Raw genomic sequence first — 144,179 nt, forward strand, 5'->3', positions numbered from 1 at the left:
TAGCGAAAGGCTTTTTGAGGGGAAAGCTGTAACTCTGTGAGCTCATTACACAGAACACAAAGAAGATTCTCAGAAAGCTTCTTTCTCTTAGTTTTCGGAGGATATTTCCTTTGGCCCTATAGTCTTCAAAGGGATCCGAAATATCTGTTCTCAGATTCCACAGAAATAAGGCTAGCCAAGTGATCCACGAAATACAGATGTAACTCTGTGAGATGAATTAACAGAACACTAAGCAGTTTTTCAGAAAGCTTCTTTCCAGATTTCATCTGAGGATATTTCCTTTTTCACCATAGCCCTCTATGGGCTTCCAAATATCACTTTGCCAATTCCACAAGAACTGTCTTAGCGAAAGGCTTCTTGAGGGGAAAGCTGTAACTCTGTGACATGATTTCACAGAGCACAAAGAAGTTTCTCAGAAAGCTTCTTTCTCTTTGTTATCGGAGGATATTTCCTTTGGACCTATAGTCTTCAAAGGGATCCGAAATATCTGTTCTCAGATTCCACAGAAATAAGCCTAGCAAAGAGATCCACGAAATACAGATGTAACTCTGTGAGATGAACTAACAGAACACTGAGCAGTTTCTCAGAATGCTTCTTTCCAGATTTCATCTGAGGATATTTCCTTTTTCACCATTGCCCTCTATGGGCTTCCATATATCACTTTGCCAATTCCACAAGAACTGTCTTAGCGAAAGGCTTCTTGAGGGGAAAGCTGTAACTCTGTTAGATGATGATACAGAACACAAAGAAGTTTCTCAGAAAGCTTCTTTCTCTTAGTTACCGGAGGATATTTTCTTTGGCCCTATAGTCTTCAAAGGGATCCGAAATATCTGTTCTCAGATTCCACAGAAATAAGGCTAGCCAAGTGATCCACGAAATACAGATGTAACTCTGTGAGATGAATTAACAGAACACTAAGCAGTTTCTCAGAAAGCTTCTTTCCACATTTCATCGGAGGATATTTCCTTTTTCACCATAGCCCTCTATGGGCTTCCAAATATCACTTGGCCAATTCCACAAGAACTGTCTTAGCGAAAGGCTTCTTGAGGGGAAAGCTGTAACTCTGTGAGATGATTACATAGAACACAAAGAAGTTTCTCAGAAAGCTTCTTTCTCTTTTTTATCGGAGGATATTTCCTTTGGCCCTATAGTCTTCAAAGGGATCCGAAATATCTGTTCTCAGATTCCACAGAAATAAGGCTAGCAAAGAGATCCACGAAATATAGACGTAACTCTGTGAGGTGAATTAACAGAACACTAAGCAGTTTCTCAGAAAGCTTCTTTCCAGATTTCATCGGAGGATATTTCCTTTTTCACCATAGCCCTCTAAGGGCTTCCAAATATCACTTTGCCAATTCCACAAGAACTGTCTTAGCGAAAGGCTTCTTGAGGGGAAAGTTGTAACTCTGTGAGTTGATTTCACAGAACACAAAGAAGTTTCTCAGAAAGCTTCTTTCTCTTAGTTATCGGAAGATATTTCCTTTGGCCCTATAGTCTTCAAAGGGATCCGAAATATCTGTTTTCAGATTCCACAGAAATAAGGCTAGCAAAGAGATCCACGAAATACAGATGTAACTCTGTGAGATGAATTAACAGAACACTAAGCAGTTTCTCAGAAAGCTTCTTTCCAGATTTCATCGGAGGATATTTCCTTTTTCACCATTGCCCTCTATGGGCTTCCAAATATCACTTTGCCAATTCCACAAGAACTGTCTTAGCGAAAGGCTTCTTGAGGGGAAAGCTGTAACTCTGTGAGATGATTTCACAGAACACAAAGAAGTTTCTCAGAAAGCTTCTTTCTCTTTGTTATCGGAGGATATTTCCTTTGGCCCTATAGTCTTCAAAGGGATCCGAAATATCTGTTCTCAGATTCCACAGAAATACGGCTAGCAAAGAGATCCACGAAATACAGATGTAACTCTGTGAGATGAACTAACAGAACACTGAGCAGTTTCTCAGAATGCTTCTTTCCAGATTTCATCTGAGGATATTTCCTTTTTCACCATTGCCCTCTATGGGCTTCCATATATCACTTTGCCAATTCCACAAGAACTGTCTTAGCGAAAGGCTTCTTGAGGGGAAAGCTGTAACTCTGTTAGATGATGATACAGAACACAAAGAAGTTTCTCAGAAAGCTTCTTTCTCTTAGTTATCGGAGGATATTTCCTTTGGCCCTATAGTCTTCAAAGGGATCCGAAATATCTGTTCTCAGATTCCACAGAAATAAGGCTAGCCAAGTGATCCACGAAATACAGATGTAACTCTGTGAGATGAATTAACAGAACAGTAAGCAGTTTCTCAGAAAGCTTCTTTCCCGATTTCATCGGAGGATATTTCCTTTTTCACCATAGCCCTCTATGGGCTTCCAAATATCACTTTGCCAATTCCACAAGAACTGTCTTAGCGAAAGGCTTCTTGAGGGGAAAGCTGTAACTCTGTGAAATGATTACATAGAACACAAAGAAATTTCTCAGAAAGCTTCTTTCTCTTTGTTATCGGAGGATATTTCCTTTGGCCCTATAGTCTTCAAAGGGATACGAAATATCTGTTCTCAGATTCCACAGAGATAAGGCTAGCAAAGAGATCCACGAAATATAGATGTAACACTGTGAGATGAATTAACAGAACACTAAGCAGTTTCTCAGAAAGCTTTTTTCCAGATTTCATCGGAGGATATTTCCTTTTTCACCATAGCCCTCTATGGGCTTCCAGATATCACTTTGCCAATTCCACAAGAACTATCTTAGCGAAAGGCTTCTTGAGGGGTAAGCTGTAACTCTGTGAGATGATTTCACAGAACACAAAGAAGTTTTTCAGAAAGCTTCTTTTTCTTTGTTATCCGAGGATATTTCCTTTGGCCCTATAGTCTTCAAAGGGATCCGAAATACCTGTTATCAGATTCCACAGAAATAAGCCTAACAAAGAGATCCACGAAATACAGATGTAACTCTGTGAGATGAATTAACAGAACACTGAGCAGTTTCTCAGAAAGCTTCTTTCCAGATTTCATCTGAGGATATTTCCTTTTTCACCATAGCCCTCTATGGGCTTCCAAATATCACTTTTCCAATTACACAAGAACTGTCTTAGCGAAAGGCTTCTTGAGGGGAAAGCTGTAACTCTGTGAGATGATTACATAGAACACAAAGAAATTTCTCACAAAGCTTCTTTCTCTTTGTTATTGTAGGATATTTCCTTTGGCCCTATAGTCTTCAAAGGGATCCGAAATATCTGTTCTCAGATTCCACAGAAATAAGGCTAGCAAAGAGATCCACGAAATGCAGGTGTAACTCTGTGAGATGAATTAACAGAACACTAAGCAGTTTCTCAGAAAGTTCTTTCCAGATTTCATCTGAGGATATTTCCTTTTTCACCATAGCCCTCTATGGGCTTCCAAATATCACTTTGCCAATTCCACAAGAACTGTCTTAGCGAAAGGCTTTTTGAGGGGAAAGCTGTAACTCTGTGAGCTCATTTCACAGAACACAAAGAAGTTTCTCAGAAAGCTTCTTTCTCTTAGTTTTCGGAGGATATTTCCTTTGGCCCTATAGTCTTCAAAGGGATCCGAAATATCTGTTCTCAGATTCCACAGAAATGAGGCTAGCAAAGAGATCCACGAAATATAGACGTAACTCTGTGAGATGAATTAACAGAACACTAAGCAGTTTCTCAGAAAGCTTCTTTCCAGATTTCATCGGAGGATATTTCCTTTTTCACCATAGCCCTCTATGGGCTTCCATATATCACTTTGCCAATTCCACAAGAACTGTCTTAGCGAAAGGCTTCTTGAGGGGAAAGCTGTAACTCTCTGAGATGATTTCACTGAACACAAAGAAGTTTCTCAGAAAGCTTCTTTTTCTTTGTTATCCGAGGATATTTCCTTTGGCCCTATAGTCTTCAAAGGGATCCGAAATATCTGCTCTCAGATTCCACAGAAATAAGCCTAGCAAAGAGATCCACGAAATACAGAACTAACTCTGTGAGATGATTTAACAGAACACTGAGAAGTTTCTCAGAAAGCTTCTTTCCAGATTTCATCGGAGGATATTTCCTTTTTCACCATAGCCCTCTATGGGCTTCCAAATATCACTTGGCCAATTCCACAAGAACTGTCTTAGCGAAAGGCTTCTTGAGGTGAAAGCTGTAACTCTGTGAGATGATTTCACAGAACACAAAGAAGTTTCTCAGAAAGCTTCTTTCTCTTTGTTATCGGAGGATATTTCCTTTGGCCCTATAGCCTTCAAAGGGATCCGAAATATCTGTTCTCAGATTCCACAGAAATAAGGCTAGCAAAGAGATCCACGAAATATAGATGTAACTCTGTGAGATTAACTAACCGAACACTAAGCAGTTTCTCAGAAAGCTTCTTTCCAGATTTCATCGGAGGATATTTCCTTTTTCACCATAGCCCTCTATGGGCTTCCAAATATCACTTTGCCATTTCCACAAGAACTGTCTTAGCGAAAGGCTTCTTGAGGGGAAAGCTGTAACTCTGTGAGATGATTACATAGAACACAAAGAAATTTCTCACAAAACTTCGTTCTCTTTGTTATCGGAGGATATTTCCTTTGGCCCTATAGTCTTCAAAGGGATCCGAAATATCTGTTCTCAGATTCCACAGAAATAAGGCTAGCAAAGAGATCCACGAAATACAGATGTAACCCTGTGAGATGAATTAACAGAACACTGAGCAGTTTCTCAGAAAGCTTCTTTCCAGATTTCATCTGAGGATATTTCCTTTTTCACCATAGCCCTCTATGGGCTTCCAAATATCACTTTGCCAATTTCACAAGAACTGTCTTAGCGAAAGGCTTCTTGAGGGGAAAGCTGTAACTGTGTGAGATGATTTCACAGAACACAAAGAAGTTTCTCGGAAAGCTTCTTTCTCTTAGTTATCGGAGGATATTTCCTTTGGCCCTATAGTCTTCAAAGGGATCCGAAATATCTGTTCTCAGATTCCACAGAAATAAGGCTAGCCAAGTGATCCACGAAATACAGATGTAACTCTGTGAGATGAATTCACAGAACACTAAGCAGTTTCTCAGAAAGCTTCTTTCCAGATTTCATCTGATTATATTTCCTTTTTCACCATAGCCCTCTGTGGACTACCAAATATCACTTTGCCAATTCCACAAGAACTGTCTTAGCGAAAGGCTTCTTGAGGGGAAAGCTGTAACTCTGTGATATGATTACATAGAACACGAAGAAATTTCTCACAAAGCTTCTTTCTCTCTGTTATCGGAGGATATTTCCTTTGGCCCTATAGTCTTCAAAGGGATCAGAAATATCTGTTCTCAGATTCCACAGAAATAAGGCTAGCAAAGAGATCCACGAAATACAGATGTAACTCTGTGAGATGAATTAACAGAACACTAAGCAGTTTCTCAGAAAGCTTCTTTCCAGATTTCATCTGAGGATATTTCCTTTTTCACCATAGCCCTCTATGGGCTTCCAAATATCACTTTGCCAATTCCACAAGAACTGGCTTAGCGAAAGGCTTCTTGAGGGGAAAGCTGTAACTCTGTGAGCTCATTTCACAGAACACAAAGAAGTTTCTCAGAAAGCTTCTTTCTCTTAGTTTTCGGAGGATATTTCCTTTGGCCGTATAGTCTTCAAAGGGATCCGAAATATCTGTTCTCAGATTCCACAGAAATAAGGCTAGCAAAGAGATCCACGAAATATAGACGTAACTCTAAGAGATGAATTAACAGAACACTAAGCAGTTTCTCAGAAAGCTTCTTTCCAGATTTCATCTGAGGATATTTCCTTTTTCACCATAGCCCTCTATGGGCTTCCAAATATCACTTTGCCAATTCCACAAGAACTGTCTTAGCGAAAGGCTTCTTGAAGGGAAAGCTGTAACTCTGTGAGCTGATTTCACAGAACACAAAGAAGTTTCTCAGAAAGCTTCTTTCTCTTAGTTTTCGGAGGATATTTCCTTTGGCCCTATAGTCTTCAAAGGGATCCGAAATATCTGTTCTCAGATTCCACAGAAATAAGGCTAGCAAAGAGATCCACGAAATATAGAAGTAACTCTGTGAGATGAATTAAGAGAACACTAAGCAGTTTCTCAGAAAGCTTCTTTCCAGATTTCATCAGAGGATATTTCCTTTTTTACCATAGCCCTCTATGGGCTTCCAAATATCACTTTGCCAATTCCACAAGAAATGTCTTAGAGAAAGGCTTCTTGAGGGGAAAGCTGTAACTCTGTGAGATGATTTCACAGAGCACAAAGAATTTTCTCAGAAAGCTTCTTTCTCTTAGTTATCGGAGGATATTTCCTTTGGCCCTATAGTCTTCAAAGGGATCCGAAATATATGTTCTCAGATTCCACAGAAATAAGGCTAGGAAAGAGATCCACGAAATACAGATGTAACTCTGTGAGATGAATTAACAGAACACTAAGCAGTTTCTCAGAAAGCTTCTTTCCAGATTTCATCGGAGGATATTTCCTTTTTCACCATAGCCCTCTATGGGCTTCCAAATATCACTTTGCCAATTCCACAAGAACTGTCTTAGCGAAAGGCTTCTTGAGGGGAAAGCTGTAACTCTGTGAGATGATTTCACAGAACACAAAGAAGTTTCTCAGAAAGCTTCTTTTTCTTTGTTATCCGAGGATATATCCTTTGGCCCTAAAGTCTTCAAAGGGATCCGAAATATCTGTTCTCAGATTCCACAGAAATAAGCCTAGCAAAGAGATCCACGAAATACAGATATAACTCTGTGAGATGAATTAACAGAACACTGAGCAGTTTCTCAGAAAGCTTCTTTCCAGATTTCATCTGGGGATATTTCCTTTTTCACCATAGCCCTCTATGGGCTTCCAAATATCACTTTGCCAATTCCACAAGAACTGTCTTAGCGAAAGGCTTCTTGAGGGGAAAGCTGTAACTCTGTCAGATGATTTCACAGAACACAAAGAAGTTTCTCAGAAAGCTTCTTTCTCTTAGTTATCGGAGGATATTTCCTTTGGCCCTATAGTCTTCAAAGGGATCCGAAATATCTATTCTCAGATTCCACAGAAATAAGGCTAGCCAAGTGATCCACGAAATACAGATGTAACTCTGTGAGATGAATTAACAGAACACTAAGCAGTTTCTCAGAAAGCTTCTTTCCAGATTTCATCTGAGGATATTTCCTTTTTCACCATAGCCGTCTATGAGCTTCCAAATATCACTTTGCCAATTCCACAAGAACTGTCTTAGCGAAAGGCTTCTTGAGGGGAAAGCTGTAACTCTGTGAGATGATTACATAGAACACAAAGAAATTTCTCACAAAGCTTCTTTCTCTTTGTTATCGGAGGATATTTCCTTTGGCCCTATAGTCTTCAAAGGGATCCGAAATATCTGTTCTCAGATTCCACAGAAATAAGGCTAGCAAAGAGATCCACGAAATACAGATGTAACTCTGTGAGATGAATTAACAGAACACTAAGCTGTTTCTCAGAAAGCTTCTTTCCAGATTTCATCTGAGGATATTTCCTTTTTCACCATAGCCCTCTATGGGCTTCCAAATATCACTTTGCCAATTCCACAAGAACTGTCTTAGCGAAAGGCTTCTTGAGGGGAAAGCTGTAACTCTGTGAGCTCATTTCACAGAACACAAAGAAGTTTCTCAGAAAGCTTCTTTCTCTTAGTTTTCGGAGGATATTTCCTTTGGCCCTATAGTCTTCAAAGGGATCCGAAATATCTGTTCTCAGATTCCACAGAAATAAGGCTAGCAAAGAGATCCACGAAATTTAGACGTAACTCTGTGAGATGAATTAACAGAACACTAAGCAGTTTCTCAGAAAGCTTCTTTCCAGATTTCATCGGAGGATATTTCCTTTTTCACCATAGCCCTCTAAGGGCTTCCAAATATCACTTTGCCAATTCCACAAGAACTGTCTTAGCGAAAGGCTTCTTCAGGGGAAAGCTGTAATTCTGTGAATTGATTTCACAGAACACAAAGAAGTTTCTCAGAAAGCTTCTTTCTCTTAGTTATCGGAAGATATTTCCTTTGGCCCTATAGTCTTCAAATGGATCCGAATTATCTGTTCTCAGATTCCACAGAAATAAGGCTAGCAAAGAGATCCACGAAATACAGATGTAACTCTGTGAGATGAATTAACAGAACACTAAGCAGTTTCTCAGAAAGCTTCTTTCCAGATTTCATCGGAGGATATTTCCTTTTTCACCATAGCCCTCCATGGGCTTCCAAATATCACTATGCCAATTCCACAAGAACTGTCTTAGCGAAAGGCTTCTTGAGGGGAAAGCTGTAACTCTGTGAGATGATTTCACAGAACACAAAGAAGTTTCTGAGAAAGCTTCTTTTTCTTTGTTATCCGAGGATATTTCCTTTGGCCCTATAGTCTTCAAAGGGATCCGAAATATCTGTTCTCAGATTCCACAGAAATAAGCCTAGCAAAGAGATCCACGAAATACAGAACTAACTCTGTGAGATGAATTAACAGAACACTGAGAAGTTTCTCAGAAAGCTTCTTTCGAGATTTCATCTGAGGATATTTCCTTTTTGACCATAGCCCTCTATGGGCTTCCAAATATCACTTTGTCAATTCCACAAGAACTGTCTTAGCGAAAGGCTTCTTGAGGGGAAAGCTGTAACTCTGTGAGATGATTTCACAGAACACAAAGAAGTTTCTCGGAAAGCTTCTTTCTCTTAGTTATCGGAGGATATTTTCTTTGGCCCTATAGTCTTCAAAGGGATCCGAAATATCTGTTCTCAGATTCCACAGAAATAAGGCTAGCCAAGTGATCCACGAAATACAGATGTAACTCTCTGAGATGAATTAACAGAACACTAAGCAGTTTCTCAGAAAGCTTCTTTCCAGATTTCATCTGATTATATTTCCTTTTTCACCATAGCCCTCTATGGGCTTCCAAATATCACTTTGCCAATTCCACAAGAACTGTCTTAGCGAAAGGCTTCTTGAGGGGAAAGATGTAACTCTGTGAGATGATTACATAGAACACAAAGAAATTTCTCACAAAGCTTCTTTCTCTTTGTTATCGGAGGATATTTCCTTTGGCCCTATAGTCTTCAAAGGGATCCGAAATATCTGTTCTCAGATTCCACAGAAATAAGGCTAGCAAAGAGATCCACGAAATACAGAAGTAACTCTGTGAGATGAATTAACAGAACACTAAGCAGTTTCTCAGAATGCTTCTTTCCAGATTTCATCTGAGGATATTTCCTTTTTCACCATAGCCCTCTATGGGCTTCCAAATATCACTTTGCCAATTCCACAAGAACTGTCTTAGCGAAAGGCTTCTTGAGGGGAAAGCTGTAACACTGTGAGCTCATTTCACAGAACACAAAGAAGTTTCTCAGAAAGATTCTTTCTCTTTGTTATCGGAGGATAGTTCCTTTGGCCCTATAGTCTTCAAAGGGATCCGAAATATCTGTTCTCAGATTCCACAGAAATAAGGCTAGCAAAGAGATCCACGAAATATAGATGTAACTCTGTGAGATTAACTAACAGAACACTAAGCAATTTCTCAGAAAGCTTCTTTCCAGATTTCATCGGAGGATATTTCCTTTTTCACCATAGCCCTCTATGGGCTTCCAAATATCACTTTGCCAATTCCACAAGAACAGTCTTAGCGAAAGGCTTCTTGAGGGGAAAGCTGTAACTCTGTGAGATGATTACATAGAACACAAAGAAATTTCTCACAAAACTTCTTTCTCTTTGTTATCGGAGGATATTTCCTTTGGCCCTATAGTCTTCAAAGGGATCCGAAATATCTGTTCTCAGATTCCACAGAAATAAGGCTAGCAAAGAGATCCACGAAATACAGATGTAACTCTGTGAGATGAATTAACAGAACACTAAGCAGTTTCTCAGAAAGCTTCTTTCCAGATTTCATCTGAGGATATTTCCTTTTTCATCATAGCCCTCTATGGGCTTCCAAATATCACTTTGCCAATTCCACAAGAACTGTCTTAGCGAAAGGCTTCTTGAGGGGAAAGCTGTAACTCTGTGAGCTCATTTCACAGAACACAAAGAAGTTTCTCAGAAAGCTTCTTTCTGTTAGTTTTCCGAGGATATTTCCTTTGGCCCTATAGTCTTCAAAGGGATCCGAAATATCTGTTCTCAGATTCCACAGAAATAAGGCTAGCAAAGAGATCCACGAAATATAGATGTAACTCTGTGAGATGAATTAACAGAACACTAAGCAGTTTCTCAGAAAGCTTCTTTCCAGATTTCATCGGAGGATATTTCCTTTTTCACCATAGCCCTCTATGGGCTTCCAAATATCACTTTGCCAATTCCACAAGAACTGTCTTAGCGAAAGGCTTCTTGAGGGGAAAGCTGTAACTCTGTGAGATGATTTCACAGAACACATAGAAGTTTCTCAGAAAGCTTCTTTTTCTTTGTTATCCGAGGATATTTCCTTTGGCCCTATAGTCTTCAAGGGGATACGAAATATCTGTTCTCAGATTCCACAGAAATAAGCCTAGCAAAGAGATCCACGAAATACAGATGTAACTCTGTGAGATGAATTAACAGAACACTGAGAAGTTTCTCAGAAAGCTTCTTTCCAGATTTCTTCTGAGGATATTTCCTTTTTCACCATAGCCCTCTATGGGCTTCCAAATATCACTTTGCCAATTCCACAAGAACTGTCTTAGCGAAAGGCTTCTTGAGGGGAAAGCTGTAACTCTGTGAGATGATTTCACAGAACACAAAGAAGTTTCTCGGAAAGCTTCTTTCTCTTAGTTATCGGAGGATATTTCCTTTGGCCCTATAGGCTTCAAAGGGATCCGAAATATCTGTTCGCAGATTCCACAGAAATAAGGCTAGCCAAGTGATCCACGAAATACAGATGTAACTCTGTGAGATGAATTAACAGAACACTAAGCAGTTTCTCAGAAAGCTTCTTTCCAGATTTCATCTGATTATATTTCCTTTTTCACCATAGCCCTCTGTGGGCTTCCAAATATCACTTTGCCAATTCCACAAGAACTGTCTTAGCGAAAGGCTTCTTGAGGGGAAAGCTGTAACTCTGTGAGATGATTTCACAGAACACAAAGAAGTTTCTCGGAAAGCTTCTTTCTCTTAGTTATCGGAGGATATTTCCTTTGGCCCTATAGTCTTCAAAGGGATCCGAAATATCTGTTCGCAGATTCCACAGAAATAAGGCCAGCCAAGTGATCCACGAAATACACATGTAACTCTGTGAGATGAATTAACAGAACACTCAGAAGTTTCTCAGAAAGCTTCTTTCCAGATTTCATCTGATTATATTTCCTTTTTCACCATAGCCCTCTGTGGGCTTCCAAATATCACTTTGCCAATTCCACAAGAACTGTCTTAGCGAAAGGCTTCTTGAGGGGAAAGCTGTAACTCTGTGATATGATTACATAGAACACGAAGAAATTTCTCACAAAGCTTCTTTCTCTTTGTTATCGGAGGATATTTCCTTTGGCCCTATAGTCTTCAAAGGGATCCGAAATATCTGTTCTCAGATTCCACAGAAATAAGGCTAGCAAAGAGATCCACGAAATACAGATGTAACTCTGTGAGATGAATTAACAGAACACTAAGCAGTTTCTCAGAAAGCTTCTTTCCAGATTTCATCTGAGGATATTTCCTTTTTCACCATAGCCCTCTATGGGCTTCCAAATATCACTTTGCCAATTCCACAAGAACTGTCTTAGCGAAAGGCTTCTTGAGGGGAAAGCTGTAACTCTGTGAGCTCATTTCACAGAACACAAAGAAGTTTCTCAGAAAGCTTCTTTCTGTTAGTTTTCCGAGGATATTTCCTTTGGCCCTATAGTCTTCAAAGGGATCCGAAATATCTGTTCTCAGATTCCACAGAAATAAGGCTAGCAAAGAGATCCACGAAATACAGATGTAACTCTGTGAGATGAATTAACAGAACACTAAGCAGTTTCTCAGAAAGCTTCTTTCCAGATTTCATCGGAGGATATTTCCTTTTTCACCATAGCCCTCTATGGGCTTCCAAATATCACTTTGCCAATTCCACAAGAACTGTCTTAGCGAAAGGCTTCTTGAGGGGAAAGCTGTAACTCTGTGAGATGATTTCACAGAACACAAAGAAGTTTCTCAGAAAGCTTCTTTTTCTTTGTTATCCGAGGATATTTCCTTTGGCCCTATAGTCTTCAAGGGGATACGAAATATCTGTTCTCAGATTCCACAGAAATAAGCCTAGCAAAGAGATCCACGAAATACAGATGTAACTCTGTGAGATGAATTAACAGAACACTGAGAAGTTTCTCAGAAAGCTTCTTTCCAGATTTCATCTGAGGATATTTCCTTTTTCACCATAGCCCTCTATGGGCTTCCAAATATCCCTTTGCCAATTCCACAAGAACTGTCTTAGCGAAAGGCTTTTGAGGGGAAAGCTGTAACTCTGTGAGATGATTTCACAGAACACAAAGAAGTTTCTCGGAAAGCTTCTTTCTCTTAGTTATCGGAGGATATTTCCTTTGGCCCTATAGGCTTCAAAGGGATCCGAAATATCTGTTCGCAGATTCCACAGAAATAAGGCTAGCCAAGTGATCCACGAAATACAGATGTAACTCTGTGAGATGAATTAACAGAACACTAAGCAGTTTCTCAGAAAGCTTCTTTCCAGATTTCATCTGATTATATTTCCTTTTTCACCATAGCCCTCTGTGGGCTTCCAAATATCACTTTGCCAATTCCACAAGAACTGTCTTAGCGAAAGGCTTCTTGAGGGGAAAGCTGTAACTCTATGAGATGATTTCACAGAACACAAAGAAGTTTCTCGGAAAGCTTCTTTCTCTTAGTTATCGGAGGATATTTCCTTTGGCCCTATAGTCTTCAAAGGGATCCGAAATATCTGTTCGCAGATTCCACAGAAATAAGGCCAGCCAAGTGATCCACGAAATACACATGTAACTCTGTGAGATGAATTAACAGAACACTAAGAAGTTTCTCAGAAAGCTTCTTTCCAGATTTCATCTGATTATATTTCCTTTTTCACCATAGCCCTCTGTGGGCTTCCAAATATCACTTTGCCAATTCCACAAGAACTGTCTTAGCGAAAGGCTTCTTGAGGGGAAAGCTGTAACTCTGTGATATGATTACATAGAACACGAAGAAATTTCTCACAAAGCTTCTTTCTCTTTGTTGTCGGAGGATATTTCCTTTGGCCCTATAGTCTTCAAAGGGATCCGAAATATCTGTTCTCAGATTCCACAGAAATAAGGCTAGCAAAGAGATCCACGAAATACAGATGTAACTCTGTGAGATGAATTAACAGAACACTAAGCAGTTTCTCAGAAAGCTTCTTTCCAGATTTCATCTGAGGATATTTCCTTTTTCACCGTAGCCCTCTATGGGCTTCCAAATATCACTTTGCCAATTCCACAAGAACTGTCTTAGCGAAAGGCTTCTTGAGGGGAAAGCTGTAACTCTGTGAGAAGATTACATAGAACACAAAGAAATTTCTCACAAAGCTTCTTTCTCTTTGTTATCGGAGGATATTTCCTTTGGCCCTATAGTCTTCAAAGGGATCCGAAATATCTGTTCTCAGATTCCACAGAAATAAGGCTAGCAAAGAGATCCACGAAATACAGATGTAACTCTGTGAGATGAATTAACAGAACACTAAGCAGTTTCTCAGAATGCTTCTTTCCAGATTTCATCTGAGGATATTTCCTTTTTCACCATAGCCCTCTATGGGCTTCCAAATATCACTTTGCCAATTCCACAAGAACTGTCTTAGCGAAAGGCTTCTTGAAGGGAAAGCTGTAACTCTGTGAGCTCATTTCACAGAACAAAAAGAAGTTTCTCAGAAAGCTTCTTTCTCTTAGTATTCGGAGGATATTTCCTTTGGCCCTATAGTCTTCAAAGGGAGACGAAATATCTTTTCTCAGATTCCACAGAAATAAGGCTAGTAAAGAGATCCACGAAATATAGATGTAACTCTGTGTGATGAATTAACAGAACACTAAGCAGTTTCTCAGAAAGCTTTTTTCCAGATTTCATCTGAGGATATTTCCTTTTTCACCATAGCCCTCTATGGGCTTCCAGATATCACTTTGCCAATTCCACAAGAAATGTCTTAGCGAAAGGCTTCTTGAGGGGAAAGCTGTACCTCTGTGAGATGATTTCACAGAACACAAAGAAGTTTCTCAGAAAGCTTCTTTCTCTTAGTTATCGGAGGATATTTCCTTTGGCCCTATAGTCTTCAAGGGGATCCGAAATATATGATCTCAGATTCCACAGAAATAAGGCTAGCAAAGAGATCCACGAAATACAGATGTAACTCTGTGAGATGAATTAACAGAACACTAAGCAGTTTCTCAGAAAGCTTCTTTCCAGATTTCATCGGAGGATATTTCCTTTTTCAACATAGCCCTCTATGGGCTTCCAAATATCACTTGGCCAATTCCACAAGAACTGTCTTAGCGAAAGGCTTCTTGAGGGGAAAGCTGTATCTCTGTGAGATGATTTCACAGAACACAAAGAAGTTTCTCAGAAAGCTTCTTTCTCTTTGTTATCGGAGGATATTTCCTTTGGCCCTATAGTCTTCAAAGGGATCCGAAATATCTGTTCTCAGATTCCACAGAAATAAGGCTAGCAAAGAGATCCACGAAATATAGATGTAACTCTGTGAGATTAACTAACAGAACACTAAGCAGTTTCTCAGAAAGCTTCTTTCCAGATTTCATCGGAGGATATTTCCTTTTTCACCATAGCCCTCTATGGGCTTCCAAATATCACTTTGCCAATTCCACAAGAACTGTCTTAGCGAAAGGCTTCTTGAGTGGAAAGCTGTAACTCTGTGATATGATTACATAGAACACGAAGAAATTTCTCACAAAGCTTCTTTCTCTTTGTTATCGGAGGATATTTCCTTTGGCCCTATAGTCTTCAAAGGGATCCGAAATATCTGTTCTCAGATTCCACAGAAATAAGGCTAGCAAAGAGATCCACGAAATACAGATGTAACTCAGTGAGATGAATTAACAGAACACTAAGCAGTTTCTCAGAAAGCTTCTTTCCAGATTTCATCTGAGGATATTTCCTTTTTCACCATAGCCCTCTATGGGCTTCCAAATATCACTTTGCCAATTCCACAAGAACTGTCTTAGCGAAAGGCTCCTTGAGGGGAAAGCTGTAACTCTGTGAGCTCATTTCACAGAACACAAAGAAGTTTCTCAGAAAGCTTCTTTCTCTTAGTTTTCGGAGGATATTTCCTTTGGCTCTATAGTCTTCAAAGGGATCCGAAATATCTGTAGTCAGATTCCACAGAAATAAGGCTAGCAAAGAAATCCACGAAATATAGATGTAACTCTGTGAGATGAATTAACAGAACACTAAGCAGTTTCTCAGAAAGCTTCTTTCCAGATTTCATCTGAGGATATTTCCTTTTTGACCATAGCCCTCTATGGGCTTTCAAATATCACTTTGCCAATTCCACAAGAACTGTCTTAGCGAAAGGCTTCTTGAGGGGAAAGCTGTAACTCTGTGAGCTGATTTCACAGAACACAAAGAAGTTTCTCAGAAAGCTTCTTTCTCTTAGTTTTCGGACGATATTTCCTTTGGCCCTATAGTCTTCAAAGGGATCCGAAATATCTGTTCTCAGATTCCACAGAAATAAGGCTAGCAAAGAGATCCACGAAATATAGACGTAACGCTGTGAGATGAATTAACAGAACACTAAGCAGTTTCTCAGAAAGCTTCTTTCCAGATTTCATCGGAGGATATTTCCTTTTTCAACATAGCCCTCTATGGGCTTCCAAATATCACTTTGCCAATTCCACAAGAAATGTCTTAGAGAAAGGCTTCTTGAGGGGAAAGCTGTACCTCTGTGAGATGATTTCACAGAACACAAAGAAGTTTCTCAGAAAGCTTCTTTGTCTTAGTGATCGGAGGATATTTCCTTTGGCCCTATAGTCTTCAAAGGGTTCCCAAATATATGTTCTCAGATTCCACAGAAATAAGGCTAGCAAAGAGATCCACGAAATACAGATGTAACTCTGTGAGATGAATTAACAGAACACTAAGCAGTTTCTCAGAAAGCTTCTTTCCAGATTTCATCGGAGGATATTTCCTTTTTCACCATGGCCCTCTATGGGCTTCCAAATATCACTTTGCCAATTCCACAAGAACTGTCTTAGCGAAAGGCTTCTTGAGGGGAAAGCTGTAACTCTGTGAGATGATTTCACAGAACACAAAGAAGTTTCTCAGAAAGCTTCTTTCTCTTAGTTATCGGAGGATATTTCCTTTGGCCCTATAGTCTTCAAAGGGATCCGAAATATCTGTTCTCAGATTCCACAGAAATAAGGCTAGCAAAGAGATCTACGAAATATAGATGTAACTCTGTGAGATGAACTAACAGAACACTAAGCAGTTTCTCAGAAAGCTTCTTTCCAGATTTCATCGGAGGATACTTCCTTTTTCACCATAGCCCTCTATGGGCTTCCAAATATCACTTTGCCAATTCCACAAGAACTGTCTTAGCGAAAGGCTTCTTGAGGGGAAAGCTGTAACTCTGTGAGCTGATTTCACAGAACACAAAGAAGTTTCTCAGAAAGCTTCTTTCTGTTAGTTTTCGGAGGATATTTCCTTTGGCCCTATACTCTTCAAAGGGATCCGAAATATCTGTAGTCAGATTCCACAGAAATAAGGATAGCAAAGAGATCCACGAAATACAGATGTAACTCTGTGAGATGAATTAACAGAACACTAAGCAGTTTCTCAGAAAGCTTCTTTCCAGATTTCATCTGAGGATATTTCCTTTTTGACCATAGCCCTCTATGGGCTTCCAAATATCACTTTGCCAATTCCACAAGAACTGTCTTAGCGAAAGGCTTCTTGAGGGGAAAGCTGTAACTCTGTGAGATGATTTCACAGAACACAAAGAAGTTTCTCAGAAAGCTTCTTTTTCTTTGTTATCCGAGGATATTTCCTTTGACCCTATAGTCTTCAAAGGGATCCGAAATATCTGCTCTCAGATTCCACAGAAATAAGCCTAGCAAAGAGATCCACGAAATACAGATGTAACTCTGTGAGATGAATTAACAGAACACTGAGCAGTTTCTCAGAAAGCTTCTTTCCAGATTTCATCTGAGGATATTTCCTTTTTCACCATAGCCCTCTATGGGCTTCCAAATATCACTTTGCCAATTCCACAAGAAATGTCTTAGCGAAAGTCTTCTTGAGGGGAAAGCTGTAACTCTGTCAGATGATTTCACAGAACACAAAGAAGTTTCTCAGAAAGCTTCTTTCTCTTAGTTATCGGAGGATATTTCCTTTGGCCCTATAGTCTTCAAAGGGATCCGAAATATCTATTCTCAGATTCCACCGAAATAAGGCTAGCCAAGTGATCCACGAAATACAGATGTAACTCTGTGAGATGAATTAACAGAACACTAAGCAGTTTCTCAGAAAGCTTCTTTCCAGATTTCATCTGATTATATTTCCTTTTTCACCATAGCCCTCTGTGGGCTTCCAAATATCACTTTGCCAATTCCACAAGAACTGTCTTAGCGAAAGGCTTCTTGAGGTGAAAGCTGTAACTCTGTGATATGATTACATAGAACACGAAGAAATTTCTCACAAAGCTTCTTTCTCTTTGTTATCGGAGGATATTTCCTTTGGCCCTATAGTCTTCAAAGGGATCCGAAATATCTGTTCTCAGATTCCACAGAAATAAGGCTAGCAAAGAGATCCACGAAATACAGATGTAACTCTGTGAGATGAATTAACAGAACACTAAGCAGTTTCTCAGAAAGCTTCTTTCCAGATTTCATCTGAGGATATTTCCTTTTTCACCATAGCCCTCTATGGGCTTCCAAATATCACTTTGCCAATTCCACAAGAACTGTCTTAGCGAAAGGCTTCTTGAGGGGAAAGCTGTAACTCTGTGAGCTCATTTCACAGAACACAAAGAAGTTTCTCAGAAAGCTTCTTTCTCTTAGTTTTCGGAGGATATTTCCTTTGGCCCTATAGTCTTCAAAGGGATCCGAAATATCTGTTCTCAGATTCCACAGAAATAAGGCTAGCAAAGAGATCCACGAAATATAGATGTAACTCTGTGAGATGAATTAACAGAACACTAAGCAGTTTCTCAGAAAGCTTCTTTCCAGATTTCATCTGAGGATATTTCCTTTTTGACCATAGCCCTCTATGGGCTTCCAAATATCACTTTGCCAATTCCACAAGAACTGTCTTAGCGAAAGGCTTCTTGAGGGGAAAGCTGTAACTCTGTGAGATGATTTCATAGAACACAAAGAAGTTTCTCAGAAAGCTTCTTTCTCTTAGTTTTCGGAGGATATTTCCTTTGGCCCTATAGTCTTCAAAGGGATCCGAAATATCTGTTCTCAGATTCCACAGAAATAAGGCTAGCAAAGAGATCCACGAAATATAGAAGTAACTCTGTGAGATGAATTAACAGAACACTAAGCAGTTTCTCAGAAAGCTTCTTTCCAGATTTCATCGGAGGATATTTCCTTTTTGACCATAGCCCTCTATGGGCTTCCAAATGTCACTTTGCCAATTCCACAAGAAATGTCTTAGAGAAAGGCTTCTTGAGGGGAAAGCTGTACCTCTGTGAGATGATTTCACAGAACACAAAGAAGTTTCTCAGAAAGCTTCTTTCTCTTAGTTATCGGAGGATATTTCCTTTGGCCCTATAGTCTTCAAAGGGATCCCAAATATATGTTCTCAGATTCCACAGAAATAAGGCTAGCAAAGAGATCCACGAAATACAGATGTAACTCTGTGAGATGAATTAACAGAACACTAAGCAGTTTCTCAGAAAGCTTCTTTCCAGATTTCATCGGAGGATATTTCCTTTTTCACCATAGCCCTCTACGGGCTTCCAAATATCACTTGGCCAATTCCACAAGAACTGTCTTAGCGAAAGGCTTCTTGAGGGGAAAGCTGTAACTCTGTGAAATGATTTCACAGAACACAAAGAAGTTTCTCAGAAAGCTTCTTTCTCTTTGTTATCGGAGGATATTTCCTTTGGCCCTATAGTCTTCAAAGGGATCCGAAATATCTGTTCTCAGATTCCACAGAAATAAGTCTAGCAAAGAGATCCACGAAATATAGATGTAACTCTGTGAGATGAACTAACAGAACACTAAGCAGTTTCTCAGAAAGCTTCTTTCCAGATTTCATCGGAGGATAATTCCTTTTTCACCATAGCCCTCTATGACCTTCCAAATATCACTTTGCCAATTCTACAAGAACTGTCTTAGCAAAAGGCTTCTTGAGGGGAAAGCTGTAACTCTGTCAGATGATTTCACAGAACACAAAGAAGTTTCTCAGAAAGCTTCTTTCTCTTAGTTATCGGAGAATATTTCCTTTGGCCCTATAGTCTTCAAAGGGATCCGAAATATCTGTTCTCAGATTCCACAGAAATAAGGCTAGCCAAGTGATCCACGAAATACAGATGTAACTCTGTGAGATGAATTAACAGAACACTAAGCAGTTTCTCAGAAAGCTTCTTTCCAGATTTCATCTGAGGATATTTACTTTTTCACCATAGCCGTCTATGGGCTTCCAAATATCACTTTGCCAATTCCACAAGAACTGTCTTAGCGAAAGGCTTCTTGAGGGGAAAGCTGTAACTCTGTGAGATGATTACATAGAACACAAAGAAATTTCTCACAAAGCTTCTTTCTCTTTGTTATCGGAGGATATTTCCTTTGGCCCTATAGTCTTCAAAGGGAACCGAAATATCTGTTCTCAGATTCCACAGAAATAAGGCTAGCAAAGAGATCCACGAAATACAGATGTAACTCTGTGAGATGAATTAACAGAACACTAAGCAGTTTCTCAGAAAGCTTCTTTCCAGATTTCATCTGAGGATATTTCCTTTTTCACCATAGCCCTCTATGGGCTTCCAAATATCACTTTGCCAATTCCACAAGTACTGTCTTAGCGAAAGGTTTCTTCAGGGAAAAGCTGTAACTCTGTGAGCTCATTTCACAGAACACAAAGAAGTTTCTCAGAAAGCTTCTTTCTCTTAGTTTTCCGAGGATATTTCCTTTGGCCCTATAGTCTTCAAAGGGATCCGAAATATCTGTTCTCAGATTCCACAGAAATAAGGCTAGCAAAGAGATCCACGAAATATAGATGTAACTCTGTGAGATGAATTAACAGAACACTAAGCAGTTTCTCAGAAAGCTTCTTTCCAGATTTCATCTGAGGAAATTTCCTTTTTCACCATAGTCCTCTATGGGCTTCCAAATATCACTTTGCCAATTCCACAAGAACTGTCTTAGCGAAAGGCTTCTTGAAGGGAAAGCTGTAACTCTGTGAGCTGATTTCACAGAACACAAAGAAGTTTCTCAGAAAGCTTCTTTCTCTTAGTTTTCGGAGGATATTTCCTTTGGCCCTATAGTCTTCAAAGGGATCCGAAATATCTGTTCTCAGATTCCACAGAAATAAGGCTAGCAAAGAGATCCACGAAATATAGATGTAACTCTGTGAGATGAATTAACAGAACACTAAGCAGTTTCTCAGAAAGCTTCTTTCCAGATTTCATCGGAGGATATTTCCTTTTTCACCATAGCCCTCTATGGGCTTCCAAATATCACTTTGCCAATTCCAGAAGAACTGTCTTAGCGAAAGGCTTCTTGAGGGGAAAGCTGTAACTCTGTGAGATGATTTCACAGAACACAAAGAAGTTTCTCAGAAAGCTTCTTTTTCTTTGTTATCCGAGGATATTTCCTTTGGCCCTATAGTCTTCAAAGGGATCCGAAATATCTGTTCTCAGATTCCACAGAAATAAGCCTAGCAAAGAGATCCACGAAATACAGATGTAACTCTGTGAGATGAATTAACAGAACACTGAGAAGTTTCTCAGAAAGCTTCTTTCCAGATTTCATCTGGGGAAATTTCCTTTTTCACCATAGCCCTCTATGGGCTTCCAAATATCACTTTGTCAATTCCACAAGAACTGTCTTAGCGAAAGGCTTCTTGAAGGGAAAGCTGTAACTCTGTGAGCCGATTTGACAGAACACAAAGAAGTTTCTCAGAAAGCTTCTTTCTGTTAGTTTTCGGAGGATATTTCCTTTGGCCCTAGTGTCTTCAAAGGGATCCGAAATATCTGTTCTCAGATTCCACAGAAATAAGGCTAGCAAAGAGATCCACGAAATATAGATGTAACTCTGTGAGATGAATTAACAGAACACTAAGCAGTTTCTCAGAAAGCTTCTTTCCAGATTTCATCGGAGGATATTTCCTTTTTCACCATAGCCCTCTATGGGCTTCCAAATATCACTTTGCCAATTCCACAAGAACTGTCTTAGCGAAAGGTTTCTTCAGGGAAAAGCTGTAACTCTGTGAGCTCATTTCACAGAACACAAAGAAGTTTCTCAGAAAGCTTCTTTCTCTTAGTTTTCCGAGGATATTTCCTTTGGCCCTATAGTCTTCAAAGGCATCCGAAATATCTGTTCTCAGATTCCACAGAAATAAGGCTAGCAAAGAGATCCACGAAATATAGATGTAACTCTGTGAGATGAATTAACAGAACACTAAGCAGTTTCTCAGAAAGCTTCTTTCCAGATTTCATCTGAGGAAATTTCCTTTTTCACCATAGCCCTCTATGGGCTTCCAAATATCACTTTGCCAATTCCACAAGAACTGTCTTAGCGAAAGGCTTCTTGAAGGGAAAGCTGTAACTCTGTGAGCTGATTTCACAGAACACAAAGAAGTTTCTCAGAAAGCTTCTTTCTCTTAGTTTTCGGAGGATATTTCCTTTGGCCCTATAGTCTTCAAAGGGATCCGAAATATCTGTTCTCAGATTCCACAGAAATAAGGCTAGCAAAGAGATCCACGAAATATAGATGTAACTCTGTGAGATGAATTAACAGAACACTAAGCAGTTTCTCAGAAAGCTTCTTTCCAGATTTCATCTGAGGATATTTCCTTTTTCACCATAGCCCTCTATGGGCTTCCAAATATCACTTTGCCAATTCCACAAGAACTGTCTTAGCGAAAGGTTTCTTCAGGGAAAAGCTGTAACTCTGTGAGCTCATTTCACAGAACACAAAGAAGTTTCTCAGAAAGCTTCTTTCTCTTAGTTATCCGAGGATATTTCCTTTGGCCCTATAGTCTTCAAAGGGATCCGAAATATCTGTTCTCAGATTCCACAGAAATAAGGCTAGCAAAGAGATCCACGAAATATAGATGTAACTCTGTGAGATGAATTAACAGAACACTAAGCAGTTTCTCAGAAAGCTTCTTTCCAGATTTCATCTGAGGAAATTTCCTTTTTCACCATAGCCCTCTATGGGCTTCCAAATATCACTTTGCCAATTCCACAAGAACTGTCTTAGCGAAAGGCTTCTTGAAGGGAAAGCTGTAACTCTGTGAGCTGATTTCACAGAACACAAAGAAGTTTCTCAGAAAGCTTCTTTCTCTTAGTTTTCGGAGGATATTTCCTTTGGCCCTATAGTCTTCAAAGGGATCCGAAATATCTGTTCTCAGATTCCACAGAAATAAGGCTAGCAAAGAGATCCACGAAATATAGATGTAACTCTGTGAGATGAATTAACAGAACACTAAGCAGTTTCTCAGAAAGCTTCTTTCCAGATTTCATCGGAGGATATTTCCTTTTTCACCATAGCCCTCTATGGGCTTCCAAATATCACTTTGCCAATTCCACAAGAACTGTCTTAGCGAAAGGCTTTTGAGGGGAAAGCTGTACCTCTGTGAGATGATTTCACAGAACACAAAGAAGTTTCTCAGAAAGCTTCTTTCTCTTTGTTATCAGAGGATATTTCCTTTGGCCCTATAGTCTTCAAAGGGATCCGAAATATCTGTTCTCAGATTCCACAGAAATAAGGCTAGCAAAGAGATCCACGAAATATAGATGTAACTCTGTGGGATGAACTAACAGAACACTAAGCAGTTTCTCAGAAAGCTTCTTTCCAGATTTCATCGGAGGATATTTCCTTTTTCACCATAGCCCTCTATGGGCTTCCAAATATCACTTTGCCAATTCCACAAGAACTGTCTTAGCGAAAGGCTTCTTGAGGGGAAAGCTGTAACTCTGTGAGATGATTTCACAGAACACAAAGAAGTTTCTCAGAAAGCTTCTTTCTCTTAGTTATCGGAGGATATTTCCTTTGGCCCTATACTCTTCAAAGGGATCTGAAATATCTGTAGTCAGATTCCACAGAAATAAGGATAGCAAAGAGATCCACGAAATACAGATGTAACTCTGTGAGATGAATTAACAGAACACTAAGCAGTTTCTCAGAAAGCTTCTTTCCAGATTTCATCTGAGGATATTTCCTTTTTCACCATAGCCCTCTATGGGCTTCCAAATATCACTTTGCCAATTCCACAAGAACTGTCTTAGCGAAAGGCTTCTTGAGGGGAAAGCTGTAACTCTGTGAGATGATTTCACAGAACACAAAGAAGTTTCTCAGAAAGCTTCTTTTTCGTTGTTATCCGAGGATATTTCCTTTGGCCCTATAGTCTTCAAAGGGATCCGAAATATCTGTTCTCAGATTCCACAGAAATAGGCCTAGCCAAGGGATCCACGAAATACAGATGTAACTCTGTGAGATGAATTAACAGAACACTGAGCAGTTTCTCAGAAAGCTTCTTTCCAGATTTCATCTGAGGATATTTCCTTTTTCACCATAGCCCTCTATGGGCTTCCAAATATCACTTTGCCAATTCCACAAGAACTGTCTTAGCGAAAGGCTTCTTGAGGGGAAAGCTGTAACTCTGTCAGATGATTTCACAGAACACAAAGAAGTTTCTCAGAAAGCTTCTTTCTCTTAGTTATCGGAGGATATTTCCTTTGGCCCTATAGTCTTCAAAGGGATCCGAAATATCTATTCTCAGATTCCACAGAAATAAGGCTAGCCAAGTGATCCACGAAATACAGATGTAACTCCTGGAGATGAATTAACAGAACACTAAGCAGTTTCTCAGAAAGCTTCTTTCCAGATTTCATCTGAGGATATTTACTTTTTCACCATAGCCGTCTATGGGCTTCCAAATATCACTTTGCCAATTCCACAAGAACTGTCTAAGCGAAAGGCTTCTTGAGGGGAAAGCTGTAACTCTGTGAGATGATTACATAGAACACAAAGAAATTTCTCACAAAGCTTCTTTCTCTTTGTTATCGGAGGATATTTCCTTTGGCCCTATAGTCTTCAAAGGGATCCGAAATATCTGTTCTCAAATTCCACAGAAATAAGGCTAGCAAAGCGATCCACGAAATATAGATGTAACTCTGTGAGATGAATTAACAGAACACTAAGCAGTTTCTCAGAAAGCTTCTTTCCAGATTTCATCTGAGGATATTTCCTTTTTGACCATAGACCTCTATGAGCTTCCAAATATCACTTTGCCAATTCCACAAGAACTGTCTTAGCGAAAGGCTTCTTGAGGGGAAAGCTGTAACTCGGTGAGCTGATTTCACAGAACACAAAGAAGTTTCTCAGAAAGCTTCTTTCTCTTAGTTTTCGGAGGATATTTCCTTTGGCCCTATAGTCTTCAAAGGGATCCGAAATATCTGTTGCAGATTCCACAGAAATAAAGCTAGCAAAGAGATCCACGAAATATAGAAGTAACTCTGTGAGATGAATTAACAGAACACTAAGCAGTTTCTCAGAAAGCTTCTTTCCAGATTTCATCGGAGGATATTTCCTTTTTGACCATAGCCCTCTATGGGCTTCCAAATATCACTTGGCCAATTCCACAAGAACTGTCTTAGCGAAAGGCTTCTTGAGGGGAAAGCTGTAACTCTGTGAGATGATTTCACAGAACACAAAGAAGTTTCTCAGAAAGCTTCTTTCTGTAAGTTTTCGGAGGATATTTCTTTTGGTCCTATAGTCTTCAAAGGGATCCGAAATATCTGTTCTCAGATTCCACAGAAATAAGGCTAGCAAAGAGATCCACGAAATACAGATGTAACTCTGTGAGATGAATTAACAGAACACTAAGCAGTTTCTCAGAAAGCTTCTTTCCAGATTTCATCTGAGAATATTTCCTTTTTCACCATAGAACTCTATGGGCTTCCAAATATCACGTTGCCAATTCCACAAGAACTGTCTTAGCGAAAGGCTTCTTGTGGGGAAAGCTGTAACTCTGTGAGATGATTTCACAGAACACAAAGAGGTTTCTCAGAAAGCTTCTTTCTCTTAGTTATCGGAGGATATTTCCTTTGGTCCTATAGTCTTCAAAGGGATCAGAAATATCTATTCTCAGATTCCACAGAAATAAGGCTAGCCATGTGATCCACGAAATACAGATGTAACTCTGTGAGATGAATTAACAGAACACTAAGCAGTTTCTCAGAAAGCTTCTTTCCAGATTTCATCTGATTATATTTCCTTTTTCACCATACCCCTCTGTGGGCTTCCAAATATCACTTTGCCAATTCCACAAGAACTGTCTTAGCGAAAGGCTTCTTGAGGGGAAATCTGTAACTCTGTGAGATGATGACATAGAACAGAAAGAAATTTCTCACAAAGCTTCTTTCTCTTTGTTATCGGAGGATATTTCCTTTGGCCCTATAGTCTTCAAAGGGATCCGAAATATCTGTTCTCAGATTCCACAGAAATAAGGCTAGCAAAGAGATCCACGAAATACAGATGTAACTCTGTGAGATGAATTAACAGAACACTAAGCAGTTTCTCAGAAAGCTTCTTTCCAGATTTCATCTGAGGATATTTCCTTTTTGACCATAGCCCTCTATGGGCTTCCAAATATCACTTTGCCAATTCCACAAGAACTGTCTTAGCGAAAGGCTTCTTGAGGGGAAAGCTGTAACTCTGTGAGCTGATTTCACAGAACACAAAGAAGTTTCTCAGAAAGCTTCTTTCTCTTAGTTTTCGGAGGATATTTCCTTTGGCCCTATAGTCTTCAAAGGGATCCGAAATATCTGTTCTCAGATTCCACAGAAATAAGGCTAGCAAAGAGATCCACGAAATATAGATGTAACTCTGTGAGATGAATTAACAGAACACTAAGCAGTTTCTCAGAAAGCTTCTTTCCAGATTTCATCTGAGGATATTTCCTTTTAGACCTTAGCCCTCTATGGGCTTCCAAATATCACTTTGCCAATTCCACAAGAACTGTCTTAGCGAAAGGCTTCTTGAGGGGAAAGCTGTAACTCTGTGAGCTGATTTCACAGAACACAAAGAAGTTTCTCAGAAAGCTTCTTTCTCTTAGTTTTCGGAGGATATTTCCTTTGGCCCTATAGTCTTCAAAGGGATCCGAAATATCTGTTCTCAGATTCCACAGAAATAAGGCTAGCAAAGAGATCCACGAAATATAGAAGTAACTCTGTGAGATGAATTAACAGAACACTAAGCAGTTTCTCAGAAAGCTTCTTTCCAGATTTCATCGGAGGATATTTCCTTTTTGACCATAGCCCTCTACGGGCTTCCATATATCACTTTTCCAATTCCACAAGAAATGTCTTAGCGAAAGGCTTCTTGAGGGAAAAGCTGTAACTCTGTGAGATGATTTCACAGAACACAAAGAAGTTTCTCAGAAAGCTTCTTTCTCTTAGTTATCGGAGGATATTTCCTTTGGCCCTATAGTCTTCAAAGGGATCCGAAATATCTGTTCTCAGATTCCACAGAAATAAGGCTAGCAAAAGGATCCACGAAATATAGATGTAACTCTGTGAGATGAACTAACAGAACACTAAGCAGTTTCTCAGAAAGCTTCTTTCCAGATTTCATCGGAGGATATTTCCTTTTTCAACATAGCCCTCTACGGGCTTCCAAATATCACTTTGCCAATTCCACAAGAACTGTCTTAGCGAAAGGCTTCTTGAGGGGAAAGCTGTAACTCTGTGAGCTCATTTCACAGAACACAAAGAAGTTTCTCAGAAAGTTTCTTTCTCTTAGTTTTCGGAGGATATTTCCTTTGGCCCTATAGTCTTCAAAGGGATCCGAAATATCTGTTGTCAGATTCCACAGAAATAAGGCTATGGGCTTCCAAATATCACTTTGCCAATTCCACAAGAACTGTCTTAGCGAAAGGCTTCTTGAGGGGAAAGCTGTAACTCTGTGAGATGATTTCACAGAACACAAAGAAGTTTCTCAGAAAGCTTCTTTTTCTTTGTTATCCGAGGATATTTCCTTTGGCCCTATAGTCTTCAAAGGGATCCGAAATATCTGTTCTCAGATTCCACAGAAATAAGGCTAGCCAAGTGATCCACGAAATACAGATGTAACTCTGTGAGATGAATTAACAGAACACTGAGCAGTTTCTCAGAAAACTTCTTTCCAGATTTCATCTGAAGATATTTCCTTTTTCACCATAGCCCTCTATGGGCTTCCAAATATCACTTTGCCAATTGCACAAGAACTGTCTTAGCGAAAGGCTTCTTGAGGGGAAAGCTGTAACTCTGTGAGATGATTTCACAGAACACAAGGAAGTTTCTCAGAAAACTTCTTTCTCTTAGTTATCGGAGGATATTTCCTTTGGCCCTATAGTCTTCAAAGGGATCCGAAATATCTGTTCTCAGATTCCACAGAAATAAGGCTAGCCAAGTGATCCACGAAATACAGATGTAACTCTGTGAGATGAATTAACAGAACACTAAGCAGATTCTCAGAATGCTTCTTTCCAGATTTCATCTGAGGATATTTCCTTTTTCACCATAGCCTTCTATGGGCTTCCAAATATCACTTTGCCAATTCCACAAGAACTGTCTTAGCGAAAGGCTTCTTTAGGAGAAAGCTGTAACTCTGTGAGCTCATTTCAGAGAACAAAAAGAAGTTTCTCAGAAAGCTTCTTTCTCTTAGTTTTCGGAGGATATTTCCTTTGGCCCTATAGTCTTCAAAGGGTGACAAAATATCAGTTCTCAGATTCCACAGAAATAAGGCTAGCAAAGAGATCCACGAAATACAGATGTAACTCTGTGAGATGAATTAACAGAACACTAAGCAGTTTCTCAGAAAGCTTCTTTCCAGATTTCATCGGAGGATATTTCCTTTTTCACCATAGCCCTCTATGGGCTTCCAAATATCACTTTGCCAATTCCACAAGAACTGTCTTAGCGAAAGGCTTCTTGAGGGGAAAGCTGTAACTCTGTGAGATGATTTCACAGAACACAAAGAAGTTTCTCAGAAAGCTTCTTTCTCTTAGTTTTCCGAGGATATTTCCTTTGGCCCTATAGTCTTCAAAGGGATCCGAAATATCTGTTCTCAGATTCCACAAAATAAGGCTAGCAAAGAGATCCACGAAATATAGATGTAACTCTGTGAGATGAATTAACAGAACACTAAGCAGTTTCTCAGAAAGCTTCTTTCCAGATTTCATCGGAGGATATTTCCTTTTTCACCATAGCCCTCTATGGGCTTCCAAATATCACTTTGCCAATTCCACAAGAACTGTCTTAGCGAAAGGCTTCTTGAGGGGAAAGCTGTAACTCTGTGAGATGATTTCACAGAACACAAAGAAGTTTCTCAGAAAGCCTCTTTTTCTTTGTTATCCGAGGATATTTCCTTTGGCCCTATAGTCTTCAAAGGGATACGAAATATCTGTTCTCAGATTCCACAGAAATAAGCCTAGCAAAGAGATCCACGAAATACAGATGTAACTCTGTGAGATGAATTAACAGAACACTTAGAAGTTTCTCAGAAAGCTTCTTTCCAGATTTCATCTGAGGATATTTCCTTTTTCACCATAGCCCTCTGTGGGCTTCCAAATATCACTTTGCCAATTCCACAAGAACTGTCTTAGCGAAAGGCTTCTTGAGGGGAAAGCTGTAACTCTGTGATATGATTACATAGAACACAAAGAAATTTCTCACAAAGCTTCTTTCTCTTTGTTATCGGAGGATATTTCCTTTGGCCCTATAGTCTTCAAAGGGATCCGAAATATCTGTTCTCAGATTCCACAGAAATAAGGCTAGCAAAGAGATCCACGAAATACAGATGTAACTCTGTGAGATGAATTAACAGAACACTAAGCAGTTTCTCAGAAAGCTTCTTTCCAGATTTCATCTGAGGATATTTCCTTTTTCACCATAGCCCTCTATGGGCTTCCAAATATCACTTTGCCAATTCCACAAGAACTGGCTTGGCGAAGGCTTCTTGAGGGGAAAGTTGTAACTCGGTGAGCTCATTTCACAGAACACAAAGAAGTTTCTCAGAAAGCTTCTTTCTCTTAGTTTTCGGAGGATATTTCCTTTGGCCCTATAGTCTTCAAAGGGATCCGAAATATCTGTTCTCAGATTCCACAGAAATAAGGCTAGCAAAGAGATCCACGAAATATAGATGTAACTATGAGAGATGAATTAACAGAACACTAAGCAGTTTCTCAGAAAGCTTCTTTCCAGATTTCATCTGAGGATATTTCCTTTTTCACCGTAGCCCTCTATGGGCTTCCAAATATCACTTTGCCAATTCCACAAGAACTGTCTTAGCGAAAGGCTTCTTGAAGGGAAAGCTGTAACTCTGTGAGCTGATTTCACAGAACACAAAGAAGTTTCTCAGAAAGCGTCTTTCTGTTAGTTTTCGGAGGATATTTCCTTTGGCCCTATAGTCTTCAAAGGGATCCGAAATATCTGTTCCAGATTCCACAGAAATAAGGCTAGCAAAGAGGTCCACGAAATATAGATGTAACTCTGTGAGATGAATTAACAGAACACTAAGCAGTTTCTCAGAAAGCTTCTTTCCAGATTTCATCTGAGGATATTTCCTTTTTGACCATAGCCCTCTATGGGCTTCCAAATATCACTTTGCCAATTCCACAAGAACTGTCTTAGCGAAAGGCTTCTTGAGGGGAAAGCTGTAACTCTGTGAGCTGATTTCACAGAACACAAAGAAGTTTCTCAGAAAGCTTCTTTCTCTTAGTTTTCGGAGGATATTTACTTTGGCCCTATAGTCTTCAAAGGGATCCGAAATATCTGTTCTCAGATTCCACAGAAATAAGGCTAGCAAAGAGATCCACGAAATATAGAAGTAACTCTGTGAGATGAATTTACAGAACACTAAGCAGTTTCTCAGAAAGCTTCTTTCCAGATTTCATCGGAGGATATTTCCTTTTTCACCATAGCCCTCTAAGGGCTTCCAAATATCACTTTGCCAATTCCACAAGAACTGTCTTAGCGAAAGGCTTCTTGAGGGGAAAGCTGTAACTCTGTGAGATGATTTCACAGAACACAAAGAAGTTTCTCAGAAAGCTTCTTTCTCTTTGTTATCGGAGGATATTTCCTTTGGCCCTATAGTCTTCAAAGGGATCCGAATATCTGTTCTCAGATTCCACAGAAATAAGGCTAGCAAAGAGATCCAAGAAATATAGATGTAACTCTGTGAGATGAACTAACAGAACACTAAGCAGTTTCTCAGAAAGCTTCTTTCCAGATTTCATCGGAGGATATTTCCTTTTTCACCATAGCCCTCTAGGGGCTTCCAAATATCACTTTGCCAATTCCACAAGAACTGTCTTAGCGAAAGGCTTCTTGAGGGGAAAGCTGTAACTCTGTGAGATGATTTCACAGAACACAAAGAAGTTTCTCAGAAAGCTTCTTTTTCTTTGTTATCCGAGGATATTTCCTTTGGCCCTATACTCTTCAAAGGGATCCGAAATATCTGTTCTCAGATTCCACAGAAATAAGCCTAGCAAAGAGATCCACGAAATACAGATGTAACTCTGTGAGATGAATTAACAGAACACTGAGAAGTTTCTAAGAAAGCTTCTTTCCAGATTTCATCTAAGGATATTTCCTTTTTCACCATAGCCCTCTACGGGCTTCCAAATATCATTTTGCCAATTCCACAAGAACTGTCTTAGCGAAAGGCTTCTTGAGGGGAAAGCTGTAACTCTGTGAGATGATTTCACAGAACACAAAGAGGTTTCTCGGAAAGCTTCTTTTTCTTAGTTATCGGAGGATATTTCCTTTGGTCCTATAGTCTTCAAAGGGATCCGAAATATCTGTTCTCAGATTCCACAGAAATAAGGCTAGCCAAGTGATCCACGAAATACAGATGTAACTCTGTGAGATGAATTAACAGAACACTCAGCATTTTCTCAGAAAGCTTCTTTCCAGATTTCATCTGATTATATTTCCTTTTTCACCATAGCCCTCTGTGGGCTTCCACATATCACTTTGCCAATTCCACAAGAACTGTCTTAGCGAAAGGCTTCTTGAGGGGAAAGCTGTAACTCTGTGAGATGATTACATAGAACACAAAGAAATTTCTCACAAAGCTTCTTTCTCTTTGTTATCGGAGGATATTTCCTTTGGCCCTCTAGTCTTCAAAGGGATCCGAAATATCTGTTCTCAGATTCCACTGAAATAAGGCTAGCAAAGAGATCCACGAAATACAGATGTAACTCTGTGAGATGAATTAACAGAACACTAAGCAGTTTCTCAGAAAGCTTCTTTCTCTTAGTTTTTGGAGGATACTTCCATTGGCCCTATAGTCTTCAAAGGGATCCGAAATATCTGTTCTCAGATTCCACAGAAATAAGGCTAGCAAAGAGATCCACGAAATATAGATGTAACTCTGTGAGATGAATTAACAGAACACTAAGCAGTTTCTCAGAAAGCTTCTTTCCAGATTTCATCTGAGGATATTTCCTTTTTCACCATAGCCCTCTATGGGCTTCCAAATATCACTTTGCCAATTCCAGAAGAACTGTCTTAGCGAAAGGCTTCTTGAAGGGAAAGTTGTAACTCTGTGAGCTGATTTCACAGAACACAAAGAAGTTTCTCAGAAAGCTTCTTTCTGTTAGTTTTCAGAGGATATTTCCTTTGGACGTATAGTCTTCAAAGGGATCCGAAATATCTGTTCTCAGATTCCACAGAAATAAGGCTAGCAAAGAGATCCACGAAATATAGATGTAACTCTGTGAGATGAATTAACAGAACACTAAGCAGTTTCTCAGAAAGCTTCTTTCCAGATTTCATCGGAGGATATTTCCTTTTTCACCATAGCCCTCTATGGGCTTCCAAATATCACTTTGCCAATTCCACAAGAACTGTCTTAGCGAAAGGCTTCTTGAGGGGAAAGCTGTAACTCTGTGAGATGATTTCACAGAACACAAAGAAGTTTCTCAGAAAGCTTCTTTTTCTTTGTTATCCGAGGATATTTCCTTTGGCCCTATACTCTTCAAAGGGATCCGAAATATCTGTTCTCAGATTCCACAGAAATAAGCCTAGCAAAGAGATCCACGAAATACAGATGTAACTCTGTGAGGTGAATTAACAGAACACTGAGAAGTTTCTAAGAAAGCTTCTTTCCAGATTTCATCTAAGGATATTTCCTTTTTCACCATAGCCCTCTACGGGCTTCCAAATATCATTTTGCCAATTCCACAAGAACTGTCTTACCGAAAGGCTTCTTGAGGGGAAAGCTGTAACTCTGTGAGATGATTTCACAGAACACAAAGAGGTTTCTCGGAAAGCTTCTTTTTCTTAGTTATCGGAGGATATTTCCTTTGGTCCTATAGTCTTCAAAGGGATCCGAAATATCTGTTCTCAGATTCCACAGAAATAAGGCTAGCCAAGTGATCCACGAAATACAGATGTAACTCTGTGAGATGAATTAACAGAACACTCAGCATTTTCTCAGAAAGCTTCTTTCCAGATTTCATCTGATTATATTTCCTTTTTCACCATAGCCCTCTGTGGGCTTCCAAATATCACTTTGCCAATTCCACAAGAACTGTCTTAGCGAAAGGCTTCTTGAGGGGAAAGCTGTAACTCTGTGAGATGATTACATAGAACACAAAGAAATTTCTCACAAAGCTTCTTTCTCTTTGTTATCGGAGGATATTTCCTTTGGCCCTATAGTCTTCAAAGGGATCCGAAATATCTGTTCTCAGATTCCACTGAAATAAGGCTAGCAAAGAGATCCACGAAATACAGATGTAACTCTGTGAGATGAATTAACAGAACACTAAGCAGTTTCTCAGAAAGCTTCTTTCCAGATTTCATCTGAGGATATTTCCTTTTTCACCATAACCCTCTATGGGCTTCCAAATATCACTTTGCCAATTCCACAAGAACTGTCTTAGCGAAAGGCTTCTTGAGGGGAAAGCTGTAACTCTGTGAGCTCATTTCACAGAACACAAAGAAGTTTCTCAGAAAGCTTCTTTCTCTTAGTTTTTGGAGGATACTTCCATTGGCCCTATAGTCTTCAAAGGGATCCGAAATATCTGTTCTCAGATTCCACAGAAATAAGGCTAGCAAAGAGATCCACGAAATATAGATGTAACTCTGTGAGATGAATTAACAGAACACTAAGCAGTTTCTCAGAAAGCTTCTTTCCAGATTTCATCTGAGGATATTTCCTTTTTCACCATAGCCCTCTATGGGCTTCCAAATATCACTTTGCCAATTCCAGAAGAACTGTCTTAGCGAAAGGCTTCTTGAAGGGAAAGTTGTAACTCTGTGAGCTGATTTCACAGAACACAAAGAAGTTTCTCAGAAAGCTTCTTTCTGTTAGTTTTCAGAGGATATTTCCTTTGGACGTATAGTCTTCAAAGGGATCCGAAATATCTGTTCTCAGATTCCACAGAAATAAGGCTAGCAAAGAGATCCACGAAATATAGATGTAACTCTGTGAGATGAATTAACAGAACACTAAGCAGTTTCTCAGAAAGCTTCTTTCCAGATTTCATCGGAGGATATTTCCTTTTTCACCATAGCCCTCTATGGGCTTCCAAATATCACTTTGCCAATTCCACAAGAACTGTCTTAGCGAAAGGCTTCTTGAGGGGAAAGCTGTAACTCTGTGAGATGATTTCACAGAACACAAAGAAGTTTCTCAGAAAGCTTCTTTTTCTTTGTTATCCGAGGATATTTCCTTTGGCCCTATACTCTTCAAAGGGATCCGAAATATCTGTTCTCAGATTCCACAGAAATAAGCCTAGCAAAGAGATCCACGAAATACAGATGTAACTTTGTGAGATGAATTAACAGAACACTGAGAAGTTTCTAAGAAAGCTTCTTTCCAGATTTCATCTAAGGATATTTCCTTTTTCACCATACCCCTATACGGGCTTCCAAATATCATTTTGCCAATTCCACAAGAACTGTCTTACCGAAAGGCTTCTTGAGGGGAAAGCTGTAACTCTGTGAGATGATTTCACAGAACACAAAGAGGTTTCTCGGAAAGCTTCTTTTTCTTAGTTATCGGAGGATATTTCCTTTGGTCCTATAGTCTTCAAAGGGATCCGAAATATCTGTTCTCAGATTCCACAGAAATAAGGCTAGCCAAGTGATCCACGAAATACAGATGTAACTCTGTGAGATGAATTAACAGAACACTCAGCATTTTCTCAGAAAGCTTCTTTCCAGATTTCATCTGATTATATTTCCTTTTTCACCATAGCCCTCTGGGGGCTTCCAAATATCACTTTGCCAATTCCACAAGAACTGTCTTAGCGAAAGGCTTCTTGAGGGGAAAGCTGTAACTCTGTGAGATGATTACATAGAACACAAAGAAATTTCTCACAAAGCTTCTTTCTCTTTGTTATCGGAGGATATTTCCTTTGGCCCTATAGTCTTCAAAGGGATCCGAAATATCTGTTCTCAGATTCCACAGAAATAAGGCTAGCAAAGAGATCCACGAAATACAGATGTAACTCTGTGAGATGAATTAACAGAACACTAAGCAGTTTCTCAGAAAGCTTCTTTCCAGATTTCATCTGAGGATATTTCCTTTTTCACCATAGCCCTCTATGGGCTTCCAAATATCACTTTGCCAATTCCACAAGAACTGTCTTAGCGAAAGGCTTCTTGAGGGGAAAGCTGTAACTCTGTGAGCTCATTTCACAGAACACAAAGAAGTTTCTCAGAAAGCTTCTTTCTCTTAGTTTTTGGAGGATACTTCCTTTGGCCCTATAGTCTTCAAAGGGATCCGAAATATCTGTTCTCAGATTCCACAGAAATAAGGCTAGCAAAGAGATCCACGAAATATAGATGTAACTCTGTGAGATGAATTAACAGAACACTAAGCAGTTTCTCAGAAAGCTTCTTTCCAGATTTCATCTGAGGATATTTCCTTTTTCACCATAGCCCTCTATGGGCTTCCAAATATCACTTTGCCAATTCCAGAAGAACTGTCTTAGCGAAAGGCTTCTTGAAGGGAAAGTTGTAACTCTGTGAGCTGATTTCACAGAACACAAAGAAGTTTCTCAGAAAGCTTCTTTCTGTTAGTTTTCAGAGGATATTTCCTTTGGACGTATAGTCTTCAAAGGGATCCGAAATATCTGTTCTCAGATTCCACAGAAATAAGGCTAGCAAAGAGATCCAAGAAATATAGATGTAACTCTGTGAGATGAATTAACAGAACACTAAGCAGTTTCTCAGAAAGCTTCTTTCCAGATTTCATCGGAGGATATTTCCTTTTTCACCATAGCCCTCTATGGGCTTCCAAATATCACTTTGCCAATTCCACAAGAACTGTCTTAGCGAAAGGCTTCTTGAGGGGAAAGCTGTAACTCTGTGAGATGATTTCACAGAACACAAAGAAGTTTCTCAGAAAGCTTCTTTTTCTTTGTTATCCGAGGATATTTCCTTTGGCCCTATAGTCTTCAAAGGGATCCGAAATATCTGTTCTCAGATTCCACAGAAATAAGCCTAGCAAAGAGATCCACGAAATACAGATGTAACTCTGTGAGATGAATTAACAGAACACTGAGAAGTTTCTCAGAAAGCTTCTTTCCAGATTTCATCTAAGGATATTTCCTTTTTCACCATAGCCCTCTACGGGCTTCCAAATATCACTTTGCCAATTCCACAAGAACTGTCTTAGCGATAGGCTTCTTGAGGGGAAAGCTGTAACTCTGTGAAATGATTTCACAGAACACAAAGAAGTTTCTCGGAAAGCTTCTTTCTCTTAGTTATCGGAGGATATTTCCTTTGGCCCTATAGTCTTCAAAGGGATCCGAAATATCTGTTCTCAGATTCCACAGAAATAAGACTAGCCAAGTGATCCACGAAACACAGATGTAACTCTGTGAGATGAATTAACAGAACACTAAGCATTTTCTCAGAAAGCTTCTTTCCAGATTTCATCTGATTATATTTCCTTTTTCACCATAGCCCTCTGTGGGCTTCCAAATATCACTTTGCCAATTCCACAAGAACTGTCTTAGCGAACGGCTTCTTGAGGGGAAAGCTGTAACTCTGTGAGATGATTACATAGAACACAAAGAAATTTCTCACAAAGCTTCTTTCTCTTTGTTATCGGAGGATATTTCCTTTGGCCCTATAGTCTTCAAAGGGATCCGAAATATCTGTTCCAGATTCCACTGAAATAAGGCTAGCAAAGAGATCCACGAAATACAGATGTAACTCTGTGAGATGAATTAACAGAACACTAAGCAGTTTCTCAGAAAGCTTCTTTCCAGATTTCATCTGAGGATATTTTCTTTTTCAACATAGCCCTCTATGGGCTTCCAAATATCACTTTGCCAATTCCACAAGAACTGTCTTAGCGAAAGGCTTCTTGAGGGGAAAGCTGTAACTCTGTGAGAATGATTTCACAGAACTCAAAGAAGTTTCTCAGAAAGCTTCTTTTTCTTTGTTATCCGAGGATATTTCCTTTGGCCCTATAGTCTTCAAAGGGATCCGAAATATCTGTTCTCAGATTCCACAGAAATAAGGCTACCAAAGAGATCCACGAAATACAGATGTAACTCTGTGAGATGAATTAACAGAACACTGAGAAGTTTCTCAGAAAGCTTCTTTCCAGATTTCATCAGAGGATATTTCCTTTTTCACCATAGCCCTCTATGGGCTTCCAAATATCACTTTGCAAATTCCACAAGAACTGGCTTAGCGAAAGGCTTCTTGAGGGGAAAGCTGTAACTCTGTGAGCTCATTTCACAGAACACAAAGAAGTTTCTCAGAAAGCTTCTTTCTCTTAGTTTTCGGAGGATATTTTCTTTGGCCCTATAGTCTTCAAAGGGATCCGAAATATCTGTTCTCAGATTCCACAGAAATAAGGCTAGCAAAGAGATCCACGAAATATAGATGTAACTCTGAGAGATGAATTAACAGAACACTAAGCAGTTTCTCAGAAAGCTTCTTTCCAGATTTCATCTGAGGATATTTCCTTTTTCACCATAGCCCTCTATGGGCTTCCAAATATCACTTTGCCAATTCCACAAGAACTGTCTTAGCGAAAGGCTTCTTGAGGGGAAAGCTGTAACTCTGTGAGCTCTTTTCACAGAACACAAAGAAGTTTCTCAGAAAGCTTCTTTCTCTTAGTTTTTGGAGGATATTTCCTTTGGCCCTATAGTCTTCAAAGGGATCCGAAATATCTGTTCTCAGATTCCACAGAAATAAGGCTAGCAAAGAGATCCACGAAATATAGATGTAACTCTGTGAGATGAATTAACAGAACACTAAGCAGTTTCTCAGAAAGCTTCTTTCCAGATTTCATCGGAGGATATTTCCTTTTTCACCATAGCCCTCTATGGGCTTCCAAATATCACTTTGCCAATTCCACAAGAACTGTCTTAGCGAAAGGCTTCTTGAAGGGAAAGCTGTAACTCTGTGAGCTGATTTCACAGAACACAAAGAAGTTTCTCAGAAAGTTTCTTTCTGTTAGTTTTCGGAGGATATTTCCTTTGGCCGTATAGTCTTCAAAGCGATCCGAAATATCTGTTCTCAGATTCCACTGAAATAAGGCTAGCAAAGAGATCCACGAAATACAGATGTAACTCTGTGAGATGAATTAACAGAACACTAAGCAGTTTCTCAGAAAGCTTCTTTCCAGATTTCATCTGAGGATATTTCCTTTTTCACCATAGCCCTCTATGGGCTTCCAAATATCACTTTGCCAATTCCACAACAACTGTCTTAGCGAAAGGCTTCTTGAGGGGAAAGCTGTAACTCTGTGAGATGATTACATAGAACACAAAGAAATTTCTCACAAAGCTTCTTTCTCTTTGTTATCGGAGGATATTTCCTTTGGCCCTATAGTCTTCAAAGGGATCCGAAATATCTGTTCTCAGATTCCACAGAAATAAGGCTAGCCAAGAGATCCACGAAATACAGATGTAACTCTGTGAGATGAATTAACAGAACACTAAGCAGTTTCTCAGAAAGCTTCTTTCCAGATTTCATCTGAGGATATTTCCTTTTTCACCATAGCCGTCTAAGGGCTTCCAAATATCACTTTGCAAATTCCACAAGAACTGTCTTAGCGAAAGGCTTCTTGAGGGGTAAGCTGTAACTCTGTGAGATGATTACATAGAACAGAAAGAAATTTTTCACAAAGCTTCTTTCTCTTTGTTATCGGAGGATATTTCCTTTGGCCCTATAGTCTTCAAAGGGATCCGAAATATCTGTTCTCAGATTCCACAGAAATAAGGCTAGCAAAGAGATCCACGAAATACAGATGTAACTCTGTGAGATGAATTAACAGAACACTAAGCAGTTTCTCATAAAGCTTCTTTCCAGATTTCATCTGAGGATATTTCCTTTTTCACCATAGCCCTCTATGGGCTTCCAAATATCACTTTGCCAATTCCACAAGAACTGTCTTAGCGAAAGGCTTCTTGAGGGGAAAGCTCTAACTCTGTGAGCTCATTTCACAGAAAACAAAGAAGTTTCTCAGAAAGCTTCTTTCTCTTAGTTTTTGGAGGATACTTCCTTTGGCCCTATAGTCTTCAAAGGGATCCGAAATATCTGTTCTCAGATTCCACAGAAATAAGGCTAGCAAAGAGATCCACGAAATATAGATGTAACTCTGTGAGATGAATTAACAGAACACTAAGCAGTTTCTCAGAAAGCTTCTTGCCAGATTTCATCTGAGGATATTTCCTTTTTCACCGTAGCCCTCTATGGGCTTCCAAATATCACTTTGCCAATTCCACAAGAACTGTCTTAGCGAAAGGCTTCTTGAAGGGAAAGCTGTAACTCTGTGAGCTGATTTCACAGAACACAAAGAAGTTTCTCAGAAAGCTTCTTTCTGTTAGTTTTCGGAGGATATTTCCTTTGGCCGTATAGTCTTCAAAGGGATCCGAAATATCTGTTCTCAGATTCCACAGAAATAAGGCTAGCAAAGAGATCCACGAAATATAGATGTAACTCTGTGAGATGAATTAACAGAACACTAAGCAGTTTCTCAGAAAGCTTCTTTCCAGATTTCATCGGAGGATATTTCCTTTTTCACCATAGCCCTCTATGGGCTTCCAAATATCACTTGGCCAATTCCACAAGAACTGTCTTAGCGAAAGGCTTCTTGAGGGGAAAGCTGTAACTCTGTGAGATGATTTCACAGAACACAAAGAAGTTTCTCAGAAAGCTTCTTTTTCTTTGTTATCCGAGGATATTTCCTTTGGCCCTATAGTCTTCAAAGGGATCCGAAATATCTGTTCTCAGATTCCACAGAAATAAGGCTAGCAAAGAGATCCACGAAATACAGATGTAATTCTGTGAGATGAATTAAGAGAACACTAAGCAGTTTCTCAGAAAGCTTCTTTCCAGATTTCATCTAAGGATATTTCCTTTTTCACCATAGCCCTCTATGGGCTTCCAAATATCACTTTGCCAATTCCACAAGAACTGTCTTAGCGAAAGGCTTCTTGAGGGGAAAGCTGTAACTCTGTGAGATGATTTCACAGAACACAAAGAAGTTTCTCGGAAAGCTTCTTTCTCTTAGTTATCGGAGGATATTTCCTTTGGCCCTATAGTCTTCAAAGGGATCCGAAATATCTGTTCTCAGATTCCACAGAAATAAGACTAGCCAAGTGATCCACGAAATACAGATGTAACTCTGTGAGATGAATTAACAGAACACTAAGCATTTTCTCAGAAAGCTTCTTTCCAGATTTCATCTGATTATATTTCCTTTTTCACCATAGCCCTCTGTGGGCTTCCAAATATCACTTTGCCAATTCCACAAGAACTGTCTTAGCGAACGGCTTCTTGAGGGGAAAGCTGTAACTCTGTGAGATGATTACATAGAACACAAAGAAATTTCTCACATAGCTTCTTTCTCTTTGTTATCGGAGGATATTTCCTTTGGCCCTATAGTCTTCAAAGGGATCCGAAATATCTTTTCCAGATTCCACTGAAATAAGGCTAGCAAAGAGATCCACGAAATACAGATGTAACTCTGTGAGATGAATTAACAGAACACTAAGCAGTTTCTCAGAAAGCTTCTTTCCAGATTTCATCTGAGGATATTTCCTTTTTCAACATAGCCCTCTATGGGCTCCCAAATATCACTTTGCCAATTCCACAAGAACTGTCTTAGCGAAAGGCTTCTTGAGGGGAAAGCTGTAACTCTGTGAGCTCATTTCACAGAACACATAGAAGTTTCTCAAAAAGCTTCTTTCTCTTAGTTTTCGGAGGATATTTTCTTTGGCCCTATAGTCTTCAAAGGGATCCGAAATATCTGTTCTCAGATTCCACAGAAATAAGGCTAGCAAAGAGATCCACGAAATATAGATGTAACTCTGAGAGATGAATTAACAGAACACTAAGCAGTTTCTCAGAAAGCTTCTTTCCAGATTTCATCTGAGGATATTTCCTTTTTCACCATAGCCCTCTATGGGCTTCCAAATATCACTTTGCCAATTCCACAAGAACTGTCTTAGCGAAAGGCTTCTTGAAGGGAAAGCTGTAACTCTGTGAGCTGATTTCACAGAACACAAAGAAGTTTCTCAGAAGGCTTCTTTCTCTTAGTTTTCGGAGGATATTTCCTTTGGCCCTATAGTCTTCAAAGGGATCCGAAATATCTGTTCTCAGATTCCACAGAAATAAGGCTAGCAAAGAGATCCACGAAATATAGATGTAACTCTGTGAGATGAATTAACAGAACACTACGCAGTTTCTCCGAAAGCTTCTTTCCAGATTTCATCGGAGGATATTTCCTTTTTGACCATAGCCCTCTATGGGCTTCCAAATATCACTTTGCCAATTCCACAAGAACTGTCTTAGAGAAAGGCTTCTTGAGGGGAAAGCTGTAACTCTGTGAGATGATTTCACAGAACACAAACAAGTTTCTCAGAAAGCTTCTTTCTCTTAGTTATCGGAGGATATTTCCTTTGGCCCTATAGTCTTCAAAGGGATCCGAAACATATGTTCTCAGATTCCACAGAAATAAGGCTAGCAAAGAGATCTACGAAATACAGATGTAACTCCGTGAGATGAATTAACAGAACACTAAGCAGTTTCTCAGAAAGCTTCTTTCCAGATTTCATCTGAGGATATTTACTTTTTCACCATAGCCCTCTATGGGCTTCCAAATATCACTTTGCCAATTCCACAAGAACTGTCTTAGCGAAAGGCTTCTTGAGGAGAAAGCTGTAACTCTGTGAGATGATTACATAGAACACAAAGAAATTTCTCACAAAGCTTCTTTCTCTTTGTTATCAGAGGATATTTCCTTTGGCGCTCTAGTCTTCAAAGGGATCCGAAATATCTGTTCCAGATTCCACTGAAATAAGGCTAGCAAAGAGATCCACGAAATACAGATGTAACTCTGTGAGATGAATTAACAGAACACTAAGCAGTTTCTCAGAAAGCTTCTTTCCAGATTTCATCTGAGGATATTTCCTTTTTCACCATAGCCCTCTATGGGCTTCCAAATATCACTTTGCCAATTCCACAAGAACTGTCTTAGCGAAAGGCTTCTTGAGGGGAAAGCTGTAACTCTGTGAGATGATTTCACAGAACACAAAGAAGTTTCTCAGAAAGCTTCTTTCTCTTAGTTTTCGGAGGATATTTCCTTTGGCCCTATAGTCTTCAAAGGGATCCGAAATATCTGTTCTCAGATTCCACAGAAATAAGGATAGCAAAGAGATCCACGAAATATAGAAGTAACTCTGTGAGATGAATTAACAGAACACTACGCAGTTTCTCAGAAAGCTTCTTTCCAGATTTCATCGGAGGATATTTCCTTTTTGACCATAGCCCTCTATGGGCTTCCAAATATCACTTTGCCAATTCCACAAGAAATGTCTTAGAGAAAGGCTTCTTGAGGGGAAAGCTGTACCTCTGTGAGATGATTTCACAGAACAGAAAGAAGTTTCTCAGAAAGCTTCTTTCTCTTAGTTATCGGAGGATATTTCCTTTGGCCCTATAGTCTTCAAAGGGATCCCAAATATATGTTCTCAGATTCCACAGAAATAAGGCTAGCAAAGAGATCCACGAAATACAGATGTAACTCTGTGAGATGAATTAACAGAACACTAAGCAGTTTCTCAGAAAGCTTCTTTCCAGATTTCATCGGAGGATATTTCCTTTTTCACCATAGCCCTCTATGGGCTTCCAAATATCACTTGGCCAATTCCACAAGAACTGTCTTAGCGAAAGGCTTCTTGAGGGGAAAGCTGTAACTCTGTGAAATGATTTCACAGAACACAAAGAAGTTTCTCAGAAAGCTTCTTTCTCTTTGTTATCGGAGGGTATTTCCTTTGGCCCTATAGTCTTCAAAGGGATCCGAAATATCTGTTCTCAGATTCCACAGAAATAAGGCTAGCAAAGAGATCCACGAAATATAGATGTAACTCTGTGAGATGAACTAACAGAACACTAAGCAGTTTCTCAGAAAGCTTCTTTCCAGATTTCATCGGAGGATAATTCCTTTTTCACCATAGCCCTCTATGACCTTCCAAATATCACTTTGCCAATTCTACAAGAACTGTCTTAGCAAAAGGCTTCTTGAGGGGAAAGCTGTAACTCTGTCAGATGATTTCACAGAACACAAAGAAGTTTCTCAGAAAGCTTCTTTCTCTTAGTTATCGGAGGATATTTCCTTTGGCCCTATAGTCTTCAAAGGGATCCGAAATATCTGTTCTCAGATTCCACAGAAATAAGGCTAGCCAAGTGATCCACGAAATACAGATGTAACTCTGTGAGATGAATTAACAGAACACTAAGCAGTTTCTCAGAAAGCTTCTTTCCAGATTTCATCTGAGGATATTTACTTTTTCACCATAGCCGTCTATGGGCTTCCAAATATCACTTTGCCAATTCCACAAGAACTGTCTTAGCGAAAGGCTTCTTGAGGGGAAAGCTGTAACTCTGTGAGATGATTACATAGAACACAAAGAAATTTCTCACAAAGCTTCTTTCTCTTTGTTATCGGAGGATATTTCCTTTGGCCCTATAGTCTTCAAAGGGAACCGAAATATCTGTTCTCAGATTCCACAGAAATAAGGCTAGCAAAGAGATCCACGAAATACAGATGTAACTCTGTGAGATGAATTAACAGAACACTAAGCAGTTTCTCACAAAGCTTCTTTCCAGATTTCATCTGAGGATATTTCCTTTTTGACCTTAGCCCTCTATGGGCTTCCAAATATCACTTTGCCAATTCCACAAGAACTGTCTTAGCGAAAGGCTTCTTGAGGGGAAAGCTGTAACTCTGTGAAATGATTTCACAGAACACAAAGAAGTTTCTCAGAAAGCTTCTTTCTCTTTGTTATCGGAGGATATTTCCTTTGGCCCTATAGTCTTCAAAGGGATCCGAAATATCTGTTCTCAGATTCCACAGAAATAAGGCTAGCAAAGAGATCCACGAAATATAGATGTAACTCTGTTAGATGAACTAACAGAACACTAAGCAGTTTCTCAGAAAGCTTCTTTCCAGATTTCATCGGAGGATAATTCCTTTTTCACCATAGCCCTCTATGACCTTCCAAATATCACTTTGCCAATTCTACAAGACCTGACTTAGCAAAAGGCTTCTTGAGGGGAAAGCTGTAACTCTGTCAGATGATTTCACAGAACACAAAGAAGTTTCTCAGAAAGCTTCTTTCTCTTAGTTATCGGAGGATATTTCCTTTGGCCCTATAGTCTTCAAAGGGATCCGAAATATCTGTTCTCAGATTCCACAGAAATAAGGCTAGCCAAGTGATCCACGAAATACAGATGTAACTCTGTGAGATGAATTAACAGAACACTAAGCAGTTTCTCAGAAAGCTTCTTTCCAGATTTCATCTGAGGATATTTACTTTTTCACCATAGCCGTCTATGGGCTTCCAAATATCACTTTGCCAATTCCACAAGAACTGTCTTAGCGAAAGGCTTCTTGAGGGGAAAGCTGTAACTCTGTGAGATGATTACATAGAACACAAAGAAATTTCTCACAAAGCTTCTTTCTCTTTGTTATCGGAGGATATTTCCTTTGGCCCTATAGTCTTCAAAGGGAACCGAAATATCTGTTCTCAGATTCCACAGAAATAAGGCTAGCAAAGAGATCCACGAAATACAGATGTAACTCTGTGAGATGAATTAACAGAACACTAAGCAGTTTCTCAGAAAGCTTCTTTCCAGATTTCATCTGAGGATATTTCCTTTTTCACCATAGCCCTCTATGGGCTTCCAAATATCACTTTGCCAATTCCACAAGAACTGTCTTAGCGAAAGGCTTCTTCAGGGAAAAGCTGTAACTCTGTGAGCTCATTTCACAGAACACAAAGAAGTTTCTCAGAAAGCTTCTTTCTCTTAGTTTTCCGAGGATATTTCCTTTGGCCCTATAGTCTTCAAAGGGATCCGAAATATCTGTTCTCAGATTCCACAGAAATAAGGCTAGCAAAGAGATCCACGAAATATAGATGTAAGTCTGTGAGATGAATTAACAGAACACTAAGCAGTTTCTCAGAAAGCTTCTTTCCAGATTTCATCTGAGGAAATATCCTTTTTCACCATAGCCCTCTATGGGCTTCCAAATATCACTTTGCCAATTCCACAAGAACTGTCTTAGCGAAAGGCTTCTTGAAGGGAAAGCTGTAACTCTGTGAGCTGATTTCACAGAACACAAAGAAGTTTCTCAGAAAGCTTCTTTCTCTTAGTTTTCGGAGGATATTTCCTTTGGCCCTATAGTCTTCAAAGGGATCCGAAATATCTGTTCTCAGATTCCACAGAAATAAGGCTAGCAAAGAGATCCACGAAATATAGATGTAACTCTGTGAGATGAATTAACAGAACACTAAGCAGTTTCTCAGAAAGCTTCTTTCCAGATTTCATCGGAGGATATTTCCTTTTTCACCATAGCCCTCTATGGGCTTCCAAATATCACTTTGCCAATTCCACAAGAACTGTCTTAGCGAAAGGCTTCTTGAGGGGAAAGCTGTAACTCTGTGAGATGATTTCACAGAACACAAAGAAGTTTCTCAGAAAGCTTCTTTTTCTTTGTTATCCGAGGATATTTCCTTTGGCCCTATAGTCTTCAAAGGGATCCGAAATATCTGTTCTCAGATTCCACAGAAATAAGCCTAGCAAAGAGATCCATGAAATACAGATGTAACTCTGTGAGATGAATTAACAGAACACTGAGAAGTTTCTCAGAAAGCTTCTTTCCAGATTTCATCTGGGGAAATTTCCTTTTTCACCATAGCCCTCTATGGGCTTCCAAATATCACTTTGCCAATTCCACAAGAACTGTCTTAGCGAAAGGCTTCTTGAAGGGAAAGCTGTAACTCTGTGAGCCGATTTCACAGAACACAAAGAAGTTTCTCAGAAAGCTTCTTTCTGTTAGTTTTCCGAGGATATTTCCTTTGGCCCTATAGTCTTCAAAGGGATCCGAAATATCTGTTCTCAGATTCCACAGAAATAAGGCTAGCAAAGAGATCCACGAAATATAGATGTAACTCTGTGAGATGAATTAACAGAACACTAAGCAGTTTCTCAGAAAGCTTCTTTCCAGATTTCATCGGAGGATATTTCCTTTTTCACCATAGCCCTCTATGGGCTTCCAAATATCACTTTGCCAATTCCACAAGAACTGTCTTAGCGAAAGGCTTCTTGAGGGGAAAGCTGTAACTCTGTGATCTGATTTCACAGAACACAAAGAAGTTTCTCAGAAAGCTTCTTTCTCTTAGTTTTCGGAGGATATTTCCTTTGGCCCTATAGTCTTCAAAGGGATCCGAAATATCTGTTCTCAGATTCCACAGAAATAAGGCTAGCAAAGAGATCCACGAAATATAGAAGTAACTCTGTGAGATGAATTAACAGAACACTAAGCAGTTTCTCAGAAAGCTTCTTTCCAGATTTCATCGGAGGATATTTCCTTTTTGACCATAGCCCTCTATGGGCTTCCAAATATCACTTTGCCAATTCCACAAGAAATGTCTTAGAGAAAGGCTTCTTGAGGGGAAAGCTGTACCTCTGTGAGATGATTTCACAGAACACAAAGAAGTTTCTCAGAAAGCTTCTTTCTCTTTGTTATCAGAGGATATTTCCTTTGGCCCTATAATCTTCAAAGGGATCCGAAATATCTGTTCTCAGATTCCACAGAAATAAGGCTAGCAAAGAGATCCACGAAATATAGATGTAACTCTGTGAGATGAACTAACAGAACACTAAGCAGTTTCTCAGAAAGCTTCTTTCCAGATTTCATCTTAGGATATTTCCTTTTTCACCTTAGCCCTCTATGGGCTTAGAAATATCACTTTGCCAATTCCACAAGAACTGTCTTAGCGAAAGGCTTCTTGAGGGGAAAGCTGTAACTCTGTGAGATGATTTCACAGAACACAAAGAAGTTTCTCAGAAAGCTTCTTTCTCTTAGTTATCGGAGGATATTTCCTTTGGCCCTATAGTCTTCAAAGGGATCCGAAATATCTGTTCTCAGATTCCACAGAAATAGGCCTAGCCAAGGGATCCACGAAATACAGATGTAACTCTGTGAGATGAATTAACAGAACACTGAGCAGTTTCTCAGAAAGCTTCTTTCCAGATTTCATCTGAGGATATTTCCTTTTTCACCATAGCCCTCTATGGGCTTCTAATATCACTTTGCCAATTCCACAAGAACTGTCTTAGCGAAAGGCTTCTTGAGGGGAAAGCTGTAACTCTGTCAGATGATTTCACAGAACACAAAGAAATTTCTCAGAAAGCTTCTTTCTCTTAGTTATCGGAGGATATTTCCTTTGGCCCTATAGTCTTCAAAGGGATCAGAAATATCTATTCTCAGATTCCACAGAAATAAGGCTAGCCAGGTGATCCACGAAATACAGATGTAACTCCTGGAGATGAATTAACAGAACACTAAGCAGTTTCTCAGAAAGCTTCTTTCCAGATTTCATCTGAGGATATTTACTTTTTCACCATAGCCGTCTATGGGCTTCCAAATATCACTTTGCCAATTCCACAAGAACTGTCTTAGCGAAAGGCTTCTTGAGGGGAAAGCTGTAACTCTGTGAGATGATTACATAGAACACAAAGAAATTTCTCACAAAGCTTCTTTCTCTTTGTTATCGGAGGATATTTCCTTTGGCCCTATAGTCTTCAAAGGGATCCGAAATATCTGTTCTCAAATTCCACAGAAATAAGGCTAGCAAAGCGATCCACGAAATATAGATGTAACTCTGTGAGATGAATTAACAGAACACTAAGCAGTTTCTCAGAAAGCTTCTTTCCAGATTTCATCTGAGGATATTTACTTTTTGACCATAGACCTCTATGAGCTTCCAAATATCACTTTGCCAATTCCACAAGAACTGTCTTAGCGAAAGGCTTCTTGAGGGGAAAGCTGTAACTCGGTGAGCTGATTTCACAGAACACAAAGAAGTTTCTCAGAAAGCTTCTTTCTCTTAGTTTTCGGAGGATATTTCCTTTGGCCCTATAGTCTTCAAAGGGATCCGAAATATCTGTTGCAGATTCCACAGAAATAAAGCTAGCAAAGAGATCCACGAAATATAGAAGTAACTCTGTGAGATGAATTAACAGAACACTAAGCAGTTTCTCAGAAAGCTTCTTTCCAGATTTCATCGGAGGATATTTCTTTTTGACCATAGCCCTCTATGGGCTTCCAAATATCACTTGGCCAATTCCACAAGAACTGTCTTAGCGAAAGGCTTCTTGAGGGGAAAGCTGTAACTCTGTGAGATGATTTCACAGAACACAAAGAAGTTTCTCAGAAAGCTTCTTTCTGTAAGTTTTCGGAGGATATTTCTTTTGGTCCTATAGTCTTCAAAGGGATCCGAAATATCTGTTCTCAGATTCCACAGAAATAAGGCTAGCAAAGAGATCCACGAAATACAGATGTAACTCTGTGAGATGAATTAACAGAACACTAAGCAGTTTCTCAGAAAGCTTCTTTCCAGATTTCATCTGAGAATATTTCCTTTTTCACCATAGAACTCTATGGGCTTCCAAATATCACGTTGCCAATTCCACAAGAACTGTCTTAGCGAAAGGCTTCTTGTGGGGAAAGCTGTAACTCTGTGAGATGATTTCACAGAACACAAAGAGGTTTCTCGGAAAGCTTCTTTCTCTTAGTTATCGGAGGATATTTCCTTTGGCCCTATAGTCTTCAAAGGGATCAGAAATATCTATTCTCAGATTCCACAGAAATAAGGCTAGCCATGTGATCCACGAAATACAGATGTACCTCTGTGAGATGAATTAACAGAACACTAAGCAGTTTCTCAGAAAGCTTCTTTCCAGATTTCATCTGATTATATTTCCTTTTTCACCATACCCCTCTGTGGGCTTCCAAATATCACTTTGCCAATTCCACAAGAACTGTCTTAGCGAAAGGCTTCTTGAGGGGAAATCTGTAACTCTGTGAGATGATGACATAGAACAGAAAGAAATTTCTCACAAAGCTTCTTTCTCTTTGTTATCGGAGGATATTTCCTTTGGCCCTATAGTCTTCAAAGGGATCCGAAATATCTGTTCTCAGATTCCACAGAAATAAGGCTAGCAAAGAGATCCACGAAATACAGATGTAACTCTGTGAGATGAATTAACAGAACACTAAGCAGTTTCTCAGAAAGCTTCTTTCCAGATTTCATCTGAGGATATTTCCTTTTTGACCATAGCCCTCTATGGGCTTCCAAATATCACTTTGCCAATTCCACAAGAACTGTCTTAGCGAAAGGCTTCTTGAGGGGAAAGCTGTAACTCTGTGAGCTCATTTCACAGAACACAAAGAAGTTTCTCAGAAAGCTTCTTTCTGTTAGTTTTCGGAGGATATTTCCTTTGGCCCTATAGTCTTCAAAGGGATCCGAAATATCTGTTCTCAGATTCCACAGAAATAAGGCTAGCAAAGAGATCCACGAAATATAGATGTAACTCTGTGAGATGAATTAACAGAACACTAAGCAGTTTCTCAGAAAGCTTCTTTCCAGATTTCATCTGAGGATATTTCCTTTTTGACCTTAGCCCTCTATGGGCTTCCAAATATCACTTTGCCAATTCCACAAGAACTGTCTTAGCGAAAGGCTTCTTGAGGGGAAAGCTGTAACTCTGTGAGCTGATTTCACAGAACACAAAGAAGTTTCTCAGAAAGCTTCTTTCTCTTAGTTTTCGGAGGATATTTCCTTTGGCCCTATAGTCTTCAAAGGGATCCGAAATATCTGTTCTCAGATTCCACAGAAATAAGGCTAGCAAAGAGATCCACGAAATATAGAAGTAACTCTGTGAGATGAATTAACAGAACACTAAGCAGTTTCTCAGAAAGCTTCTTTCCAGATTTCATCGGAGGATATTTCCTTTTTGACCATAGCCCTCTACGGGCTTCCATATATCACTTTTCCAATTCCACAAGAAATGTCTTAGCGAAAGGCTTCTTGAGGGAAAAGCTGTAACTCTGAGAGATGATTTCACAGAACACAAAGAAGTTTCTCAGAAAGCTTCTTTCTCTTAGTTATCGGAGGATATTTCCTTTGGCCCTATAGTCTTCAAAGGGATCCGAAATATCTGTTCTCAGATTCCACAGAAATAAGGCTAGCAAAAGGATCCACGAAATATAGATGTAACTCTGTGAGATGAACTAACAGAACACTAAGCAGTTTCTCAGAAAGCTTCTTTCCAGATTTCATCGGAGGATATTTCCTTTTTCAACATAGCCCTCTACGGGCTTCCAAATATCACTTTGCCAATTCCACAAGAACTGTCTTAGCGAAAGGCTTCTTGAGGGGAAAGCTGTAACTCTGTGAGCTCATTTCACAGAACACAAAGAAGTTTCTCAGAAAGTTTCTTTCTCTTAGTTTTCGGAGGATATTTCCTTTGGCCCTATAGTCTTCAAAGGGATCCGAAATATCTGTTGTCAGATTCCACAGAAATAAGGCTATGGGCTTCCAAATATCACTTTGCCAATTCCACAAGAACTGTCTTAGCGAAAGGCTTCTTGAGGGGAAAGCTGTAACTCTGTGAGATGATTTCACAGAACACAAAGAAGTTTCTCAGAAAGCTTCTTTCTCTTTGTTATCGGAGGATATTTCCTTTGGCCCTATAGTCTTCAAAGGGATCCGAACATCTGTTCTCAGATTCCACAGAAATAAGGCTAGCAAAGAGATCCAAGAAATATAGATGTAACTCTGTGAGATGAACTAACAGAACACTAAGCAGTTTCTCAGAAAGCTTCTTTCCAGATTTCATCGGAGGATATTTCCTTTTTCACCATAGCCCTCTAGGGGCTTCCAAATATCACTTTGCCAATTCCACAAGAACTGTCTTAGCGAAAGGCTTCTTGAGGGGAAAGCTGTAACTCTGTGAGATGATTTCACAGAACACAAAGAAGTTTCTCAGAAAGCTTCTTTTTCTTTGTTATCCGAGGATATTTCCTTTGGCCCTATACTCTTCAAAGGGATCCGAAATATCTGTTCTCAGATTCCACAGAAATAAGCCTAGCAAAGAGATCCACGAAATACAGATGTAACTCTTTGAGATGAATTAACAGAACACTGAGAAGTTTCTAAGAAAGCTTCTTTCCAGATTTCATCTAAGGATATTTCCTTTTTCACCATAGCCCTCTACGGGCTTCCAAATATCATTTTGCCAATTCCACAAGAACTGTCTTAGCGAAAGGCTTCTTGAGGGGAAAGCTGTAACTCTGTGAGATGATTTCACAGAACACAAAGAGGTTTCTCGGAAAGCTTCTTTTTCTTAGTTATCGGAGGATATTTCCTTTGGTCCTATAGTCTTCAAAGGGATCCGAAATATCTGTTCTCAGATTCCACAGAAATAAGGCTAGCCAAGTGATCCACGAAATACAGATGTAACTCTGTGAGATGAATTAACAGAACCCTCAGCATTTTCTCAGAAAGCTTCTTTCCAGATTTCATCTGATTATATTTCCTTTTTCACCATAGCCCTCTGTGGGCTTCCAAATATCACTTTGCCAATTCCACAAGAACTGTCTTAGCGAAAGGCTTCTTGAGGGGAAAGCTGTAACTCTGTGAGATGATTACATAGAACACAAAGAAATTTCTCACAAAGCTTCTTTCTCTTTGTTATCGGAGGATATTTCCTTTGGCCCTATAGTCTTCAAAGGGATCCGAAATATCTGTTCTCAGATTCCACTGAAATAAGGCTAGCAAAGAGATCCACGAAATACAGATGTAACTCTGTGAGATGAATTAACAGAACACTAAGCAGTTTCTCAGAAAGCTTCTTTCCAGATTTCATCTGAGGATATTTCCTTTTTCACCATAACCCTCTATGGGCTTCCAAATATCACTTTGCCAATTCCACAAGAACTGTCTTAGCGAAAGGCTTCTTGAGGGGAAAGCTGTATCTCTGTGAGCTCATTTCACAGAACACAAAGAAGTTTCTCAGAAAGCTTCTTTCTCTTAGTTTTTGGAGGATACTTCCATTGGCCCTATAGTCTTCAAAGGGATCCGAAATATCTGTTCTCAGATTCCACAGAAATAAGGCTAGCAAAGAGATCCACGAAATATAGATGTAACTCTGTGAGATGAATTAACAGAACACTAAGCAGTTTCTCAGAAAGCTTCTTTCCAGATTTCATCTGAGGATATTTCCTTTTTCACCATAGCCCTCTATGGGCTTCCAAATATCACTTTGCCAATTCCACCAGAACTGTCTTAGCGAAAGGCTTCTTGAAGGGAAAGTTGTAACTCTGTGAGCTGATTTCACAGAACACAAAGAAGTTTCTCAGAAAGCTTCTTTCTGTTAGTTTTCAGAGGATATTTCCTTTGGACGTATAGTCTTCAAAGGGATCCGAAATATCTGTTCTCAGATTCCACAGAAATAAGGCTAGCAAAGAGATCCACGAAATATAGATGTAACTCTGTGAGATGAATTAACAGAACACTAAGCAGTTTCTCAGAAAGCTTCTTTCCAGATTTCATCGGAGGATATTTCCTTTTTCACCATAGCCCTCTATGGGCTTCCAAATATCACTTTGCCAATTCCACAAGAACTGTCTTAGCGAAAGGCTTCTTGAGGGGAAAGCTGTAACTCTGTGAGATGATTTCACAGAACACAAAGAAGTTTCTCAGAAAGCTTCTTTTTCTTTGTTATCCGAGGATATTTCCTTTCGCCCTATACTCTTCAAAGGGATCCGAAATATCTGTTCTCAGATTCCACAGAAATAAGCCTAGCAAAGAGATCCACGAAATACAGATGTAACTCTGTGAGGTGAATTAACAGAACACTGAGAAGTTTCTAAGAAAGCTTCTTTCCAGATTTCATCTAAGGATATTTCCTTTTTCACCATAGCCCTCTACGGGCTTCCAAATATCATTTTGCCAATTCCACAAGAACTGTCTTACCGAAAGGCTTCTTGAGGGGAAAGCTGTAACTCTGTGAGATGATTTCACAGAACACAAAGAGGTTTCTCGGAAAGCTTCTTTTTCTTAGTTATCGGAGGATATTTCCTTTGGTCCTATAGTCTTCAAAGGGATCCGAAATATCTGTTCTCAGATTCCACAGAAATAAGGCTAGCCAAGTGATCCACGAAATACAGATGTAACTCTGTGAGATGAATTAACAGAACACTCAGCATTTTCTCAGAAAGCTTCTTTCCAGATTTCATCTGATTATATTTCCTTTTTCACCATAGCCCTCTGTGGGCTTCCAAATATCACTTTGCCAATTCCACAAGAACTGTCTTAGCGAAAGGCTTCTTGAGGGGAAAGCTGTAACTCTGTGAGATGATTACATAGAACACAAAGAAATTTCTCACAAAGCTTCTTTCTCTTTGTTATCGGAGGATATTTCCTTTGGCCCTATAGTCTTCAAAGGGATCCGAAATATCTGTTCTCAGATTCCACTGAAATAAGGCTAGCAAAGAGATCCACGAAATACAGATGTAACTCTGTGAGATGAATTAACAGAACACTAAGCAGTTTCTCAGAAAGCTTCTTTCCAGATTTCATCTGAGGATATTTCCTTTTTCACCATAACCCTCTATGGGCTTCCAAATATCACTTTGCCAATTCCACAAGAACTGTCTTAGCGAAAGGCTTCTTGAGGGGAAAGCTGTATCTCTGTGAGCTCATTTCACAGAACACAAAGAAGTTTCTCAGAAAGCTTCTTTCTCTTAGTTTTTGGAGGATACTTCCATTGGCCCTATAGTCTTCAAAGGGATCCGAAATATCTGTTCTCAGATTCCACAGAAATAAGGCTAGCAAAGAGATCCACGAAATATAGATGTAACTCTGTGAGATGAATTAACAGAACACTAAGCAGTTTCTCAGAAAGCTTCTTTCCAGATTTCATCTGAGGATATTTCCTTTTTCACCATAGCCCTCTATGGGCTTCCAAATATCACTTTGCCAATTCCACCAGAACTGTCTTAGCGAAAGGCTTCTTGAAGGGAAAGTTGTAACTCTGTGAGCTGATTTCACAGAACACAAAGAAGTTTCTCAGAAAGCTTCTTTCTGTTAGTTTTCAGAGGATATTTCCTTTGGACGTATAGTCTTCAAAGGGATCCGAAATATCTGTTCTCAGATTCCACAGAAATAAGGCTAGCAAAGAGATCCACGAAATATAGATGTAACTCTGTGAGATGAATTAACAGAACACTAAGCAGTTTCTCAGAAAGCTTCTTTCCAGATTTCATCGGAGGATATTTCCTTTTTCACCATAGCCCTCTATGGGCTTCCAAATATCACTTTGCCAATTCCACAAGAACTGTCTTAGCGAAAGGCTTCTTGAGGGGAAAGCTGTAACTCTGTGAGATGATTTCACAGAACACAAAGAAGTTTCTCAGAAAGCTTCTTTTTCTTTGTTATCCGAGGATATTTCCTTTCGCCCTATACTCTTCAAAGGGATCCGAAATATCTGTTCTCAGATTCCACAGAAATAAGCCTAGCAAAGAGATCCACGAAATACAGATGTAACTCTGTGAGGTGAATTAACAGAACACTGAGAAGTTTCTAAGAAAGCTTCTTTCCAGATTTCATCTAAGGATATTTCCTTTTTCACCATAGCCCTCTACGGGCTTCCAAATATCATTTTGCCAATTCCACAAGAACTGTCTTACCGAAAGGCTTCTTGAGGGGAAAGCTGTAACTCTGTGAGATGATTTCACAGAACACAAAGAGGTTTCTCGGAAAGCTTCTTTTTCTTAGTTATCGGAGGATATTTCCTTTGGTCCTATAGTCTTCAAAGGGATCCGAAATATCTGTTCTCAGATTCCACAGAAATAAGGCTAGCCAAGTGATCCACGAAATACAGATGTAACTCTGTGAGATGAATTAACAGAACACTCAGCATTTTCTCAGAAAGCTTCTTTCCAGATTTCATCTGATTATATTTCCTTTTTCACCATAGCCCTCTGTGGGCTTCCAAATATCACTTTGCCAATTCCACAAGAACTGTCTTAGCGAAAGGCTTCTTGAGGGGAAAGCTGTAACTCTGTGAGATGATTACATAGAACACAAAGAAATTTCTCACAAAGCTTCTTTCTCTTTGTTATCGGAGGATATTTCCTTTGGCCCTATAGTCTTCAAAGGGATCCGAAATATCTGTTCTCAGATTCCACTGAAATAAGGCTAGCAAAGAGATCCACGAAATACAGATGTAACTCTGTGAGATGAATTAACAGAACACTAAGCAGTTTCTCAGAAAGCTTCTTTTCAGATTTCATCTGAGGATATTTCCTTTTTCACCATAGCCCTCTATGGGCTTCCAAATATCACTTTGCCAATTCCACAAGAACTGTCTTAGCGAAAGGCTTCTTGAGGGGAAAGCTGTAACTCTGTGAGCTCATTTCACAGAACACAAAGAAGTTTCTCAGAAAGCTTCTTTCTCTTAGTTTTTGGAGGATACTTCCTTTGGCCCTATAGTCTTCAAAGGGATCCGAAATATCTGTTCTCAGATTCCACAGAAATAAGGCTAGCAAAGAGATCCACGAAATATAGATGTAACTCTGTGAGATGAATTAACAGAACACTAAGCAGTTTCTCAGAAAGCTTCTTTCCAGATTTCATCTGAGGATATTTCCTTTTTCACCATAGCCCTCTATGGGCTTCCAAATATCACTTTGCCAATTCCAGAAGAACTGTCTTAGCGAAAGGCTTCTTGAAGGGAAAGTTGTAACTCTGTGAGCTGATTTCACAGAACACAAAGAAGTTTCTCAGAAAGCTTCTTTCTGTTAGTTTTCAGAGGATATTTCCTTTGGACGTATAGTCTTCAAAGGGATCCGAAATATCTGTTCTCAGATTCCACAGAAATAAGGCTAGCAAAGAGATCCACGAAATATAGATGTAACTCTGTGAGATGAATTAACAGAACACTAAGCAGTTTCTCAGAAAGCTTCTTTCCAGATTTCATCGGAGGATATTTCCTTTTTCACCATAGCCCTCTATGGGCTTCCAAATATCACTTTGCCAATTCCACAAGAACTGTCTTAGCGAAAGGCTTCTTGAGGCGAAAGCTGTAACTCTGTGAGATGATTTCACAGAACACAAAGAAGTTTCTCAGAAAGCTTCTTTTTCTTTGTTATCCGAGGATATTTCCTTTGGCCCTATAGTCTTCAAAGGGATTCGAAATATCTGTTCTCAGATTCCACAGAAATAAGCCTAGCAAAGAGATCCACGAAATACAGATGTAACTCTGTGAGATGAATTAACAGAACACTGAGAAGTTTCTCAGAAAGCTTCTTTCCAGATTTCATCTTAGGATATTTCCTTTTTCACCATAGCCCTCTACGGGCTTCCAAATATCACTTTGCCAATTCCACAAGAACTGTCTTAGCGAAAGGCTTCTTGAGGGGAAAGCTGTAACTCTGTGAGATGATTTCACAGAACACAAAGAAGTTTCTCAGCAAGCTTCTTTCTCTTAGTTATCGGAGGATATTTCCTTTGGCCCTATAGTCTTCAAAGGGATCCGAAATATCTGTTCTCAGATTCCACAGAAATAAGACTAGCCAAGTGATCCACGAAACACAGATGTAACTCTGTGAGATGAATTAACAGAACACTAAGCATTTTCTCAGAAAGCTTCTTTCCAGATTTCATCTGGTTATATTTCCTTTTTCACCATAGCCCTCTGTGGGCTTCCAAATATCACTTTGCCAATTCCACAAGAACTGTCTTAGCGAACGGCTTCTTGAGGGGAAAGCTGTAACTCTGTGAGATGATTACATAGAACACAAAGAAATTTCTCACAAAGCTTCTTTCTCTTTGTTATCGGAGGATATTTCCTTTGGCCCTATAGTCTTCAAAGGGATCCGAAATATCTGTTCCAGATTCCACTGAAATAAGGCTAGCAAAGAGATCCACGAAATACAGATGTAACTCTGTGAGATGAATTAACAGAACACTAAGCAGTTTCTCAGAAAGCTTCTTTCCAGATTTCATCTGAGGATATTTCCTTTTTCAACATAGCCCTCTATGGGCTTCCAAATATCACTTTGCCAATTCCACAAGAACTGTCTTAGCGAAAGGCTTCTTGAGGGGAAAGCTGTAACTCTGTGAGAATGATTTCACAGAACTCAAAGAAGTTTCTCAGAAAGCTTCTTTTTCTTTGTTATCCGAGGATATTTCCTTTGGCCCTATAGTCTTCAAAGGGATCCGAAATATCTGTTCTCAGATTCCACAGAAATAAGGCTACCAAAGAGATCCACGAAATACAGATGTAACTCTGTGAGATGAATTAACAGAACACTGAGAAGTTTCTCAGAAAGCTTCTTTCCAGATTTCATCAGAGGATATTTCCTTTTCCACCATAGCCCTCTATGGGCTTCCAAATATCACTTTGCAAATTCCACAAGAACTGGCTTAGCGAAAGGCTTCTTGAGGGGAAAGCTGTAACTCCGTGAGCTCATTTCACAGAACACAAAGAAGTTTCTCAGAAAGCTTCTTTCTCTTAGTTTTCGGAGGATATTTTCTTTGGCCCTATAGTCTTCAAAGGGATCCGAAATATCTGTTCTCAGATTCCACAGAAATAAGGCTAGCAAAGAGATCCACGAAATATAGATGTAACTCTGAGAGATGAATTAACAGAACACTAAGCAGTTTCTCAGAAAGCTTCTTTCCAGATTTCATCTGAGGATATTTCCTTTTTCACCATAGCCCTCTGTGGGCTTCCAAATATCACTTTGCCAATTCCACAAGAACTGTCTTAGCGAAAGGCTTCTTGAGGGGAAAGCTGTAACTCTGTGAGATGATTACATAGAACACAAAGAAATTTCTCACAAAGCTTCTTTCTCTTTGTTATCGGAGGATATTTCCTTTGGCCCTATAGTCTTCAAAGGGATCCGATATATCTGTTCTCAGATTCCACTGAAATAAGGCTAGCAAAGAGATCCACGAAATACAGATGTAACTCTGTGAGATGAATTAACAGAACACTAAGCAGTTTCTCAGAAAGCTTCTTTCCAGATTTCATCTGAGGATATTTCCTTTTTCACCATAACCCTCTATGGGCTTCCAAATATCACTTTGCCAATTCCACAAGAACTGTCTTAGCGAAAGGCTTCTTGAGGGGAAAGCTGTAACTCTGTGAGCTCATTTCACAGAACACAAAGAAGTTTCTCAGAAAGCTTCTTTCTCTTAGTTTTTGGAGGATACTTCCATTGGCCCTATAGTCTTCAAAGGGATCCGAAATATCTGTTCTCAGATTCCACAGAAATAAGGCTAGCAAAGAGATCCACGAAATATAGATGTAACTCTGTGAGATGAATTAACAGAACACTAAGCAGTTTCTCAGAAAGCTTCTTTCCAGATTTCATCTGAGGATATTTCCTTTTTCACCATAGCCCTCTATGGGCTTCCAAATATCACTTTGCCAATTCCACAAGAACTGTCTTAGCGAAAGGCTTCTTGAAGGGAAAGTTGTAACTCTGTGAGCTGATTTCACAGAACACAAAGAAGTTTCTCAGAAAGCTTCTTTCTGTTAGTTTTCAGAGGATATTTCCTTTGGACGTATAGTCTTCAAAGGGATCCGAAATATCTGTTCTCAGATTCCACAGAAATAAGGCTAGCAAAGAGATCCACGAAATATAGATGTAACTCTGTGAGATGAATTAACAGAACACTAAGCAGTTTCTCAGAAAGCTTCTTTCCAGATTTCATCGGAGGATATTTCCTTTTTCACCATAGCCCTCTATGGGCTTCCAAATATCACTTTGCCAATTCCACAAGAACTGTCTTAGCGAAAGGCTTCTTGAGGGGAAAGCTGTAACTCTGTGAGATGATTTCACAGAACACAAAGAAGTTTCTCAGAAAGCTTCTTTTTCTTTGTTATCCGAGGATATTTCCTTTGGCCCTATACTCTTCAAAGGGATCCGAAATATCTGTTCTCAGATTCCACAGAAATAAGCCTAGCAAAGAGATCCACGAAATACAGATGTAACTCTGTGAGATGAATTAACAGAACACTGAGAAGTTTCTAAGAAAGCTTCTTTCCAGATTTCATCTAAGGATATTTCCTTTTTCACCATAGCCCTCTACGGGCTTCCAAATACCATTTTGCCAATTCCACAAGAACTGTCTTACCGAAAGGCTTCTTGAGGGGAAAGCTGTAACTCTGTGAGATGATTTCACAGAACACAAAGAGGTTTCTCGGAAAGCTTCTTTTTCTTAGTTATCGGAGGATATTTCCTATGGTCCTATAGTCTTCAAAGGGATCCGAAATATCTGTTCTCAGATTCCACAGAAATAAGGCTAGCCAAGTGATCCACGAAATACAGATGTAACTCTGTGAGATGAATTAACAGAACACTCAGCATTTTCTCAGAAAGCTTCTTTCCAGATATCATCTGATTATATTTCCTTTTTCACCATAGCCCTCTGTGGGCTTCCAAATATCACTTTGCCAATTCCACAAGAACTGTCTTAGCGAAAGGCTTCTTGAGGGGAAAGCTGTAACTCTGTGAGATGATTACATAGAACACAAAGAAATTTCTCACAAAGCTTCTTTCTCTTTGTTATCGGAGGATATTTCCTTTGGCCCTATAGTCTTCAAAGGGATCCGAAATATCTGTTCTCAGATTCCACTGAAATAAGGCTAGCAAAGAGATCCACGAAATACAGATGTAACTCTGTGAGATGAATTAACAGAACACTAAGCAGTTTCTCAGAAAGCTTCTTTCCAGATTTCATCGGAGCATATTTCCTTTTTCACCATAGCCCTCTATGGGCTTCCAAATATCACTTTGCCAATTCCACAAGAACTGTCTTAGCGAAAGGCTTCTTGAGGGGAAAGCTGTAACTCTGTGAGCTCAATTCACAGAACACAAAGAAGTTTCTCAGAAAGCTTCTTTCTCTTAGTTTTTGGAGGATACTTCCTTTGGCCCTATAGTCTTCAAAGGGATCCGAAATATCTGTTCTCAGATTCCACAGAAATAAGGCTAGCAAAGAGATCCACGAAATATAGATGTAACTCTGTGAGATGAATTAACAGAACACTAAGCAGTTTCTCAGAAAGCTTCTTTCCAGATTTCATCTGAGGATATTTCCTTTTTCACCATAGCCCTCTATGGGCTTCCAAATATCACTTTGCCAATTCCAGAAGAACTGTCTTAGCGAAAGGCTTCTTGAAGGGAAAGTTGTAACTCTGTGAGCTGATTTCACAGAACACAAAGAAGTTTCTCAGAAAGCTTCTTTCTGTTAGTTTTCAGAGGATATTTCCTTTGGACGTATAGTCTTCAAAGGGATCCGAAATATCTGTTCTCAGATTCCACAGAAATAAGGCTAGCAAAGAGATCCACGAAATATAGATGTAACTCTGTGAGATGAATTAACAGAACACTAAGCAGTTTCTCAGAAAGCTTCTTTCCAGATTTCATCGGAGGATATTTCCTTTTTCACCATAGCCCTCTATGGGCTTCCAAATATCACTTTGCCAATTCCACAAGAACTGTCTTAGCGAAAGGCTTCTTGAGGGGAAAGCTGTAACTCTGTGAGATGATTTCACAGAACACAAAGAAGTTTCTCAGAAAGCTTCTTTTTCTTTGTTATCCGAGGATATTTCCTTTGGCCCTATAGTCTTCAAAGGGATCCGAAATATCTGTTCTCAGATTCCACAGAAATAAGGCTAGCAAAGAGATCCACGAAATACAGATGTAACTCTGTGAGATGAATTAACAGAACACTGAGAAGTTTCTCAGAAAGCTTCTTTCCAGATTTCATCTAAGGATATTTCCTTTTTCACCATAGCCCTCTACGGGCTTCCAAATATCACTTTGCCAATTCCACAAGAACTGTCTTAGCGAAAGGCTTCTTGAGGGGAAAGCTGTAACTCTGTGAGATGATTTCACAGAACACAAAGAAGTTTCTCGGAAAGCTTCTTTCTCTTAGTTATCGGAGGATATTTCCTTTGGCCCTATAGTCTTCAAAGGGATCCGAAATATCTGTTCTCAGATTCCACAGAAATAAGACTAGCCAAGTGATCCACGAAACACAGATGTAACTCTGTGAGATGAATTAACAGAACACTAAGCATTTTCTCAGAAAGCTTCTTTCCAGATTTCATCTGATTATATTTCCTTTTTCACCATAGCCCTCTGTGGGCTTCCAAATATCACTTTGCCAATTCCACAAGAACTGTCTTAGCGAACGGCTTCTTGAGGGGAAAGCTGTAACTCTGTGAGATGATTACATAGAACACAAAGAAATTTCTCAGAAAGCTTCTTTCTCTTTGTTATCGGAGGATATTTCCTTTGGCCCTATAGTCTTCAAAGGGATCCGAAATATCTGTTCCAGATTCCACTGAAATAAGGCTAGCAAAGAGATCCACGAAATACAGATGTAACTCTGTGAGATGAATTAACAGAACACTAAGCAGTTTCTCAGAAAGCTTCTTTCCAGATTTCATCTGAGGATATTTCCTTTTTCAACATAGCCCTCTATGGGCTTCCAAATATCACTTTGCCAATTCCACAAGAACTGTCTTAGCGAAAGGCTTCTTGAGGGGAAAGCTGTAACTCTGTGAGAATGATTTCACAGAACTCAAAGAAGTTTCTCAGAAAGCTTCTTTTTCTTTGTTATCCGAGGATATTTCCTTTGGCCCTATAGTCTTCAAAGGGATCCGAAATATCTGTTCTCAGATTCCACAGAAATAAGGCTACCAAAGAGATCCACGAAATACAGATGTAACTCTGTGAGATGAATTAACAGAACACTGAGAAGTTTCTCAGAAAGCTTCTTTCCAGATTTCATCAGAGGATATTTCCTTTTTCACCATAGCCCTCTATGGGCTTCCAAATATCACTTTGCAAATTCCACAAGAACTGGCTTAGCGAAAGGCTTCTTGAGGGGAAAGCTGTAACTCTGTGAGCTCATTTCACAGAACACAAAGAAGTTTCTCAGAAAGCTTCTTTCTCTTAGTTTTCGGAGGATATTTTCTTTGGCCCTATAGTCTTCAAAGGGATCCGAAATATCTGTTCTCAGATTCCACAGAAATAAGGCTAGCAAAGAGATCCACGAAATATAGATGTAACTCGGAGAGATGAATTAACAGAACACTAAGCAGTTTCTCAGAAAGCTTCTTTCCAGATTTCATCTGAGGATATTTCCTTTTTCACCATAGCCCTCTATGGGCTTCCAAATATCACTTTGCCAATTCCACAAGAACTGTCTTAGCGAAAGGCTTCTTGAGGGGAAAGCTGTAACTCTGTGAGCTCATTTCACAGAACACAAAGAAGTTTCTCAGAAAGCTTCTTTCTCTTAGTTTTTGGAGGATATTTCCTTTGGCCCTATAGTCTTCAAAGGGATCCGAAATATCTGTTCTCAGATTCCACAGAAATAAGGCTAGCAAAGAGATCCACGAAATATAGATGTAACTCTGTGAGATGAATTAACAGAACACTAAGCAGTTTCTCAGAAAGCTTCTTTCCAGATTTCATCGGAGGATATTTCCTTTTTCACCATAGCCCTCTATGGGCTTCCAAATATCACTTTGCCAATTCCAGAAGAACTGTCTTAGCGAAAGGCTTCTTGAAGGGAAAGCTGTAACTCTGTGAGCTGATTTCACAGAACACAAAGAAGTTTCTCAGAAAGTTTCTTTCTGTTAGTTTTCGGAGGATATTTCCTTTGGCCGTATAGTCTTCAAAGCGATCCGAAATATCTGTTCTCAGATTCCACTGAAATAAGGCTAGCAAAGAGATCCACGAAATACAGATGTAACTCTGTGAGATGAATTAACAGAACACTAAGCAGTTTCTCAGAAAGCTTCTTTCCAGATTTCATCGGAGGATATTTCCTTTTTCACCATAGCCCTCTATGGGCTTCCAAATATCACTTGGCCAATTCCACAAGAACTGTCTTAGCGAAAGGCTTCTTGAGGGGAAAGCTGTAACTCTGTGAGATGATTTCACAGAACACAAAGAAGTTTCTCAGAAAGCTTCTTTTTCTTTGTTATCCGAGGATATTTCCTTTGGCCCTATAGTCTTCAAAGGGATCCGAAATATCTGTTCTCAGATTCCACAGAAATAAGCCTAGCAAAGAGATCCACGAAATACAGATGTAAATCTGTGAGATGAATTAACAGAACACTGAGAAGTTTCTCAGAAAGCTTCTTTCCAGATTTCATCTAAGGATATTTCCTTTTTCACCATAGCCCTCTACGGGCTTCCAAATATCACTTTGCCAATTCCACAAGAACTGTCTTAGCGAAAGGCTTCTTGAGGGGAAAGCTGTAACTCTGTGAGATGATTTCACAGAACACAAAGAAGTTTCTCGGAAAGCTTCTTTCTCTTAGTTATCGGAGGATATTTCCTTTGGCCCTATAGTCTTCAAAGGGATCCGAAATATCTGTTCTCAGATTCCACAGAAATAAGACTAGCCAAGTGATCCACGAAACACAGATGTAACTCTGTGAGATGAATTAACAGAACACTAAGCATTTTCTCAGAAAGCTTCTTTCCAGATTTCATCTGATTATATTTCCTTTTTCACCATAGCCCTCTGTGGGCTTCCAAATATCACTTTGCCAATTCCACAAGAACTGTCCTAGCGAACGGCTTCTTGAGGGGAAAGCTGTAACTCTGTGAGATGATTACATAGAACACAAAGAAATTTCTCAGAAAGCTTCTTTCTCTTTGTTATCGGAGGATATTTCCTTTGGCCCTATAGTCTTCAAAGGGATCCGAAATATCTGTTCCAGATTCCACTGAAATAAGGCTAGCAAAGAGATCCACGAAATACAGATGTAACTCTGTGAGATGAATTAAGAGAACACTAAGCAGTTTCTCAGAAAGCTTCTTTCCAGATTTCATCTGAGGATATTTCCTTTTTCAACATAGCCCTCTATGGGCTTCCAAATATCACTTTGCCAATTCCACAAGAACTGTCTTAGCGAAAGGCTTCTTGAGGGGAAAGCTGTAACTCTGTGAGAATGATTTCACAGAACTCAAAGAAGTTTCTCAGAAAGCTTCTTTTTCTTTGTTATCCGAGGATATTTCCTTTGGCCCTATAGTCTTCAAAGGGATCCGAAATATCTGTTCTCAGATTCCACAGAAATAAGGCTACCAAAGAGATCCACGAAATACAGATGTAACTCTGTGAGATGAATTAACAGAACACTGAGAAGTTTCTCAGAAAGCTTCTTTCCAGATTTCATCAGAGGATATTTCCTTTTTCACCATAGCCCTCTATGGGCTTCCAAATATCACTTTGCAAATTCCACAAGAACTGGCTTAGCGAAAGGCTTCTTGAGGGGAAAGCTGTAACTCTGTGAGCTCATTTCACAGAACACAAAGAAGTTTCTCAGAAAGCTTCTTTCTCTTAGTTTTCGGAGGATATTTTCTTTGGCCCTATAGTCTTCAAAGGGATCCGAAATATCTGTTCTCAGATTCCACAGAAATAAGGCTAGCAAAGAGATCCACGAAATATAGATGTAGCTCGGAGAGATGAATTAACAGAACACTAAGCAGTTTCTCAGAAAGCTTCTTTCCAGATTTCATCTGAGGATATTTCCTTTTTCACCATAGCCCTCTATGGGCTTCCAAATATCACTTTGCCAATTCCACAAGAACTGTCTTAGCGAAAGGCTTCTTGAGGGGAAAGCTGTAACTCTGTGAGCTCATTTCACAGAACACAAAGAAGTTTCTCAGAAAGCTTCTTTCTCTTAGTTTTTGGAGGATATTTCCTTTGGCCCTATAGTCTTCAAAGGGATCCGAAATATCTGTTCTCAGATTCCACAGAAATAAGGCTAGCAAAGAGATCCACGAAATATAGATGTAACTCTGTGAGATGAATTAACAGAACACTAAGCAGTTTCTCAGAAAGCTTCTTTCCAGATTTCATCGGAGGATATTTCCTTTTTCACCATAGCCCTCTATGGGCTTCCAAATATCACTTTGCCAATTCCAGAAGAACTGTCTTAGCGAAAGGCTTCTTGAAGGGAAAGCTGTAACTCTGTGAGCTGATTTCACAGAACACAAAGAAGTTTCTCAGAAAGTTTCTTTCTGTTAGTTTTCGGAGGATATTTCCTTTGGCCGTATAGTCTTCAAAGCGATCCGAAATATCTGTTCTCAGATTCCACTGAAATAAGGCTAGCAAAGAGATCCACGAAATACAGATGTAACTCTGTGAGATGAATTAACAGAACACTAAGCAGTTTCTCAGAAAGCTTCTTTCCAGATTTCATCTGAGGATATTTCCTTTTTCACCATAGCCCTCTATGGGCTTCCAAATATCACTTTGCCAATTCCACAAGAACTGTCTTAGCGAAAGGCTTCTTGAGGGGAAAGCTGTAACTCTGTGAGCTCATTTCACAGAACACAAAGAAGTTTCTCAGAAAGCTTCTTTCTCTTAGTTTTTGGAGGATATTTCCTTTGGCCCTATAGTCTTCAAAGGGATCCGAAATATCTGTACTCAGATTCCACAGAAATAAGGCTAGCAAAGAGATCCACGAAATATAGATGTAACTCTGTGAGATGAATTAACAGAACACTAAGCAGTTTCTCAGAAAGCTTCTTTCCAGATTTCATCAGAGGATATTTCCTTTTTCACCATAGCCCTCTATGGGCTTCCAAATATCACTTTGCCAATTCCAGAGGAACTGTCTTAGCGAAAGGCTTCTTGAAGGGAAAGCTGTAACTCTGTGAGCTGATTTCACAGAACACAAAGAAGTTTCTCAGAAAGTTTCTTTCTGTTAGTTTTCGGAGGATATTTCCTTTGGCCGTATAGTCTTCAAAGGGATCCGAAATATCTGTTCTCAGATTCCACAGAAATAAGGCTAGCAAAGAGATCCACGAAATATAGATGTAACTCTGTGAGATGAATTAACAGAACACTAAGCAGTTTCTCAGGAAGCTTCTTTCCAGATTTCATCTGAGGATATTTCCTTTTTCACCATAGCCCTCTATGGGCTTCCAAATATCACTTTGCCAATTCCACAAGAAGTGTCTTAGCGAAAGGCTTCTTGAGGGGAAAGCTGTAACTCTGTGAGATGATTACATAGAACACAAAGAAATTTCTCACAAAGCTTCTTTCTCTTTGTTATCGGAGGATATTTCCTTTGGCCCTATAGTCTTCAAAGGGATCCGAAATATCTGTTCTCAGATTCCACAGAAATAAGGCTAGCCAAGAGATCCACGAAATACAGATGTAACTCTGTGAGATGAATTAACAGAACACTAAGCAGTTTCTCAGAAAGCTTCTTTCCAGATTTCATCTGAGGATATTTCCTTTTTCACCATAGCCGTCTAAGGGCTTCCAAATATCACTTTGCCAATTCCACAAGAACTGTCTTAGCGAAAGGCTTCTTGAGGGGTAAGCTGTAACTCTGTGAGATGATTACATAGAACAGAAAGAAATTTTTCACAAAGCTTCTTTCTCTTAGTTATCGGAGGATATTTCCTTTGGCCCTATAGTCTTCAAAGGGATCCGAAATATCTGTTCTCAGATTCCACAGAAATAAGGCTAGCAAAGAGATCCACGAAATACAGATGTAACTCTGTGAGATGAATTAACAGAACACTAAGCAGTTTCTCAGAAAGCTTCTTTCCAGATTTCATCTGAGGATATTTCCTTTTTCACCATAGCCCTCTATGGGCTTCCAAATATCACTTTGCCAATTCCACAAGAACTGTCTTAGCGAAAGGCTTCTTGAGGGGAAAGCTGTAACTCTGTGAGCTCATTTCACAGAACACAAAGAAGTTTCTCAGAAAGCTTCTTTCTCTTAGTTTTTGGAGGATACTTCCTTTGGCCCTATAGTCTTCAAAGGGATCCGAAATATCTGTTCTCAGATTCCACAGAAATAAGGCTAGCAAAGAGATCTACGAAATATAGATGTAACTCTGTGAGATGAATTAACAGAACACTAAGCAGTTTCTCAGAAAGCTTCTTTCCAGATTTCATCTGAGGATATTTCCTTTTTCACCATAGCCCTCTATGGGCTTCCAAATATCACTTTGCCAATTCCACAAGAACTGTCTTAGCGAAAGGCTTATTGAAGGGAAAGCTGTAACTCTGTGAGCTGATTTCACAGAACACAAAGAAGTTTCTCAGAAAGCTTCTTTCTGTTAGTTTTCGGAGGATATTTCCTTTGGCCGTATAGTCTTCAAAGGGATCCGAAATATCTGTTCTCAGATTCCACAGAAATAAGGCTAGCAAAGAGATCCACGAAATATAGATGTAACTCTGTGAGATGAATTAACAGAACACTAAGCAGTTTCTCAGAAAGCTTCTTTCCAGATTTCATCGGAGGATATTTCCTTTTTCACCATAGCCCTCTATGGGCTTCCAAATATCACTTGGCCAATTCCACAAGAACTGTCTTAGCGAAAGGCTTCTTGAGGGGAAAGCTGTAACTCTGTGAGATGATTTCACAGAACACAAAGAAGTTTCTCAGAAAGCTTCTTTTTCTTTGTTATCCGAGGATATTTCCTTTGGCCCTATAGTCTTCAAAGGGATCCGAAATATCTGTTCTCAGATTCCACAGAAATAAGGCTAGCAAAGAGATCCACGAAATACAGATGTAATTCTGTGAGATGAATTAAGAGAACACTAAGCAGTTTCTCAGAAAGCTTCTTTCCAGATTTCATCTAAGGATATTTCCTTTTTCACCATAGCCCTCTACGGGCTTCCAAATATCACTTTGCCAATTCCACAAGAACTGTCTTAGCGAAAGGCTTCTTGAGGGGAAAGCTGTAACTCTGTGAGATGATTTCACAGAACACAAAGAAGTTTCTCGGAAAGCTTCTTTCTCTTAGTTATCGGAGGATATTTCCTTTGGCCCTATAGTCTTCAAAGGGATCCGAAATATCTGTTCTCAGATTCCACAGAAATAAGACTAGCCAAGTGATCCACGAAATACAGATGTAACTCTGTGAGATGAATTAACAGAACACTAAGCATTTTCTCAGAAAGCTTCTTTCCAGATTTCATCTGATTATATTTCCTTTTTCACCATAGCCCTCTGTGGGCTTCCAAATATCACTTTGCCAATACCACAAGAACTGTCTTAGCGAACGGCTTCTTGAGGGGAAAGCTGTAACTCTGTGAGATGATTACATAGAACACAAAGAAATTTCTCACATAGCTTCTTTCTCTTTGTTATCGGAGGATATTTCCTTTGGCCCTATAGTCTTCAAAGGGATCCGAAATATCTGTTCCAGATTCCACTGAAATAAGGCTAGCAAAGAGATCCACGAAATACAGATGTAACTCTGTGAGATGAATTAACAGAACACTAAGCAGTTTCTCAGAAAGCTTCTTTCCAGATTTCATCTGAGGATATTTCCTTTTTCAACATAGCCCTCTATGGGCTCCCAAATATCACTTTGCCAATTCCACAAGAACTGTCTTAGCGAAAGGCTTCTTGAGGGGAAAGCTGTAACTCTGTGAGCTCATTTCACAGAACACATAGAAGTTTCTAAAAAAGCTTCTTTCTCTTAGTTTTCGGAGGATATTTTCTTTGGCCCTATAGTCTTCAAAGGGATCCGAAATATCTGTTCTCAGATTCCACAGAAATAAGGCTAGCAAAGAGATCCACGAAATATAGATGTAACTCTGAGAGATGAATTAACAGAACACTAAGCAGTTTCTCAGAAAGCTTCTTTCCAGATTTCATCTGAGGATATTTCCTTTTTCACCATAGCCCTCTATGGGCTTCCAAATATCACTTTGCCAATTCCACAAGAACTGTCTTAGCGAAAGGCTTCTTGAAGGGAAAGCTGTAACTCTGTGAGCTGACTTCACAGAACACAAAGAAGTTTCTCAGAAGGCTTCTTTCTCTTAGTTTTCGGAGGATATTTCCTTTGGCCCTATAGTCTTCAAAGGGATCCGAAATATCTGTTCTCAGATGCCACAGAAATAAGGCTAGCAAAGAGATCCACGAAATATAGATGTAACTCTGTGAGATGAATTAACAGAACACTAAGCAGTTTCTCAGAAAGCTTCTTTCCATATTTCATCTGAGGATATTTCCTTTTTCACCATAGCCCTCTATGGGCTTCCAAATATCACTTTGCCAATTCCACAAGAACTGTCTTAGCGAAAGGCTTATTGAAGGGAAAGCTGTAACTCTGTGAGCTGATTTCACAGAACACAAAGAAGTTTCTCAGAAAGCTTCTTTCTGTTAGTTTTCGGAGGATATTTCCTTTGGCCGTATAGTCTTCAAAGGGATCCGAAATATCTGTTCTCAGATTCCACAGAAATAAGGCTAGCAAAGAGATCCACGGAATATAGATGTAACTCTGTGAGATGAATTAACAGAACACTAAGCAGTTTCTCAGAAAGCTTCTTTCCAGATTTCATCGGAGGATATTTCCTTTTTCACCATAGCCCTCTATGGGCTTCCAAATATCACTTGGCCAATTCCACAAGAACTGTCTTAGCGAAAGGCTTCTTGAGGGGAAAGCTGTAACTCTGTGAGATGATTTCACAGAACACAAAGAAGTTTCTCAGAAAGCTTCTTTTTCTTTGTTATCCGAGGATATTTCCTTTGGCCCTATAGTCTTCAAAGGGATCCGAAATATCTGTTCTCAGATTCCACAGAAATAAGGCTAGCAAAGAGATCCACGAAATACAGATGTAATTCTGTGAGATGAATTAAGAGAACACTAAGCAGTTTCTCAGAAAGCTTCTTTCCAGATTTCATCTAAGGATATTTCCTTTTTCACCATAGCCCTCTACGGGCTTCCAAATATCACTTTGCCAATTCCACAAGAACTGTCTTAGCGAAAGGCTTCTTGAGGGGAAAGCTGTAACTCTGTGAGATGATTTCACAGAACACAAAGAAGTTTCTCGGAAAGCTTCTTTCTCTTAGTTATCGGAGGATATTTCCTTTGGCCCTATAGTCTTCAAAGGGATCCGAAATATCTGTTCTCAGATTCCACAGAAATAAGACTAGCCAAGTGATCCACGAAATACAGATGTAACTCTGTGAGATGAATTAACAGAACACTAAGCATTTTCTCAGAAAGCTTCTTTCCAGATTTCATCTGATTATATTTCCTTTTTCACCATAGCCCTCTGTGGGCTTCCAAATATCACTTTGCCAATACCACAAGAACTGTCTTAGCGAACGGCTTCTTGAGGGGAAAGCTGTAACTCTGTGAGATGATTACATAGAACACAAAGAAATTTCTCACATAGCTTCTTTCTCTTTGTTATCGGAGGATATTTCCTTTGGCCCTATAGTCTTCAAAGGGATCCGAAATATCTGTTCCAGATTCCACTGAAATAAGGCTAGCAAAGAGATCCACGAAATACAGATGTAACTCTGTGAGATGAATTAACAGAACACTAAGCAGTTTCTCAGAAAGCTTCTTTCCAGATTTCATCTGAGGATATTTCCTTTTTCAACATAGCCCTCTATGGGCTCCCAAATATCACTTTGCCAATTCCACAAGAACTGTCTTAGCGAAAGGCTTCTTGAGGGGAAAGCTGTAACTCTGTGAGCTCATTTCACAGAACACATAGAAGTTTCTAAAAAAGCTTCTTTCTCTTAGTTTTCGGAGGATATTTTCTTTGGCCCTATAGTCTTCAAAGGGATCCGAAATATCTGTTCTCAGATTCCACAGAAATAAGGCTAGCAAAGAGATCCACGAAATATAGATGTAACTCTGTGAGATGAATTAACAGAACACTAAGCAGTTTCTCAGAAAGCTTCTTTCCAGATTTCATCGGAGGATATTTCCTTTTTGACCATAGCCCTCTATGGGCTTCCAAATATCACTTTGCCAATTCCACAAGAACTGTCTTAGAGAAAGGCTTCTTGAGGGGAAAGCTGTACCTCTGTGAGATGATTTCACAGAACACAAAGAAGTTTCTCAGAAAGCTTCTTTCTCTTAGTTATCGGAGGATATTTCCTTTGGCCCTATAGTCTTCAAAGGGATCCGAAACATATGTTCTCAGATTCCACAGAAATAAGGCTAGCAAAGAGATCCACGAAATACAGATGTAACTCTGTGAGATGAATTAACAGAACACTAAACAGTTTCTCAGAAAGCTTCTTTCCAGATTTCATCGGAGGATATTTCCTTTTTCACCATAGCCCTCTATGGGCTTCCAAATATCACTTGGCCAATTCCACAAGAACTGACTTAGCGAAAGGCTTCTTGAGGGGAAAGCTGTAACTCTGTGAGATGATTTCACAGAACACAAAGAAGTTTCTCAGAAAGCTTCTTTCTCTTTGTTATCGGAGGATATTTCCTTTGGCCCTATAGTCTTCAAAGGGAGACGAAATATCTGTTCTCAGATTCCACAGAAATAAGGCTAGCAAAGAGATCCACGAAATATAGATGTAACTCTGTGAGATGAACTAACAGAACACTAAGCAGTTTCTCAGAAAGCTTCTTTCTGTAAGTTTTCGGAGGATATTTCCTTTGGCCCTATAGTCTTCAAAGGGATCCGAAATATCTGTTCTCAGATTCCACAGAAATAAGGCTAGCAAAGAGATCCACGAAATACAGATGTAACTCTGTGAGATGAATTAACAGAACACTAAGCAGTTTCTCAGAAAGCTTCTTTCCAGATTTCATCTGATTATATTTCCTTTTTCACCATAGCCCTCTGTGGGCTTCCAAATATCACTTTGCCAATTCCACAAGAACTGTCTTAGCGAAAGGCTTCTTGAGGGGAAAGCTGTAACTCTGTGAGATGATTACATAGAACAGAAAGAAATTTCTCACAAAGCTTCTTTCTCTTTGTTATCGGAGGATATTTCCTTTGGCCCTATAGTCTTCAAAGGGATCCGAAATATCTGTTCTCAGATTCCACAGAAATAAGGCTAGCAAAGAGATCCACGAAATACAGATGTAACTCTGTTAGATGAATTAACAGAACACTAAGCAGTTTCTCAGAAAGCTTCTTTCCAGATTTCATCTGAGGATATTTCCTTTTTCAACATACCCCTCTATGGGCTTCCAAATATCACTTTGCCAATTCCACAAGAACTGTCTTAGCGAAAGGCTTCTTGAGGGGAAAGCTGTAACTCTGTGAGCTCATTTCACAGAACACAAAGAAGTTTCTCAGAAAGCTTCTTTCTCTTAGTTTTCGGAGGATATTTCCTTTGGCCCTATAGTCTTCAAAGGGATCCGAAATATCTGTTCTCAGATTCCACAGAAATTAGGCTAGCAAAGAGATCCACGAAATATAGATGTAACTCTGTGAGATGAATTAACAGAACACTAAGCAGTTTCTCAGAAAGCTTCTTTCCAGATTTCATCTGAGGATATTTCCTTTTTGACCATAGCCCTCTATGGGCTTCCAAATATCACTTTGCCAATTCCACAAGAACTGTCTTAGCGAAAGGCTTCTTGAGGGGAAAGCTGTAACTCTGTGAGCTGATTTCACAGAACACAAAGAAGTTTCTCAGAAAGCTTCTTTCTCTTAGTTATCGGAGGATAATTCCTTTGTCCCTATAGTCTTCAAAGGGATCCGAAATATCTGTTCTCAGATTCCACAGAAATAAGGCTAGCAAAGAGATCCACGAAATATAGAAGTAACTCTGTGAGATGAGTTAACAGAACACTAAGCAGTTTCTCAGAAAGCTTCTTTCCAGATTTCATCGGAGGATATTTCCTTTTTGACCATAGCCCTCTACGGGATTCCATATATCACTTTGCCAATTCCACAAGAAATGTCTTAGCGAAAGGCTTCTTGAGGGAAAAGCTGTACCTCTGTGAGATGATTTCACAGAACACAAAGAAGTTTCTCAGAAAGCTTCTTTCTCTTAGTTATCGGAGGATATTTCCTTTGGCCCTATAGTCTTCAAAGGGATCCGAAATATCTGTTCTCAGATTCCACAGAAATAAGGCTAGCAAAGAGATCCACGAAATACAGATGTAACTCTGTGAGATGAATTAACAGAACACTAAGCAGTTTCTCAGAAAGCTTCTTTCCAGATTTCATCGGAGGATATTTCCTTTTTCACCATAGAACTCTATGGGCTTCCAAATATCACTTGGCGAATTCCACAAGAACTGTCTTAGCGAAAGGCTTCTTGAGGGGAAAGCTGTAACTCTGTGACATGATTTCACAGAACACAAAGAAGTTTCTCAGAAAGATTCTTTCTCTTTGTTATCGGAGGATATTTCCTTTGGCCCTATAGTCTTCAAAGGGATCCGAAATATCTGTTCTCAGATTCCACAGAAATAAGGCTAGCAAAAGGATCCACGAAATATAGATGTAACTCTGTGAGATGAACTAACAGAACACTAAGCAGTTTCTCAGAAAGCTTCTTTCCAGATTTCATCGGAGGATATTTCCTTTTTCAACATAGCCCTCTATGGGCTTCCAAATATCACTTTGCCAATTCCACAAGAACTGTCTTAGCGAAAGGCTTCTTGAGGGGAAAGCTGTAACTCTGTGAGATGATTTCACAGAACACAAAGAAGTTTCTCAAAAAGCTTCTTTCTCTTAGTTATCGGAGGATATTTCCTTTGGCCCTATAGTCTTCAAAGGGATCCGAAATATCTGTTGTCAGATTCCACAGAAATAAGGCTAGCAAAGAGATCCACGAAATACAGATGTAAATCTGTGAGATGAATTAACAGAACACTAAGCAGTTTCTCAGAAATCTTCTTTCCAGATTTCATCTGAGAATATTTCCTTTTTCACCATAGCCCTCTAAGGGCTTCCAAATATCACTTTGCCAATTCCACAAGAACTGTCTTAGCGAAAGGCTTCTTGAGGGGAAAGCTGTAACTCTGTGAGATGATTTCACAGAACACAAAGAAGTTTCTCAGAGAGCTTCTTTTTCTTTGTTTTCCGAGGATATTTCCTTTGGCCCTATAGTCTTCAAAGGGATCCGAAATATCTGTTCTCAGATTCCACAGAAATAAGGCTAGCCAAGTGATCCACGAAATACTGATGTAACCCTGTGAGATGAATTAACAGAACACTGAGCAGTTTCTCAGAAAACTTCTTTCCAGATTTCATCTGAGGATATTTCCTTTTTCACCATAGCCCTCTATGGGCTTCCAAATATCACTTTGCCAATTCCACAAGAACTGTCTTAGCGAAAGGCTTCTGAGGGGAAAGCTGTAACTCTGTGAGATGATTTCACTGAACACAAAGAAGTTTCTCAGAAAGCTTCTTTCTCTTAGTTATCGGAGGATATTTCCTTTGGCCCTATAGTCTTCAAAGGGATCCGAAATATCTCTTCTCAGATTCCACAGAAATAAGGCTAGCCAAGTGATCCACGAAATACAGATGTAACTCTGTGAGATGAATTAACAGAACACTAAGCAGATTCTCAGAATGCTTCTTTCCAGATTTCATCTGAGGATATTTCCTTTTTCACCATAGCCCTCTATGGGCTTCCAAATATCACTTTGCCAATTCCACAAGAACTGTCTTAGCGAAAGGCTTCTTGAGGGGAAAGCTGTAACTCTGTGAGATGATTTCACTGAACACAAAGAAGTTTCTCAGAAAGCTTCTTTCTCTTAGTTATCGGAGGATATTTCCTTTGGCCCTATAGTTTTCAATGGGATCCGAAATATCTGTTCTCAGATTCCACAGAAATAAGGCTAGCCAAGTGATCCACGAAATACAGATGTAACTCTGTGAGATGAATTAACAGAACACTAAGCAGTTTCTCAGAAAGCTTCTTTCCTGATTTCATCTGAGGATATTTCCTTTTTCAACATAGCCCTCTATGGGCTTCCAAATATCACTTTGCCAATTCCACAAGAACTGTCTTAGCGAAAGGCTTCTTGAGGGGAAAGCTGTAACTCTGTGAGCTCATTTCACAGAACACAAAGAAGTTTCTCAGAAAGCTTCTTTCTCTTAGTTTTCGGAGGATATTTCCTTTGGCCCTATAGTCTTCAAAGGGATCCGAAATATCTGTTCTCAGATTCCACAGAAATAAGGCTAGCAAAGAGATCCACGAAATACAGATGTAACTCTGTGAGATGAATTAACAGAACACTAAGCAGTTTCTCAGAAAGCTTCTTTCCAGTTTTCATCGGAGGATATTTCCTTTTTCACCATAGCCCCCTATGGGCTTCCAAATATCACTTTGCCAATTCCACAAGAACTGTCTTAGCGAAAGGCTTCTTGAGGGGAAAGCTGTAACTCTGTGAGATGATTTCACAGAACACAAAGAAGTTTCTCTGAAAGCTTCTTTTTCTTTGTTATCCGAGGATATTTCCTTTGGCCCTATAGTCTTCAAAGGGATCCGAAATATCTGTTCTCAGATTCCACAGAAATAAGCCTAGCAAAGAGATCCACGAAATACAGATGTAACTCTGTGAGATGAATTAACAGAACACTGAGAAGTTTCTCAGAAAGCTTCTTTCCAGATTTCATCTGAGGATATTTCCTTTTTCACCATAGCCCTCTATGGGCTTCCAAATATCACTTTGCCAATTCCACCAGAACTGTCTTAGCGAAAGGCTTCTTGAGGGGAAAGCTGTAACTCTGTGAGATGATTTCACAGAACACAAAGAAGTTTCTCAGAAAGCTTCTTTCTATTAGTTATCGGAGGATATTTCCTTTGGCCCTATAGTCTTCAAAGGGATCCGAAATATCTGTTGTCAGATTCCACAGAAATAAGGCTAGCAAAGAGATCCACGAAATACAGATGTAACTCTCTGAGATGAATTAACAGAACACTAAGCAGTTTCTCAGAAAGCTTCTTTCAAGATTTCATCTGAGGATATTTCCTTTTTCACCATAGCCCTCTATGGGCTTCCAAATATCACTTTGCCAATTCCACAAGAACTGTCTTAGCGAAAGGCTTCTTGAGGGGAAAGCTGTAACTCTGTGAGATGATTTCACAGAACACAAAGAAGTTTCTCAGAAAGCTTCTTTTTCTTTGTTATCCGAGGATATTTCCTTTGGCCCTATAGTCTTCAAAGGGATCCGAAATATCTGTTCTCAGATTCCACAGAAATAAGCCTAGCAAAGAGATCCACGAAATACAGATGTAACTCTGTGAGATGAATTAACCGAACACTGAGCAGTTTCTCAGAAAGCTTCTTTCCAGATTTCATCTGAGGATATTTCCTTTTTCAACATAGCCCTCTATGGGCTTCCAAATATCACTTTGCCAATTCCACAAGAACTGTCTTACCGAAAGGCTTCTTGAGGGGAAAGCTGTAACTCTGTGAGATGATTTCACAGAACACAAAGAAGTTTCTCAGAGAGCTTCTTTTTCTTTGTTATCCGAGGATATTTCCTTTGGCCCTATAGTCTTCAAAGGGATCCGAAATATCTGTTCTCAGATTCCACAGAAATAAGGCTAGCCAAGTGATCCACGAAATACAGATGTAACTCTGTGAGATGAATTAACAGTACACTGAGCAGTTTCTCAGAAAACTTCTTTCCAGATTTCATCTGAGGATATTTCCTTTTTCACCATAGCCCTCTATGGGCTTGCAAATATCACTTTGCCAATTCCACAAGAACTGTCTTAGCGAAAGGCTTCTTGAGGGGAAAGCTGTAACTCTGTGAGCTCATTTCACAGAACACAAAGAAGTTTCTCAGAAAGCTTCTTTCTCTTAGTTTTCGGAGGATATTTCCTTTGGCCCTATAGTCTTCAAAGGGATCCGAAATATCTGTTCTCAGATTCCACAGAAATTAGGCTAGCAAAGAGATCCACGAAATATAGATGTAACTCTGTGGGATGAATTAACAGAACACTAAGCAGTTTCTCAGAAAGCTTCTTTCCAGATTTCATCTGAGGATATTTCCTTTTTCACCATAGCCCTCTATGGGCTTCCAAATATCACTTTGCCAATTCCACAAGAACTGTCTTAGCGAAAGGCTTCTTGAGGGGAAAGCTGTAACTCTGTGAGCTGATTTCACAGAACACAAAGAAGTTTCTCAGAAAGCTTCTTTCTCTTAGTTATCGGAGGATATTTCCTTTGTCCCTATAGTCTTCAAAGGGATCCGAAATATCTGTTCTCAGATTCCACAGAAATAAGGCTAACAAAGAGATCCACGAAATATAGAAGTAACTCTGTGAGATGAGTTAACAGAACACTAAGCAGTTTCTCAGAAAGCTTCTTTCCAGATTTCATCGGAGGATATTTCCTTTTTCACCATAGAACTCTATGGGCTTCCAAATATCACTTGGCGAATTCCACAAGAACTGTCTTAGCGAAAGGCTTCTTGAGGGGAAAGCTGTAACTCTGTGACATGATTTCACAGAACACAAAGAAGTTTCTCAGAAAGATTCTTTCTCTTTGTTATCGGAGGATATTTCCTTTGGCCCTATAGTCTTCAAAGGGATCCGAAATATCTGTTCTCAGATTCCACAGAAATTAGGCTAGCAAAGAGATCCACGAAATATAGATGTAACTCTGTGAGATGAATTAACAGAACACTAAGCAGTTTCTCAGAAAGCTTCTTTCCAGATTTCATCTGAGGATATTTCCTTTTTGACCATAGCCCTCTATGGGCTTCCAAATATCACTTTGCCAATTCCACAAGAACTGTCTTAGCGAAAGGCTTCTTGAGGGGAAAGCTGTAACTCTTTGAGATGATTTCACTGAACACAAAAAAGTTTCTCAGAAAGCTTCTTTCTCTTAGTTATCGGAGGATATTTCCTTTGGCCCTATAGTCTTCAAAGGGATCCGAAATATCTGTTCTCAGATTCCACAGAAATAAGGCTAGCCAAGTGATCCACGAAATACAGATGTAACTCTGTGAGATGAATTAACAGAACACTAAGCAGATTCTCAGAATGCTTCTTTCCAGATTTCATCTGAGGATATTTCCTTTTTCACCATAGCCCTCTATGGGCTTCCAAATATCACTTTGCCAATTCCACAAGAACTGTCTTAGCGAAAGGCTTCTTGAGGGGAAAGCTGTAACTCTGTGAGATGATTTCACAGAACACAAAGAAGTTTCTCAGAAAGCTTCTTTCTCTTAGTTTTCGGAGGATATTTCCTTTGGCCCTATAGTCTTCAAAGGGATCCGAAATATCTGTTCTCAGATTCCACAGAAATAAGCCTAGCAAAGAGATCCACGAAATACAGATGTAACTCTGTGAGATGAATTAACAGAACACTGAGAAGTTTCTCAGAAAGCTTCTTTCCAGATTTCATCGGAGGATATTTCCTTTTTCACCATAGCCCTCTATGGGCTTCCAAATATCACTTTGCCAATTCCACAAGAACTGTCTTAGCGAAAGGCTTCTTGAGGGGAAAGCTGTAACTCTGTGAGCTGATTTCACAGAACACAAAGAAGTTTCTCAGAAAGCTTCTTTCTCTTAGTTATCGGAGGATATTTCCTTTGTCCCTATAGTCTTCAAAGGGATCCGAAATATCTGTTCTCAGATTCCACAGAAATAAGGCTAGCAAAGAGATCCACGAAATATAGAAGTAACTCTGTGAGATGAGTTAACAGAACACTAAGCAGTTTCTCAGAAAGCTTCTTTCCAGATTTCATCGGAGGATATTTCCTTTTTCACCATAGAACTCTATGGGCTTCCAAATATCACTTGGCGAATTCCACAAGAACTGTCTTAGCGAAAGGCTTCTTGAGGGGAAAGCTGTAACTCTGTGACATGATTTCACAGAACACAAAGAAGTTTCTCAGAAAGATTCTTTCTCTTTGTTATCGGAGGATATTTCCTTTGGCCCTATAGTCTTCAAAGGGATCCGAAATATCTGTTCTCAGATTCCACAGAAATAAGGCTAGCAAAAGGATCCACGAAATATAGATGTAACTCTGTGAGATGAACTAACAGAACACTAAGCAGTTTCTCAGAAAGCTTCTTTCCAGATTTCATCGGAGGATATTTCCTTTTTCAACATAGCCCTCTATGGGCTTCCAAATATCACTTTGCCAATTCCACAAGAACTGTCTTAGCGAAAGGCTTCTTGAGGGGAAAGCTGTAACTCTGTGAGATGATTTCACAGAACACAAAGAAGTTTCTCAAAAAGCTTCTTTCTCTTAGTTATCGGAGGATATTTCCTTTGGCCCTATAGTCTTCAAAGGGATCCGAAATATCTGTTGTCAGATTCCACAGAAATAAGGCTAGCAAAGAGATCCACGAAATACAGATGTAAATCTGTGAGATGAATTAACAGAACACTAAGCAGTTTCTCAGAAATCTTCTTTCCAGATTTCATCTGAGAATATTTCCTTTTTCACCATAGCCCTCTATGGGCTTCCAAATATCACTTTGCCAATTCCACAAGAACTGTCTTAGCGAAAGGCTTCTTGAGGGGAAAGCTGTAACTCTGTGAGATGATTTCACAGAACACAAAGAAGTTTCTCAGAGAGCTTCTTTTTCTTTGTTTTCCGAGGATATTTCCTTTGGCCCTATAGTCTTCAAAGGGATCCGAAATATCTGTTCTCAGATTCCACAGAAATAAGGCTAGCCAAGTGATCCACGAAATACAGATGTAACCCTGTGAGATGAATTAACAGAACACTGAGCAGTTTCTCAGAAAACTTCTTTCCAGATTTCATCTGAGGATATTTCCCTTTTCACCATAGCCCTCTATGGGCTTCCAAATATCACTTTGCCAATTCCACAAGAACTGTCTTAGCGAAAGGCTTCTGAGGGGAAAGCTGTAACTCTGTGAGATGATTTCACTGAACACAAAGAAGTTTCTCAGAAAGCTTCTTTCTCTTAGTTATCGGAGGATATTTCCTTTGGCCCTATAGTCTTCAAAGGGATCCGAAATATCTGTTCTCAGATTCCACAGAAATAAGGCTAGCCAAGTGATCCACGAAATACAGATGTAACTCTGTGAGATGAATTAACAGAACACTAAGCAGATTCTCAGAATGCTTCTTTCCAGATTTCATCTGAGGATATTTCCTTTTTCACCATAGCCCTCTATGGGCTTCCAAATATCACTTTGCCAATTCCACAAGAACTGTCTTAGCGAAAGGCTTCTTGAGGGGAAAGCTGTAACTCTGTGAGTTGATTTCACTGAACACAAGGAAGCTTCTCAGAAAGCTTCTTTCTCTTAATTATCGGAGGATATTTCCTTTGGCCGTATAGTCTTCAATGGGATCCGAAATATCTGTTCTCAGATTCCACAGAAATAAGGCTAGCCAAGTGATCCACGAAATACAGATGTAACTCCGTGAGATGAATTAACAGAACACTAAGCAGTTTCTCAGAAAGCTTCTTTCCTGATTTCATCTGAGGATATTTCCTTTTTCAACATAGCCCTCTACGGGCTTCCAAATATCACTTTGCCAATTCCACAAGAACTGTCTTAGCGAAAGGCTTCTTGAGGGGAAAGCTGTAACTCTGTGAGATGATTTCACAGAACACAAAGAAGTTTCTCTGAAAGCTTCTTTCTCTTAGTTTTCGGAGGATATTTCCTTTGGCCCTATAGTCTTCAAAGGGATCCGAAATATCTGTTCTCAGATTCCACAGAAATAAGGCTAGCAAAGAGATCCACGAAATACAGATGTAACTCTGTGAGATGAATTAACAGAACACTAAGCAGTTTCTCAGAAAGCTTCTTTCCAGATTTCATCTGAGGATATTTCCTTTTTCACCATAGCCCTCTATGGGCTTCCAAATATCACTTTGCCAATTCCACAAGAACTGTCTTAGCGAAAGGCTTCTTGAGGGGAAAGCTGTAACTCTGTGAGATGATTTCACAGAACACAAAGAAGTTTCTCTGAAAGCTTCTTTTTCTTTGTTATCCGAGGATATTTCCTTTGGCCCTATAGTCTTCAAAGGGATCCGAAATATCTGTTCTCAGATTCCACAGAAATAAGCCTAGCAAAGAGATCCACGAAATACAGATGTAACTCTGTGAGATGAATTAACAGAACACTGAGAAGTTTCTCAGAAAGCTTCTTTCCAGATTTCATCTGAGGATATTTCCTTTTTCACCATAGCCCTCTATGGGCTTCCAAATATCACTTTGGCAATTCCACCAGAACTGTCTTAGCGAAAGGCTTCTTGAGGGGAAAGCTGTAACTCTGTGAGATGATTTCACAGAACACAAAGAAGTTTCTCAGAAAGCTTCTTTCTATTAGTTATCGGAGGATATTTCCTTTGGCCTTATAGTCTTCAAAGGGATCCGAAATATCTGTTGTCAGATTCCACAGAAATAAGGCTAGCAAAGAGATCCACGAAATACAGATGTAACTCTGTGAGATGAATTAACAGAACACTAAGCAGTTTCTCAGAAAGCTTCTTTCCAGATTTCATCTGAGGATATTTCCTTTTTCACCATAGCCCTCTATGGGCTTCCAAATATCACTTTGCCAATTCCACAAGAACTGTCTTAGCGAAAGGCTTCTTGAGGGGAAAGCTGTAACTCTGTGAGATGATTTCACAGAACACAAAGAAGTTTCTCTGAAAGCTTCTTTTTCTTTGTTATCCGAGGATATTTCCTTTGGCCCTATAGTCTTCAAAGGGATCCGAAATATCTGTTCTCAGATTCCACAGAAATAAGCCTAGCAAAGAGATCCACGAAATACAGATGTAACTCTGTGAGATGAATTAACAGAACACTGAGAAGTTTCTCAGAAAGCTTCTTTCCAGATTTCATCTGAGGATATTTCCTTTTTCACCATAGCCCTCTATGGGCTTCCAAATATCACTTTGCCAATTCCACCAGAACTGTCTTAGCGAAAGGCTTCTTGAGGGGAAAGCTGTAACTCTGTGAGATGATTTCACAGAACACAAAGAAGTTTCTCAGAAAGCTTCTTTCTATTAGTTATCGGAGGATATTTCCTTTGGCCCTATAGTCTTCAAAGGGATCCGAAATATCTGTTCTCAGATTCCACAGAAATAAGGCTAGCAAAGAGATCCACGAAATACAGATGTAACTCTGTGAGATGAATTAACAGAACACTAAGCAGTTTCTCAGAAAGCTTCTTTCCAGATTTCATCTGAGGATATTTCCTTTTTCACCATAGCCCTCTATGGGCTTCCAAATATCACTTTGCCAATTCCACAAGAACTGTCTTAGCGAAAGGCTTCTTGAGGGGAAAGCTGTAACTCTGTGAGATGATTTCACAGAACACAAAGAAGTTTCTCAGAAAGCTTCTTTTTCTTTGTTATCCGAGGATATTTCCTTTGACCCTATAGTCTTCAAAGGGATCCGAAATATCTGTTCTCAGATTCCACAGAAAAAAGCCTAGCAAAGAGATCCACGAAATACAGATGTAACTCTGTGAGATGAATTAACAGAACACTGAGCAGTTTCTCAGAAAGCTTCTTTCCAGATTTCATCGTAGGATATTTCCTTTTTCACCATAGCCCTCTATGGGCTTCCAAATATCACTTTGCCAATTCCACAAGAACTGTCTTACCGAAAGGCTTCTTGAGGGGAAAGCTGTAACTCTGTGAGATGATTTCACAGAACACAAAGAAGTTTCTCAGAAAGCTTCTTTCTATTAGTTATCGGAGGATATTTCCTTTGGCCCTATAGTCTTCAAAGGGATCCGAAATATCTGTTGTCAGATTCCACAGAAATAAGGCTAGCAAAGAGATCCACGAAATACAGATGTAACTCTCTGAGATGAATTAACAGAACACTAAGCAGTTTCTCAGAAAGCTTCTTTCCAGATTTCATCTGAGGATATTTCCTTTTTCACCATAGCCCTCTATGGGCTTCCAAATATCACTTTGCCAATTCCACAAGAACTGTCTTAGCGAAAGGCTTCTTGAGGGGAAAGCTGTAACTCTGTGAGATGATTTCACAGAACACAAAGAAGTTTCTCAGAAAGCTTCTTTTTCTTTGTTATCCGAGGATATTTCCTTTGGCCCTATAGTCTTCAAAGGGATCCGAAATATCTGTTCTCAGATTCCACAGAAATAAGCCTAGCAAAGAGATCCACGAAATACAGATGTAACTCTGTGAGATGAATTAACAGAACACTGAGCAGTTTCTCAGAAAGCTTCTTTCCAGATTTCATCTGAGGATATTTCCTTTTTCAACATAGCCCTCTATGGGCTTCCAAATATCACTTTGCCAATTCCACAAGAACTGTCTTACCGAAAGGCTTCTTGAGGGGAAAGCTGTAACTCTGTGAGATGATTTCACAGAACACAAAGAAGTTTCTCAGAGAGCTTCTTTTTCTTTGTTATCCGAGGATATTTCCTTTGGCCCTATAGTCTTCAAAGGGATCCGAAATATCTGTTCTCAGATTCCACAGAAATAAGGCTAGCCAAGTGATCCACGAAATACAGATGTAACTCTGTGAGATGAATTAACAGTACACTGAGCAGTTTCTCAGAAAACTTCTTTCCAGATTTCATCTGAGGATATTTCCTTTTTCACCATAGCCCTCTATGGGCTTGCAAATATCACTTTGCCAATTCCACAAGAACTGTCTTAGCGAAAGGCTTCTTGAGGGGAAAGCTGTAACTCTTTGAGATGATTTCACTGAACACAAAAAAGTTTCTCAGAAAGCTTCTTTCTCTTAGTTATCGGAGGATATTTCCTTTGGCCCTATAGTCTTCAAAGGGATCCGAAATATCTGTTCTCAGATTCCACAGAAATAAGGCTAGCCAAGTGATCCACGAAATACAGATGTAACTCTGTGAGATGAATTAACAGAACACTAAGCAGATTCTCAGAATGCTTCTTTCCAGATTTCATCTGAGGATATTTCCTTTTTCACCATAGCCCTCTATGGGCTTCCAAATATCACTTTGCCAATTCCACAAGAACTGTCTTAGCGAAAGGCTTCTTGAGGGGAAAGCTGTAACTCTGTGAGATGATTTCACAGAACACAAAGAAGTTTCTCAGAAAGCTTCTTTCTCTTAGTTTTCGGAGGATATTTCCTTTGGCCCTATAGTCTTCAAAGGGATCCGAAATATCTGTTCTCAGATTCCACAGAAATAAGCCTAGCAAAGAGATCCACGAAATACAGATGTAACTCAGTGAGATGAATTAACAGAACACTGAGAAGTTTCTCAGAAAGCTTCTTTCCAGATTTCATCGGAGGATATTTCCTTTTTCACCATAGCCCTCTATGGGCTTCCAAATATCACTTTGCCAATTCCACAAGAACTGTCTTAGCGAAAGGCTTCTTGAGGGGAAAGCTGTAACTCTGTGAGCTGATTTCACAGAACACAAAGAAGTTTCTCAGAAAGCTTCTTTCTCTTAGTTATCGGAGGATATTTCCTTTGTCCCTATAGTCTTCAAAGGGATCCGAAATATCTGTTCTCAGATTCCACAGAAATAAGGCTAGCAAAGAGATCCACGAAATATAGAAGTAACTCTGTGAGATGAGTTAACAGAACACTAAGCAGTTTCTCAGAAAGCTTCTTTCCAGATTTCATCGGAGGATATTTCCTTTTTCACCATAGAACTCTATGGGCTTCCAAATATCACTTGGCGAATTCCACAAGAACTGTCTTAGCGAAAGGCTTCTTGAGGGGAAAGCTGTAACTCTGTGACATGATTTCACAGAACACAAAGAAGTTTCTCAGAAAGATTCTTTCTCTTTGTTATCGGAGGATATTTCCTTTGGCCCTATAGTCTTCAAAGGGATCCGAAATATCTGTTCTCAGATTCCACAGAAATAAGGCTAGCAAAGAGATCCACGAAATATAGATGTAACTCTGTGAGATGAATTAACAGAACACTAAGCAGTTTCTCAGAAAGATTCTTTCAAGATTTCATCGGAGGATATTTCCTTTTTCACCATAGCCCTCTATGGTCTTCCAAATATCACTTTGCCAATTCCACAAGAACTGTCTTAGCGAAAGGCTTCTTGAGGGGAAAGCTGAAACTCTGTGAGATGATTTCACAGAACACAAAGAAGTTTCTCAGAAAGCTTCTTTTTCTTTGTTATCGGAGGATATTTCCTTTGGCCCTATAGTCTTCAGAGGTATCCGAAATATGTGTTCTCAGATTCCACAGAAATAAGCATAGCAAAGAGATCCACGAAATACAGATGTAACTCTGTGAGATGAATTAACAGGACACTGAGCAGTTTCTCAGAAAGCTTCTTTCCAGATTTCATCTGAGGATATTTCCTTTTTCACCATAGCCGTCTATGGGCTTCCAAATATCACTTTGCCAATTCCACAAGAACTGTCTTAGCGAAAGGCTTCTTGAAGGGAAAGCTGTAACTCTGTGAGATGATTTCACAGAACACAAAGAAGTTTCTCAGAAAGCTTCTTTCTCTTAGTTATCGGAGGATATTTCCTTTGGCCCTATAGTCTTCAAAGGGATCCGAAATATCTGTTCTCAGATTCCACAGAAATAAGGCTAGCCAAGTGATCCACGAAATACAGATGTAACTCGGTGAGATGAATTAACAGAACACTAAGCAGTTTCTCAGAAAGCTTCTTTCCAGATTTCATCTCAGGATATTTCCTTTTTCACCATAGCCGTCTATGGGCTTCCAAATATCACTTTGCCAATTCCACAAGAACTGTCTTAGCGAAAGGCTTCTTTAGGGGAAAGCTGTAACTCTGTGAGATGATTACATAGAACAGAAAGAAATTTCTCACAAAGCTTCTTTCTCTTTGTTATTGCAGGATATTTCCTGTGGCCCTATAGTCTTCAAAGGGATCCGAAATATCTGTTCTCAGATTCCACAGAAATAAGGCTAGCCAAGTGATCCACGAAATACAGATGTAACTCCGTAAGATGAATTAACAGAACACTAAGCAGTTTCTCAGAAAGCTTCTTTCCAGATTTCATCTGAGGATATTTCCTTTTTCACCATAGCCGTCTATGGGCTTCCAAATATCACTTTGCAATTCCACAAGAACTGTCTTAGCGAAAGGCTTCTTGAGGGGAAAGCTGTAACTCTGTGAGATGATTACATAGAACAGAAAGAAATTTCTCACAAAGCTTCTTTCTCTTTGTTATCGCAGGATATTTCCTTTGGCCCTATAGTCTTCAAAGGGATCCGAAATATCTGTTCTCAGATTCCACAGAAATAAGGCTAGCAAAGAGATCCACGAAATACAGATGTAACTCTGTGAGATGAATTAACAGAAAACTCAGCAGTTTCTCAGAAAGCTTCTTTCCAGATTTCATCTGAGGATATTTCCTTTTTCACCATAGCCCTCTATGGGCTTCCAAATATCACTTTGCCAATTCCACAAGAACTGTCTTAGCGAAAGGCTTCTTGAAGGGAAAGCTGTAACTCTGTGAGCTGATTTCACAGAACACAAAGAAGTTTCTCAGAAATCTTCTTTCTGTTAGTTTTCGGAGGATATATCCTTTGGCCCTATAGTCTTCAAAGGGATCCGAAATATCTGTTCTCAGATTCCACAGAAATAAGGCTAGCAATGAGATCCACGAAATATAGATGTAACTCTGTGAGATGAATTAACAAAACACTAAGCAGATTCTCAGAAAGCTTCTTTCCAGATTTCATCGGAGGATATTTCCTTTTTCACCATAGCCCTCTATGGGCTTCCAAATATCACTTTGCCAATTCCACAAGAACTGTCTTATCGAAAGGCTTCTTGAGTGGAAAGCTGTAACTCTGTGAGATGATTTCACAGAACACAAAGAAGTTTCTCAGAAAGCTTCTTTTTCTTTGTTATACGAGGATATTTCCTTTGGCCCTATAGTCTTCAAAGGGATCCGAAATATCTGTTCTCAGATTCCACAGAAATAAGCCTAGCAAAGAGATCCACGAAATACAGACGTAACTCTGTGAGATGAATTAACAGAACACTGAGAAGTTTCTCAGAAAGCTTCTTTCCAGATTTCATCAGAGGATATTTCCTTTTTCACCATAGCCCTCTATGGGCTTAAAATATCACCTTGCCAATTCCACAAGAACTGTCTTAGCGAAAGGCTTCTTGAGGGGAAAGCTGTAACTCTGTGAGATGATTTCACAGAACACAAAGAAGTTTCTCGGAAAGCTTCTTTCTCTTAGTTATCGGAGGATATTTCCTTTGGCCCTATAGTCTTCAAAGGGATCCGAAATATCTGTTCTCAGATTCCACAGAAATAAGGCTAGCCAAGTGATCCACGAAATACATATGTAACTCTGTGAGATGAATTAACAGAACACTAAGCAGTTTCTCAGAAAGCTTCTTTCCAGATTTCATCTGATTATATTTCCTTTTTCACCATAGCCCTCTGTGGGCTTCCAAATATCACTTTGCCAATTCCACAAGAACGCTCTTAGCGAAAGGTTTCTTGAGGGGAAAGCTGTAACTCTGTGAGATGATTACATAGAACAGAAAGAAATTTCTCACAAAGCTTCTTTCTCTTTGTTATCGGAGGATATTTCCTTTGGCCCTATAGTCTTCAAAGGGATCCGAAATATCTGTTCTCAGATTCCACAGAAATAAGGCTAGCAAAGAGATCCACGAAATACAGATGTAACTCTGTGAGATGAATTAACAGAACACTAAGCAGTTTCTCAGAAAGCTTCTTTCCAGATTTCATCTGAGGATATTTCCTTTTTCACCATAGCCCTCTATGGGCTTCCAAATATCACTTTGCCAATTCCACAAGAACTGTCTTAGCGAAAGGCTTCTTGAGGGGAAAGCTGTAACTCTGTGAGATGATTTCACAGAACACAAAGAAGTTTCTCAGAAAGCTTCTTTTTCTTTGTTATCCGAGGATATTTCCTTTGGCCCTATAGTCTTCAAAGGGATCCGAAATATCTGTTCTCAGATTCCACAGAAATAAGGCTAGCAAAGAGATCCACGAAATACAGATGTAACTCTGTGAGATGAATTAACAGAACACTGAGAAGTTTCTCAGAAAGCTTCTTTCCAGATTTCATCTGAGGATATTTCCTTTTTCACCATAGCCCTCTATGGGCTTAAAATATCACTTTGCCAATTCCACAAGAACTGCCTTAGCGAAAGGCTTCTTGAGGGGAAAGCTGTAACTCTGTGAGATGATTTCACAGAACACAAAGACGTTTCTCAGAAAGTTGCTTTCTGTTAGTTTTCGGAGGATATTTCCTTTGGCCCTATAGTCTTCAAAGGGATCCGAAATATCTGTTCTCAGATTCCACAGAAATAAGGCTAGCAAAGAGATCCACGAAATATAGATGTAACTCTGTGAGATGAATTAACAGAACACTAAGCAGTTTCTCAGAAAGCTTCTTTCCAGATTTCATCTGAGGATATTTCCTTTTTCACCATAGCCCTCTATGGGCTTCCAAATATCACTTTGCCAATTCCACAAGAACTGTCTTAGCGAAAGGCTTCTTGAGGGGAAAGCTGTAACTCTGTGAGCTCATTTCACAGAACACAAAGAAGTTTCTCAGAAAGCTTCTTTCTCTTAGTTATCCGAGGATATTTCCTTTGGCCCTATAGTCTTCAAAGGGATCCGAAATATCTGTTCTCAGATTCCACAGAAATAAGCCTAGCAAAGAGATCCACGAAATACACATATAACTCTGTGAGAAGAATTAACAGAAACTGAGAAGTTTCTCAGAAAGCTTCTTTCCAGATTTCATCTGAGGATATTTCCTTTTTCACCATAGCCCTCTATGGGCTTCCAAATATCACTTTGGCAATTCCACCAGAACTGTCTTAGCGAAAGGCTTCTTGAGGGGAAAGCTGTAACTCTGTGAGATGATTTCACAGAACACAAAGAAGTTTCTCAGAAAGCTTCTTTCTATTAGTTATCGGAGGATATTTCCTTTGGCCTTATAGTCTTCAAAGGGATCCGAAATATCTGTTGTCAGATTCCACAGAAATAAGGCTAGCAAAGAGATCCACGAAATACAGATGTAACTCTGTGAGATGAATTAACAGAACACTAAGCAGTTTCTCAGAAAGCTTCTTTCCAGATTTCATCTGAGAATATTTCCTTTTTCACCATAGCCCTCTATGGGCTTCCAAATATCACTTTGCCAATTCCACAAGAACTGTCTTAGCGAAAGGCTTCTTGAGGGGAAAGCTGTAACTCTGTGAGATGATTTCACAGAACACAAAGAAGTTTCTCAGAGAGCTTCTTTTTCTTTGTTTTCCGAGGATATTTCCTTTGGCCCTATAGTCTTCAAAGGGATCCGAAATATCTGTTCTCAGATTCCACAGAAATAAGGCTAGCCAAGTGATCCACGAAATACAGATGTAACCCTGTGAGATGAATTAACAGAACACTGAGCAGTTTCTCAGAAAACTTCTTTCCAGATTTCATCTGAGGATATTTCCTTTTTCACCATAGCCCTCTATGGGCTTCCAAATATCACTTTGCCAATTCCACAAGAACTGTCTTAGCGAAAGGCTTCTGAGGGGAAAGCTGTAACTCTGTGAGATGATTTCACTGAACACAAAGAAGTTTCTCAGAAAGCTTCTTTCTCTTAGTTATCGGAGGATATTTCCTTTGGCCCTATAGTCTTCAAAGGGATCCGAAATATCTGTTCTCGGATTCCACAGAAATAAGGCTAGCCAAGTGATCCACGAAATACAGATGTAACTCTGTGAGATGAATTAACAGAACACTAAGCAGATTCTCAGAATGCTTCTTTCCAGATTTCATCTGAGGATATTTCCTTTTTCACCATAGCCCTCTATGGGCTTCCAAATATCACTTTGCCAATTCCACAAGAACTGTCTTAGCGAAAGGCTTCTTGAGGGGAAAGCTGTAACTCTGTGAGTTGATTTCACTGAACACAAGGAAGCTTCTCAGAAAGCTTCTTTCTCTTAGTTATCGGAGGATATTTCCTTTGGCCGTATAGTCTTCAATGGGATCCGAAATATCTGTTCTCAGATTCCACAGAAATAAGGCTAGCCAAGTGATCCACGAAATACAGATGTAACTCCGTGAGATGAATTAACAGAACACTAAGCAGTTTCTCAGAAAGCTTCTTTCCTGATTTCATCTGAGGATATTTCCTTTTTCAACATAGCCCTCTATGGGCTTCCAAATATCACTTTGCCAATTCCACAAGAACTGTCTTAGCGAAAGGCTTCTTGAGGGGAAAGCTGTAACTCTGTGAGATGATTTCACAGAACACAAAGAAGTTTCTCTGAAAGCTTCTTTCTCTTAGTTTTCGGAGGATATTTCCTTTGGCCCTATAGTCTTCAAAGGGATCCGAAATATCTGTTCTCAGATTCCACAGAAATAAGGCTAGCAAAGAGATCCACGAAATACAGATGTAACTCTGTGAGATGAATTAACAGAACACTAAGCAGTTTCTCAGAAAGCTTCTTTCCAGATTTCATCGGAGGATATTTCCTTTTTCACCATAGCCCTCTATGGGCTTCCAAATATCACTTTGCCAATTCCACAAGAACTGTCTTAGCGAAAGGCTTCTTGAGGGGAAAGCTGTAACTCTGTGAGATGATTTCACAGAACACAAAGAAGTTTCTCAGAAAGCTTCTTTTTCTTTGTTATCCGAGGATATTTCCTTTGGCCCTATAGTCTTCAAAGGGATCCGAAATATCTGTTCTCAGATTCCACAGAAATAAGCCTAGCAAAGAGATCCACGAAATACAGATGTAACTCTGTGAGATGAATTAACAGAACACTGAGAAGTTTCTCAGAAAGCTTCTTTCCAGATTTCATCTGAGGATATTTCCTTTTTCACCATAGCCCTCTATGGGCTTCCAAATATCACTTTGGCAATTCCACCAGAACTGTCTTAGCGAAAGGCTTCTTGAGGGGAAAGCTGTAACTCTGTGAGCTGATTTCACAGAACACAAAGAAGTTTCTCAGAAAGCTTCTTTCTATTAGTTATCGGAGGATATTTCCTTTGGCCTTATAGTCTTCAAAGGGATCCGAAATATCTGTTGTCAGATTCCACAGAAATAAGGCTAGCAAAGAGATCCACGAAATACAGATGTAACTCTGTGAGATGAATTAACAGAACACTAAGCAGTTTCTCAGAAAGCTTCTTTCCAGATTTCATCTGAGGATATTTCCTTTTTCACCATAGCCCTCTATGGGCTTCCAAATATCACTTTGCCAATTCCACAAGAACTGTCTTAGCGAAAGGCTTCTTGAGGGGAAAGCTGTAACTCTGTGAGATGATTTCACAGAACACAAAGAAGTTTCTCTGAAAGCTTCTTTTTCTTTGTTATCCGAGGATATTTCCTTTGGCCCTATAGTCTTCAAAGGGATCCGAAATATCTGTTCTCAGATTCCACAGAAATAAGCCTAGCAAAGAGATCCACGAAATACAGATGTAACTCTGTGAGATGAATTAACAGAACACTGAGAAGTTTCTCAGAAAGCTTCTTTCCAGATTTCATCTGAGGATATTTCCTTTTTCACCATAGCCCTCTATGGGCTTCCAAATATCACTTTGCCAATTCCACCAGAACTGTCTTAGCGAAAGGCTTCTTGAGGGGAAAGCTGTAACTCTGTGAGATGATTTCACAGAACACAAAGAAGTTTCTCAGAAAGCTTCTTTCTATTAGTTATCGGAGGATATTTCCTTTGGCCCTATAGTCTTCAAAGGGATCCGAAATATCTGTTCTCAGATTCCACAGAAATAAGGCTAGCAAAGAGATCCACGAAATACAGATGTAACTCTGTGAGATGAATTAACAGAACACTAAGCAGTTTCTCAGAAAGCTTCTTTCCAGATTTCATCTGAGGATATTTCCTTTTTCACCATAGCCCTCTATGGGCTTCCAAATATCACTTTGCCAATTCCACAAGAACTGTCTTAGCGAAAGGCTTCTTGAGGGGAAAGCTGTAACTCTGTGAGATGATTTCACAGAACACAAAGAAGTTTCTCAGAAAGCTTCTTTTTCTTTGTTATCCGAGGATATTTCCTTTGACCCTATAGTCTTCAAAGGGATCCGAAATATCTGTTCTCAGATTCCACAGAAATAAGCCTAGCAAAGAGATCCACGAAATACAGATGTAACTCTGTGAGATGAATTAACAGAACACTGAGCAGTTTCTCAGAAAGCTTCTTTCCAGATTTCATCGTAGGATATTTCCTTTTTCACCATAGCCCTCTATGGGCTTCCAAATATCACTTTGCCAATTCCACAAGAACTGTCTTACCGAAAGGCTTCTTGAGGGGAAAGCTGTAACTCTGTGAGATGATTTCACAGAACACAAAGAAGTTTCTCAGAGAGCTTCTTTTTCTTTGTTATCCGAGGATATTTCCTTTGGCCCTATAGTCTTCAAAGGGATCCGAAATATCTGTTCTCAGATTCCACAGAAATAAGGCTAGCCAAGTGATCCACGAAATACAGATGTAACTCTGTGTGATGAATTAACAGTACACTGAGCAGTTTCTCAGAAAACTTCTTTCCAGATTTCATCTGAGGATATTTCCTTTTTCACCATAGCCCTCTATGGGCTTCCAAATATCACTTTGCCAATTCCACAAGAACTGTCTTAGCGAAAGGCTTCTTGAGGGGAAAGCTGTAACTCTGTGAGATGATTTCACTGAACACAAAAAAGTTTCTCAGAAAGCTTCTTTCTCTTAGTTATCGGAGGATATTTCCTTTGGCCCTAGAGTCTTCAAAGGGATCCGAAATATCTGTTCTCAGATTCCACAGGAATAAGGCTAGCCAAGTGATCCACGAAATACAGATGTAACTCTGTGAGATGAATTAACAGAACACTAAGCAGATTCTCAGAATGCTTCTTTCCAGATTTCATCTGAGGATATTTCCTTTTTCACCATAGCCCTCTATGGGCTTCCAAATATCACTTTGCCAATTCCACAAGAACTGTCTTAGCGAAAGGCTTCTTGAGGGGAAAGCTGTAACTCTGTGAGATGATTTCACAGAACACAAAGAAGTTTCTCAGAAAGCTTCTTTCTCTTAGTTTTCGGAGGATATTTCCTTTGGCCCTATAGTCTTCAAAGGGATCCGAAATATCTGTTCTCAGATTCCACAGAAATAAGCCTAGCAAAGAGATCCACGAAATACAGATGTAACTCTGTGAGATGAATTAACAGAACACTGAGAAGTTTCTCAGAAAGCTTCTTTCCAGATTTCATCGGAGGATATTTCCTTTTTCACCATAGCCCTCTATGCGCTTCCAAATATCACTTTGCCAATTCCACAAGAACTGTCTTAGCGAAAGGCTTCTTGAGGGGAAAGCTGTAACTCTGTGAGCTCATTTCACAGAACACAAAGAAGTTTCTCAGAAAGCTTCTTTCTCTTAGTTTTCGGAGGATATTTCCTTTGGCCCTATAGTCTTCAAAGGGATGCGAAATATGTGTTCTCAGATTCCCCAGAAATAAGGCTAGCAAAGAGATCCACGAAATACAGATGTAACTCTGTGAGATGAATTAACAGAACACTAAGCAGTTTCTCAGAAAGCTTCTTTCCAGATTTCATCTGAGGATATTTCCTTTTTCACCATAGCCCTCTATGGGCTTCCAAATATCACTTTGCCAATTCCACAAGAACTGTCTTAGCGAAAGGCTTCTTGAGGGGAAAGCTGTAACTCTGTGAGATGATTTCACAGAACACAAAGAAGTTTCTCTGAAAGCTTCTTTTTCTTTGTTATCCGAGGATATTTCCTTTGGCCCTATAGTCTTCAAAGGGATCCGAAATATCTGTTCTCAGATTCCACAGAAATAAGCCTAGCAAAGAGATCCACGAAATACAGATGTAACTCTGTGAGATGAATTAACAGAACACTGAGAAGTTTCTCAGAAAGGTTCTTTCCAGATTTCATCTGAGGATATTTCCTTTTTCACCATAGCCCTCTATGGGCTTCCAAATATCACTTTGCCAATTCCACAAGAACTGTCTTAGCGAAAGGCTTCTTGAGGGGAAAGCTCTAACTCTGTGAGCTCATTTCACAGAACACAAAGAAGTTTCTCAGAAAGTTTCTTTCTCTTAGTTTTCGGAGGATATTTCCTTTGGCCCTATAGTCTTCAAAGGGATCCGAAATATCTGTTCTCAGATTCCACAGAAATAAGCCTAGCAAAGAGATCCACGAAATATAGAGGTAACTCTGTGAGATGAATTAACAGAACACTAAGCAGTTTCTCAGAAAGCTTCTTTCCAGATTTCATCTGAGGATATTTCCTTTTTCACCATAGCCCTCTATGGGCTTCCAAATATCACTTTGCCAATTCCACAAGAACTGTCTTAGCGAAAGGCTTCTTGAAGGGAAAGCTGTAACTCTGTGAGCTGATTTCACAGAACACAAAGAAGTTTCTCAGAAAGCTTCTTTCTCTTAGTTTTCGGAGGATATTTCCTTTGGCCCTATAGTCTTCAAAGGGATCCGAAATATCTGTTCTCAGATTCCACAGAAATAAGGCTAGCAAAGAGATCCACGAAATATAGATGTAACTCTGTGAGATGAATTAACAGAACACTAAGCAGTTTCTCAGAAAGATTCTTTCAAGATTTCATCGGAGGATATTTCCTTTTTCACCATAGCCCTCTATGGTCTTCCAAATATCACTTTGCCAATTCCACAAGAACTGTCTTAGCGAAAGGCTTCTTGAGGGGAAAGCTGAAACTCTGTGAGATGATTTCACAGAACACAAAGAAGTTTCTCAGAAAGCTTCTTTTTCTTTGTTATCGGAGGATATTTCCTTTGGCCCTATAGTCTTCAGAGGTATCCGAAATATGTGTTCTCAGATTCCACAGAAATAAGCATAGCAAAGAGATCCACGAAATACAGATGTAACTCTGTGAGATGAATTAACAGGACACTGAGCAGTTTCTCAGAAAGCTTCTTTCCAGATTTCATCTGAGGATATTTCCTTTTTCACCATAGCCGTCTATGGGCTTCCAAATATCACTTTGCCAATTCCACAAGAACTGTCTTAGCGAAAGGCTTCTTGAAGGGAAAGCTGTAACTCTGTGAGATGATTTCACAGAACACAAAGAAGTTTCTCAGAAAGCTTCTTTCTCTTAGTTATCGGAGGATATTTCCTTTGGCCCTATAGTCTTCAAAGGGATCCGAAATATCTGTTCTCAGATTCCACAGAAATAAGGCTAGCCAAGTGATCCACGAAATACAGATGTAACTCGGTGAGATGAATTAACAGAACACTAAGCAGTTTCTCAGAAAGCTTCTTTCCAGATTTCATCTCAGGATATTTCCTTTTTCACCATAGCCGTCTATGGGCTTCCAAATATCACTTTGCCAATTCCACAAGAACTGTCTTAGCGAAAGGCTTCTTTAGGGGAAAGCTGTAACTCTGTGAGATGATTATATAGAACAGAAAGAAATTTCTCACAAAGCTTCTTTCTCTTTGTTATTGCAGGATATTTCCTGTGGCCCTATAGTCTTCAAAGGGATCCGAAATATCTGTTCTCAGATTCCACAGAAATAAGGCTAGCCAAGTGATCCACGAAATACAGATGTAACTCCGTAAGATGAATTAACAGAACACTAAGCAGTTTCTCAGAAAGCTTCTTTCCAGATTTCATCTGAGGATATTTCCTTTTTCACCATAGCCGTCTATGGGCTTCCAAATATCACTTTGCAATTCCACAAGAACTGTCTTAGCGAAAGGCTTCTTGAGGGGAAAGCTGTAACTCTGTGAGATGATTACATAGAACAGAAAGAAATTTCTCACAAAGCTTCTTTCTCTTTGTTATCGCAGGATATTTCCTTTGGCCCTATAGTCTTCAAAGGGATCCGAAATATCTGTTCTCAGATTCCACAGAAATAAGGCTAGCAAAGAGATCCACGAAATACAGATGTAACTCTGTGAGATGAATTAACAGAAAACTCAGCAGTTTCTCAGAAAGCTTCTTTCCAGATTTCATCTGAGGATATTTCCTTTTTCACCATAGCCCTCTATGGGCTTCCAAATATCACTTTGCCAATTCCACAAGAACTGTCTTAGCGAAAGGCTTCTTGAAGGGAAAGCTGTAACTCTGTGAGCTGATTTCACAGAACACAAAGAAGTTTCTCAGAAATCTTCTTTCTGTTAGTTTTCGGAGGATATATCCTTTGGCCCTATAGTCTTCAAAGGGATCCGAAATATCTGTTCTCAGATTCCACAGAAATAAGGCTAGCAATGAGATCCACGAAATATAGATGTAACTCTGTGAGATGAATTAACAAAACACTAAGCAGATTCTCAGAAAGCTTCTTTCCAGAATTCATCGGAGGATATTTCCTTTTTCACCATAGCCCTCTATGGGCTTCCAAATATCACTTTGCCAATTCCACAAGAACTGTCTTATCGAAAGGCTTCTTGAGTGGAAAGCTGTAACTCTGTGAGATGATTTCACAGAACACAAAGAAGTTTCTCAGAAAGCTTCTTTTTCTTTGTTATACGAGGATATTTCCTTTGGCCCTATAGTCTTCAAAGGGATCCGAAATATCTGTTCTCAGATTCCACAGAAATAAGCCTAGCAAAGAGATCCACGAAATACCGACGTAACTCTGTGAGATGAATTAACAGAACACTGAGAAGTTTCTCAGAAAGCTTCTTTCCAGATTTCATCAGAGGATATTTCCTTTTTCACCATAGCCCTCTATGGGCTTAAAATATCACTTTGCCAATTCCACAAGAACTGTCTTAGCGAAAGGCTTCTTGAGGGGAAAGCTGTAACTCTGTGAGATGATTTCACAGAACACAAAGAAGTTTCTCGGAAAGCTTCTTTCTCTTAGTTATCGGAGGATATTTCCTTTGGCCCTATAGTCTTCAAAGGGATCCGAAATATCTGTTCTCAGATTCCACAGAAATAAGGCTAGCCAAGTGATCCACGAAATACATATGTAACTCTGTGAGATGAATTAACAGAACACTAAGCAGTTTCTCAGAAAGCTTCTTTCCAGATTTCATCTGATTATATTTCCTTTTTCACCATAGCCCTCTGTGGGCTTCCAAATATCACTTTGCCAATTCCACAAGAACGCTCTTAGCGAAAGGTTTCTTGAGGGGAAAGCTGTAACTCTGTGAGATGATTACATAGAACAGAAAGAAACTTCTCACAAAGCTTCTTTCTCTTTGTTATCGGAGGATATTTCCTTTGGCCCTATAGTCTTCAAAGGGATCCGAAATATCTGTTCTCAGATTCCACAGAAATAAGGCTAGCAAAGAGATCCACGAAATACAGATGTAACTCTGTGAGATGAATTAACAGAACACTAAGCAGTTTCTCAGAAAGCTTCTTTCCAGATTTCATCTGAGGATATTTCCTTTTTCACCATAGCCCTCTATGGGCTTCCAAATATCACTTTGCCAATTCCACAAGAACTGTCTTAGCGAAAGGCTTCTTGAGGGGAAAGCTGTAACTCTGTGAGATGATTTCACAGAACACAAAGAAGTTTCTCAGAAAGCTTCTTTTTCTTTGTTATCCGAGGATATTTCCTTTGGCCCTATAGTCTTCAAAGGGATCCGAAATATCTGTTCTCAGATTCCACAGAAATAAGGCTAGCAAAGAGATCCACGAAATACAGATGTAACTCTGTGAGATGAATTAACAGAACACTGAGAAGTTTCTCAGAAAGCTTCTTTCCAGATTTCATCTGAGGATATTTCCTTTTTCACCATAGCCCTCTATGGGCTTAAAATATCACTTTGCCAATTCCACAAGAACTGCCTTAGCGAAAGGCTTCTTGAGGGGAAAGCTGTAACTCTGTGAGATGATTTCACAGAACACAAAGAAGTTTCTCAGAAAGTTGCTTTCTGTTAGTTTTCGGAGGATATTTCCTTTGGCCCTATAGTCTTCAAAGGGATCCGAAATATCTGTTCTCAGATTCCACAGAAATAAGGCTAGCAAAGAGATCCACGAAATATAGATGTAACTCTGTGAGATGAATTAACAGAACACTAAGCAGTTTCTCAGAAAGCTTCTTTCCAGATTTCATCTGAGGATATTTCCTTTTTCACCATAGCCGTCTATGGGCTTCCAAATATCACTTTGCCAATTCCACAAGAACTGTCTTAGCGAAAGGCTTCTTGAGGGGAAAGCTGTAACTCTGTGAGCTCATTTCACAGAACACAAAGAAGTTTCTCAGAAAGCTTCTTTCTCTTAGTTTTCGGAGGATATTTCCTTTGGCCCTATAGTCTTCAAAGGGATCCGAAATATCTGTTCTCAGATTCCACAGAAATAAGGCTAGCAAAGAGATCCACGAAATATAGATGTAACTCTGTGAGATGAATTAACAGAACACTAAGCAGTTTCTCAGAAAGCTTCTTTCCAGATTTCATCTGAGGATATTTCCTTTTTCACCATAGCCCTCTATGGGCTTCCAAATATCACTTTGCCAATTCCACAAGAACTGTCTTAGCGAAAGGCTTCCTGAAGGGAAAGCTGTAACTCTGTGAGATGATTTCACAGAACACAAAGAAGTTCTCAGAAAGCTTCTTTCTCTGAGTTTTCGGAGGATATTTCCTTTGGCACTATAGTCTTCAAAGGGATCCGAAATATCTGTTCTCAGATTCCACAGAAATAAGGCTAGCAAAGAGATCCACGAAATATAGATGTAACTCTGTGAGATGAATTAACAGAACACTAAGCAGTTTCTCAGAAAGCTTCTTTCCAGATTTCATCGGAGGATATTTCCTTTTTCACCATAGCCCTCTATGGGCTTCCAAATATCACTTTGCCAATTTCACAAGAACTGTCTTAGCGAAAGGTTTCTTGAGGGGAAAGCTGTAACTCTGTGAGATGATTTCACAGAACACAAAGAAGTTTCTCAGAAAGCTTCTTTCTCTTAGTTATCCGAGGATATTTCCTTTGGCCCTATAGTCTTCAAAGGGATCCGAAATATCTGTTCTCAGATTCCACAGAAATAAGCCTAGCAAAGAGATCCACGAAATACACATATAACTCTGTGAGATGAATTAACAGAAACTGAGAAGTTTCTCAGAAAGCTTCTTTCCAGATTTCATCTGAGGATATTTCCTTTTTCACCATAGCCCTCTATGGGCTTAAAATATCACTTTGCCAATTCCACAAGAACTGTCTTAGCGAAAGGCTTCTTGAGGGGAAAGCTGTAACTCTGTGAGATGATTTCACAGAACACAAAGAAGTTTCTCGGAAAGCTTCTTTCTCTTAGTTATCGGAGGATATTTCCTTTGGCCCCATAGTCTTCAAAGGGATCCGAAATATCTGTTCTCAGATTCCACAGAAATAAGGCTAGCCAAGTGATCCACGAAATACAGATGTAACTCTGTGAGATGAATTAACAGAACACTAAGCAGTTTCTCAGAAAGATTCTTTCCAGATTTCATCTGATTATATTTCCTTTTTCACCATAGCCCTCTGTGGGCTTCCAAATATCACTTTGCCAATTCCACAAGAACTGTCTTAGCGAAAGGCTTCTTGAGGGGAAAGCTGTAACTCTGTGAGATGATTTCACAGAACACAAAGAAGTTTCTCTGAAAGCTTCTTTCTCTTAGTTTTCGGAGGATATTTCCTTTGGCCCTATAGTCTTCAAAGGGATCCGAAATATCTGTTCTCAGATTCCACAGAAATAAGGCTAGCAAAGAGATCCACGAAATACAGATGTAACTCTGTGAGATGAATTAACAGAACACTAAGCAGTTTCTCAGAAAGCTTCTTTCCAGATTTCATCGGAGGATATTTCCTTTTTCACCATAGCCCTCTATGGGCTTCCAAATATCACTTTGCCAATTCCACAAGAACTGTCTTAGCGAAAGGCTTCTTGAGGGGAAAGCTGTAACTCTGTGAGATGATTTCACAGAACACAAAGAAGTTTCTCTGAAAGCTTCTTTTTCTTTGTTATCCGAGGATATTTCCTTTGGCCCTATAGTCTTCAAAGGGATCCGAAATATCTGTTCTCAGATTCCACAGAAATAAGCCTAGCAAAGAGATCCACGAAATACAGATGTAACTCTGTGAGATGAATTAACAGAACACTGAGAAGTTTCTCAGAAAGCTTCTTTCCAGATTTCATCTGAGGATATTTCCTTTTTCACCATAGCCCTCTATGGGCTTCCAAATATCACTTTGGCAATTCCACCAGAACTGTCTTAGCGAAAGGCTTCTTGAGGGGAAAGCTGTAACTCTGTGAGATGATTTCACAGAACACAAAGAAGTTTCTCAGAAAGCTTCTTTCTATTAGTTATCGGAGGATATTTCCTTTGGCCTTATAGTCTTCAAAGGGATCCGAAATATCTGTTGTCAGATTCCACAGAAATAAGGCTAGCAAAGAGATCCACGAAATACAGATGTAACTCTGTGAGATGAATTAACAGAACACTAAGCAGTTTCTCAGAAAGCTTCTTTCCAGATTTCATCTGAGGATATTTCCTTTTTCACCATAGCCCTCTATGGGCTTCCAAATATCACTTTGCCAATTCCACAAGAACTGTCTTAGCGAAAGGCTTCTTGAGGGGAAAGCTGTAACTCTGTGAGATGATTTCACAGAACACAAAGAAGTTTCTCTGAAAGCTTCTTTTTCTTTGTTATCCGAGGATATTTCCTTTGGCCCTATAGTCTTCAAAGGGATCCGAAATATCTGTTCTCAGATTCCACAGAAATAAGCCTAGCAAAGAGATCCACGAAATACAGATGTAACTCTGTGAGATGAATTAACAGAACACTGAGAAGTTTCTCAGAAAGCTTCTTTCCAGATTTCATCTGAGGATATTTCCTTTTTCACCATAGCCCTCTATGGGCTTCCAAATATCACTTTGCCAATTCCACCAGAACTGTCTTAGCGAAAGGCTTCTTGAGGGGAAAGCTGTAACTCTGTGAGATGATTTCACAGAACACAAAGAAGTTTCTCAGAAAGCTTCTTTCTATTAGTTATCGGAGGATATTTCCTTTGGCCCTATAGTCTTCAAAGGGATCCGAAATATCTGTTCTCAGATTCCACAGAAATAAGGCTAGCAAAGAGATCCACGAAATACAGATGTAACTCTGTGAGATGAATTAACAGAACACTAAGCAGTTTCTCAGAAAGCTTCTTTCCAGATTTCATCTGAGGATATTTCCTTTTTCACCATAGACCTCTATGGGCTTCCAAATATCACTTTGCCAATTCCACAAGAACTGTCTTAGCGAAAGGCTTCTTGAGGGGAAAGCTGTAACTCTGTGAGATGATTTCACAGAACACAAAGAAGTTTCTCAGAAAGCTTCTTTTTCTTTGTTATCCGAGGATATTTCCTTTGACCCTATAGTCTTCAAAGGGATCCGAAATATCTGTTCTCAGATTCCACAGAAATAAGCCTAGCAAAGAGATCCACGAAATACAGATGTAACTCTGTGAGATGAATTAACAGAACACTGAGCAGTTTCTCAGAAAGCTTCTTTCCAGATTTCATCGTAGGATATTTCCTTTTTCACCATAGCCCTCTATGGGCTTCCAAATATCACTTTGCGAATTCCACAAGAACTGTCTTACCGAAAGGCTTCTTGAGGGGAAAGCTGTAACTCTGTGAGATGATTTCACAGAACACAAAGAAGTTTCTCAGAGAGCTTCTTTTTCTTTGTTATCCGAGGATATTTCCTTTGGCCCTATAGTCTTCAAAGGGATCCGAAATATCTGTTCTCAGATTCCACAGAAATAAGGCTAGCCAAGTGATCCACGAAATACAGATGTAACTCTGTGTGATGAATTAACAGTACACTGAGCAGTTTCTCAGAAAACTTCTTTCCAGATTTCATCTGAGGATATTTCCTTTTTCACCATAGCCCTCTATGGGCTTCCAAATATCACTTTGCCAATTCCACAAGAACTGTCTTAGCGAAAGGCTTCTTGAGGGGAAAGCTGTAACTCTGTGAGATGATTTCACTGAACACAAAAAAGTTTCTCAGAAAGCTTCTTTCTCTTAGTTATCGGAGGATATTTCCTTTGGCCCTATAGTCTTCAAAGGGATCCGAAATATCTGTTCTCAGATTCCACAGAAATAAGGCTAGCCAAGTGATCCACGAAATACAGATGTAACTCTGTGAGATGAATTAACAGAACACTAAGCAGATTCTCAGAATGCTTCTTTCCAGATTTCATCTGAGGATATTTCCTTTTTCACCATAGCCCTCTATGGGCTTCCAAATATCACTTTGCCAATTCCACAAGAACTGTCTTAGCGAAAGGCTTCTTGAGGGGAAAGCTGTAACTCTGTGAGATGATTTCACAGAACACAAAGAAGTTTCTCAGAAAGCTTCTTTCTCTTAGTTTTCGGAGGATATTTCCTTTGGCCCTATAGTCTTCAAAGGGATCCGAAATATCTGTTCTCAGATTCCACAGAAATAAGCCTAGCAAAGAGATCCACGAAATACAGATGTAACTCTGTGAGATGAATTAACAGAACACTGAGAAGTTTCTCAGAAAGCTTCTTTCCAGATTTCATCGGAGGATATTTCCTTTTTCACCATAGCCCTCTATGCGCTTCCAAATATCACTTTGCCAATTCCACAAGAACTGTCTTAGCGAAAGGCTTCTTGAGGGGAAAGCTGTAACTCTGTGAGCTCATTTCACAGAACACAAAGAAGTTTCTCAGAAAGCTTCTTTCTCTTAGTTTTCGGAGGATATTTCCTTTGGCCCTATAGTCTTCAAAGGGATCCGAAATATGTGTTCTCAGATTCCCCAGAAATAAGGCTAGCAAAGAGATCCACGAAATACAGATGTAACTCTGTGAGATGAATTAACAGAACACTAAGCAGTTTCTCAGAAAGCTTCTTTCCAGATTTCATCTGAGGATATTTCCTTTTTCACCATAGCCCTCTATGGGCTTCCAAATATCACTTTGCCAATTCCACAAGAACTGTCTTAGCGAAAGGCTTCTTGAGGGGAAAGCTGTAACTCTGTGAGATGATTTCACAGAACACAAAGAAGTTTCTCTGAAAGCTTCTTTTTCTTTGTTATCCGAGGATATTTCCTTTGGCCCTATAGTCTTCAAAGGGATCCGAAATATCTGTTCTCAGATTCCACAGAAATAAGCCTAGCAAAGAGATCCACGAAATACAGATGTAACTCTGTGAGATGAATTAACAGAACACTGAGAAGTTTCTCAGAAAGGTTCTTTCCAGATTTCATCTGAGGATATTTCCTTTTTCACCATAGCCCTCTATGGGCTTCCAAATATCACTTTGCCAATTCCACAAGAACTGTCTTAGCGAAAGGCTTCTTGAGGGGAAAGCTCTAACTCTGTGAGCTCATTTCACAGAACACAAAGAAGTTTCTCAGAAAGTTTCTTTCTCTTAGTTTTCGGAGGATATTTCCTTTGGCCCTATAGTCTTCAAAGGGATCCGAAATATCTGTTCTCAGATTCCACAGAAATAAGCCTAGCAAAGAGATCCACGAAATATAGAGGTAACTCTGTGAGATGAATTAACAGAACACTAAGCAGTTTCTCAGAAAGCTTCTTTCCAGATTTCATCTGAGGATATTTCCTTTTTCACCATAGCCCTCTATGGGCTTCCAAATATCACTTTGCCAATTCCACAAGAACTGTCTTAGCGAAAGGCTTCTTGAAGGGAAAGCTGTAACTCTGTGAGCTGATTTCACAGAACACAAAGAAGTTTCTCAGAAAGCTTCTTTCTCTTAGTTTTCGGAGGATATTTCCTTTGGCCCTATAGTCTTCAAAGGGATCCGAAATATCTGTTCTCAGATTCCACAGAAATAAGGCTAGCAAAGAGATCCACGAAATATAGATGTAACTCTGTGAGATGAATTAACAGAACACTAAGCAGTTTCTCAGAAAGATTCTTTCAAGATTTCATCGGAGGATATTTCCTTTTTCACCATAGCCCTCTATGGTCTTCCAAATATCACTTTGCCAATTCCACAAGAACTGTCTTAGCGAAAGGCTTCTTGAGGGGAAAGCTGAAACTCTGTGAGATGATTTCACAGAACACAAAGAAGTTTCTCAGAAAGCTTCTTTTTCTTTGTTATCGGAGGATATTTCCTTTGGCCCTATAGTCTTCAGAGGTATCCGAAATATGTGTTCTCAGATTCCACAGAAATAAGCATAGCAAAGAGATCCACGAAATACAGATGTAACTCTGTGAGATGAATTAACAGGACACTGAGCAGTTTCTCAGAAAGCTTCTTTCCAGATTTCATCTGAGGATATTTCCTTTTTCACCATAGCCGTCTATGGGCTTCCAAATATCACTTTGCCAATTCCACAAGAACTGTCTTAGCGAAAGGCTTCTTGAAGGGAAAGCTGTAACTCTGTGAGATGATTTCACAGAACACAAAGAAGTTTCTCAGAAAGCTTCTTTCTCTTAGTTATCGGAGGATATTTCCTTTGGCCCTATAGTCTTCAAAGGGATCCGAAATATCTGTTCTCAGATTCCACAGAAATAAGGCTAGCCAAGTGATCCACGAAATACAGATGTAACTCGGTGAGATGAATTAACAGAACACTAAGCAGTTTCTCAGAAAGCTTCTTTCCAGATTTCATCTCAGGATATTTCCTTTTTCACCATAGCCGTCTATGGCTTCCAAATATCACTTTGCCAATTCCACAAGAACTGTCTTAGCGAAAGGCTTCTTTAGGGGAAAGCTGTAACTCTGTGAGATGATTACATAGAACAGAAAGAAATTTCTCACAAAGCTTCTTTCTCTTTGTTATTGCAGGATATTTCCTGTGGCCCTATAGTCTTCAAAGGGATCCGAAATATCTGTTCTCAGATTCCACAGAAATAAGGCTAGCCAAGTGATCCACGAAATACAGATGTAACTCCATAAGATGAATTAACAGAACACTAAGCAGTTTCTCAGAAAGCTTCTTTCCAGATTTCATCTGAGGATATTTCCTTTTTCACCATAGCCGTCTATGGGCTTCCAAATATCACTTTGCAATTCCACAAGAACTGTCTTAGCGAAAGGCTTCTTGAGGGGAAAGCTGTAACTCTGTGAGATGATTACATAGAACAGAAAGAAATTTCTCACAAAGCTTCTTTCTCTTTGTTATCGCAGGATATTTCCTTTGGCCCTATAGTCTTCAAAGGGATCCGAAATATCTGTTCTCAGATTCCACAGAAATAAGGCTAGCAAAGAGATCCACGAAATACAGATGTAACTCTGTGAGATGAATTAACAGAAAACTCAGCAGTTTCTCAGAAAGCTTCTTTCCAGATTTCATCTGAGGATATTTCCTTTTTCACCATAGCCCTCTATGGGCTTCCAAATATCACTTTGCCAATTCCACAAGAACTGTCTTAGCGAAAGGCTTCTTGAAGGGAAAGCTGTAACTCTGTGAGCTGATTTCACAGAACACAAAGAAGTTTCTCAGAAATCTTCTTTCTGTTAGTTTTCGGAGGATATATCCTTTGGCCCTATAGTCTTCAAAGGGATCCGAAATATCTGTTCTCAGATTCCACAGAAATAAGGCTAGCAATGAGATCCACGAAATATAGATGTAACTCTGTGAGATGAATTAACAAAACACTAAGTAGACTCTCAGAAAGCTTCTTTCCAGATTTCATCGGAGGATATTTCCTTTTTCACCATAGCCCTCTATGGGCTTCCAAATATCACTTTGCCAATTCCACAAGAACTGTCTTATCGAAAGGCTTCTTGAGTGGAAAGCTGTAACTCTGTGAGATGATTTCACAGAACACAAAGAAGTTTCTCAGAAAGCTTCTTTTTCTTTGTTATACGAGGATATTTCCTTTGGCCCTATAGTCTTCAAAGGGATCCGAAATATCTGTTCTCAGATTCCACAGAAATAAGCCTAGCAAAGAGATCCACGAAATACAGACGTAACTCTGTGAGATGAATTAACAGAACACTGAGAAGTTTCTCAGAAAGCTTCTTTCCAGATTTCATCAGAGGATATTTCCTTTTTCACCATAGCCCTCTATGGGCTTAAAATATCACTTTGCCAATTAAACAAGAACTGTCTTAGCGAAAGGCTTCTTGAGGGGAAAGCTGTAACTCTGTGAGATGATTTCACAGAACACAAAGAAGTTTCTCGGAAAGCTTCTTTCTCTTAGTTATCGGAGGATATTTCCTTTGGCCCTATAGTCTTCAAAGGGATCCGAAATATCTGTTCTCAGATTCCACAGAAATAAGGCTAGCCAAGTGATCCACGAAATACATATGTAACTCTGTGAGATGAATTAACAGAACACTAAGCAGTTTCTCAGAAAGCTTCTTTCCAGATTTCATCTGATTATATTTCCTTTTTCACCATAGCCCTCTGTGGGCTTCCAAATATCACTTTGCCAATTCCACAAGAACGCTCTTAGCGAAAGGTTTCTTGAGGGGAAAGCTGTAACTCTGTGAGATGATTACATAGAACAGAAAGAAATTTCTCACAAAGCTTCTTTCTCTTTGTTATCGGAGGATATTTCCTTTGGCCCTATAGTCTTCAAAGGGATCCGAAATATCTGTTCTCAGATTCCACAGAAATAAGGCTAGCAAAGAGATCCACGAAATACAGATGTAACTCTGTGAGATGAATTAACAGAACACTAAGCAGTTTCTCAGAAAGCTTCTTTCCAGATTTCATCTGAGGATATTTCCTTTTTCACCATAGCCCTCTATGGGCTTCCAAATATCACTTTGCCAATTCCACAAGAACTGTCTTAGCGAAAGGCTTCTTGAGGGGAAAGCTGTAACTCTGTGAGATGATTTCACAGAACACAAAGAAGTTTCTCAGAAAGCTTCTTTTTCTTTGTTATCCGAGGATATTTCCTTTGGCCCTATAGTCTTCAAAGGGATCCGAAATATCTGTTCTCAGATTCCACAGAAATAAGGCTAGCAAAGAGATCCACGAAATACAGATGTAACTCTGTGAGATGAATTAACAGAACACTGAGAAGTTTCTCAGAAAGCTTCTTTCCAGATTTCATCTGAGGATATTTCCTTTTTCACCATAGCCCTCTATGGGCTTAAAATATCACTTTGCAAATTCCACAAGAACTGCCTTAGCGAAAGGCTTCTTGAGGGGAAAGCTGTAACTCTGTGAGATGATTTCACAGAACACAAAGAAGTTTCTCAGAAAGTTGCTTTCTGTTAGTTTTCGGAGGATATTTCCTTTGGCCCTATAGTCTTCAAAGGGATCCGAAATATCTGTTCTCAGATTCCACAGAAATAAGGCTAGCAAAGAGATCCACGAAATATAGATGTAACTCTGTGAGATGAATTAACAGAACACTAAGCAGTTTCTCAGAAAGCTTCTTTCCAGATTTCATCTGAGGATATTTCCTTTTTCACCATAGCCCTCTATGGGCTTCCAAATATCACTTTGCCAATTCCACAAGAACTGTCTTAGCGAAAGGCTTCTTGAGGGGAAAGCTGTAACTCTGTGAGCTCATTTCACAGAACACAAAGAAGTTTCTCAGAAAGCTTCTTTCTCTTAGTTTTCGGAGGATATTTCCTTTGGCCCTATAGTCTTCAAAGGGATCCGAAATATCTGTTCTCAGATTCCACAGAAAAAAGGCTAGCAAAGAGATCCACGAAATATAGATGTAACTCTGTGAGATGAATTAACAGAACACTAAGCAGTTTCTCAGAAAGCTTCTTTCCAGATTTCATCTGAGGATATTTCCTTTTTCACCATAGCCCTCTATGGGCTTCCAAATATCACTTTGCCAATTCCACAAGAACTGTCTTAGCGAAAGGCTTCCTGAAGGGAAAGCTGTAACTCTGTGAGATGATTTCACAGAACACAAAGAAGTTCTCAGAAAGCTTCTTTCTCTGAGTTTTCGGAGGATATTTCCTTTGGCACTATAGTCTTCAAAGGGATCCGAAATATCTGTTCTCAGATTCCACAGAAATAAGGCTAGCAAAGAGATCCACGAAATATAGATGTAACTCTGTGAGATGAATTAACAGAACACTAAGCAGTTTCTCAGAAAGCTTCTTTCCAGATTTCATCGGAGGATATTTCCTTTTTCACCATAGCCCTCTATGGGCTTCCAAATATCACTTTGCCAATTTCACAAGAACTGTCTTAGCGAAAGGTTTCTTGAGGGGAAAGCTGTAACTCTGTGAGATGATTTCACAGAACACAAAGAAGTTTCTCAGAAAGCTTCTTTCTCTTAGTTATCCGAGGATATTTCCTTTGGCCCTATAGTCTTCAAAGGGATCCGAAATATCTGTTCTCAGATTCCACAGAAATAAGCCTAGCAAAGAGATCCACGAAATACACATATAACTCTGTGAGATGAATTAACAGAAACTGAGAAGTTTCTCAGAAAGCTTCTTTCCAGATTTCATCTGAGGATATTTCCTTTTTCACCATAGCCCTCTATGGGCTTAAAATATCACTTTGCCAATTCCACAAGAACTGTCTTAGCGAAAGGCTTCTTGAGGGGAAAGCTGTAACTCTGTGAGATGATTTCACAGAACACAAAGAAGTTTCTCGGAAAGCTTCTTTCTCTTAGTTATCGGAGGATATTTCCTTTGGCCCCATAGTCTTCAAAGGGATCCGAAATATCTGTTCTCAGATTCCACAGAAATAAGGCTAGCCAAGTGATCCACGAAATACAGATGTAACTCTGTGAGATGAATTAACAGAACACTAAGCAGTTTCTCAGAAAGATTCTTTCCAGATTTCATCTGATTATATTTCCTTTTTCACCATAGCCCTCTGTGGGCTTCCAAATATCACTTTGCCAATTCCACAAGAACTGTCTTAGCGAAAGGCTTCTTGAGGGGAAAGCTGTAACTCTGTGAGATGATTACATAGAACAGAAAGAAATTTCTCACAAAGCTTCTTTCTCTTTGTTATCGGAGGATATTTCCTTTGGCCCTATAGTCTTCAAAGGGATCCGAAATATCTGTTCTCAGATTCCACAGAAATAAGCCTAGCAAAGAGATCCACGAAATACAGATGTAACTCTGTGAGATGAATTAACAGAACACTAAGCAGTTTCTCAGAAAGCTTCTTTCCAGATTTCATCTGAGGATATTTCCTTTTTCACCATAGCCCTCTATGGGCTTCCAAATATCACTTTGCCAATTCCACGAGAACTGTCTTAGCGAAAGGCTTCTTGAGGGGAAAGCTGTAACTCTGTGAGCTCATTTCACAGAACACAAAGAAGTTTCTCTGAAAGCTTCTTTCTGTTAGTTTTCCGAGGATATTTCCTTTGGCCCTATAGTCTTCAAAGGGATCCGAAATATCTGTTCTCAGATTCCACAGAAATAAGGCTAGCAAAGAGATCCACGAAATATAGATGTAACTCTGTGAGATGAATTAACAGAACACTAAGCAGTTTCTCAGAAAGCTTCTTTCCAGATTTCATCTGAGGATATTTCCTTTTTCACCATAGCCCTCTATGGGCTTCCAAATATCACTTTGCCAATTCCACAAGAACTGTCTTAGCGAAAGGCTTCTTGAGGGGAAAGCTGTAACTCTGTGAGATGATTTCACAGAACACAAAGAAGTTTCTCAGAAAGCTTCTTTTTCTTTGTTATCCGAGGATATTTTCTTTGGCCCTATAGTCTTCAAAGGGATCCGAAATATCTGTTCTCAGATTCCACAGAAATAAGGCTAGCAAAGAGATCCACGAAATACAGATGTAACTCTGTGAGATGAATTAACAGAACACTGAGAAGTTTCTCAGAAAGCTTCTTTCCAGATTTCATCTGAGGATATTTCCTTTTTCACCATAGCCCTCTATGGGCTTAAAATATCACTTTGCCAATTCCACAAGAACTGTCTTAGCGAAAGGCTTCTTGAGGGAGAAGCTGTAACTCTGTGAGATGATTTCACAGAACACAAAGAAGTTTCTCGGAAATCTTCTTTCTCTTAGTTATCGGAGGATATTTCCTTTGGCCCTATAGTCTTCAAAGGGATCCGAAATATCTGTTCTCAGATTCCACAGAAATAAGGCTAGCCAAGTGATCCACGAAATACAGATGTAACTCTGTGAGATGAATTAACAGAACACTAAGCAGTTTCTCAGAAAGCTTCTTTCCAGATTTCATCTGATTATATTTCCTTTTTCACCATAGCCCTCTGTGTGCTTCCAAATATCACTTTGCCAATTCCACAAGAACTGTCTTAGCGAAAGGCTTCTTGAGGGGAAAGCTGTAACTCTGTGAGATGATTACATAGAACACAGAGAAATTTCTCACAAAGCTTCTTTCTCTTTGTTATCGGAGGATATTTCCTTTGGCCCTATAGTCTTCAAAGGGATCCGAAATATCTGTTCTCAGATTCCACAGAAATAAGGCTAGCAAAGAGATCCACGAAATACAGTAGTAACTCTGTGAGATGAATTAACACAACACTAAGCAGTTTCTCAGAAAGCTTCTTTCCAGATTTCATCTGAGGATATTTCCTTTTTCACCATAGCCCTCTATGGGCTTCCAAATATCACTTTGCCAATTCCACAAGAACTGACTTAGTGAAAGGCTTCTTGAGGGGAAAGCTGTAACTCTGTGAGCTGATTTCACAGAACACAAAGAAATTTCTCAGAAAGCTTCTTTCTCTTAGTTTTCGGAGGATATTTCCTTTGGCCCTATAGTCTTCAAAGGGATCCGAAATATCTGTTCTCAGATTCCACAGAAATAAGGCTAGCAAAGAGATCCACGAAATATAGAAGTAACTCTGTGAGATGAATTAACAGAACACTAAGCAGTTTCTCAGAAAGCTTCTTTCCAGATTTCATCGGAGGATATTTCCTTTTTGACCATAGCCCTCTACGGGCTTCCATATATCACTTTGCCAATTCCAGAAGAACTGTCTTAGCGAAAGGCTTCTTGAGGGAAAAGCTGTAACTCTGTGAGATGATTTCACAGAACACAAAGAAGTTTCTCAGAAAGCTTCTTTCTCTTAGTTATAGGAGGATATTTCCTTTGGCCCTATAGTCTTCAAAGGTATCCGAAATTTCTGTTCTCAGATTCCACAGAAATAAGGCTAGCAAAGAGATCCACGAAATACAGTTGTAACTCTGTGAGATGAATTAACAGAACACTAAGCAGTTTCTCAGAAAGCTTCTTTCCAGATTTCATCGGAGGATATTTCCTTTTTCACCGTAGAACACTATGGGCTTCCAAATATCACTTGGCCAATTCCACAAGAACTGTCTTAGCGAAAGGCTTCTTGAGGGGAAAGCTGTAACTCTGTGACATGATTTCACAGAACACAAAGAAGTTTCTCAGAAAGATTCTTTCTCTTTGTTATCGGAGGATATTTCTTTTGGCCCTATAGTCTTCAAAGGGATCCGAAATATCTGTTCTCAGATTCCACAGAAATAAGGCTAGCAAAAGGATCCACGAAATATAGATGTAACTCTGTGAGATGAACGAACAGAACACTAAGCAGTTTCTCAGAAAGCTTCTTTCCAGATTTCATCGGAGGATATTTCCTTTTTCAACATAGCCCTCTATGGGCTTCCAAATATCACTTTGCCAATTCCACAAGAACTGTCTTAGCGAAAGGCTTCTTGAGGGGAAAGCTGTAACTCTGGAGATGCTCTCACAGAACACAAAGAAGTTTCTCAGAAAGCTTCTTTCTCTTAGTTATCGGAGGATATTTCCTTTGGCCCTATAGTCTTCAACGGGATCCGATATATCTGTTGTCAGATTCCACAGAAATAAGGCTAGCAAAGAGATCCACGAAATACAGATGTAACTCTGTGAGATGAATTAACAGAACACTAAGCAGTTTCTCAGAAAGCTTCTTTCCAGATTTCATCTGAGGATATTTCCTTTTTCACCATAGCCCTCTATGGGCTTCCAAATATCACTTTGCCAATTCCACAAGAACTGTCTTAGCGAAAGGATTCTTGAAGGGAAAGCTGTAACTCTGTGAGCTGATTTCACAGAACACAAAGAAGTTTCTCAGAAAGCTTCTTTCTGTTAGTTTTCGGTGGATATTTCCTTTGGCCCTATAGTCTTCAAAGGGATCCGAAATATCAGTTCTCAGATTCCACAGAAATAAGGCTGGCAAAGAGATCCACGAAATATAGATGTAACTCTGTGAGATGAATTAACAGAACACTAAGCAGTTTCTCAGAAAGCTTCTTTCCAGATTTCATCTGAGGATATTTCCTTTTTCACCATAGCCCTCTATGGGCTTCCAAATATCACTTTGCCAATTCCACAAGAACTGTCTTAGCGAAAGGCTTCTTGAGGGGAAAGCTGTAACTCTGTGAGATGATTTCACAGAACACAAAGAAGTTTCTCAGAAAGCTTCTTTTTCTTTGTTATCCGAGGATATTTCCTTTGGCCCTATAGTCTTCAAAGGGATCCGAAATATCTGTTCTCAGATTCCACAGAAATAAGGCTAGCAAAGAGATCCACGAAATACAGATGTAACTCTGTGAGATGAATTAACAGAACACTGAGAAGTTTCTCAGAAAGCTTCTTTCCAGATTTCATCTGAGGATATTTCCTTTTTCACCATAGCCCTCTATGGGCTTAAAATATCACTTTGCCAATTCCACAAGAACTGTCTTAGCGAAAGGCTTCTTGAGGGGAAAGCTGTAACTCTGTGAGATGATTTCACAGAACACAAAGAAGTTTCTCGGAAATCTTCTTTCTCTTAGTATTCGGAGGATATTTCCTTTGGCCCTATAGTCTTCAAAGGGATCCGAAATATCTGTTCTCAGATTCCACAGAAATAAGGATAGCCAAGTGATCCACGAAATACAGATGTAACTCTGTGAGATGAATTAACAGAACACTAAGCAGTTTCTCAGAAAGCTTCTTTCCAGATTACATCTGATTATATTTCCTTTTTCACCATAGCCCTCTGTGGGCTTCCAAATATCACTTTGCCAATTCCACAAGAACTGTCTTAGCGAAAGGCTTCTTGAGGGGAAAGCTGTAACTCTGTGAGATGATTACATAGAACAGAAAGAAATTTCTCACAAAGCTTCTTTCTCTTTGTTATCGGAGGATATTTCCTTTGGCCCTATAGACTTCAAAGGGATCCGAAATATCTGTTCTCAGATTCCACAGAAATAAGCCTAGCAAAGAGATCCATGAAATACAGATGTAACTCTGTGAGATGAATTAACAGAACACTAAGCAGTTTCTCAGAAAGCTTCTTTCCAGATTTCATCTGAGGATATTTCCTTTTTGACCATAGCCCTCTATGGGCTTCCAAATATCACTTTGCCAATTCCACAAGAACTGTCTTAGCGAAAGGCTTCTTGAGGGGAAAGCTGTAACTCTGTGAGCTCCTTTCACAGAACACAAAGAAGTTTCTCAGAAAGCTTCTTTCTCTTAGTTTTCGGAGGATATTACCTTTGGCCCTATAGTCTTTAAAAGGATCCGAAATATCTGTTCTCAGATTCCACAGAAATAAGGCTAGCAAAGAGATCCACGAAATATGGATGTAACTCTATGAGATGAATTAACAGAACACTAAGCAGTTTCTCAGAAAGCTTCTTTCCAGATTTCATCTGAGGATATTTCCTTTTTCACCATAGCCCTCTATGGGCTTCCAAATATCACTTTGCCAATTCCACGAGAACTGTCTTAGCGAAAGGCTTCTTGAGGGGAAAGCTGTAACTCTGTGAGCTCATTTCACAGAACACAAAGAAGTTTCTCAGAAAGCTTCTTTCTCTTAATTTTCGGAGGATATTTCCTTTGGCCCTATAGTCTTCAAAGGGATCCGAAATATCTGTTCTCAGATTCCACAGAAATAAGTCTAGCAAAGAGATCCACGAAATATAGATGTAACTCTGTGAGATGAATTAACAGAACACTAAGCAGTTTCTCAGAAAGCTTCTTTCCAGATTTCATCTGAGGATATTTCCTTTATGACCATAGCCCTCTATGGACTTCCAAATATCACTTTGCCAATTCCACAAGAACTGTCTTAGCGAAAGGCTTCTTGAGGGGAAAGCTGTAACTCTGTGAGCTGATTTCACAGAACACAAAGAAGTTTCTCAGAAAGCTTCTTTCTGTTAGTTTTCGGAGGATATTTCCTTTGGCCCTATAGTCTTCAAAGGGATCCGAAATATCTGTTCTCAGATTCCACAGAAATAAGGCTAGCAAAGAGATCCACGAAATATAGATGTAACTCTGTGAGATGAATTAACAGAACACTAAGCAGTTTCTCAGAAAGCTTCTTTCCAGATTTCATCTGAGGATATTTCCTTTTTCACCATAGCCCTCTATGGCCTTCCAAATATCACTTTGCCAATTCCACAAGAACTGTCTTAGCGAAAGGCTTCTTGAAGGGAAAGCTGTAACTCTGTGAGCTGATTTCACAGAACACAAAGAAGTTTCTCAGAAAGCTTCTTTCTGTTAGTTTTCGGAGGATATTTTCTTTGGCCCTATAGTCTTCAAAGGGATCCGAAATATCTGTTTTCAGATTCCACAGAAATAAGGCTAGCAAAGAGATCCAGGAAATACAGAAGTAACTCTGTGAGATGAATTAACAGAACACTAAGCAGTTTCTCAGAAAGCTTCTTTCCAGATTTCATCGGAGGATATTTCCTTTTTCACCATAGCCCTCTATGGGCTTCCAAATATCACATTGCCAATTCCACAAGAACTGTCTTAGCGAAAGGCTTCTTGAGGGGGAAGCTGTAACTCTGTGAGATGATTTCACAGAACACAAAGAAGTTTCTCAGAAAGCTTCTTTTTCTTTGTTATCCGATGATATTTCCTTTGGCACTATAGTCTTCAAAGGGATCCGAAATATCTGTTCTCAGATTCCACAGAAATAAGCCTAGCAAAGAGATCCACGAAATACAGAACTAACTCTGTGAGATGAATTAACAGAACACTGAGAAGTTTCTCAGAAAGCTTCTTTCGAGATTTCATCTGAGGATATTTCCTTTTTCACCATAGCCCTCTATGGGCTTCTAAATATCACTTTGCCAATTCCACAAGAACTGTCTTAGCGAAAGGCTTCTTGAGGGAAAAGCTGTAACTCTGTGAGATGATTTCACAGAACACAAAGAAGTTTCTCGGAAAGCTTCTTTCTCATAGTTATCGGAGGATATTTCCTTTGGCCCTATAGTCTTCAAAGGGATCCGAAATATCTGTTCTCAGATTCCACAGAAATAAGGCTACCCAAGTGATCCACGAAATACAGATGTAACTCTGTGAGATGAATTAACAGAACACTAAGCAGTTTCTCAGAAAGCTTCTTTCGAGATTTCATCTGATTATATTTCCTTTTTCACCATAGCCCTCTATGGGCTTCCAAATATCACTTTGCCAATTCCACAAGAACTGTCTTAGCGAAAGGCTTCTTGAGGGGAAAGCTGTAATTCTGTGAGATGATTACATAGAACACAAAGAAATTTCTCACAAAACTTCTTTCTCTTTGTTATCGGAGGATATTTCCTTTGGCCCTATAGTCTTCAAAGGGATCCGAAATATCTGTTGTCAGATTCCACAGAAATAAGGCTAGCAAAGAGATCCACGAAATACAGATGTAACTCTGTGAGATGAATTAACAGAACACTAAGCAGTTTCTCAGAAAGCTTCTTTCCATATTTCATCTGAGGATATTTCCTTTTTCACCATAGCCCTCTATGGGCTTCCAAATATCACTTTGCCAATTCCACAAGAACTGTCTTAGCGAAAGGCTTCTTGAGGGGAAAGCTGTAACTCTGTGAGCTCATTTCACAGAACAAAAAGAAGTTTCTCAGAAAGCTTCTTTCTCTTATTTTTCGGAGGATATATCCTTTGGCCTTATAGTCTTCAAAGGGAGACGAAATATATGTTCTCGGATTCCACATAAATAAGGCTAGCAAAGAGATCCACGAAATATAGATGTAACTCTGTGAGATGAATTAACAGAACACTAAGCAGTTTCTCAGAAAGCTTCTTTCCAGATTTCATCTGAGGATATTTCCTTTTTCACCATAGCCCTCTATGGGCTTCCAAATATCACTTTGCCAATTCCACAAGAAATGTGTAGAGAAAGGCTACTTGAGGGGAAAGCTGTAACTCTGTGAGCTCATTTCACAGAACAAAAAGAAGTTTCTCAGAAAGCTTCTTTCTCTTATTTTTCGGAGGATATATCCTTTGGCCCTATAGTCTTCAAAGGGAGACGAAATATATGTTCTCAGATTCCACAGAAATAAGGCTAGCAAAGAGATCCATGAAATATAGATGTAACTTTGTGAGATGAATTAACAGAACACTAAGCAGTTTCTCAGAAAGCTTCTTTCCAGATTTCATCTGAGGATATTTCCTTTTTCACCATAGCCCTCTATGGGCTTCCAAATATCACTTTGCCAATTCCACAAGAACTGTCTTAGCGAAAGGCTTCTTGAGGGGAAAGCTGTAACTCTGTGAGATGATTTCACAGAACACAAAGAAGTTTCTCAGAAAGCTTCTTTTTCTTTGTTATCCGAGGATATTTCCTTTGGCCCCATAGTCTTCAAAGGGATCCGAAATATCTGTTCTCAGATTCCACAGAAATAAGGCTAGCAAAGAGATCCACGAAATACAGATGTAACTCTGTGAGATGAATTAACAGAACACTGAGAAGTTTCTCAGAAAGCTTCTTTCCAGATTTCATCTGAGGATATTTCCTTTTTCACCATAGCCCTCTATGGGCTTAAAATATCACTTTGCCAATTCCACAAGAACTGTCTTAGCGAAAGGCTTCTTGAGGGAAAAGCTGTAACTCTGTGAGATGATTTCACAGAACACAAAGAAGTTTCTCGGAAATCTTCTTTCTCTTAGTTATCGGAGGATATTTCCTTTGGCCCTATAGTCTTCAAAGGGATCCGAAATATCTGTTCTCAGATTCCACAGAAATAAGGCTAGCCAAGTGATCCACGAAATACAGATGTAACTCTGTGAGATGAATTAACAGAACACTAAGCAGTTTCTCAGAAAGCTTCTTTCCAGATTTCATCTGATTATATTTCCTTTTTCACCATAGCCCTCTGTGGGCTTCCAAATATCACTTTGCCAATTCCACAAGAACTGTCTTAGCGAAAGGCTTCTTGAGGGGAAAGCTGTAACTCTGTGAGATGATTACATAGAACACAAAGAAATTTCTCACAAAGCTTCTTTCTCTTTGTTATCGGAGGATATTTCCTTTGGCCCTATAGTCTTCAAAGGGATCCGAAATATCAGTTCTCAGATTCCACAGAAATAAGGCTGGCAAAGAGATCCACGAAATATAGATGTAACTCTGTGAGATGAATTAACAGAACACTAAGCAGTTTCTCAGAAAGCTTCTTTCCAGATTTCATCTGAGGATATTTCCTTTTTCACCATAGCCCTCTATGGGCTTCCAAATATCACTTTGCCAATTCCACAAGAACTGTCCTAGCGAAAGTCTTCTTGAGGGGAAAGCTGTAACTCTGTGAGATGATTTCACAGAACACAAAGAAGTTTCTCAGAAAGCTTCTTTTTCTTTGTTATCCGAGGATATTTCCTTTGGCCCTATAGTCTTCAAAGGGATCCGAAATATCTGTTCTCAGATTCCACAGAAATAAGGCTAGCAAAGAGATCCACGAAATAAAGATGTAACTCTGTGAGATGAATTAACAGAACACTGAGAAATTTCTCAGAAAGCTTCTTTCCAGATTTCATCTGAGGATATTTCCTTTTTCACCATACCCCTCTATGGGCTTCCAAATATCACTTTGCCAATTCCACAAGAACTGTCTTAGCGAAAGGCTTCTTGAAGGGAAAGCTGTAAGTCTGTGAGATGATTTCACAGAACACAAAGAAGTTTCTCGGAAAGCTTCTTTCTCTAAGTTATCGGAGGATATTTCCTTTGGCCCTATAGTCTTCAAAGGGATCCGAAATATCTGTTCTCATATTCCACAGAAATAAGGCTAGCCAAGTGATCCACGAAATACAGATGTAACTCTGTGAGATGAATTAACAGAACACTAAGCAGTTTCTCAGAAAGCTTCTTTCCAGATTTCATCTGAGGATATTTCCTTTTTCACCATAGCCCTCTATGGACTTCCAAATATCACTTTGCCAATTCCACAAGAACTGTCTTAGCGAAAGGCTTCTTGAGGGGAAAGCTGTAACTCTGTGAGATGATTACATAGAACACAAAGAAATTTCTCACAAAGCTTCTTTCTCTTTGTTATCGGAGGATATTTCCTTTGGCCCTATAGTCTTCAAAGGGATCCGAAATATCTGTTCTCAGATTCCACAGAAATAAGGCTATCAAAGAGATCCACGAAATACAGATGTAACTCTGTGAGATGAATTAACAGAACACTAAGCAGTTTCTCAGAAAGCTTCTTTCCAGATTTCATCTGAGGATATTTCCTTTTTCACCATAGCCCTCTATGGGCTTCCAAATATCACTTTGCCAATTCCACAAGAACTGTCTTAGCGAAAGGCTTCTTGAGGGGAAAGCTGTAACTCTGTGAGCTCATTTCACAGAACGCAAAGAAGTTTCTCAGAAAGCTTCTTTTTCTTTGTTATCCGAGGATATTTCCTTTGGCCCTATACTCTTCAAAGGGATCCGAAATATCTGTTCTCAGATTCCACAGAAATAAGCCTAGCAAAGAGATCCACGAAATACAGATGTAACTCTGTGAGATGAATTAACAGAACACTGAGAAATTTCTCAGAAAGCTTCTTTCCAGATTTCATCTGAGGATATTTCCTTTTTCACCATAGCCCTCTATGGGCTTCCAAATATCACTTTGCCAATTCCACAAGAACTGTCTTAGCGAAAGGCTTCTTGAGGGGAAAGCTGTCACTCTGTGAGATGATTTCACAGAACACAAAGAAGTTTCTCGGAAAGCTTCTTTCTCTTTGGTATCGGAGGATATTTCCTTTGGCCCTATAGTCTTCAAAGGGATCCGAAATATCTGTTCTCAGATTCCACAGAAATAAGGCAAGCCAAGTGATCCACGAAATACAGATGTAACTCTGTGAGATGAATTAACAGAACACTAAGCAGTTTCTCAGAAAGCTTCTTTCCAGAGTTCATCTGAGGATATTTCCTTTATGACCATAGCCCTCTATGGACTTCCAAATATCACTTTGCCAATTCCACAAGAACTGTCTTAGCGAAAGGCTTCTTGAGGGGAAAGCTGTAACTCTGTGAGCTGATTTCACAGAACACAAAGAAGTTTCTCAGAAAGCTTCTTTCTGTTAGTTTTCGGAGGATATTTCCTTTGGCCCTATAGTCTTCAAAGGGATCCGAAATATCTGTTCTCAGATTCCACAGAAATAAGGCTAGCAAAGAGATCCACGAAATATAGATGTAACTCTGTGAGATGAATTAACAGAACACTAAGCAGTTTCTCAGAAAGCTTCTTTCCAGATTTCATCTGAGGATATTTCCTTTTTCACCATAGCCCTCTATGGCCTTCCAAATATCACTTTGCCAATTCCACAAGAACTGTCTTAGCGAAAGGCTTCTTGAAGGGAAAGCTGTAACTCTGTGAGCTGATTTCACAGAACACAAAGAAGTTTCTCAGAAAGCTTCTTTCTGTTAGTTTTCGGAGGATATTTTCTTTGGCCCTATAGTCTTCAAAGGGATCCGAAATATCTGTTCTCAGATTCCACAGAAATAAGGCTAGCAAAGAGATCCAGGAAATACAGAAGTAACTCTGTGAGATGAATTAACAGAACACTAAGCAGTTTCTCAGAAAGCTTCTTTCCAGATTTCATCGGAGGATATTTCCTTTTTCACCATAGCCCTCTATGGGCTTCCAAATATCACTTTGCCAATTCCACAAGAACTGTCTTAGCGAAAGGCTTCTTGAGGGGGAAGCTGTAACTCTGTGAGATGATTTCACAGAACACAAAGAAGTTTCTCAGAAAGCTTCTTTTTCTTTGTTATCCGAGGATATTTCCTTTGGCCCTATAGTCTTCAAAGGGATCCGAAATATCTGTTCTCAGATTCCACAGAAATAAGCCTAGCAAAGAGATCCACGAAATACAGAACTAACTCTGTGAGATGAATTAACAGAACACTGAGAAGTTTCTCAGAAAGCTTCTTTCGAGATTTCATCTGAGGATATTTCCTTTTTCACCATAGCCCTCTATGGGCTTCTAAATATCACTTTGCCAATTCCACAAGAACTGTCTTAGCGAAAGGCTTCTTGAGGGAAAAGCTGTAACTCTGTGAGATGATTTCACAGAACACAAAGAAGTTTCTCGGAAAGCTTCTTTCTCATAGTTATCGGAGGATATTTCCTTTGGCCCTATAGTCTTCAAAGGGATCCGAAATATCTGTTCTCAGATTCCATAGAAATAAGGCTACCCAAGTGATCCACGAAATACAGATGTAACCCTGTGAGATGAATTAACAGAACACTAAGCAGTTTCTCAGAAAGCTTCTTTCCAGATTTCATCTGATTATATTTCCTTTTTCACCATAGCCCTCTATGGGCTTCCAAATATCACTTTGCCAATTCCACAAGAACTGTCTTAGCGAAAGGCTTCTTGAGGGGAAAGCTGTAATTCTGTGAGATGATTACATAGAACACAAAGAAATTTCTCACAAAACTTCTTTCCCTTTGTTATCGGAGGATATTTCCTTTGGCCCTATAGTCTTCAAAGGGATCCGAAATATCTGTTGTCAGATTCCACAGAAATAAGGCTAGCAAAGAGATCCACGAAATACAGATGTAACTCTGTGAGATGAATTAACAGAACACTAAGCAGTTTCTCAGAAAGCTTCTTTCCATATTTCATCTGAGGATATTTCCTTTTTCACCATAGACCTCTATGGGCTTCCAAATATCACTTTGCCAATTCCACAAGAACTGTCTTAGCGAAAGGCTTCTTGAGGGGAAAGCTGTAACTCTGTGAGCTCATTTCACAGAACAAAAAGAAGTTTCTCAGAAAGCTTCTTTCTCTTATTTTTCGGAGGATATATCCTTTGGCCCTATAGTCTTCAAAGGGAGACGAAATATATGTTCTCAGATTCCACATAAATAAGGCTAGCAAAGAGATCCGCGAAATATAGATGTAACTCTGTGAGATGAATTAACAGAACACTAAGCAGTTTCTCAGAAAGCTTCTTTCCAGATTTCATCTGAGGATATTTCCTTTTTCACCATAGCCCTCTATGGGCTTCCAAATATCACTTTGCCAATTCCACAAGAAATGTGTAGAGAAAGGCTACTTGAGGGGAAAGCTGTACCTCTGTGAGATGATTTCACAGAAAACAAAGAAGTTTCTCAGAAAGCTTCTTTCACTTAGTTATCGGAGGATATTTCCTTTGACCCTATAATCTTCAAGGGGATCCGAAATATATGTTCTCAGATTCCACAGAAATAAGGCTAGCAAAGAGATCCACGAAATACAGATGTAACTCTGTGAGATGAATTAACAGAACACTAAGCAGTTTCTCAGAATGCTTCTTTCCAGATTTCATCGGAGGATATTTCCTTTTTCACCTTATCCCTCTATGGGCTTCCAAATATCACTTGGCCAAATCCACAAGAACTGTCTTAGCGAAACGGTTCTTGAGGGGAAAGCTGTAACTCTGTGAGATGATTTCACAGAACACAAAGAAGTTTCTCAGAAAGCTTCTTTCTCTTTGTTATCGGAGGATATTTCCTTTGGCCCTATAGTCTTCAAAGGGATGCGAAATATCTGTTCTCAGATTCCACAGAAATAAGGCTAGCAAAGAGATCCACGAAATATAGATGTAACTCTGTGAGATTAACTAACAGAACACTAAGCAGTTTCTCAGAAAGCTTCTTTCCAGATTTCATCGGAGGATATTTCCTTTTTCACCATAGCCCTCTGTGGGCTTCCAAATATCACTTTGCCAATTCCACAAGAACTGTCTTAGCGAAAGGCTTCTTGAGGGGAAAGCTGTAACTCTGTGAGATGATTACATAGAACACAAAGAAATTTCTCACAAAGCTTCTTTCTCTTTGTTATCGGAGGATATTTCCTTTGGCCCTATAGTCTTCAAAGGGATCCGAAATATCTGTTCTCAGATTCCACAGAAATAAGGCTAGCAAAGAGATCCACGAAATACAGATGTAACTCTGTGAGATGAATTAACAGAACACTGAGCAGTTTCTCAGAAAGCTTCTTTCCAGATTTCATCTGAGGATATTTCCTTTTTCACCATAGCCCTCTATGGTCTTCTAAATATCACTTTGCCAATTCCACAAGAACTGTCTTAGCGAAAGGCTTCTTGAGGGAAAAGCTGTAACTCTGTGAGATGATTTCACAGAACACAAAGAAGTTTCTCGGAAAACTTCTTTCTCATAGTTATCGGAGGATATTTCCTTTGGCCCTATAGTCTTCAAAGGGATCCGAAATATCTGTTCTCAGATTCCACAGAAATAAGGCTAGCAAAGAGATCCACGAAATATAGATGTAACTCTGTGAGATGAATTAACAGAACACTAAGCAGTTTCTCAGAAAGCTTCTTTCCAGATTTCATCTGAGGATATTTCCTTTTTCACCATAGCCCTCTATGGCCTTCCAAATATCACTTTGCCAATTCCACAAGAACTGTCTTAGCGAAAGGCTTCTTGAAGGGAAAGCTGTAACTCTGTGAGCTGATTTCACAGAACACAAAGAAGTTTCTCAGAAAGCTTCTTTCTGTTAGTTTTCGGAGGATATTTTCTTTGGCCCTATAGTCTTCAAAGGGATCCGAAATATCTGTTCTCAGATTCCACAGAAATAAGGCTAGCAAAGAGATCCAGGAAATACAGAAGTAACTCTGTGAGATGAATTAACAGAACACTAAGCAGTTTCTCAGAAAGCTTCTTTCCAGATTTCATCGGAGGATATTTCCTTTTTCACCATAGCCCTCTATGGGCTTCCAAATATCACTTTGCCAATTCCACAAGAACTGTCTTAGCGAAAGGCTTCTTGAGGGGGAAGCTGTAACTCTGTGAGATGATTTCACAGAACACAAAGAAGTTTCTCAGAAAGCTTCTTTTTCTTTGTTATCCGAGGATATTTCCTTTGGCCCTATAGTCTTCAAAGGGATCCGAAATATCTGTTCTCAGATTCCACAGAAATAAGCCTAGCAAAGAGATCCACGAAATACAGAACTAACTCTGTGAGATGAATTAACAGAACACTGAGAAGTTTCTCAGAAAGCTTCTTTCGAGATTTCATCTGAGGATATTTCCTTTTTCACCATAGCCCTCTATGGGCTTCTAAATATCACTTTGCCAATTCCACAAGAACTGTCTTAGCGAAAGGCTTCTTGAGGGAAAAGCTGTAACTCTGTGAGATGATTTCACAGAACACAAAGAAGTTTCTCGGAAAGCTTCTTTCTCATAGTTATCGGAGGATATTTCCTTTGGCCCTATAGTCTTCAAAGGGATCCGAAATATCTGTTCTCAGATTCCATAGAAATAAGGCTACCCAAGTGATCCACGAAATACAGATGTAACCCTGTGAGATGAATTAACAGAACACTAAGCAGTTTCTCAGAAAGCTTCTTTCCAGATTTCATCTGATTATATTTCCTTTTTCACCATAGCCCTCTATGGGCTTCCAAATATCACTTTGCCAATTCCACAAGAACTGTCTTAGCGAAAGGCTTCTTGAGGGGAAAGCTGTAATTCTGTGAGATGATTACATAGAACACAAAGAAATTTCTCACAAAACTTCTTTCCCTTTGTTATCGGAGGATATTTCCTTTGGCCCTATAGTCTTCAAAGGGATCCGAAATATCTGTTGTCAGATTCCACAGAAATAAGGCTAGCAAAGAGATCCACGAAATACAGATGTAACTCTGTGAGATGAATTAACAGAACACTAAGCAGTTTCTCAGAAAGCTTCTTTCCATATTTCATCTGAGGATATTTCCTTTTTCACCATAGACCTCTATGGGCTTCCAAATATCACTTTGCCAATTCCACAAGAACTGTCTTAGCGAAAGGCTTCTTGAGGGGAAAGCTGTAACTCTGTGAGCTCATTTCACAGAACAAAAAGAAGTTTCTCAGAAAGCTTCTTTCTCTTATTTTTCGGAGGATATATCCTTTGGCCCTATAGTCTTCAAAGGGAGACGAAATATATGTTCTCAGATTCCACATAAATAAGGCTAGCAAAGAGATCCGCGAAATATAGATGTAACTCTGTGAGATGAATTAACAGAACACTAAGCAGTTTCTCAGAAAGCTTCTTTCCAGATTTCATCTGAGGATATTTCCTTTTTCACCATAGCCCTCTATGGGCTTCCAAATATCACTTTGCCAATTCCACAAGAAATGTGTAGAGAAAGGCTACTTGAGGGGAAAGCTGTACCTCTGTGAGATGATTTCACAGAAAACAAAGAAGTTTCTCAGAAAGCTTCTTTCACTTAGTTATCGGAGGATATTTCCTTTGACCCTATAATCTTCAAGGGGATCCGAAATATATGTTCTCAGATTCCACAGAAATAAGGCTAGCAAAGAGATCCACGAAATACAGATGTAACTCTGTGAGATGAATTAACAGAACACTAAGCAGTTTCTCAGAATGCTTCTTTCCAGATTTCATCGGAGGATATTTCCTTTTTCACCTTATCCCTCTATGGGCTTCCAAATATCACTTGGCCAAATCCACAAGAACTGTCTTAGCGAAACGGTTCTTGAGGGGAAAGCTGTAACTCTGTGAGATGATTTCACAGAACACAAAGAAGTTTCTCAGAAAGCTTCTTTCTCTTTGTTATCGGAGGATATTTCCTTTGGCCCTATAGTCTTCAAAGGGATGCGAAATATCTGTTCTCAGATTCCACAGAAATAAGGCTAGCAAAGAGATCCACGAAATATAGATGTAACTCTGTGAGATTAACTAACAGAACACTAAGCAGTTTCTCAGAAAGCTTCTTTCCAGATTTCATCGGAGGATATTTCCTTTTTCACCATAGCCCTCTGTGGGCTTCCAAATATCACTTTGCCAATTCCACAAGAACTGTCTTAGCGAAAGGCTTCTTGAGGGGAAAGCTGTAACTCTGTGAGATGATTACATAGAACACAAAGAAATTTCTCACAAAGCTTCTTTCTCTTTGTTATCGGAGGATATTTCCTTTGGCCCTATAGTCTTCAAAGGGATCCGAAATATCTGTTCTCAGATTCCACAGAAATAAGGCTAGCAAAGAGATCCACGAAATACAGATGTAACTCTGTGAGATGAATTAACAGAACACTGAGCAGTTTCTCAGAAAGCTTCTTTCCAGATTTCATCTGAGGATATTTCCTTTTTCACCATAGCCCTCTATGGTCTTCTAAATATCACTTTGCCAATTCCACAAGAACTGTCTTAGCGAAAGGCTTCTTGAGGGAAAAGCTGTAACTCTGTGAGATGATTTCACAGAACACAAAGAAGTTTCTCGGAAAACTTCTTTCTCATAGTTATCGGAGGATATTTCCTTTGGCCCTATAGTCTTCAAAGGGATCCGAAATATCTGTTCTCAGATTTCACAGAAATAAGGCTACCCAAGTGATCCACGAAATACAGATGTAACTCTGTGAGATGAATTAACAGAACACTAAGCAGTTTCTCAGAAAGCTTCTTTCCAGATTTCATCTGATTATATTTCCTTTTTCACCATAGCCCTCTAGGGGTTCCAAATATCACTTTGCCAATTCCACAAGAACTGTCTTAGCGAAAGGCTTCTTGAGGGGAAAGCTGTAACTCTGTGAGATGATTACATAGAACACAAAGAAATTTCTCACAAAGCTTCTTTCTCTTTGTTATCGGAGGATATTTCCTTTGGCCCTATAGTCTTCAAAGGGATCCGAAATATCTGTTGTCAGATTCCACAGAAATAAGGCTAGCAAAGAGATCCACGAAATACAGATGTAACTCTGTGAGATGAATTAACAGAACACTAAGAAGTTTCTCAGAAAGCTTCTTTCCAGATTTCATCTGAGGATATTTCCTTTTTCACCATAGCCCTCTATGGGCTTCCAAATATCACTTTGCCAATTCCACAAGAACTGTCTTAGCGAAAGGCTTCTTGAGGGGAAAGCTGTAACTCTGTGAGCTCATTTCACAGAACAAAAAGAAGTTTCTCAGAAAGCTTCTTTCTCTTATTTTTCGGAGGATATATCCTTTGGCCCTATAGTCTTCAAAGGGAGACGAAATATCTGTTCTCAGATTCCACATAAATAAGGCTAGCAAAGAGATCCACGAAATATAGAAGTAACTCTGTGAGATGAATTAACAGAACACTAAGCAGTTTCTCAGAAAGCTTCTTTCCAGATTTCATCGGAGGATATTTCCTTTTTGACCATAGCCCTCTACGGGCTTCCATATATCACTTTGCCAATTCCACAAGAAATGTCTTAGCGAAAGGCTTCTTGATGGAAAAGCTGTAACTCTGTGAGATGATTTCACAGAACACAAAGAAGTTTCTCAGAAAGCTTCTTTCTCTTAGTTATCGGAGGATATTTCCTTTGGCCCTATAGTCTTCAAAGGGATCCGAAATATCTGTTCTCAGATTCCACAGAAATAAGGCTAGCAAAGAGATCCAGGAAATACAGATGTAACTCTGTGAGATGAATTAACAGAACACTAAGCAGTTTCTCAGAAAGCTTCTTTCCAGATTTCATCGGAGGATATTTCCTTTTTCACCATAGAACTCTATGGGCTTCCAAATATCACTTTGTCAATTCCACAAGAACTGTCTTAGCGAAAGGCTTCTTGAGGGGAAAGCTGTAACTCTGTGAGCTGATTTCACAGAACACAAAGAAGTTTCTCAGAAAGCTTCTTTCTGTTAGTTTTCGGAGGATATTTCCTTTGGCCCTATAGTCTTCAAAGGGATCCGAAATATCTGTTCTCAGATTCCACAGAAATAAGGCTAGCAAAGAGATCCACGAAATATAGATGTAACTCTGTGAGATGAATTAACAGAACACTAAGCAGTTTCTCAGAAAGCTTCTTTCCAGATTTCATCTGAGGATATTTCCTTTTTCACCATAGCCCTCTATGGCGTTCCAAATATCACTTTGCCAATTCCACAAGAACTGTCTTAGCGAAAGGCTTCTTGAAGGGAAAGCTGTAACTCTGTGAGCTGATTTCACAGAACACAAAGAAGTTTCTCAGAAAGCTTCTTTCTGTTAGTTTTCGGAGGATATTTCCTTTGGCCCTATAGTCTTCAAAGGGATCCGAAATATCTGTTCTCAGATTCCACAGAAATAAGGCTAGCAAAGAGATCCACGAAATATAGATGTAACTCTGTGAGATGAATTAACAGAACACTAAGCAGTTTCTCAGAAAGCTTCTTTCCAGATTTCATCTGAGGATATTTCCTTTTTCACCATAGCCCTCTATGGCCTTCCAAATATCACTTTGCCAATTCCACAAGAACAGTCTTAGCGAAAGGCTTCTTGAAGGGAAAGCTGTAACTCTGTGAGCTGATTTCACAGAACAAAAAGAAGTTTCTCAGAAAGCTTCTTTCTGTTAGTTTTCGGAGGATATTTTCTTTGGCCCTATAGTCTTCAAAGGGATCCGAAATATCTGTTCTCAGATTCCACAGAAATAAGGCTAGCAAAGAGATCCAGGAAATACAGAAGTAACTCTGTGAGATGAATTAACAGAACACTAAGCAGTTTCTCAGAAAGCTTCTTTCCAGATTTCATCGGAGGATATTTCCTTTTTCACCATAGCCCTCTATGGGCTTCCAAATATCACTTTGCCAATTCCACAAGAACTGTCTTAGCGAAAGGCTTCTTCAGGGGGAAGCTGTAACTCTGTGAGATGATTTCACAGAACACAAAGAAGTTTCTCAGAAAGCTTCTTTTTCTTTGTTATCCGAGGATATTTCCTTTGGCCCTATAGTCTTCAAAGGGATCCGAAATATCTGTTCTCAGATTCCACAGAAATAAGCCTAGCAAAGAGATCCACGAAATACAGAACTAACTCTGTGAGATGAATTAACAGAACACTGAGAAGTTTCTCAGAAAGCTTCTTTCGAGATTTCATCTGAGGATATTTCCTTTTTCACCATAGCCCTCTATGGGCTTCTAAATATCACTTTGCCAATTCCACAAGAACTGTCTTAGCGAAAGGCTTCTTGAGGGAAAAGCTGTAACTCTGTGAGATGATTTCACAGAACACAAAGAAGTTTCTCGGAAAGCTTCTTTCTCAGAGTTATCGGAGGATATTTCCTTTGGCCCTATAGTCTTCAAAGGGATCCGAAATATCTGTTCTCAGATTCCACAGAAATAAGGCTACCCAAGTGATCCACGAAATACAGATGTAACTCTGTGAGATGAATTAACAGAACACTAAGCAGTTTCTCAGAAATCTTCTTTCCAGATTTCATCTGATTATATTTCCTTTTTCACCATAGCCCTCTATGGGCTTCCAAATATCACTTTGCCAATTCCACAAGAACTGTCTTAGCGAAAGGCTTCTTGAGGGGAAAGCTGTAACTCTGTGAGATGATTACATAGAACACAAAGAAATTTCTCACAAAGCTTCTTTCTCTTTGTTATCGGAGGATATTTCCTTTGGCCCTATAGTCTTCAAAGGGATCCGAAATATCTGTTGTCAGATTCCACAGAAATAAGGCTAGCAAAGAGATCCACGAAATACAGATGTAACTCTGTGAGATGAATTAACAGAACACTAAGCAGTTTCTCAGAAAGCTTCTTTCCAGATTTCATCTGAGGATATTTCCTTTTTCACCATAGCCCTCTATGGGCTTCCAAATATCACTTTGCCAATTCCACAAGAACTGTCTTAGCGAAAGGCTTCTTGAGGGGAAAGCTGTAACTCTGTGAGCTCATTTCACAGAACAAAAAGAAGTTTCTCAGAAAGCTTCTTTCTCTTATTTTTCGGAGGATATATCCTTTGGCCCTATAGTCTTCAAAGGGAGACGAAATATCTGTTCTCAGATTCCACATAAATAAGGCTAGCAAAGAGATCCACGAAATATAGAAGTAACTCTGTGAGATGAATTAACAGAACACTAAGCAGTTTCTCAGAAAGCTTCTTTCCAGATTTCATCGGAGGATATTTCCTTTTTGACCATAGCCCTCTACGGGCTTCCATATATCACTTTGCCAATTCCACAAGAAATGTCTTAGCGAAAGGCTTCTTGAGGGAAAAGCTGTAACTCTGTGAGATGATTTCACAGAACACAAAGAAGTTTCTCAGAAAGCTTCTTTCTCTTAGTTATCGGAGGATATTTCCTTTGGCCCTATAGTCTTCAAAGGGATCCGAAATATCTGTTCTCAGATTCCACAGAAATAAGGCTAGCAAAGAGATCCAGGAAATACAGATGTAACTCTGTGAGATGAATTAACAGAACACTAAGCAGTTTCTCAGAAAGCTTCTTTCCAGATTTCATCGGAGGATATTTCCTTTTTCACCATAGAACTCTATGGGCTTCCAAATATCACTTTGTCAATTCCACAAGAACTGTCTTAGCGAAAGGCTTCTTGAGGGGAAAGCTGTAACTCTGTGAGCTGATTTCACAGAACACAAAGAAGTTTCTCAGAAAGCTTCTTTCTGTTAGTTTTCGGAGGATATTTCCTTTGGCCCTATAGTCTTCAAAGGGATCCGAAATATCTGTTCTCAGATTCCACAGAAATAAGGCTAGCAAAGAGATCCACGAAATATAGATGTAACTCTGTGAGATGAATTAACAGAACACTAAGCAGTTTCTCAGAAAGCTTCTTTCCAGATTTCATCTGAGGATATTTCCTTTTTCACCATAGCCCTCTATGGCGTTCCAAATATCACTTTGCCAATTCCACAAGAACTGTCTTAGCGAAAGGCTTCTTGAAGGGAAAGCTGTAACTCTGTGAGCTGATTTCACAGAACACAAAGAAGTTTCTCAGAAAGCTTCTTTCTCTTAGTTTTCGGAGGATATTTTCTTTGGCCCTATAGTCTTCAAAGGGATCCGAAATATCTGTTCTCAGATTCCACAGAAATAAGGCTAGCAAAGAGATCCACGAAATATAGATGTAACTCTGTGAGATGAATTAACAGAACACTAAGCAGTTTCTCAGAAAGCTTCTTTCCAGATTTCATCGGAGGATATTTCCTTTTTCACCATAGCCCTCTATGGGCTTCCAAATATCACTTTGCCAATTCCACAAGAACTGTCTTAGCGAAAGGCTTCTTGAGGGGAAAGCTGTAACTCTGTGAGATGATTTCACAGAACACAAAGAAGTTTCTCAGAAAGCTTCTTTTTCTTTGTTATCCGAGGATATTTCCTTTGGCCCTATAGTCTTCAAAGGGATCCGAAATATCTGTTCTCAGATTCCACAGAAATAAGCCTAGCAAAGAGATCCACGAAATACAGAACTAACTCTGTGAGATGAATTAACAGAACACTGAGAAGTTTCTCAGAAAGCTTCTTTCGACATTTCATCTGAGGATATTTCCTTTTTCAGCATAGCCCTCTACGGGCTTCTAAATATCACTTTGCCAATTCCACAAGAACTGTCTTAGCGAAAGGCTTCTTGAGGGAAAAGCTGTAACTCTGTGAGATGATTTCACAGAACACAAAGAAGTTTCTCGGAAACCTTCTTTCTCATAGTTATCGGAGGATATTTCCTTTGGCCCTATAGTCTTCAAAGGGATCCGAAATATCTGTTCTCAGATTCCACAGAAATAAGGCTAGCCAAGTGATCCACGAAATACAGATGTAACTCTGTGAGATGAATTAACAGAACACTAAGCAGTTTCTCAGAAAGCTTCTTTCCAGATTTCATCTGAGGATATTTCCTTTTTCACCATAGCCCTCTATGGACTTCCAAATATCACTTTGCCAATTCCACAAGAACCGTCTTAGCGAAAGGCTTCTTGAGGGGAAAGCTGTAACTCTGTGAGATGATTACATAGAACACAAAGAAATTTCTCAGAAAGCTTCTTTCTCTTTGTTATCGGAGGATATTTCCTTTGGCCCTATAGTTTCAAAGGGATCCGAAATATCTGTTCTCAGATTCCACAGAAATAAGGCTAGCAAAGAGACCCACGAAATACAGATGTAACTCTGTGAGATGAATTAACAGAACACTAAGCAGTTTCTCAGAAAGCTTCTTTCCAGATTTCATCTGAGGATATTTCCTTTTTCACCATAGCCCTCTATGGGCTTCCAAATATCACTTTGCCAATTCCACAAGAACTGTCTTAGCGAAAGTCTTCTTGAGGGGAAAGCTGTAACTCTGTGAGCTCATTTCACAGAACACAAAGAAGTTTCTCAGAAAGCTTCTTTTTCTTTGTTATCCGAGGATATTTCCTTTGGCCCTATAGTCTTCAAAGGGATCCGAAATATCTGTTCTCAGATTCCACAGAAATAAGCCTAGCAAAGAGATCCACGAAATACAGATGTAACTCTGTGAGATGAATTAACAGAACACTGAGAAATTTCTCAGAAAGCTTCTTTCCAGATTTCATCTGAGGATATTTCCTTTTTCACCATAGCCCTCTATGGGCTTCCAAATATCACTTTGCCAATTCCACAAGAACTGTCTTAGCGAAAGGCTTCTTGAGGGGAAAGCTGTCACTCTGTGAGATGATTTCACAGAACACAAAGAAGTTTCTCGGAAAGCTTCTTTCTCTAAGTTATCGGAGGATATTTCCTTTGGCCCTATAGTCTTCAAAGGGATCCGAAATATCTGTTCTCAGATTCCACAGAAATAAGGCAAGCCAAGTGATCCACGAAATACAGATGTAACTCTGTGAGATGAATTAACAGAACACTAAGCAGTTTCTCAGAAAGCTTCTTTCCAGAGTTCATCTGATTATATTTCCTTTTTCACCATAGCCCTCTGTGGGCTTCCAAATATCACATGGCCAATACCACAAGAACTGTCTTAGCGAAAGGCTTCTTGAGGGGAAAGCTGTAACTCTGTGAGATGATTACATAGAACACAAAGAAATTTCTCACAAAGCTTCTTTCTCTTTGGTATCGGAGGATATTTCCTTTGGCCCTATAGTCTTCAAAGGGATCCGAAATATCTGTTCTCAGATTCCACAGAAATAAGGCTAGCAAAGAGATCCACGAAATACAGATATAACTCTGTGAGATGAATTTACAGAACACTAAGCAGTTTCTCAGAAAGCTTCTTTCCAGATTTCATCGGAGGACATTTCCTTTTTCACGATAGCCCTCTATGGGCTTCCAAATATCACTTTGCCAAATCCACAAGAACTGTCTTAGCGAAAGGCTTCTTGAGGGGAAAGCTGTAACTCTGTGAGCTCATTTCACAGAACACAAAGAAGTTTCTCAGAAAGCTTCTTTCTCTTAGTTTTCGGAGGATATTTCCTTTGGCCCTATAGTCTTCAAAGGGATCCGAAATATCTGTTCTCAGATTCCACAGAAATAAGGCTAGCAAAGAGATCCACGAAATATGGATGTAACTCTGTGAGATGAATTAACAGAACACTAAGCAGTTTCTCAGAAAGCTGCTTTCCAGATTTCATCGGAGGAAATTTCCTTTTTGACCCTAGCCCTCTATGGGCTTCCAAATATCACTTTGCCAATTCCACAAGAACTGTCTTAGCGAAAGGCTTCTTGAGGGGAAAGCTGTAACTCTGTGAGCTGCTTTCACAGAACACTAAGAAGTTTCTCAGAAAGCTTCTTTCTCTTAGTTTTCGGAGGATATTTCCTTTGGCCCTATAGTGTTCAAAGGGATCCGAAATATCTGTTCTCAGATTCCACAGAAATAAGCCTAGCAAAGAGATCCACGAAATACAGATGTAACTCTGTGAGATGAATTAACAGAACACTGAGAAGTTTCTCAGAAAGCTTCTTTCCAGATTTCATCGGAGGATATTTCCTTTTTGACCATTGCCCTCTATGGGCTTCCAAATATCACTTTTCCAATTCCACAAGAAATGTCTTAGACAAAGGCTTCAGATATTTCGGATCCCTTTGAAGACTATAGGGCCAAAGGAAATATCCTCCGATAACTAAGAGAAAGAAGCTTTCTGAGAAACTTCTTTGTGTTCTGTGAAATCATCTCACAGAGTTACAGCTTTCCCCTCAAGAAGCCTTTCGCTAAGACAGTTCTTGTGGAATTGGCAAAGTGATATTTGGAAGCCCATAGAGGGCTATGGTGAAAAAGGAAATATTCTCAGTTGAAATCTGGAAAGAAGCTTTCTGAGAAACTGCTTAGTGTTCTCTTAATTCATCTCACAGAGTTACATCTGTATTTCGTGGATCTCTTTGCTAGCCTTATTTCTGTGGAATCTGAAAACAGATATTTCGGTTCCCTTTGAAGACTATAGGGCCAAAGGAAATATCCTCCGATAACTAAGAGAAAGAAGCTTTCTGAGAAACTTCTTTGTGTTCTGTGAAATCATCTCACAGAGTTACAGCTTTACCCTCAAGAAGCCTTTCGCTAAGACAGTTCTTGTGGAATTGGCAAAGTGATATTTGGAAGCCCATAGAGGGCTATGGTGAAAAAGGAAATATCCTCTGATGAAATCTGGAAAGAAGCTTTCTGAGAAACTGCTCAGTGTTCTGTTAGTTCATCTCACAGAGTTACATCTATATTTCGTGGATCCTTTTGCTAGCCTTATTTCTGTGGAATCTGAGAACAGATATTTCGGATCCCTTTGAAGACTATAGGGCCAAAGGAAATATCCTCCGATAACAAAGACAAAGAAGCTTTCTGAGAAACTTCTTTGTGTTCTGTGAAATCATGTCACAGAGTTACAGCTTTCCCCTCAAGAAGCCTTTCCCTAAGACAGTTCTTGTGGAATTGGCCAAGTGATATTTCGAAGCCCGTAGAGGGCTATGGTGAAAAAGGAAATATCCTCAGATGAAATCTGGAAAGAAGCTTTCTGAGAAACTGCTCAGTGTTCTGTTAATTCATCTCACAGAGTTACATCTGTATTTCGTGGATCTCTTTGCTAGCCTTATTTCTGTGGAATCTGAGAACAGATATTTCGGATCCCTTTGAAGACTATAGGGCCAAAGGAAATATCCTCCGATAACTAAGAGAAAGAAGCTTTTGAGAAACTTCTTTGTGTTCTGTGAAATCATCTCACAGATTTACAGCTTTCCCCTCAAGAAGCCTTTCGCTAAGACAGTTCTTGTGGAATTGGCAAAGTGATATTTGGAAGCCCATAGAGGGCTATGGTGAAAAAGGAAATATCCTCCGATGAAATCTGGAAAGAAGCTTTCTGAGAAACTGCTCAGTGTTCTGTTAATTCATCTCACAGAGTTACATCTGTATTTCGTGGATCTCTTTGCTAGGCTTATTTCTGTGGAATCTGAGAACAGATATTTCGGATCCCTTTGAAGACTATAGGGCCAAAGGAAATATCCTCGGATAACAAAGAAAAAGAAGCTTTCTGAGAAACTTCTTTGTGTTCTGTGAAATCATCTCACAGATTTACAGCTTTCCCCTCAAGAAGCCTTTCGCTAAGACAGTTCTTGTGGAATTGGCAAAGTGATATTTGGAAGCCCATAGAGGGCTATGGTGAAAAAGGAAATATCCTCCAATGAAATCTGGAAAGAAGCTTTCTGAGAAACTGCTTAGTGTTCTGTTAATTCATCTCACAGAGTTACATCTATATTTCGTGGATCTCTTTGCTAGCCTTATTTCTGTGGAATCTGACAACAGATATTTCGGATCCCTTTGAAGACTATAGGGCCAAAGGAAATATCCTCCGAAAACTAAGAGAAAGAAGCTTTCTGAGTAACTTCTTTGTGTTCTGTGAAATGAGCTCACAGAGTTACACCTTTCCCCTCAAGAAGCCTTTCGCTAAGACAGTTCTTGTGGAATTGGCAAAGTGATATTTGGAAGCCCATAGAGGGCTATGGTGAAAAAGGAAATATCCTCAGATGAAATCTGGAAAGAAGCTTTCTGAGAAACTGCTTAGTGTTCTGTTAATTCATCTCACAGAGTTACATCTGTATTTCGTGGATCTCTTTGCTAGGCTTATTTCTGTGGAATCTGAGAACAGATATTTCGGATCCCTTTGAAGACTATAGGGCCAAAGGAAATATCCTCCGATAACAAAGAGAAAGAAGCTTTGTGAGAAATTTCTTTGTGTTCTATGTAATCATCTCACAGAGTTACAGCTTTCCCCTCAAGAAGCCTTTCGCTAAGACAGTTCTTGTGGAATTGGCAAAGTGATATTTGGAAGCCCATAGACGGCTATGGTGAAAAAGGAAATATCCTCCGATGAAATCTGGAAAGAAGCTTTCTGAGAAACTGCTTAGTGTTCTGTTAATTCATCTCACAGAGTTACATCTGTATTTCGGGGATCACTTGGCTAGCATTATTTCTGTGGAATCTGAGAACAGATATTTCGGATCCCTTTGAAGACTATAGGGCCAAAGGAAATATCCTCCGATAACTAAGAGAAAGAAGCTTTCTGAGAAACTTCTTTGTGTTCTGTGAAATCATCTCACAGAGTTACAGCTTTCCCCTCAAGAAGCCTTTCGCTAAGACAGTTCTTGTGGAATTGGCAAAGTGATATTTGGAAGCCCATAGAGGGCTATGGTCAAAAAGGAAATATCCTCCGATGAAATCTGGAAAGAAGCTTTCTGAGAAACTGCTCAGTGTTCTGTTAATTCATCTCACAGAGTTACATCTGTATTTCGTGGATCTCTTTGCTAGGCTTATTTCTGTGGAATCTGAGAACAGATATTTCGGATCCCTTTGAAGACTATAGGGCCAAAGGAAATATCCTCGGATAACAAAGAAAAAGAAGCTTTCTGAGAAACTTCTTTGTGTTCTGTGAAATCATCTCACAGAGTTACAGCTTTCCCCTCAAGAAGCCTTTCCCTAAGACAGTTCTTGTGGAATTGGCAAAGTGATATTTGGAAGCCCATAGAGGGCTATGGTGAAAAAGGAAATATCCTCAGATGAAATCTGGAAAGAAGATTTCTGAGAAACTGCTTAGTGTTCTGTTAATTCATCTCACAGTGTTACATCTGTATTTCGTGGATCTCTTTGCTAGCCTTATTTCTGTGGAATCTGACAACAGATATTTCGGATCCCTTTGAAGACAATAGGGCCAAAGGAAATATCCTCCGATAACTAAGAGAAAGAAGCTTTCTGAGAAACTTCTTTGTGTTCTGTGAAATCATCTCACAGAGTTACAGCTTTCCCCTCAAGAAGCCTTTCGCTAAGACAGTTCTTGTGGAATTGGCAAAGTGATATTTGGAAGCCCATAGAGGGCTATGGTGAAAAAGGAAATATCCTCCGATGAAATCTGGAAAGAAGCTTTCTGAGAAACTGCTTAGTGTTCTGTTAAATCATCTCACAGAGTTACATCTGTATTTCGTGGATCTCTTTGCTAGCCTTATTTCTGTGGAATCTGAGAACATATATTTCGGATCCCTTTGAAGACTATAGGGCCCAAGGAAATATCCTCCGATAACTAAGACAAAGAAGCTTTCTGAGAAACTTCTTTGTGTTCTGTGAAATCATCTCACAGAGGTACAGCTTTCCCCTCAAGAAGCCTTTCTCTAAGACATTTCTTGCGGAATTGGCAAAGTGATATTTGGAAGCCCATAGAGGGCTATGGTCAAAAAGGAAATATCCTCCGATGAAATCTGGAAAGAAGCTTTCTGAGAAACTGCTTAGTGTTCTGTTAATTCATCTCACAGAGTTACATCTGTATTTCGTGGATCTCTTTGCTAGCCTTATTTCTGTGGAATCTGAGAACAGATATTTCGGATCCCTTTGAAGACTATAGGGCCAAAGGAAATATCCTCCGATAACTAAGAGAAAGAAGCTTTCTGAGAAACTTCTTAGTGTTCTGTGAAATCATCTCACAGAGTTACAGCTTTTCCCTCAAGAAGCCTTTCGCTAAGACAGTTCTTGTGGAATTGGCAAAGTGATATTTGGAACCCTTAGAGGGCTATGGTGAAAAAGGAAATATCCTCAGATGAAATCTGGAAAGAAGCTTTCTGAGAAACTGCTTAGTGTTCTGTTAATTCATCTCACAGAGTTACATCTGTATTTCGTGGATCACTTGGCTAGCCTTATTTCTGTGGAATCTGAGAACAGATATTTCGGATCCCTTTGAAGACTATAGGGCCAAAGGAAATATCCTCCGATAACTAAGAGAAAGAAGCTTTTGAGAAACTTCTTTGTGTTCTGTGAAATCATATCACAGATTTACAGCTTTCCCCTCAAGAAGCCTTTCGCTAAGACAGTTCTTGTGGAATTGGCAAAGTGATATTTGGAAGCCCATAGAGGGCTATGGTCAAAAAGGAAATATCCTCAGATGAAATCTGGAAAGAAGCTTTCTGAGAAACTGCTCAGTGTTCTGTTAATTCATCTCACAGAGTTACATCTGTATTTCATGGATCTCTTTGCTAGGCTTATTTCTGTGGAATCTGAGAACAGATATTTCGGATCCCTTTGAACACTATAGGGCCAAAGGAAATATCCTCCGATAACAAAGAGAAAGAAGCTTTGTGAGAAATTTCTTTGTGTTCTATGTAATCATCTCACAGAGTTACAGCTTTCCCCTCAAGAAGCCTTTCGCTAAGACAGTTCTTGTGGAATTGGCAAAGTGATATTTGGAAGCCCTTAGAGGGCTATGGTGAAAAAGGAAATATCCTCAGATGAAATCTGGAAAGAAGCTTTCTGAGAAACTGCTTAGTGTTCTGTTAATTCATCTCACAGAGTGACATCTTTATTTCGTCGATCACATGGCTAGCATTATTTCTGTGGAATCTGAGAACAGATATTTCGGATCCCTTTGAAGACTATAGGGCCAAAGGAAATATCCTCCGATAAGTAAGAGAAAGAAGCTTTCTGAGAAACTTCTTTGTGTTCTGTGTAAATCATCTCACAGAGTTACAGCTTTCCCCTCAAGAAGCCTTTCGCTAAGACAGTTCTTGTGGAATTGGCAAAGTGATATTTGGAAGCCCTTAGAGGGCTATGGTCAAAAAGGAAATATCCTCAGTTGAAATCTGGAAAGAAGCTTTCTGAGAAACTGCTCAGTGTTCTGTTAATTCATCTCACAGAGTTACATCTGTATTTCGTGAATCTCTTTGCTAGGCTTATGTCTGTGGAATCTGAGAACAGATATTTCGGATCCCTTTGAAGACTATAGGACCAAAGGAAATATCCTCGGATAACAAAGAAAAAGAAGCTTTCTGAGAAACTTCTTTGTGTTCTGTGAAATCATCTCACAGAGTTACAGCTTTCCCCTCAAGAAGCCTTTCGCTAAGACAGTTCTTGTGGAATTGGCAAAGTGATATTTGGAAGCCCATAGAGGGCTATGGTGAAAAAGGAAATATCCTCCGATGAAATCTGGAAAGAAGCTTTCTGAGAAACTGCTTAGTGTTCTGTTAATTCATCTCACAGAATTACATCTATATTTCGTGGATCTCTTTGCTAGCCTTATTTCTGTGGAATCTGAGAACAGATATTTCGGATCCCTTTGAAGACTATAGGGCCAAAGGAAATATCCTCCGACTACTAACAGAAAGAAGCTTTCTGAGAAACTTCTTTGTGTTCTGTGAAATGAGCTCACAGAGTTACAGCTTTCCCCTCAAGAAGCCTTTCGCTAAGACAGTTCTTGTGGAATTCGCACAGTGATATTGGGAAGCCCATAGATGGCTATGGTGAAAAAGGAAATATCTTCAGATGAAATCTGGAAAGAATCTTTCTGAGAAACTGCTTAGTGTTCTGTTAATTCATCTCACAGAGTTACATCTATATTTCGTGGATCTCTTTGCTAGCCTTATTTCTGTGGAATCTGAGAACAGATATTTCGGATCCCTTTGAAGACTATAGGGCCAAAGCAAATATCCTCCGAAAAGTAAGAGAAAGAAGCTTTCTGAGAAACTTCTTTGTGTTCTGTGAAATGAGCTCACAGAGTTACAGCTTTCCCCTCAAGAAGCCTTTCTCTAAGACATTTCTTGTGGAATTGGCAAAGTGATATTTGGAAGCCCATAGAGGGCTATGGTCAAAAAGCAAATATCCTCAGATGATATATGGAAAGAAGCTTTCTGAGAAACTGCTTAGTGTTCTGTAAATTCATCTCACAGAGTTATTTCTATATTTCGTGGATCTCTTTGCTAGCCTTATTTCTGTGGAATCTGACAACAGATATTTCGGATCCCTTTGAAGACTATAGGGCCAAAGGTAATATCCTCCGATAACTAAGAGAAAGAAGCTTTCTGAGAAACTTCTTTGTGTTCTGTGATATGAGCTCACAGAGTTACAGCTTTCCCCTCAAGAAGCCTTTCGCTAAGACAGTTCTTGTGGAATTGGCAAAGTGATATTTGGAAGCCCTTAGAGGGCTATGGTGAAAAAGGAAATATCCTCAGATGAAATCTGGAAAGAAGCTTTCTGAGAAACTGCTGAGTGTTCTGTTAATTCATCTCACAGAGTTACATCTGTATTTCGTGGATCTCTTTGCTAGCCTTATTTCTGTGGAATCTGACAACAGATATTTCGGATCCCTTTGAAGACTATAGGGCCAAAGGAAATATCCTCCGATAACAAAGAGAAAGAAGCTTTGTGAGAAATTTCTTTGGGTTCTATGTAATCATCTCACAGAGTTACAGCTTTCCCCTCAAGAAGCCTTTCGCTAAGACAGTTCTTGTGGAATTGGCAAAATGATATTTGGAAGCCCTTAGAGGGCTATGGTGAAAAAGGAAATATCCTCAGATGAAATCTGGAAAGAAGCTTTCTGAGAAACTGCTTAGTGTTCTGTTAATTCATCTCACAGAGTTACATCTGTATTTCGTGGATCACTTGGCTAGCATTATTTCTGTGGAATCTGAGAACAGATATTTCGGATCCCTTTGAAGACTATAGGGCCAAAGGAAATATCCTCCGATAACTAAGAGAAAGAAGCTTTCTGAGAAACTTCTTTGTGTTCTGTGAAATCATCTCACAGAGTTACAGCTTTCCCCTCAAGAAGCCTTTCGCTAAGACAGTTCTTGTGGAATTGGCAAAGTGATATTTGGAAGCCCATAGAGGGCTATGGTGAAAAAGGAAATATCCTCAGATGAAATCTGGAAAGAAGCTTTCTGAGAAACTGCTCAGTGTTCTGTTAATTCATCTCACAGAGTTACATCTGTATTTCGTGGATCTCTTTGCTAGGCTTATTTCTGTGGAATCTGAGAACAGATATTTCGGATCTCTTTGAAGACTATAGGACCAAAGGAAATATCCTCGGATAACAATGAAAAATAAGCTTTCTGAGAAACTTCTTTGTGTTCTGTGAAATCATCTCACAGAGTTACAGCTTTCCCCTCAAGAAGCCTTTCGCTAAGACAGTTCTTGTGGAATTGGCAAAGTGATATTTGGAAGCCCATAGAGGGCTATGGTGAAAAAGGAAATATCCTCCGATGAAATCTGGAAAGAAGCTTTCTGAGAAACTGCTTAGTGTTCTGTCAATTCATCTCACAGAATTACATCTATATTTCGTGGATCTCTTTGCTAGCCTTATTTCTGTGGAATCTGAGAACAGATATTTCGGATCCCTTTGAAGACTATAGGGCCAAAGGAAATATCCTCCGACTACTAACAGAAAGAAGCTTTCTGAGAAACTTCTTTGTGTTCTGTGAAATGAGCTCACAGAGTTACAGCTTTCCCTTCAAGAAGCCTTTCGCTAAGACAGTTCTTGTGGAATTGGCAAAGTGATATTTGGAAGCCCATAGAGGGCTATGGTGAAAAAGGAAATATCCTCAGATGAAATCTGTAAAGAAGCTTTCTGAGAAACTGCTTAGTGTTCTGTTAATTCATCTCACAGAGTTACATCTATATTTCGTTGATCTCTTTGCTAGCCTTATTTCTGTGGAATCTGAGAACAGATATTTCGGATCCCTTTGAAGACTATAGGGCCAAAGCTAATATCTTCCGAAAACTAAGAGAAAGAAGCTTTCTGAGAAACTTCTTTGTGTTCTGTGAAATGAGCTCACAGAGTTACAGCTTTCCCCTCAAGAAGCCTTTCGCTAAGACAGTTCTTGTGGAATTCGCAAAGTGATATTTGGAAGCCCATAGATGGCTATGGTGAAAAAGGAAATATCTTCAGATGAAATCTGGAAAGAATCTTTCTGAGAAACTGCTTAGTGTTCTGTTAATTCATCTCACAGAGTTACATCTATATTTCGTGGATCTCTTTGCTAGCCTTATTTCTGTGGAATCTGAGAACAGATATTTCGGATCCCTTTGAAGACTATAGGGCCAAAGCAAATATCCTCCGAAAAGTAAGAGAAAGAAGCTTTCTGAGAAACTTCTTTGTGTTCTGTGAAATGAGCTCACAGAGTTACAGCTTTCCCCTCAAGAAGCCTTTCTCTAAGACATTTCTTGTGGAATTGGCAAAGTGATATTTGGAAGCCCTTAGAGGGCTATGGTCAAAAAGGAAATATCCTCAGATGAAATCTGGAAAGAAGCTTTCTGAGAAACTGCTTAGTGTTCTGTTAATTCATCTCACAGAGTTATTTCTATATTTCTTGGATCTCTTTGCTAGCCTTATTTCTGTGGAATCTGAGAACAGATATTTCGGATCCCTTTGAAGACTATAGGGCCAAAGGAAATATCCTCCGATAACTAAGAGAAAGAAGCTTTCTGAGAAACTTCTTTGTGTTCTGTGAAATCATCTCACAGAGTTACAGCTTTCCCCTCAAGAAGCCTTTCGCTAAGACAGTTCTTGTGGAATTGGCAAAGTGATATTTGGAAGCCCATAGAGGGCTATGGTGAAAAAGGAAATATCCTCAGATGAAATCTGGAAAGAAGATTTCTGAGAAACTGCTCAGTGTTCTGTTAATTCATCTCACAGAGTTACATCTGTATTTCGTGGATCTCTTTGCTAGGCTTATTTCTGTGGAATCTGAGAACAGATATTTCGGATCCCTTTGAAGACTATAGGACCAAAGGAAATATCCTCGGATAACAATGAAAAAGAAGCTTTCTGAGAAACTTCTTTGTGTTCTGTGAAATCATCTCACAGAGTTACAGCTTTCCCCTCAAGAAGCCTTTCGCTAAGACAGTTCTTGTGGAATTGGCAAAGTGATATTTGGAAGCCCATAGAGGGCTATGGTGAAAAAGGAAATATCCTCCGATGAAATCTGGAAAGAAGCTTTCTGAGAAACTGCTTAGTGTTCTGTTAATTCATCTCACAGAATTACATCTATATTTCGTGGATCTCTTTGCTAGCCTTATTTCTGTGGAATCTGAGAACAGATATTTCGGATCCCTTTGAAGACTATAGGGCCAAAGGAAATATCCTCCGATAACAAAGAGAAAGAAGCTTTGTGAGAAATTTCTTTGGGTTCTATGTAATCATCTCACAGAGTTACAGCTTTCCCCTCAAGAAGCCTTTCGCTAAGACAGTTCTTGTGGAATTGGCAAAATGATATTTGGAAGCCCTTAGAGGGCTATGGTGAAAAAGGAAATATCCTCAGATGAAATCTGGAAAGAAGCTTTCTGAGAAACTGCTTAGTGTTCTGTTAATTCATCTCACAGAGTTACATCTGTATTTCGTGGATCACTTGGCTAGCAATATTTCTGTGGAATCTGAGAACAGATATTTCGGATCCCTTTGAAGACTATAGGGCCAAAGGAAATATCCTCCGATAACTAAGAGAAAGAAGCTTTCTGAGAAACTTCTTTGTGTTCTGTGAAATCATCTCACAGAGTTACAGCTTTCCCCTCAAGAAGCCTTTCGCTAAGACAGTTCTTGTGGAATTGGCAAAGTGATATTTGGAAGCCCATAGAGGGCTATGGTGAAAAAGGAAATATCCTCAGATGAAATCTGGAAAGAAGCTTTCTGAGAAACTGCTCAGTGTTCTGTTAATTCATCTCACAGAGTTACATCTGTATTTCGTGGATCTCTTTGCTAGGCTTATTTCTGTGGAATCTGAGAACAGATATTTCGGATCCCTTTGAAGACTATAGGACCAAAGGAAATATCCTCGGATAACAATGAAAAAGAAGCTTTCTGAGAAACTTCTTTGTGTTCTGTGAAATCATCTCACAGAGTTACAGCTTTCCCCTCAAGAAGCCTTTCGCTAAGACAGTTCTTGTGGAATTGGCAAAGTGATATTTGGAAGCCCATAGAGGGCTATGGTGAAAAAGGAAATATCCTCCGATGAAATCTGGAAAGAAGCTTTCTGAGAAACTGCTTAGTGTTCTGTTAATTCATCTCACAGAATTACATCTATATTTCGTGGATCTCTTTGCTAGCCTTATTTCTGTGGAATCTGAGAACAGATATTTCGGATCCCTTTGAAGACTATAGGGCCAAAGGAAATATCCTCCGACTACTAACAGAAAGAAGCTTTCTGAGAAACTTCTTTGTGTTCTGTGAAATGAGCTCACAGAGTTACAGCTTTCCCTTCAAGAAGCCTTTCGCTAAGACAGTTCTTGTGGAATTGGCAAAGTGATATTTGGAAGCCCATAGAGGGCTATGGTGAAAAAGGAAATATCCTCAGATGAAATCTGGAAAGAAGCTTTCTGAGAAACTGCTTAGTGTTCTGTTAATTCATCTCACAGAGTTACATCTATATTTCGTTGATCTCTTTGCTAGCCTTATTTCTGTGGAATCTGAGAACAGATATTTCGGATCCCTTTGAAGACTATAGGGCCAAAGCTAATATCTTCCGAAAACTAAGAGTAAGAAGCTTTCTGAGAAACTTCTTTGTGTTCTGTGAAATGAGCTCACAGAGTTACAGCTTTCCCCTCAAGAAGCCTTTCGCTAAGACAGTTCTTGTGGAATTCGCAAAGTGATATTTGGAAGCCCATAGATGGCTATGGTGAAAAAGGAAATATCTTCAGATGAAATCTGGAAAGAATCTTTCTGAGAAACTGCTTAGTGTTCTGTTAATTCATCTCACAGAGTTACATCTATATTTCGTGGATCTCTTTGCTAGCCTTATTTCTGTGGAATCTGAGAACAGATATTTCGGATCCCTTTGAAGACTATAGGGCCAAAGCAAATATCCTCCGAAAAGTAAGAGAAAGAAGCTTTCTGAGAAACTTCTTTGTGTTCTGTGAAATGAGCTCACAGAGTTACAGCTTTCCCCTCAAGAAGCCTTTCTCTAAGACATTTCTTGTGGAATTGGCAAAGTGATATTTGGAAGCCCATAGAGGGCTATGGTCAAAAAGGAAATATCCTCAGATGAAATCTGGAAAGAAGCTTTCTGAGAAACTGCTTAGTGTTCTGTTAATTCATCTCACAGAGTTATTTCTATATTTCGTGGATCTCTTTGCTAGCCTTATTTCTGTGGAATCTGAGAACAGATATTTCGGATCCCTTTGAAGACTATAGGGCCAAAGGAAATATCCTCCGATAACTAAGAGAAAGAAGCTTTCTGAGAAACTTCTTTGTGTTCTGTGAAATCATCTCACAGAGTTACAGCTATCCCCTCAAGAAGCCTTTCGCTAAGACAGTTCTTGTGGAATTGGCAAAGTGATATTTGGAAGCCCATAGAGGGCTATGGTGAAAAAGGAAATATCCTCAGATGAAATCTGGAAAGAAGCTTTCTGAGAAACTGCTCAGTGTTCTGTTAATTCATCTCACAGAGTTACATCTGTATTTCGTGGATCTCTTTGCTAGGCTTATTTCTGTGGAATCTGAGAACAGATATTTCGGATCCCTTTGAAGACTATAGGGCCAAAGGAAATATCCTCGGATAACAAAGAAAAAGAAGCTTTCTGAGAAACTTCTTTGTGTTCTGTGAAATCATCTCACAGAGTTACAGCTTTCCCCTCAAGAAGCCTTTCGCTAAGACAGTTCTTGTGGAATTGGCAAAGTGATATTTGGAAGCCCATAGAGGGCTATGGTGAAAAAGGAAATATCCTCCAATGAAATCTGGAAAAAAGCTTTCTGAGAAACTGCTTAGTGTTCTGTTAATTCATCTCACAGAGTTACATATATATTTCGTGGATCTCTTTGCTAGCCTTATTTCTGTGGAATCTGAGAAATGGTATTTCGGATCCCTTTGAAGACTATAGGACCAAAGGAAATATCCTCGGATAACAAAGAAAAAGAAGCTTTCTGAGAAACTTCTTTGTGTTCTGTGAGATCATCTCACAGAGTTACAGCTTTCCCCTCAAGAAGCCTTTCGCTAAGACAGTTCTTGTGGAATTGGCAAAGTGATATTTGGAAGCCCATAGAGGGCTATGGTGAAAAAGGAAATATCCTCCGATGAAATCTGGAAAGAAGCTTTCTGAGAAATTGCTTAGTGTTCTGTTAATTCATCTCACAGAATTACAACTATATTTCGTGGATCTCTTTGCTAACCTTATTTCTGTGGAATCTGAGAACAGATATTTCGGATCCCTTTGAAGACTATAGGGCCAAAGGAAATATCCTCCGACTACTAACAG

The sequence above is a fragment of the Macaca nemestrina genome, chromosome 6 (genome assembly GCF_043159975.1).
Source record: "Macaca nemestrina isolate mMacNem1 chromosome 6, mMacNem.hap1, whole genome shotgun sequence".
NCBI classification, from domain to species: Eukaryota; Metazoa; Chordata; class Mammalia; order Primates; family Cercopithecidae; genus Macaca; species Macaca nemestrina.